Source organism: Aythya fuligula, chromosome 11 (assembly GCF_009819795.1).
Source record: "Aythya fuligula isolate bAytFul2 chromosome 11, bAytFul2.pri, whole genome shotgun sequence".
NCBI classification, from domain to species: domain Eukaryota; kingdom Metazoa; phylum Chordata; class Aves; order Anseriformes; family Anatidae; genus Aythya; species Aythya fuligula.
In genome coordinates this window covers 18060195-18182090 of record NC_045569.1, presented here as the reverse complement: position 1 = coordinate 18182090, position 121896 = coordinate 18060195, and the positions used below count along the sequence as shown (strand labels likewise).

Here is a 121896-nt window from a genome sequence, read left to right as displayed (position 1 = left end):
CAGCATTTGGCTTTAAGGAGACTTTCCTAGCACTTGCCTCAAAACAAGTGGAGACACCTCCCTCCCCCTTTGGACCCGAACCGTATACCAGAACAAGAGCTATGGTATTTTAGTGGCTTTTGTTGTTGTTGTTTATTTTTTCTTTTTCCTTCCCATCTGTGAAGCTTTTGCAGTGGCATTTTCTTCTATTGCTTGAGAAGGTAGGTCCCTGGCACTCACAATAAAAGTCCTCCATTGCCCACTGAGGTCACTCTCCTCATGGGCAATGTGGCCCAGAGGAGAGGGGAAGGTTTTCCCGTAAGAAAATATCCATTCCTTGGCTCCAATTAGAGAAGATTTATTGCTAACGATGTTCTTCCTTGCATTTGGCTCAGCTGGGAGCCCGATTAGTTACTTCCCAATGGCCTTGAAGCCCAAAGCCCATGTTTCTTTAATTTTGTCCGATCTGTCAGATACTTAGGGAAGCAGCTGGGAATATTGTAGAGCAGCTTCTGGCAGTGAAGAGTCCCAGGGAAGGATTGCACTGACTCCTGGTAATTATTCTCAGCCTGTCCATCTAAGCCCTGCCTGTGCAAAGACCCAGAGAGCTGCAGCGTTAACCAGCAGAGACACAGCCCACGGCAAAAGGCATCGTTCAGCTCTTCCTCCTTTCCTCTACAAGAAGCTGACCTGGCTTCTTGTGCTTTGTTTGGTACCTGGTGGTCATGCTGGTAGTGTTTGTGTTCCTTTGCTACTGTTCACAGTTTGAAATCGCAGCATTACCAGATCGTTACAGACAGGCGGACACATCTTTCATTGCTTAATGCTTGCCTACCCCCAATTCCCAGAGCTGGGATTCAGGCTGTGCTGACGTGCCAACACGTTGTGCGGCCCTGGGTGAATCAGTTTGCTTCCCTGTAACTGGGGGAATAGCAGGGGTACCATTACGGCATTGCGTGGCTTCAGCTTTATTAGGCACTTCGAGCTCTTGGGCAAAACAAGAATTCCCTGAATTATGGTTCAAAGTGAACAGAAGATAACAGCCAACAGAGCAGCTCTTTGGATGTCTTTAATGGTGCTTTGTATACAGTTTCTGGCATCTTCAGGGGCTTCTTCAGTACCCCGTTAATGAAAGGGCAGAGCCAGCTTGGGGCTGGGACCCTTTTGTTCTGTGTGCAGGACTCAGGAGTTGGATCAGCCAGGGCCATGCTTAGCCCTAGCTTTTGCCGTGTAACAGTTACAAGTGATAAAATCTTAGTTTTCACTATTTTCCTCCCACAAGTTGGTTTAAAGGGAATGAAGGCAGATCCTGCTATAGCTCAGTGCATTACTAGCCAGCTCAAATGACTCCCCACTGTCTTTTCTTCTACACAAGACTCTTAATGCCCGAAGTCTTTGCATGTCCTGGCACAAAGCCCAATTGAAGCATGAGCTCCAACAGAAGTTTTAAATTTAAAGCTGTTCTTTTGGCTTCAGATATTCACAGATTGAAGCTGAGAGATGCAATTTGGCTGTTTACTTGCAGATCTGCAACAGCCCTGCTGTGCTATTGCACTTGCCTCCATCAGGCAGTTGTGTTAACAGCACTTTCCAATTAAAGTAACAGCCTCGGTTACAGAAAATGCTTTTCCTATCTGGGCACTTATCTGATTTTATCTTTTTTTTTTTTTTTTTTTTTTAATTACTCATGTGGAACAGGGCTGTTTTGTTTCCCATCCCTCATTCTAATCCATCCATCATTTTTGGTGTCTGGGCTGGCTTTTGCTGGTTTGCTTTATTTTTTTTTTTTTAATTTCTTGCCATTTCCAGCATTAACTTGGGCCCATACCACTCAGACACCACAATGGGCAGTGCTGATGTGAAGGACCAGGCAAATCCTTTGCACAAGCAGCTCCTGAAATTCTGCTCACATAAAGCAGTGAAGAAGACATCCTGCTCTTGAAATATTCCTGTCTGAAAAATCCCAGAGCCTTGCTTTGTGATTTAGGGCTACTTCCCTGACCTCAATGCTCCTACTTTGAAAACAAAGCTTTTAACACCTCTGCCAAGATCAAGCCTTTTTGCCATTATCTGAACATTTCAAATAAATGGTATCAGATGAACCCTACATCTTTCTTCCTGGTGCAGTCAAGTAAGAGCATTTATTTTCATGTCACCTCACTGAAAGTCATAAGCTAAAGTCCATCCTGCCTGCATTTCCACAAGCTCAGCAAGGCTGGTACAGTGGTGAGCAGTAGGGTCTGAACTAAGCCCTGGCATTTTCATTCTGGCCGTATTTGCCATTGCAGACAATGTTCTCATGGTCTGCCAGTTGTATGTTCTTTGTAACACAAGCACAAACTGCTTGGGCAGGGACTGCAGGAACTGGAGAAAGACCAGGCACAGTGACAAAAGCACAGGTTTCAGTGCTGACGACCTGTCCTTTGAGGCCACAAAGATCCTCTCTCCTAGGACATGCTTTTCCCATAGCACCATCAGCTGTAGCGGTCGCTTTGGGCTTGTGCCCAGCGCAGTGACCCTCAAATCTTGGGACACCTCAGTACCACAAGACCTTGAAAGGCACCAAAACCACAAGTTCCTGTGAGTTTGACAAGAAAGCAAGGCCTACTGCTGCCCCCCCCCCCCCCCCCATGTCACTTGCTTACTGTTGTTGCAATGCACCAGTAAAGAGGTGGGAACCCTACTGGGGAACATGGAGAGCCAAGCTAAGCACAGCACAGCCACTCATGTACTGAGGTCAAAGATCATGCACTGAAAGACCTTTCTGTGTTCTGTGTTCCTCCTGCAAGCTCAGGGCCTTCCCTGGGGCACCTTACATTCAAGAAACTGCAGAGTGGAACTGGACATGTTTGGAAGTGAGACAAGCTGGAGATAGGAAGGATGCACGTGACTTGCAGAAAAGCACAGAAAAGTCATCAGCCCATTCTGCGAGGATGTGTGCGATGATTGGAGACTGCCATGCAATGCTGAGCAATATCAGGTATCAGCACAGTGTGTTCAGGCTTGTTGGCTCGGACCATGAGGAGCACAGAGCGAGAGACAGCTCTTGGCAAGCTCAGCTCACATGATAAGGTCATTGGAAAGACAAGTGATGCTTTCATCAACCTGCCTTTCTCCACTATCAGCACCAGCTTGAGCAAGGGCTCACTTTGTGCTCCTGTAATGTACTGCACGCTGCGTGGTGCCAAGGACAAAAGTTTCCTCACAAATATGCCAAAGCAGTGTTTTTCCAACCAGTGTCTCGGTCCCCAGCTCCCATCCTCCTTGGCCACATCACGTTCCCGTTTTGAATCACTGAGTGGAAGATTTAAATCCCCTCTAGATCAGTGGCAGCTCTCGGGCAGAAGGGAGAACAGGATGTATCTACTGGCTAGCTGTCGCTTCCCAACAGTTATAATTTACCTTTTGGCCATTCGTTATGTTTTTAATTATTTTTTTTTCTTTCTGTGCTGGGCAGTACTTTGTTGGGGCTCTGCATTCTAATTACACCAGAGTTCATTAGCCCTAGAAGCTGCCTGAAGCCTGGGGTGATAGGTTGGTGCCAGCAGCCAAACTGACTGGCCCAAATGGAGCCGGTTTGTGGCTCAGGGTCATGCAGACCGATGGCTCTGACCATCACTAACGCAGGGTCCTGGAGAAGTGCTGCTGCCTGTTTGCTGTACCTTCACTGAGAACCTTTTTGGCCTTGACACTATTAACAGCTTGGGCAAAGGGAGCAATGCCTGCGCAAAATGTTGTCCACAGGGTGCCCTAGACACTGCTTAGAGCTCTCTGAGAACATCTGAAGGGAAAACATACGCTGGCAGGGCTTACGTGCTCCAGCAGTTGGGGATTGCAAACACATGCTTCAGCTATGCAAGAAATCTTTGACTTGTTCTGAATGCGATTCAGCCTGGGTTTCTTCCCAGAAACATTCCTGTTCTTCACAATTTACCAGTTGCAGGAAGGGGGGCGAGGGGGAGGGATTTTACTAGTACTCAGGATTTTAAGAGTAAAGGAGAGGAAAGGGAACAAATCTTACAGTGCTTCCCCTAGCCAAATTCCTCCAGAAGGACAGGGTGTGGAGTATGGGCTCCAGGATTTGGCACAATCCCAAGAAAATATGAACTGCAAAATTAAAACCACTTTTAATTTGTCATTTGTTTTTAAATAAAGAGTAAGTCTCTGTTTTTCTTAAGTAATTCAGTCTCTGCTATCACATAAACCAGGCAGCCCCTGCCAAATGGTGCTGCTTGATAGAAGCCAAGCCCAGAACTAGATCTGTGAGCAAAGACACATTATCTCCTTCAGGAGACGGCAGTGCTGTTCAGATCTGCAGTGTGGTTCCCAAGATGAAAGCCTCAATCCTCAGTCCCAGTGTATGTGAGAGAGTTGCAAATGTAGTCCTTGTAGGTGAGAGTCATTTGTTGTCTGAGCTGGAGATGAGTCGATGAATCTGGGTCCTTAATATAATTTCTGTTATGTTACAGAGGGGAGACACGGACTTTGTGCTTCTTTCCAGATGCCACCACCTAACCCGTCAGCTCGTTCCTGAGGCTGCCAAGTTTCAGCCCAATACTTTTCAAGGTCAGACAACAGCAGGAATAGTGCTCGTGCATGGAGTTGCCCGTGGCTGAGTTTGGAACCTGCTGAGCTAGACAAGAGCTTCCAACAGGAGACACCATGGAAAGAGGCAAGGTGTAACAGTGCCAAACATGCACTCAGAGTAACCTCCATAGCTCAATTAACTATATTAAGTATACACCTATAATGAATTTAATTTCACTGAGGTTTTCTTCCTGGCGTTGTGTGCCTAGTGTACCTAGTTTTTAAACTTGTTGCTGTGTTTATAATTCAATCATGTGTACATAGTTCCCACATAAGCTTAGTCACGCCAGACACCAGGGAGAGTATCATTTCGTTGTATTTGGCTCGTGCTTCTGCCTTTAACACAGGGGGTATCTTCATTGAAATCAGTTGTGCTACGTAAGTCCAAAACCAGAGCAAAGCCTAACATTTGTAAATTATTTGCAATAGAGGCTTCATAATTTTTATAATGTGATGTCCTGAATATGGATGCAGTTAGCTACAGCTGCGTTCCCAGTTTCCCAATAGGAAACATCAAAATAAAGATAGAAAGGAATACTTATTGTTATATATATACACACATATATAATTCAGTGGTATCACAAATATCAGTAGATTCCTCTTGCCTCACAGTGCTGTATTACAGTCTTCCCCTATAGATGCTAAACTAAACGGGAATAACTGGTTGAAATTAAGAAGTGGATGCTAAAGTATTTCTTCAGCTTGTGCTGTACGTGGCGTCAGGGCTGTAGTTGAGTATTTGTGAGGGTTCTTCCTCCATCTTTTATTGACTGCTCTTCATTCTACATTTTTCTTGTTAATAGCCCATGTGGCAGAGGAAATTGGTGAATGATTTAACTCTGTCTTGCTTTTATTAATCCTAAATCATGGGTCAGGTCACAATTAATGGTGGCTCTGGTGATTTATGAATTGCAATTTTCACTCCTACTAGTGCTGGGCTGTTGGAAACCGTCAGATGCCAACCTGAGCAGCTGTAGCCCAAACATCAGGTAGCACCAATGTGCAAAGTGTGCATGGATGTGTGAAACAGCCCAATCTGTGGACGAGTGAATTAATTGAATAGCAATACAAAAAACTGGGGCTGCTTTCTCCAAGTTGTATGTTAAGTTACTAGTTTTCCCAAGTGCAGAACTCAGACTATCACTGAGTGACCTGGAATCCAAATAATAGATTTGATTGCAAAGCACAGAAGGCTGCCTAAAGAGAAACAAAGAAATATACAAGGAATATGTGTGAAATGAAAACACTTCTGAAGGGAGCCTGCAAAAAAACAAAGCAGAAGTGAGGAAGAGAACAGCAACTCTGGGTCTGAGCAAAAAGAGCTTGAAGGAGTCACAGGGACAAGAAAAGAGAGAACCCTATTCCAGTTCATGCTCTTCTGGAAAAGCCAGAACCAAGACCTTCACTGAAGTTGTGATTCTTTATCAGAATGACATTAACCGTGACATTTCCCAGGAAGGAATTTGCGTCCATGTGAATGTTGGCTGGTGCCCAGCGTCACAGACACTGCCACTTGGGATTAAGGGAAAGACTTTTCAGTTCTGTTGCCCTCTGCATTGACATAAATCAGGAGTAGGAGGATTTCTTTCTGGAATTCAGGGGACATATGACAATTGTGTTGGTTAAATGTGTATAATGACAAAAGCATTCAGCTCTCAGACAGGCTTCAGTTGTTTGTGGCTTTGCAGCTCTCACAATATATCTGTGGACAACAAAAACATCCTAATGCTTGGGCATGACGACATCCCCCATCCAGCTGGCCTGGAGCTAACATCAGCTCTCCTACAGAACAGGCAGTTGTTTCTTGGTAAGGACGATTGTGCTCTCCATATTGACCACAGTTTGCATAAATTCAGCTGCAGCAGTGCAGAAGGGCCGTGCTGCTCTGCGCTGCGGAGTTGAGCTGTCCTGCGTGAGCTGCAATGGCTCAGAAAAGGCTGGGGAGCCAGCAAAAGCTGCTTGGGAATGACGAGGCTGAACCTGAGCGGTTACAAACAGAAAGCTCAGTGGAGGACACTCACACTGAAAAAGCCTGGAAACGGCAGATAATTCTCTAAGATGTTTTGGAAAGCCTCCCGTCATGGTGCTTTTTTTTCAGGAAAATAAATCTTTGTTGTGTGAATTAACTCATAGTGGAATAACCCCACTCTGCTAGGAGCAGGATTTTTACTGAGGTGAGAACAGGTATGATATTTTGAGGTAAAATTGGGTAGTTTGAAGGCCCGGCGGGCTGAAGGGGCCGGGCAGCACTGAGGGGACGGCTTCTCATTGCCCCGCCTCACCACAGCGCCTCCGTCAGCGCCGGGGCCTCCCGCCAGGGGGCGCTGTCCCTGGAGGCAGAGCCGCGGCGCCCTCCCGCCGGCCACGTTCCAGCGCTCAACCGAACTCGCTGCCTCTCTGCTCCGCCTCTTCCCATTGGCCGGCTGGCGCTGAGGTCCCGCCTCCCGGCGCTGCGAGCCAATGGGAGGGAGGGAAGGGCGGAGGGGCGGTAGGTTGAGGTGCGCGGCGCTGAGGGGCGTTGAGGGGAGCCCTGGCGGGGCCGTCCCGGCGGGCGGCGGCGCTGAGGCGATTTCAGGTGTGGGGGGGCTGCGGGGCGCCGCCGGTGCGGCTGTGAGCGGGCTGCGAGCGCCCCGTGAGGCGATTCGGTACAGAACCCGGCCCCGCACCCAGCCCGGCCCTGCCGCAGGTGCCGAGGCCGATGGAGGCCGCCCGCAGCCCGCCCGGCCGCCAGCCCCGCGCCGGGCCCGGCCCCGGCCCTGAGGAGCGGCCCCGAGCCGGGCAGCTGCGGCCCCGCGGCGGGGAGCAGAGGCCCCGAGGGGCTCCCCGCGGCCGGGCGGGGGCCGTGGTGCTGCTGCAGCGCGAGGTGGCGGAGGGCGACAGCCTGAACAAGCTGGCCCTGCAGTACGGCTGCCAGGTGAGAGATGGGCGATGGGGGGGGGGGGGCCCCGAGCCTCCCGGCAGCATTGGCCCAGCCCGGGTCGGGAGCGGTCGGTGGCCGGGCACGCTGCAGGGTTGGGCTTAGAGGGGCAGAGAAGCCAAAGTCCCAACCACAGAGCCCCTGTGCTGTCCGGGGTGTGGGTTTGGTTGTTCCCTGCAGCACCCAAAAGCCTGAGCAGTTCGGCCATCAAGAGTGCACGGGCACAGGGAGCTTTCTCTGGAGTTGGAACAGACTAAAAAACATCAGCTCTGTTCCAAAGGGGTGAGCTTTATGGGAAAAACTCTTGGGAACTTTAATTACCTGATCTGAACATCAGAAGTACCCCATTGGTTAGCAGTTAAAGCTGTGTATTTAGAGCCTCCTTCATCTGCCAGTGAGACTGTGATTAAAAAGTTCCATGATGCAAACAGTTGGACAGTGACCTGCTTGGGGGTAATGGCAGAACTGGCTGAACGGCTGCAGTGCTGTTGCAGCCTGTCTTGCTTAACAACAGCTGTGAAGTGCAGCTGAAGCAAGAGGGCTTGGGAGGGGAGGAATTGTTGCAATTCCTCCATTCCCTTAGAAACAAAACCAAAACAAAAAAGCCCTCCTGGGCTCCACTGCCAAGCTGATGCTTGTGAGGAAGAGCCTGGTGGGGCTTGAGCGGGCTTTGGCTGGAACCAGTAGAACAATGAGACCTCAGAGCCACAGCAGATGACTTTGTAGTGGGGATATGCTCCTCTTTCAGCACCAGCAGCTGCATGGTTATTGCCACTTACACCAAATCATGGCAGTCCATGAACTCCGAGGATTCTGAACAACTCCTGGTTTATGTCAGGAACCATCCCAGTGTGCCCCGTAATGTAACATAACGGAGGGCTTGGTCCTGCCTCTGCCATCCCCGCAGCACTTTCAGAGCCCAATTGCTCATCTGGTGGGGTTGGGGAGCTGATGGGGGCTGGGGTGGCCGTGTTCTCCAGCAGGAGGAACATCCTACTGGCCCTGCTTCCAGAACGCACACTTCTGACCTGTCCTGGTTTAACTAGAGAGAGAAATCCTCATTGCTGGAGATCCGTGTGTCCGTCTGTGTACCTGCTGGCCCTGACATGGTACAGTGTGGGTGTATCTTGGGCTACTCGCACAGTTAAGCAGCCCCTGTAAGGGCACTGAGATCTGTAACTGCACAAGTCCGTGACCGTTCAAAAAGTCCAGGATGAGCTTTTCTGAAATCCAAGGGAGTTGGTTTGTTATCAGGGCCTATTTGGGGCAGGGGCACTGAGGCAGTGCAAGGAGTAGTTAGTTCTGTGTGTGCTGTAGACAACTTGGCAGAGATGCGAGGCACTTGAAACTTCTCCTTTTCACTCTTGACCATTTATAGTCTGGGCCTGGCTTTGGCATTGTTTTTAGCTGGGACAAGAGGAGCTTGCTGCAGCCAAAAATGAGTACAAAAAATGGCCTAAATGGCTTGCGCAGCCTCATGCCCTTGCGTTCTTCCCATCAGCTTTGTTGGTGTGCTGTGGGTGCTGCTCCCCTTCCCATTCCTGGGGCTCCAGCACAGCATCGCAGCGCTCGGCTGCAGACGCTGCGGGGAACATTCGCTGTCCCAGTGATCGGTTCTGGATGGAACAAAACAAAACACTGAAGCATCACCTCAGTTAGGATGCTTTGTGTCAGCTTGTTAGTGCCTAACAAATTAACATTGAAGGGTTTAATTCCTGATGTTAGGCAGGGGCAAGCTGCCAGGCATCTGACCCCGCAGCTGAGGGTTCCCTTGGCTTCAGGGGCACCAGACCAGGCCCTGGGTTAACCACCCCCTGTTCAGGTGTCCCCAGCGTCGCAGAGCAGGCAGGAAAGGCTCCGCACTGCACTAAGCCACTTGCAGCCAGGGTTTGTTTTCACCTCAGGCTGGTGCTCGCAGCCTGGTTTTGTAGCCAGTTCCTGTTTCAGTGCCGGCAACAGGTTGGTTGGGTCGTCTGAACTAATCCCGGTGTCCTCTTTGGGTGCTGCAGGTGGCGGATATCAAACGCGTCAACAACTTCATCAGGGAGCAGGACCTGTACGCGCTGAAGTCCATCAAGATCCCGGTGAAGCCCCACGGGCTGCTGACCGAGAGCAGCCAGGAGCTGAGGCCGGCCCCGCGCAGCCCCAGCGGCGTGACGCTCGTGGACCTTCCGGAGCCCGAGGCCGGTGCCGGCAGCTCTGAGGGCAGCCACCTGAGCGACTACTTCAAGGGGATCGACCAGAGCATCCAGGAGGCCGTGCGGGCGGAGGTCCAGCTGAACGCCGAGTACTGCACGGAGGCGCTGGAGAGGCCGCTCTGTGAGTCGGGGAAGCGGGAGCCCAGCACTGGTGCGGACTGGGGGATCCAGTGGTGGAACGCAGTGTTCGTGATGCTCCTGATAGGGATCGTCCTGCCGGTATTTTACATCATCTATTTTAAAACCCAAGAGAATGGCCACGCAGCCCATACCTCCAACACAACACTAACCTCAAACATCTCAGCAGATGGATTGGAAGGGAAACCACTACAAAGCTCAGAGGTAGAAAAAAATCCTAAGGGGGAGGTGCAGCCAAACACAGCCCCTCCTCCCAGCACTGAGGCCCATAAGCCTGTGACTCTGCCACGAGTGCAATCGGGGGGATAACAGTACAGAGATTTTTTTAAATTTCTTTTTTAAAGTAGCTGACAGTGTAGTCCTGAACTCGACTGAACCTGAGGTGATGTGGTTTTATGGAAGAATAAGGATGCTTTGTTGCTTGTAATGATGAAGAGGCAGCTGGCTTAACACTTGTGAACTCTTGAGGGGAAGTATTTTAAAGCAATCACTCCTGTTTGCTGCAGGTATTTCTTACGAATGGCCTTGCTGAAGAAGCTGAGCCCTTTACTGCTGTGACACAGAGTGCAGTATTAGTGTGACGGGAAAGCTGGCGGCTGTTTGTGTTATAAGAAAATACTTTTTGCTTAGAGTAGAAGTGGGGACACTTTTTTGCTGAATTGTTTTTCTCTCCTGCAGAGGGGCAGTCCTGGTGTACCTACCCTTAAAGCCAAGGCTTTGAGGGGATTAGCTGAGGTGCGCCACAGCACAAGGACACGGGGGGTGACTCACGAGCTTTTCTCCTGCAGGAAACCCTTCAGAGGCAGCGTGAGCGCTGCTGTCTTGCAGGCAGAGCTCCTGGCAGAATCCTTGTGTGTGTCAGGGTTCAGCTGATCCCGAGCAACTGCTTCAGCATGGCAGCAGGCATCCAGGCAGTGCTGTGGAGTGGTGGTGGGCCTGTGGTGTGTAGGTTTGAAAGCCTCTTCTGTTGCTTTTAAAGCTCTGTGAGCAAAAGCAAGGCTGGGTGAGTGCTACACCACAAGCTGGTGGTGTGCACAGGCAATCTGTTCCTGGCCTGAGGAAGAGCAGCCTGAGAACTTTTTTTTTTTTTTTTTTTAACTTTTTTTTTGCTTAGAACAAACGCTAAGGGGCAAGGACCATTACACAAACCAAGCAGAACCGTGTGGTGTTAATCCAGTACCCCAGGCTTCCTGCAACCTTCAAAAAAAGGCTCAGGCCAGCCCGAGGGGACAAGGCACATTATGTATCTTGTACTGAAAAAAAACAAACCTTGTATTTTCTTCTGTGAAGGAAAAAGTATCTCTCATGGTTGGGGAGAAGGGTAATTAATTACTACATTTTTAAATAAAGGAAAGTGAAATAAAAGCACAAGGGGTGCTTACCCACCCCAGACTATGTGTGGGTTTTTGTGTGTGTGTGAGTGAGTGATTTTTTTGGGGGGGCAGTATTGTTACCACAGCCTGCTGTGCAGCAGTCCCAGAGGAGCTGGGGTGTGCAGGAGCAGCACCTGGCAATGGACCCTTTAAGCCAGGTTGTGCTGTCAGGGGTTGGCTTGTGTTTAGCCCTTTTGTAACAGGTGTCTTAGAGCACCCCAGGTCTTAGTTTGACTGTAAAGTGCATGTAACCAAAAAAAGTTCCTAATGGAACTTGTCTCTGGCTGCCACTTAAAACCAGTTACATCAAGGCAAGCTGGTGAGTATTTCAGGTACTGGGGGCGGGGAGGAGAAGCACACTAAGTCACAAAACACCGTGCTCTGCAAATACGACAGAGGCTGGAGTACACAGTAAAAGCCAGTATCTTTACTTTAGTGAATGCAGGATACAAATATTTTACAACAACCTCTAGCATTTTTCTTAACCATTTGATAAAAAGTTCACTAGAATATTTATTGTATATTGAAGAAAAAACAACACATTCAGGGAAAAAATTGAGATTAACTTATTTTTTTTCTTAAAAGATTCGTCTCAAGGATGGCAACAAAGTCCAGCTTGTGCCGCCAAACGGCTTATCATCATTAAACCGTGAACAGCTTCTTTGTGAACTGTTGACTACAAACATTTACCAAATACATAAATCTCTTTTAAAAAAGCCATTTTAAATATAGCAAAGCAGTGTTCTCTTGCACAGCAAAGTGAAGAAAGTTTCTACTAAGATTTAAATGTTTACATTTGTTAAGTCTTTCTTTCACATTCTAATTTAACGTCTTTCCATGATCAATTGTTAGGAGTTATTATGTTCCTTATTTACTATGTATTTCTTGTGCGCACAGTAATTCGCAAGTTTCTGATGCATTAGTGTCCTTTAAGTGAAAGGAAAGGCTAAAGCATTTTTCTCTGACGAATCCCTGATTACATGTGAATTTTTAAATACTATAGTGAGAGCTCAAAGATGGAGAGGTGATCTGTCACGATAGAAGATAAAAATCTTAAATCATTCAGACTTGAATGGGTTCAAACTAGGATTGGATCCACTTGCAACATCATTCAATATATTTAATTAAAAAAAGTATTTTTCAACTGTTGAAATATCTGTGCTATGTCTTTTTTTATAAAACTTTTTTTTTTTTTTTTTTTTTTTACAATTCCTAAAAAAGTATGTTCCAAAGTTCATTACTCGTTACTAAAAATCAGGATTCCCATTTATTTAATGGCATGAGATTCTCCCACTGACACGGGAGGTCTGCAAAAGACTTGTTCTGCCGAGTCTGTTGGAGGGGTTTGGGCAACACGTTAACAGTCCCAGGATCAGTTCTTAAGAACCATTTTGTTTGTTTGTTTGTTTAAATTCACTGGTGCAATTTCAATACAAACTCTAACCCTTATGTAGCTTTTTTTCTTTAAGAAAACAGCAATAGTACTTACTGTTTAAAAACCTGCATAGAAATAAAGACTATTGAGATACAGTCAGCAAAGCCATCTTATAAGGCACACAAGAAAATAGACAGTAAATGTGAATGCAGAACTCCCACTCAGATGTACAGCAAAGTTCATAGATGTGCATAAATAATGAAAAAAATCACATAACTTTTCAAAGCATTAAAAGGTTCTCTGTAGTGGTAAGTGAATTCAGTCACTTTGGAAATTGAATTGCTGTTAGAAAAAAGTCTCGTTTTCCTGTCGGCTTCTGCAAACTGATAACGAACTGCAGCAAATGGAGAACGATTTCCACAGTTAAGTGGCTGAAACAAACTGAAACCTGTACGACTTCAGAAGTTACCATGACAACACGCGGTGGGTTTTAGAAGCTCTATGTCCTAACTTTGTTCTTCCATCACACATTAAAGCAAGCAGCCAAGATAGCTGTCCGCACCGGATTTTCATTTCCCATACTTCTTACTTACAGTATCAAGTGAGCGATTAAGAAAAAAAAAAAAAGCCTAATTTTATTTTATAAATAACAGGGATTACTTTAAAGGGGTTTCAGGAATAACACAACACTCTAGTTTTTCCTCAGAACTACCCACCCCAGTGAGATTTACCAATACCTACTCCCTTTGGTTCCCAGTACAAAAGAACATGTGCACAGGGAGATGAGATGCCCGGCACATAACTGGAATCAGATTTCTACAAGGCAACAACGCTCCCTAACACAAAACCACTCGCACCCAGCCAGGTCACACAGCCTGTGACACCAAACTCTTGGCTCCTGTGGCTGCTGCTCACACCCAGCCTTCACCACCACTCGCCCACTGCCCTGCCCAGGGCCTACAAGCCAAGGGCAGACAGCGCCACCAGTTCCCTCCTCACCCTTCTCCTTACAGCACAGCCGGGTTGTGCAAACCCCAGGTAACGCCACGCGGTGAATCCGAGCCCAAACCAAACTTCTCCTCGCCAGCTGTGACAACACCACGGGCCTCTGGATTCCTTGCTCTATTGGATGGAAGCAGCAAAGAGGAACAGCGCGTTTAGTTCTGAAGGCTGAGGTTTTATCCCAAACCACTTACCACTTAAAAAACCTTTTGTGCTCATCTGATATGTGTTATTTCCCTATCATAAGAAATTAGGTCAAGTTTTTTCCACTGTTTTTTTTTTTTCCTCCTCAGAAGAGGCAGTTTTAAAATGATGCCTTAAAATGTGTTGTAACAGATTTTTTATATTTATGCAGGATGAACTTAACACCGGATTTTTTTTTTTTGCCACTTTGCTATTTATATACATATATATAAAATGTATAATGAAGCTTAACCATACAGCACAGAGATTACAATTTAACGGCACACATTCACCACCAGTGAGGGGGACAACCCCTTTATACACCCTCTGAAAAATCTGGATAATAATATTAATAATAATTAAAATCCAAAGAAAGTACAGTATATTTAACAAAATAGTAAATATTAAACAGTGAATACTCTACTTAATAAGGACCTCGCCTTTTTCAAGTTGGCGTCAATCCACAAAAATATACTTTTTAATCTGGTGAACGTACAATACATAGGTACTTACACCAAAGGTGATAATATATTTAAGATGCTATATACACAAAGAGTTTGGCTCAAATTTAAATTTACATATAAGTGTTCATGGCTTATTTTTCCCCCAAGGTTCCGCCTGCAAGTTTTTCCTTTTCATCTTTGAAAGCAAAAACTAGAAAGTCAAAATAAGATAAAACTATACTCTACAAAAAAGCTACAACATACAGCTTTGGCTTATATAAATAATTCATAGCAGAATGTGTTCAAAAGTACTGTATATAACTTTATATATAGTCTTCAATTCATTAGGGTATTGTTTTCTTTAATATAAAATATACATGAGCTAAAATCCGTTTCTATATTTTTCAAAGGTATGAACGTAAAAACAAATTTGTCAAACATATTCCAATTATAACTTAATATATTAATTTTATTTTGTTAATGTTCTATTTTCTAGGCTAATATTTTCTGAATATTTCATGCGAGTTCTCTATGTCTCTCTTTCACTCATTAAAAAAATCACTTCTTTGACCCAATACACTATTTTTTTGCACGTGCAAAACAGGGTTTTTGTTTTTTTTTTTTTTTATGTTTTCTAGCATCAGCCCTTCTCCATGCACCCTCTGCAATAGAGACCCATGCCAGGTTGGGTAATATAAAGGTCATTTTATGTACAGTATTGCTTTCTTCTTCCTGCTTTTCTACTGCTCTGCTGCTACAAAGCATTATTTCTTAACTACAAGTAACCATACAGCTTTAATAAAACACACAGGGACATTACTACAGGCGAGCCCTCTTGGTTTCTGCAATCTAGTGTGGTAGGATTATAATACGGGTACAATGTTTCTTTGCAAAACAGGTTATATTATTAAAACAACAAGTCCAGGTAAGTGCCAGACTAGATCAATACCTATAGGATTGTTCTGTTACATTTTACCATGGGACATCTGCAGCTATACAAGAAGTTTGTAATAAGTGCCTGATGATTTTGTGTATGCTACACACACTAGCACATATATATGCATGTGAAGATATATATATGCATGTATGTATATACATATAAATATACTTATTTCATGTCCTTATTTATAAATTTAGATATGTCAGGACAGTTCATTTTGAGAACACAAAACTGAAGAGGCAACACTGCAAGTTTATGTCACCCATGTGTCCATCCTCATTCGTTTTACCGATGGACTCTCTCTATCTTCTGAATTTGGTGGCCTTCCCAGCACCACAGGTGAATGGAAATCGCTCCGTGGGTCTTCCCGGTCGCTGCCGTCGTAAGAGCTGCTGGAGCTGCTGAGACTGTCAACAGGAGAGCGACCCATTTCCTGACGCGACTGCTGCTGTTGCTGCTGCTGCTGCTGCTGTTGTTGTTGTTGTGGCTGCTGCTGTTGCGGGAACCCAGAGGGAGTTACACGGTCCCGGGGAGGTGAAATTGGTTCAGATTTTATGTTGATGTTTTGGTTGGTATTAATGGATAAATTTGAACCCTGAGATAGCTGGCTGCCAGTACTGGGAAAAAGAAAACCAAAAGGAAAAAAATAAGAAAACACGAGAAAAGAAAAGAAAGTGACAATTCATGCGTCTGTGGGATGGCATTGTCTTGTGGTTCAACACCCACAAAATGAGCACGTAAATAAATGCGACTTACTGAGGGGAAGAAAAAAAGTTGAAAGAAAGCATCAGTTAAAGGTCTGAAGTGCATTTACAGAAGCTAAAAACCAAATATCTCATGTTTCCAAACATTTAGGTTAACCGCGTAGGTGACTCTCCTGCAAGAAGATGGGCCTGGAGGGACCCAGCTTGTCAGCTTCAGTACTGAACTGACAGAAAGGATAAATAACAGAAATCATCGGTGCTCCTGCAGCCAATGAGCAAACTTGAAAAGCAACAAACACAGCAGCAGCAGAAACAAAATTAAAACAATCTCGTGCTAAGCATTTCCCAGCGCAGAGAAATCAGCTTGAAGGCAGTAGTGCCCGGCGGGATGCCGTACCGTAACCTCGCGTTTACTTACACAAGAGAGCTGAGGGTTGCTGGACCGAGGTGGTGCTGCTGCCAGGCAGATACCTGCCCTAGGGACAGCATCCCTGGGGAGTTAAATCCCTGCAAGGCAGACAGGTCTGCGCTAGTCAAGGAGTAATCTAAGAGGGGAAAAACAAAGAAACAAGAAAGTAATGAACAAATTTATTTATATATACACACATACACGCATAAATATGTGAGTGCATAGGATACACTCATACATGAATATAAAGGTTTTCTACCCAAAACAGGGCAAATGACCCAAAGGAGTTCATGGGTGAAAACTCTGACACCCAGAGAGAGTCCTCCTAACTTCACATGGATCTCAAAAGGACACCAGCCACCAAACACATCCTGCATTTCAATTCCTACACGCCACTGCCTTACACAGCTGCAGCTTTGATGCACACACACACACACACACACACACACACACACACACACTAACTATAGACTCACATTAAAGTACAACAGGTACTTGCATTTCTCAAAAACGAAACAAAAAGGGAAGAACCAAGTCATGAGAAAGGAACGGTGTTTCTTGCACTGAACTCACCAAGGAAATCCTGGCTCCGGTTCAGTTCTAGATAAAACGTGCTCCAGATGGGAGGCAGCAGTTGCTCAGACAAGGCACGCATACCTTCTGGCTGCCTCATCTGTTGTGGAGCAGTTCGTAGCCCTACAGCCTATACCCAAAGCAAGGTGCGAAGCAGCACGTGCTGCTGTTGGCCTGGCTGCCAGGCACAGCAGGGCTGTGGGTGGTGGGGGCAGCACGACGGGCACTGCGACCAGGAGCCTGACCGACCCCTTCCATGTCATTTCTGCAGCCCTACTGTAAAGCACCACGTGCTCCCTCTTCCCACAACAGACTGGTTATTTTATGCCTGATTAAATTGTCATCTCTGTATCAAATAAACAAAAGAAATCTCTATTTTGAAGGCATAATATCATTACTTAGAAATACAATTTAAATGGGTAACAGAAAAGCAACATGCTCCTAATCACCAGTGAATGACTGGATGTTGGTTTTGGCTAGGCTGTAATGCTTCGACAGTTCTCACTTTTTGTTCACACATGGGAAGTTATTTTCATTTTATCATTATCACCCCTTGCTTTTCTTTCAGGTTTTGAAACAAAACTGCAAACACTTCTCTGCTTTTAATTATCTTGTAACATTGCTTCCTTAAAATAATTTCTGGTCTCTAGAGAAAGAGACAAAATGCCAGCAGCCAAACTTACTTTACGTCGCCAGCTGATTAACCAAAAATTTCACTAAGCAGGGTTGTTTGTTTTTTAAAATGTACATCCTTGCATTGTCCTGAAACGCCAAAACCATTACGATTCCTCTCTCTTAAACAGTTTCCCCATTCTCATCCACCAACTTGTTTTCTGTGGACAGTTCCTAGGTTTCCCTTTTAATGCCCCATAAGGGAAGGGAAGGCCTGTGGCAGCAGGCACACTGCGCTTTTCAGAGATGCAAACACATCACTGCGGGAGTCTTCGTGAAGATCTCGGGACTCCCAGCTGCACCCCAGCAGGTAAAGCTATGTAAGCTGCCCTTTGGTTCCTTCTCAGAGAAGCTCACAAGTATTTCTGCACAGAATCAAACTTGTCCTTTTGCAAGTCAAAAAAAAAAAAAAAATCATCCTTCCACTCAACGTGACCTGTGCCAGTCTGCAACTGTAGGCAACACGAGCACCTGAGATGTGCTGGACTGTGTCAACGTCATTTCTGTAAGAGCAAACGAAGGAAATGTTTGCAGGAGTTTCGTTTCCATCTATTGTTTCTTCGTAATTATAGCTTTAGTGGTAATGGGCAATTAGGTTCTGATGCTTTAGAGCGTGCCTGATGCCAGGGGTTAGAGGAGACTCTTTTCCAGAGGTTACATGTGCCACTACAGAACTATCTGCATTCTAGTTTCTGTAAATAATCACACATCTGCCAGCAGTAAAAACAGAAGACCAATTTCTACACGAGTGCCTTGGTGCAAAATGGACAAGTTGACGACAGAGTGCCTTCTGCGTGATGGAAACCTTTACTGCCGGGACCCAAACAGTCAGACACCTTTGAAGTCTGTCTGCAGAATGACTGACCAAACACGAATACAATTCAGATGGCTGGATATGCTCTGCTGAAGTGTAAGTTGCTACTGAGCTGATATCTCTGTGTATTTTGGCTACTGAAAAAAAAAGTTTAGCCTGTGTAAGAACAAGGACTTCAGCTTCTGGTGGCCCTTCTCTCAGCAATCTGCAGAAACAATATTTCTCTGGCAAAACAAGTGATATGGAATGGTATCTCTGTACAGAACTGATAACAAACACTGTAATAAATGATTAAAGAGTTGAATCTATCCTTTCTAGCCCTGGAAAAAAAAAATCAATCTGGGGAAAAAAAAAAAAAACAACCATTGTTTATGTATTTAAATTTTATCTTAGCCCTTAGAGCTGCAGAAGCGCAGTTGCTACAGAAGCAGTGACCACCCTGATGCCCAGATGACAATTTGGTTTCAAAGTCAGATTTCTATTTGCAAGACTCCTGAAAGGCTCAGTCCAACACAAACATCACTGAAGTGTCTGAAAAATGCCAAAGGCTTAAAGCTTCACAAAACACAGCATTATCAAAAGGAAATGGACTGGTTTTTAAAATCATACCCTAGTGATAACAGCCCGTTTCAATAGCCCTTGCTGCTTCTGGAGCCTCAGACTCCAGCCCCTCTCATCCCAAGAGCCTGTGCCAGCCACCAGCTCACAGGTTATTGTGGATGAGGGACGCACACAGCACCGCTTCCCAGACAGTGCCCTACTGTATGAGGAAACGATGGCAATTGTTAGGTGCCTGGCAAAACGCGGGTCCTCTGAGTAGAGACCAGAGCTACTGATTTATTTTAAACAGTAATTAAAGGCAATACATGAACACTCGCAGTAGCAAGAACCAAAACAAAATCTGTGTCCAGCAAATTTGTGGAGTTTATAATTTGGAACAAGTCACTACGCACAATTCTCCACTCGTTATGCTGTTACTGCAACCCATCTTCTTCATTCACTTCTGCAGACTTTGACCCCCCTCAGGGCAGCAATTATTTGCATTCATGTTTAACAATTTAGTTGGGTGCTACCACAGCATAAATATTTACTATTGCTGAGGAGTAAACAGTCCCTCTCCAGCTGCAAACCTCACGCACGCCAGTAAGTGCTCGGGGCAGTGCCCCTGAGGCCAAAGCAACGGAGAAAGCGCGATAATGTTGGGTAATGAAAACATTAATACCGTTGGGGAGAGAAGGGAAAAGGACCAAAAATGATTTGAGCTGCTTAGCTGATAGATGGCTACAAGCATAAACTAAAAAACCACAGTGGAGACTTTTAAAGGCAAAGAAGTGGACAGAATGTGTAAGATCCAACCTTTTTGCTGGGAAAATGGTTATGAAGGGATGGCTACTCAATCTATTCCATCTTTTAAAATTACAGACTCCTGATGGTGTCCTTCCTTGCAGGAAAGGAACAGAATTGTGAAACCTCTGTTTAACTCAAATTCTAGCTATTTTCTACACACTTAATAAAGTTTTTTTTTGGATTTGTCCTGGCCTTTGCACAACATTATTCTTTGTTTCCTACTGTGCCCTCTAGGGCTTTACACCCCACCACATCAGATCTGAGGTACCAACTGCTACGTCTATGCTTTCCCTTCCTGCAAGAACGCGTGACAGCTCATGAAACAACTTCACACGTGCCCTCTCAAAAATATTGCTGCATTAAAAAAAACTGCTTAATCTTAAAACACTTCATACATTGCCTTTTCTGGTTTTTAGTTTCACAAAGCTGAGCTTTGAAGACTGCTTCAAGTCTCTGCCCACAAAGAGTGCTCATACAGTTAACGCCAGAAGTCTCCTTTCAGAATTTTTGTTGCATAAGACTACATCATCAACAAAATACATTTACACACTTAACTGCAGAGTATTTACCACAACTGGACTTTAACTCTACTTGTATATAACAAAGAGCAAAATTTATAGCTTTGGGAGGAACAACAGGACTACGCAGTGGTCAGGAATTAGATTAAACCAAATATCCAAAGTTTAGAGATGACAGACACACAGTGATTTTCAGAGAAAAGCCGAGTGAAATTTACATTTCAATGTCTTAATTAGACTTCACTTAAAAAGAACCGTGAACTGGGCACTTACTTCCTTTCTTTTCCTTCTTGCTTTTAACCAACAGCTATTTTAACTCAGAAAAATTTATTGATAATTATCTGCAATGTAGTTTCTCTGCAAGTGCATTTAAATTAAACATCACAGACCTGCATCAGGCCTGCATCACAGACCAGCAGTAATCAACCTTACGCCACCAAGGGTACAGGCGTATTTCCTTTCCAAGGAAAGGATTACCAAAAAATGCCTTTACCTGTTGCATACAGGGTCTGTAACAAATAGAGAACCTTAAGATTTAAGTCTAAGTTAACACTGTTGGTATGGAGACAAAGTAGGAGGCACCACATCCTCGACTACTTTTGAAACGGACAAACCAATTACGACTCAGATTATCAAATTCTTCGCATCACACTTTGGATAAAACTAGTTTTAAGGTCCTTTGGATACTTAAGTCTCCCTGTGGTGATACGCTGACAACACCCCTCCAGCAACTCCCCACCTGACTCTAGATAAAAATACTGAAGAGGAAGAGGCCCAGATTGGGTTTTATACAGCTGGGCTTTTTGTAAACTGAAAGTCCCCATAGAATCTGATTCCCTGGTGCTGCTGGAATTCAGCAGAACAGAATGCAAGGGACAGCATGCTCTGAAGTATCAGCTACCACTTCAACGTTAGGCATTTCAGTTCAGATGGATAGCTTGAATACTGCTGCTATAAAGCAATGCATTTCATTGTCTCTCTCCCTGCATTCAGCTGTGTGCAACCTTACTGAAAGCTTCTGCCAGCTGTAAGTTTCAACATTTACACATTTTACATGCTAAAAGCTTTTTTTTTTTTTTTTTTTTTTTTGGAATAAAAACCTTCATTTGAACTGAAGAGGAAAATCAAGTTAAATGTCACAGAAATGCAAATTTTCCAGGCTTACGAATCACAAAAGCCTTGTACACGCGACAAATCAAGTCACTTACTAAAAACAATGCTTACCAGTGTTGTAGGCAGTAGGCATGGCCGAATACACCAGTCCCTGCGGAGGCAAGCTTGGAGTTGTCACAGACACCACAGGGGTAGCAAGAGGCTGTGTAGACTGAGAACTACTTATCCTTTGGGTATTCTAAAAATGATTAAAAATAACATGTCTTGTGAGATATCAGTTAGAACAATGGAAAATTACGTGCTAATATAAAAATAGCATTTGATTAAAATGTGTTTCTTTGCTTTCTATTTTAGTTAAGAACATGTACTTTTTATCAGGATAAATTTTCTAAACAAACCAAAACATTTCAAGACTCAACCAAAAATTATCTTGGCTAACAGAAATTAAAAATTAAGACTTGGTGGTCCCCCTTCTGTGCATGCAGATTTCATCAGTGTTAATTTGAGTCATAGGACATAAATAAATGCAATATCTTAGTGATACACACAATTCTCAGAAGTTCTTAAGTGATTTAAAGAGTTTTAAGCCATATTTTTGACGAGGATTTAATGCAGATGGCGAGGTGCAGTTCCATCAGAAAAGAGACTCCCACTTTCCAGTTGGTTATCAGATTTTCAAGTTTTAGCTGCCAGCTTTGACACTGTGCTGACTACACCTGTCCTGAAAGGAGATCTTATACATTTCTGTTGATAAGACCTCAGTGATAAAATAATCCTGCCATTCCCATGGCTCCTGAGAAGCTGGTAAAGTACTTGTTACAAAGCAGATCCCTTTCAAAGCAAATGACATCTGACTTCACACAGAGCAACTATGCTTTTTGACAGGAAAAACAGCTGAACTACATTGTCTCAGATTATCTGTTCTAACTGTAGGCGTGAAGAGTCTGTCTTTGCCACATACTGCAATGAACATCTGTAGCAAACATATCACTCAAATTAAGCTCTTCAACTAAATTTGCTGTTTCGAAAGCCTTACATTAAACATTGCGCTGAATACCACCAGACAGAAAGCTGCTCTGTCACAGAAGTCGTGGAGGCAACTTCAAGTGCAGCAATGCCACATTTTGATTTTTGAACAAGAGATGCTTACCCTTACCTACAGAGGGCTTAGTGTCCCTTTGTCTATGCTCTGTATTTCTGCATTCTCAAAGAAGCATTCTTGATTAAGGCAGCTAGATTTCAAATTGCTTAATATGTTTTTAAAGTAAGCCTCCCTCTGTCTCTGAAAAAAGTATTTGCTATAAGAATAGCATTTTTTCATCTCTTTGGTAGAGTTTCATTTCCTAGCTTTAGAAGGATGAAGCTGCTAGGACTTGTTCTCATTTAGGACAGGCATATGAGCATTTCAGTATCTGCAGTACTTTTTCTTTTCCCTCCACTCTGATCTTGAGAGAGTGAGCAGCTTTAAAAACTCACGATTCTCTTTATAATAATGGGATGAGCAGGTACAGAAATGTGGCTCTACTCAAATTTAAGCTAAAACTTATGAAGATGAATTGAGGGTTATCAATCCCTGGCTTTTATCCTTCCAGTTTTAGAAAAAATCACACACCACAGCTACCATATTAAAATGGGCTACAGTCTTCCACTGGCTACCACCTTCTGATCTGTTTTGTCTGGACGCTGCAGAAAGCCCACCTCTGGGCCTGGTAAGGCTTTGGCATTCGCTCAGTAGATGTACCCACTCTGCTTCACAGGTCCCAGATTTCAAAGCCAAAAGTCACAGAGAAAGTCCCACTGATCTTCTGTGCAATTTATCCTTCTAAATCACTTATGTACTTCTGAAAATCTCCACTAGCCCGAGTTGATCTGGCAGAAAGGTATGTTATTAGAGCAGATTTCTGTCTGTTGAATTGACCTTTTTCCAAAGCTTTCTTGGATGGCAGCCTATAAAGTTGGGATTACAGTATAATGGAAAAGTTAGGAGTATACTGGGAAACAATCCAGACCAAAGGATTTCCCCTTGGGATTTTTATTTATTTATTTATTTTGAGTGGCTAATAAAGGTGGTTTTCTGAGGTGGTTTATTTTTAAATAGAATTCCTGAACACTCAGTCAAGCAAGGACACCGAGAAGTACCTACTATTTGTTGTACCTGGGAGTCAGCCAATCCAAGACTTGTGACAGCCTTCAGATTTTTATTTTTTTTAAGCTGGTGCAAATAATAGCAGGAACAGGAAGAGCTGGATACCTTCGTTTCCTGCTATGCTACCGGTGCTATCTCTGGTTTTCACGTTCTGTGCTCGGTTCCAACCGCACAGAACGAGCACTCACAGCCACGGTTTGGAACTGCTGTCTAGCGCTAAATTTAGCATCAGAAACGAGCATAATAAGCAAGATTTCAGGTACACTTCGTATTGCTTTGCCATGTTTAAGAGCCTTTAAGGAAGGCATTGCTGGCTTTCCTTTGTGTGCCTTTCCCCTAGCACCGGAGCCCACGGGAGAGCCACTAGAGGGCCCACGCTGCACACACAACCCGCCCCTTCCACCCCGTCTCGGCATCTCACACCGCCGAGCAATGAGTTGAGCTGGTAGCAAAGCCTTAATTCAACTGCTTTTGAATAATTCCAATTTCTGACATGTACGCAACGCTATTTGATTAAATGTTCCTGTGTTGACTTAAAGCTCTATTTCCTGCCCTGGAAACCAGACATTGCTCTACAGAAGCAAGGACGTGCATGACAGCTGTTTGGAACTGCTCAATTAGCAAGTCATTCCGATAAACCTTAAAAACCTCAGTACCACATTTCAAAAATCGTTTCTCCTCGCTTTCTTAAGTCTATTGTTCACGTTTAAGGTAAAAATCAACCAACAGCATGCATTTATTAAGAAGTGTATGCAAGTCACTACATTTTCCATGCTTTCATGCAATTAGAGCCTCATATTAGCAACAGGTCCATGTTCAAAACCACATCAAATTGTACAATCTGCAGAATTCTTTGTCTGTCTTTACAATTGCACGCTGTTGCAGCACCTTCTGCACGGTTCGTGCTACGGCAGCTAAACAATTTGCAAATTGCTCTAAAAATAAGTTATGAATTATTTCAGCCTTACGTTATTTTCCAGACAGAATGCCAAATGTTAAAACCTTTTGGAAAAAAAAAATAAATAGAAAAAAAAGAATCCCAAGGGTTTCCTTTCAAAAACAGAATCTTTCCACTGGAAAAAGGTAGAATAATTCATTTTGCAATTCTCTACTCCTTTCAGTAAACAGGGAACACCCCTGTGGTTTGATAATCTCACGCAGGATGAAATAATTCCGAACTCCAAAAAGGTGACCTCACCAGCAATGATGTAATCTCCATGAAAATAAGTAATACATGGCTTGTGTTACTATCTGAAGAACTTCATGAGCGAAGCCACTTTCTAAAAATATTTCAATAATTTAGGGAATAAGAGGTTGTTTATTTTTTACAAACAACAGTAATAAAGACCATTAAACATCCTATACACATGGACAGTTACTCTGTAAGGCTCTTTTCCAATGTTCCCTCCAAGAAAAACAGAAATTATTTCAGGAAAAAAAGGAAGTTTACAAATAGAAAATGCTAGACTTTGGATGTGTATTCAACTTGAATTGGTCAGGTTTTAAGTTTGATAAAACAAATCTATTTTAGTCTGCTAGCAAGGGAACACTGGAATTCTTTAAAATATTTAATGAAACTACAGTTAAGAAGAACTGTAGTAGAAGAAGTTTTCAGCATCTTGCTCTCTCTCATCAAACAGGAGCCCAAACTCACCAACTCCAATTCATCCTCCTCCGACTGTACTCAGCAAACAAGAGGGATAACAGAGTTACTAAAAATAGCATTGCTTTCAAAAATGAAAGAAAAAGTCATGTTTGTGCTTCTGTTTTTTTACTTAATTAATAATGTGAATTTGCCACCTGAATCTGTAAATAATACTACTACAGTTACAATACGGTACGCAATTTAAGTCACTTAAAAGATGTATTGAAAAAACACTTTGACAAATCAGTGCAGAAAGAGCTTCATAAGAACAGGGACACAACCACACAGTGACATCACACATAGATAGGTAACACAACAGTTTCTGGCTGGACTGATGCAATGCATAATCAGCTAAGTAAAAAAAAAATTTTTTTCATATATAATCATTATGCCATCCTAGCATCTCTAGCTTGAAATCTTCCAATTTCCTCAGATAGACAAAAAAATAAATTGAATTTTAAGTCATTCTTGACAACAAAGCAGTAAATAAGTACTGTACGCTACTAACATTAGAACTGCATTAACAAGATGCTCTTCTTGTATCTATTTCTAATTAATCTTAAAAAATAATCTCTACTTTAAAAATCAGCCAGTGCATTTCCTATGTCTTCTACCCTTCAGTATTCCTGAAAAAATAAAATAAAAAAAACCTAAAACTTGATGAATCATTACTCTGAGGATAATTGTAACTTTTGTTACTTGGATTCACTTCGTATTATTCATCATGAATACCAGTAACAAATGTAAGCACTTGTGGTATCTTAAAAACAAACACAAATTATTCAGAGAGTACTCTTATTGTTTATATCCTGCTCCTCCTGGTTATGGTTCATTCCTCCATAAACAGAAAACAGAAAATATGCACATAGATGTCTAAGATTTCTACGTGACAGGGAAAGAGTAAGGCCAAAGGATTTGGTCAACCAAATTAAAGGAAAAACAGAGCAACTCTTCCTGACAGACCTGTTCTGGCCTCAGTGCTGTGGTTGCCTCACGCCTGACACGAAACTTGTGTGCTATGCTGAACCAAGGCTGAACAAACACTATTACCAACATGCCAAACTGCATAGTAGTACTGAAAAGCACACAAATAGGCACTGAACGTGATCCTCATTACTCTTTCGTGTGCTCACTGAAGACAGGACACCGAACACAGGACACTACACAATGCAAGTTGCATTCCAGCACGTCACACCACACAAGAGTTTCTCTCAGACCACCATTACCACTGAAGGTACACTTTGCATCCCACAAACATTACCACCCAGTAAAAAGAGGTACAAGTGTGCTTAGGGGCACGTTAACAGCATTTACGTTACCAATAAAAACAGCTATTCCTGCACAGAATAATGCATAATCCTTGTTAAAACCCACATCCTCCAAACCAGCAAAGTTCTCCGTTCCCAGTCAGTGAGACATCAAAACAATCCCAATCTACGTCTCTGGGATCGCATTCTAACCACTTTTAGGTCAGATTGCTATTTTTTGCTTTAAAAAAGGCTTTTCTGTTACTGTAACTTATGGTAAGCAGATGAGATAGTGTCTCCCTGTGCAGACCACTTTCTTTTTAGCCTGCCCTAAAGAAAGCAAATTACAGAACAAATGTTTTAACTTACCAATGGTGGCATCATACCCTTGCTGGAGGGTGGGATGACAACACGGAGGTCTGGTTTGCGATTGTTCATTCCAAGGTTACCTCCTCCAGGTGGAGGTGGAGACTTTGTAGGCATGACTTTCCCTAAGCCATTCCCACCGCCAGTAGTTCCGAGTAGGCTTGGAGAAGCTCGAGAATTCACAAACCCATTTCCTGAAAGAGGAAGAGAAAAAAACAAATGTACCTTAGAATAAATGGGTCTCAAGAGAATCAACAACAGAACTTTTTGGTGCATGTACAAATTACGTAATATTTCTTTTGCTAAAATAATTATTAATTTCTCCAAGAGGAACAGTATAGAGAACCAGACAAAAACCACTTTCACCACAAGATCAATGCATAAAGGCAGTATCACCTTAAGGGCACACTGTGGCAGCTTAAATGCTGAGAAAAGCATACGACAAAGAACTTTTCCTAGTAACATCTGTTGTTTTCTTTTTGTTGTTTTTCCCTTTTAAGTTTCTCCAGGCTGAGCTTGCAGGAAAGCGTGTGCTTTTGCACAACCCCACCTCATCCCTACCACCACCCCACACAGCACACAAACATTATTACGTTGTGGCATCAGAATAAGAAGTCAGCTCCTCAAGTCTCCGTTTCTAAAATGGGTGCTTCAAATATCTTTAAGATCTGCAGGACTCCAGTATGTATTCAACAACAAAAGTAATTTCAAGTCTCAAAAATATATACTGTCTGGTTGTTATATTTAGCAACAGTAAGGAGAACAAACTCCCTCCCTTTGAACTCGTGCCAAGCCCTGGAAACAGATACACATGTCATTTATGTCCACTGATTTATTTTGCACAAGTCTTTGTCTCCCTTACTCCCAATACTCATTCCCAAGGAAAATTAGACAAGCCCAATCCTACAAGTCCTGAGCACAGTACTGAAATCTCCAAAACCTGAATGTGCTCAAAAACACAGGCCTTAGCTTTCGTTCAGATCAGCAGAGAATAATGTGGTGCTGAAATAATTACGTGCATAGTACAGCAGTTCCTGAACTGAAAAAAGCACCCATCATGTTACCAGGAATACCTTTATCAGATTTTTTTAAGCTCCACTCTAATGATTTCATCAGATTTACAGCAACAACTCCTCAAATACTTGCAGCTTATTCAGCTTCAAATGAAAAAAATTGTTAAACAATGGGATATTTCAACAGGGAACACTATACTTCACACTACATAACGTGTGTGCATATACATAAATACAATTCGTGATAAAATTATGGTTACACTGACATTCCAGTACTGAAAGTGGCCTTCGTAGTCAAAATTCAGGGGAAATTCTGTTACACAAAGTTCACTGTGTGGGAAATTCTCTTCTAATAGCCTGTAGCGCCATACTGGCATGAATTTTGTATTATTATTCTAATTTGAATAGGCCCCTGTGCCCAATCCAATTTTATTACATTAAGTACACGTTAATCTAAAAGCAATTAAAATGAGAAAGTTGTCAGTGTCACATTCTACCTTCTTTGGTAAAAGTTCTAATGCCTTTAAACGCTTAACAGGAATGAAGAACACACATCAGTAGGACAGCACAACGTGCAAGGGCAGGTGACTGGTATGGATAATATCCTGAGCTAAGGTATGGTGAGAACCTCAGTGTGAACTCTCCAGGAGGCTAGTGAAGGAGCCTCTTCTATTAATTATCTTTGTTACACAGTGGGGGAACTGCCAAATGTAGTCCTCATCTTTTTCCTCCCCACTCTGAGTAGAATCCTATATATTATTTTCTAAATTTAGCATGTGAAAAAGCGAAGATTGATATAAGAATAACAAATCCCTTATGCTGATCTGGAAATGTTCTGTGGAGTTTTACAAAGGTCTTTTGGAAACCAAGTTGCTACTAAATATTTTTCAAGAAAAAACTGTACGTGGATGGAGTTTATTGAAACTTACAACCACTGAATTCTTGTTCGCATACGGATGAGCAGAAAATCCACAACTTTCAAGTTCAGATTTCGAATTATGGATCTGCTTGCCCTGTGAATTTCTTACTGTGCCAAAAGCCTGGCCACATATGGATGATCAGATATGTCCCTTGTTTTTCAAGGGAAACAGAGCAAGAACAAGTTTTTATAATTTAATACTTTCCTGAAGGACTTGTATAGGAGATAGGGGAATCAGTATTCTGAGAATTCTACCATTTTACTCAGAAGTCAGGCAGGAAAGAAAGGATACAGTGACAGCAGAAAGAAGCAGCTGGTTGTGGCAGTGTTCTTCCTTAAAGACTACAGCAAAAATATATTTCGTGGTTAAAGTGTCTACATTCTTCAACGAAAAACAGCAGAATTTATTGGGATGCTTTATGTTAGTGACAAAATTCAGCTAAAGTGGATGGAAAGTTTGCTAAGAGTGGAGAATACATAATGGAGCTAAATATACACTTGAGTGCTAGGAGAAAATTGGTAACTTTTTGTCATGGGTTAGAAGAGATTTGCAGGAGCTCCAGGCAAAAAAAAAAAACAAAAACACGAACAAACCACACACACACAGAAACTGAATCCACACAGAATTGGTTTATTTCCAAATTACTGCTGCAGGTGTCTGGGTTGCTTTATGTGGCTAGGACAGAAAAATGAAGCAAAAGAGTGTGCGGAACAAGTACGTAGACAGGGCAATTATAACAGATGGAGAGAGCGCACACACTCCAGGTCACACAGGAAAAACAACTGAAAAAGAAACCAAGTTCTGCGCTGTGCCTTTAGGTTCCCGAAAGTGCAAGACAGCTTTGTTAGATAGGTGTGCATCCATACCCATCCACTGTAAATGAGCGTACACATTAATTATGAAGAGCCTACACAGCATCACATTGCAAAGCAAATCTCACACGATGGACAGAGGAGAAGTGAATAAGGAAAAAGATGCAAGGGAGGAGAAATTATTTGAAAATAATACCTATGCAAGTCTGACAAACTGTTACAGTATCCACCGCTGTATCAAAAATGACAGTATATTTAAAGCCCTTATGGTAATAACAAAGAAAAGTTGGTGCTTTCAACTAGTAAGAAATAGCATTTTACTGCTCGCTAGGCTGTCAGGACTTTCATATGCCAATGCTGCTGTGTCTGAGTTGTATTTGAAACTTGAGAACAATAACACTTCTCAGAAACAATGGACTTCTGTATCGCATTTTCGCCTCTCCTATGATACCATTTCCTGTCCTCTGTTTTCAAGTATTTCGGTAGCTCATGTGTTAAATCTGGACAGTGTCTTTCTTCCACACCCAATACAGTCATTTCCTGCAACCCTTATTACAAGGCTCTGCCAATCCTTCAGAAACATTTCATGCTTTTATTGGTGCTGTCAAAAACAACAAACTCCTTGCCATTGCCTTCTCTGGGCAATACCATTCGGCAGCAGGGCAGAGTCAAGCATTTGTTCTGTCAAAAGTCAGAGCACTTTTTAAAAACAGAGTGTGAGTGTTCAGAAAAAAATGTATTAAGAATGGGAGAAAAAAATATCAGAAGTGTACAAGAGTAGGGGTATTGATCTAACAGAAGCATTTTGCTGGATGTTTTAAGTATCTTATTTTTAAGAAACGCTGAAGTACTTGTATCTATTACTTGAAGAACCAGATGCTGTGGCTGCAATAAGACTGTAAAATATTAATATTTAATATGGAATTTAAAGCATTTTCTCCTGTTAAAGATTACAAGTTAAGAGCGAAAGGATAACTAAAAGCATGGCATTTCTTTGAGTAAGGTCAGGAGCCAGAAAAAGATAATGATTACAGGATGATGCAACTGTTAGGCAGCTTGCCAAACTGAGGCTTTAATAACCCCATAAATTCTACTTACTATGTTGTATAATACAGAAATTGTATCTACCACACCCACCATACATCTTCCCCCAAATACAATTATTTTATGTTTTAAAAACACCAAACTGAAAAATGGAAACAGAATATAAAATCCTATGCAAGTGTAAATTAAGACTACTGTTTTTGCTTCCATCACAAAAGTTTTATTTAACTCTGAGTTTTTTAAGCACAGCCATAAAAGCATTTTCAAAACATGTATTTGGAAAAATGAAACCAAGGCAAAAATGATAAACTAAATTATACGAACCATTTTAAACAAAGATTAAAATAACTCGAGTAGATTTTTATGACAATAAGCATTACCAACGGACATCAGCCCCCTTCTTGTTTAGTCAATGACTAATTTTGAAATAACTTTCTGAAGCTAAATTTTAAAACCCAGCTATTTCAACAACTGTATACCCTGCCTTCAGAAACGTAACACAGCTTAATCTCATTTCTTGTCCTACAGTCCAAGATGCAGCTTTCAATTACATGAGCCAGACTCATATTTCACTGTATAAATCGCATCAGCTGAAACAATGAACACACATGGCTGGAAAGTACTGCATGTTCTTATTACTACTCAAGGAATAAATTATAGTCATCGATGCCATTAATCTTTTTTTTTTTTTTTTGTGGTTCACCTTCGGAAAAACTAAATGGTTGTACATAGTTCTGAAAAATAATCATGGGCAAGGAGCTAAGCAATGTAAGACTAAGCAAAAATGAAAACAGTAGCAAATAAATATTTATGCAAATGACATCATGTAATCTGACAAAAGGCACACGATTAGGAGTAAACTGAAAACCGTTTGCAATAAGCCAAATCATGATGCATACAGAAGATGAGATAAGATCTATTTAAGAAAAATGTTTACATGTAGGACCTCGGAGGGGAGGTGGGTAGGGCTAGGTAGGGGGAGTTTTGAAACTAAATACAACAGTAGCATTTCTATGCGCATTGTGCGCCATTTAATTGCATTTCTGAGTATGATAGCTTTAAGGGGGAAAAACCAACCTACAGCTGCAGTTCCTACGATTTGCAGCTTTGCATAGAAATCACTGTCGATTGTATAATAATTTCAAAAAGACTAGTTCTCTGCTACCTTTGGAAAAACTTCATTTTAACATCTTAAGGAAGGTAGAATAAATGTATTTGCATAGATCTTTAAAGAAGAATACTTCAGATAACACCATGATTACAATTAAAGTATACCTTCAACAGCAGCGTAAGATTTTTAAAACATCTAATATATAAGATTTAGACTTCTAATGGCAGTACTTTAGATAATAAAATACAGCAAAAAACAACACATGGAAATGCCAAGGAAATGTATACTTATGTTACAAAACTGAAGAAAATTTTTAAAAGACTCGTTTTCAAGGTTCCTGGAATTTTTTTTCCTTAGGTTATATGGAAGGATGAGAGAGAATTTTCAGTAATACTGACGTTTAGATCAGCCTTCTTCAAGATGAGGGTTATTATTCAGAATGCAGCAGCAAAATTAAAACAAAAGCAAAATGCTTTTGTATCTAAATATTATAGAGAATAGAAGTGATATGTTCAGAAGATGTGTGATGTGGTATCCTGGGCAAACTGACATTATACAAGTAGCTGATTCTAACCAGAATCCTTGTACCTCCTCATAAATCAGAAATTATGGCAAGGCAATGTGAAATTTTAATGAAAAATCTAGATGTGGTTCAGAGGCTGAAGTGATCACATGCTGATGTGTTGTTTCCAAGGATATTTTGCTACAATTAGAAAAACTCAAATGCTTTCCTCTACCAGCTTATTTTCCATGTCAATATTAGCCCATCATTTCTCATGAGCACATTTAATCAGAGGACGATGGATGGATCAAACTTTTTTTTTTTTTTTTTTTTTTTAAATGTGCTGACAACTGGGTCTGCATCTAGCAAAGGAGAAGGGTTCAGCGAACCAGCTGGTCTGCAGTCCACTTTCAGTAGTCTTCCTCGAGGAGAGCTTGGAAGCTGTAAGGTGCAAGGGTGAACAGGCTGCTCTCTGTGTTGCTCAGGCATCCTTCAACTTCTTCCTTAGAGAAGAGTGAAACACTGACTTGTATTTACCTGGGTAACCCTGAACATCAGAGCAAGGCAAAACGTGCCAACACTGAGACTACAGAGCAAGAACCTTTGTCTACTACTATTTGTATCACTTGAACATCAATAAAAGCTACAAAGTGAGGAACTGCATCAAGTGAAAGACTACCTCTGACAGATACTACCTGTCACACTGAAGAGAAAGGCCAGCAGATAAGTACCACAGGTAACGTACAACCTTAAGCAGGAATTTGCTCAAGGTTTATGGCTGCTTTCCTAGGGCACAATGGTGGTAAGCTGTTTATCTGACACAGGAGATACAAAATGATGAGTCTGGGCAGAGGGTGAAGGAAGTGATTCCTTCAGGAAGCCTTTGGTACCAACAATCCAATTTTAAGCAGGAGTTTTGCAAGAGGTAGTTTTTTTTGGTTTTTTTTTTTAGTTAGTTGTATACTTCTCATGAGGTGCTCTCTTTCCTTTAAGAAGCAAAACAACATGAAGAGAAAGGTATGCAAAGAAAGATGTTAATTGAAGCCTTATGGGAACTGCAGCATATTGTTAGCTGTTTCGCTTAACAGACTTGTGAAAGACCAATCTGAAAGATCGTTTCATCCTTAGGCACGTAGAAAAGGTCTCCCAGTCAGACAAGCCCTCAAGATAAAACGAACCATTTACCGGTGTGGTCTTTCACAGTCCCATCTTGATCCCTTTCTGGAAATGCACAAGGCAGGTTACAGTTGCAAGCAAGCTGTTAATGCAACTCCCATAATTCTTCCTGATGTCATGGTATCATGATGAAAGATGACACATGATCTAGATCGGCTCTTAGCAGGGATCCGGTAGCTCACAAGACACAGTTGTTCAAGCAGTTATATCCTTCAGCTCTAGTCCAAAGAAAATCAATACACCTGAAGTTACTTCACATTCTCAGAACCTGAAGATTAATGAGGATATTACAGAAGACGTGGATCCGGAATGAAGAGGAGAAATTCAGTATTCAAGACAACTGTATCTTTCTTACCCATTCTTTCTGATGACAAAATTGTAAGAGGAAAAAATTCCCCAAATGAACTGAGTCCATACACTGCATTACTGATTAGAAGGGCTACTTCACTGACAAAGAGACTTACAGACAGGTTGTATTCTGTCCCTGCAAAATTATAATGACTCTCTCAACAGCTCCTTCAAAGTCACCAAGGACTGGAAAATACTTAGGGAGCTCACCGCACTTCAAAGGTCTCAGGGTTTGTGTTTTTCATGCAAGCTTAGCAACAAAGGCCACAGTCCCAAGTGGCAGCTCAGGTCTTTTGCATGGATCTCACTCAACACCATATGAAAAAGGCACTGGAGCAAAAGTAGGAATTGGTTAACAATGGTACTCCTTTTAAGCCTTTTCAATTTTTAGAGTTAACACGAACAGGACAACTTCAATGACAATGCACTTCAGTGGCAAATACCACCAAATGTACTGGAACATAGTGAAACAGATCTCTTTGTGACAAATTTGAAGGTGATCTGTCCATTGAGCATCCTTTCAAAGTCAAAGAATCTCTCTCCTGTATTTGTTTATTCAGAGCAAGTGATGGTATGCTTGGGCTAACAGAATCCACACCCTTTGGAAAGGAGTAATAAAGACATGCAGCATGCATTCAAACCATGATGATCTTGATAACAAATAGCAAACCGTACACGTGCTAGGAATATTGGATTCTTGAAGCACATTAGATGCTCATCACAAACTGAACAGGGTTAATTAACACTGATCATGGACAACAGCATCATGAAAATTCTAGCTCCAAACCATCCAATTAACAGAAAAAAATGAATTAGCTCAAAAGCAAAGACAAACGTAGAACATTTTCCCTCTCTCAAAACTGATATATTTGCTAAATGAAAAAGATCTGCTGAAGTTTTCATGTGGTGGGTTAATTTTTTATAAAAAATTATAGAAAAGCTTTTTCAGAGTTATGACAGCTGCATGTGAAATAAGCTCTCAGTATTGTAAAATGATCACAAAATTTTCTGTTCTAAACATAAAAAGCCATCTACCAATCTTTGCTACAACACGCAGATATTTTTACTCATCAGAAAAAGCTATTTTCTACAGAAAAGCTGTTGTTGGCAGATTGACTGTTAAAGCAAACCCTATCTATTCCAACCAAGTTACATAGGACATGAGGAAAACAAAAAAGACTTATGTGAACTAAATGAGCCATTTTATGCAACGTTGTTGCTTGAACTAGGTCCTAAGATAACCTCTACTTGTTTCTCACCAGGAGATTAAAGTGTATAAGTATCTTTCAATGAAAAAGAGAACAAAATCTTAAACGCTCAAAACTTTGTAATGGTAAAAGCCGGGTTTTTGCTTTATCTCTATATCAGAAAATATGGCCATTTTTACATCTAGATTGCAAGTACTCCATCTTCATCTTTGACACCTCTCCTTTAGAGAGCTGCAAAATTAACAAATGACCTTTCACAACTATATCCATATGAGAGTTCTCCATTCTTAAAAAGTACAAAAGAACAGACTGAGAGCTACAAAAATGAGATATTTTGTTTCCAGTGAATTCTGCAGTAAAGGTAGCAACAAACTAAAGCCATTGTTTTCTGCAGACATTAACTTGATGTACACAATTCATTAGCAGCTGCCATGCTGAAATTGACAGGGTAGCAGATTGAGTCAATCTGTTTATGCATGGTTTCTTAATTTTGGTTGCAACTGAGAAGGTTACTGTGCACCTGACAGTATTTGAAAGAAGCCATATCATACCCTAGTGGACTGTGGAGCTCTAAAAACTTACGTGTACTAACTCTGTACTGTGGTGTTAACTAGGTATATGGGTTTTGCTAGAGGTACTTCGTATAGGTCTTCCACTGTTCTTATATAGCCACAGCTCTTATTTGAATGAAAATCTTTTTAGAAATGAGTGGGTATGTGTGTAACATTTTAGGTGTGATGTTCTGGAAAGCAAGAGATAAGCGATGCATTTTGACTTTTCACATAAACTATTAATAACTGTAAGAAGGAAAACATTTCTACTGCATTAAATTATGTTCACCAAGCTGCTCTAAGTGGGTATTTCTCTGGTTTAATATTCTATAGCAAGTGCTGTAAACAACAGTTTTATTTTCTTACTGATAGATAGCGTCATAAACGTGAAGCCGCTGTTACTAAAGCTTGATTTTGGAAAAGACGACTGAAAAGTCTTGATAATCAGTTTATTTACTCTGACTTGAGAAATACTATAGAAATCCACATCTGACCTCCACAGTTTCTAAAAATAGTCATTTTTCTTCTACCAAGGAAGTTTCCTCCATTCAAAATCTTGCTTACCCAATGGAAGCCACACGTAAATATTTATTTGCTGCACATAGCCAAGGAATGGATAAAGAATAGAAAGTCAATGCTGTGCTTTCTGCCTGGTAGTTGCAGCATTTTTTATTCATAAATTCAATCAATTGAACTTATCTTCAAAGAACCTGTTCCCAGTTGCTACATTAAGTAACCAGTGGGCAAATACTGAAAGGTCAAGAGTTGCTTCTTTAATTCCTTGCCATGAACATTTACCAAGGCAAGTTATGCACATTTCCAAAATCAATCCTCAGTTATCAAGACATCTCAAGGAATCAAAGCAGTATGAGGGTGGTGTGTGAAGTATCATTTGTCTTCCTGTGGCATGACAAAATTCAGATCTGCCTGTTCTCTATCGGAGTATTAAATTTTGTTTACATGAGACAAAAATATTATTTACCTGCAAAAGTGCTATCATATCAATTTACTGAAGCCCAAAAAATATCGTCAATTTTATTTTTTGGCAAGGTCTCTAATTTGTTCTGAACACCTTTTAAAATTAAGACAGAGCCTAGGTATCATCTTCCAAGCTTTATTGCTTTCTTTGTATAACTGCTAGAAAATAGTTAGCAAGATACACATGGAAATATAAACAATATATTCTGTATTTTCTTCATTTTGATTGGCACCAGAACCAGTACTGAACATCCAGATCTTCAGAAAACTAAAGCTGAGAAAACAGCTCAGTTGTCTTTATTGTGATAGTTTAGTAAGCATAGAGAATTTCATGTAAAGGAAAAAAACGGGGAATATAAGAACTCGCTAGAGTGCTGTAATTACACTTGCAGGGAAGCACAAAAGCAAGAGCAGCAAGCTACTGAAAACCACTAAAGTAGAAAATGCAAATGTTACTGCAGTGGAAGGGTCATGGCAGTAGAAAGTTAAATGCCTGATAAGAATTTACAAGACTCAACAATTACAAGGCAATTAAAAAAATTATGACCTTTGTACTTCCAAAAGTACTTTTTCAAAGGAGTCAAAATACAAAATTGTTTTTAAGTAACTGTACAAACTGAAACCCTGTATTTTTCAACACAGACATGATATTGCACTTACCAACTGGACTGGTACCAGCTCCATTTGGCACTGTGAGGTCAGTTGTCCCCAGCATTGCACCTAATAATAATTTAAAAAAGAAAATGCATTGATACATTAAAAACTTGTTATTCTTTGTTGCTGTTGGCCAGTTGTTTTAAACAAAACATAAAGATAGGGTAAAAAAGGTAACAGTTCTGAAATCCTACCTGCGTTGCCAGTACTCGGTGGTCTCTGAGGAGCCCCAGGTGATACGTTCCGATGCAGGGTGGTCTGAGGTGGGGAGAGCATGGTCGTGTCTGTTAAGGATGAACTGGCTGCCAACGATGGGGATACGAGGGAACTCCCTGGGTTACTGTAGGTTAAAGTGTTGGGATTGGACACTGGGACCGTAACCGACATCGAGAAGTTCTGAGCAGGCAAGCCAGGCTGAAGGAAAGTAGATGAGGAACACAAGAGACGACAACGTTAGCATTAACCATATTTGCAGAAAGAGCACATTATTAAAACACACATGAGAAGTTTGCCAAGAATTACTGAAGTAAAAAATAAAAGTTAATTATGTTAGTTTTGAAACTCTAATTCATTAATCATACAATTTTAAAACATCCATTTGTTGTGGATTCTGGTGTTGAAATATCAAACGTCATATAAATACAGTTCCAGAAGAATTACTCATAAATTTAAAAATACTGAGAGGAAGTTCACATACAACAACCTGAAGATATTCATATAGCTCAAAAATACAACAAATTCATCAGTTAATTTGGATTATTATAAAGCCACAAGAAGATAAATACGTTGACAAATTAACAAACTGTTACATCTTCAAAATGTAAGCATAAACATGCACATCATAAAATAGTCAAAGACAAAAAAGAATAGTTAGTAATAACATTTTCTATTAATAACCTTGCCAAAATTTTGCTTATCTCAAAATTTTTTCAACACACTAAAAACATAAACAAATCTTTATAGAAATTTACGAACTTCAGTAATTTAGCCATTTCAATTGGTGTTATTCTGAGCTGTTCCACAAATCCCTGCTTTAATAGTATCTTTTCTGCAAAACTTTTTATTCTAATTTTTACAGCATTATTCAAAAGGCAACTATTTTTCTCAAGCATATATGTTTGTTATTCAACAAGTATTTGAATCAAAAGCTTAAATGCCTGCCCATCTATGGCACTCATTTGGTTATGACTAACTTCTTTGGCCTTTGTCTCATTCCTATCCTTTGACAGTGATGTGTTTCTGAAACAAAAGCGACTATTTTCCTTCACAACTCTCAGAATAACTTGAAACAAAACCATGACAGGTACACGTTAAGGATAAATAAAGAAATCATTGGAATTTGTTGACAAAGATAATAGTTCAGATTTAGAGGTCATGTAGATGACAAACATTCATGACCCAGCAAATATATTCATCAATATATACTTTGTCATGTGCAGCTTAAAATTTACTTAGAGCGATACTTCTGAATGACAATTTTGAAAACATCTGAAATACAAGAAACTACACTAATGAAAAAAAGCACACTGTATTTGACACAAGAAACAAAACCTCTTACTAGTGAGAACTAATCGCAGTGTCCATACTGAAGCATTCTTCAGAATTATCAATTTTTGGCACAGATAGAAACAAAAAGTAAAGCACAGCAACGGAACGGTGGCAAAACATTCACAGTATCTAACTAATAACAAGCTGTGCTGATACCTGTCTTCATGGGAAACTACTTCAAGAAACTGTTTAACATCTATAAAATGGATGTTTTTACACAGCATGCTGTTAAGTAACTCAAACTGAACTCGAATAGCTAAAGTATGCTTAAAACAATGCATACAAGTTAACAGTTGGAACATTTTTCTATAGGTTTCTCAATATAGAAGCTATAAATGACAGCTTCCCCCCACACCTTACAGTAAGGGCTGCATCTGCCCATCTATGGTACGCATTTAGGATGACTGAATTCTTCATGCTTTGCCTCATTCCTATCCTTTGACAGTAATACTGCACTAGAGTGAAAGAAACCACGTACTTATAGAAAACCTGTAACTGTTGGAACCAGGACCATTACAGGTACAATCTAAACTATAAATATAGAACCACAGAACTAAAAAAATAACATTTCCCTTTTATTTACATCAATATCAACATGGAGAATTTAGGCTACTCATTAATACCACCAAAAATCAAGGGAGAGCAATTTATCCGTATCACACCAAGAGATGAAGCCTAAAGATGCCTCAACACACAAGTGTTGGGTATCAAAAGCTTCAAAACAATGTGCAAATAAGAGATACTGACTGTATTCAAGTATAAAGAACTTGCTAAAAGAACTGATGCTAGGTGTCATGACTGCCAGTTTGCTGTTAACTTCACAGAGATGGTCTTATTCCTGTGAACAATGAAATCATTTTCACTATCAGCAAGTCATTTAGGGACACGCTATCCAATTACCCCAGGGTCTGTGCCAATTAACGTAGCCAGTCCATTTATTTTAATTGCTACAAGATTTGCAACGTTAAAAAATTCAAAGGCAGTGGCAGAACCCCATATAGTTTTCTTAGAAAATAATTCACCTGTAATACTCATCGTGTACACCTCCACGAGGAACATTTAACTTTTACACTACTGTTATCCCCAAGTATGTCTCACCTAAAAGTACTCCTGCACTAAGTCTTCCTTTTGTCTTTGACCCCAAAACTGAAGGGGAGGTATGAAACTCAGGAGAACATGAACAATCTGTCCAGTAAACACATGGAGTTCAGACAATGACAAGGCTCATTTTTTAATTAGATAACATTAAAATGAAAAATGATGCCCTGATCACACTATAGAATAGGAGATTATATCCTTCCAGAGTAATTGAGTTATGCCTACAAATGGGTTAGACACTTTACAAAATTTTCAAAAGATCTTTCAGCATGCAAGAAAGTTCTCTGTTGCAATTGCAAGACAATACTAATCTTTTTGAGTATCCCATTGTGCACTAATCTTCACCATTAAACAACTAAATACCCTTCTAAACCCAGTATTCAGCAAAGTAAGCTCCACTGATTTAATAACAATATTGTACAACTCGATTTGTCGGCTTGTAACATACTGTGAAGTCTTGATCAGACAGGAAAAGGGCTATAAGATGCAAATAAACTAATCTACACCCCAGAATAAATACAAAGTATTTTAGGCAGAATCAGGCAACACAGCTAAGTTCCTGAAATTTGGAAGTGTTACCTCATGTTGACAAGGTAAGAAAAAATCTGTGAGCATAAATGAGAAGCTAGAAATACAAGTTCTTCTTTATTTCTTAAGATAAAATGTAATCAACAAGATCAAATATAAACACCTCATTTTTTCCCTCACAAAAATATGCATTCCCTTCTCAAACCAATATACTTTACAGCTGTAAGCAACATCTGTGAAAATTCTCATGCATGTAATAGAAGCACAAACCATACTTAAGTACTCACTGCGATTTTATGATTCCGCATCATATTATCAAACTCTTCATTAATTTTTTTATATTTTTCTTCTGTATGTGGCGTGAGCACATATGAAGTGTCAGGGTCCGGGCTGTCGCACCCTCTGTGTTCCTTCTTGTTCAGAGCCTAAATAATGAAGTTAATAAAAAGGATCAACAAATAAAAAGTAGAGATAAAATAAAAGTACTTACAGGGCCTCGCTTGAAAATAAAATCACTATCTTCATTTAGTTTGCTGAATCTGTCCTCCGATAGTGGACTGTGCTCAAAGTAATCGTCAGCATCAGGGCTCTCACAACCATTAAGGCCTTTCTTTCTTAAGGTCTGAAATACAATTGGAAAATTCACATACAAATCATACTAACTTGCCAAGATCTTTTGTACACTACTGAATCAGTTAAGAGCCACTGAAACTACACGAAATTTTCACAGACAAAACTCAATAGACAAGCTCAGTCTTTCAAAATAGTGGCAAAGTATACCAACAGAAAAGATTCATTCAGAGGCAGACTCTCCCAAGGTGCCACCTCATACATGTAGGTAGCTTTAACCTAAAACCACTTCACCTCGCCAGCGTTCTTTGCAAAACCGCTTTAGACACTGGCTGACAGAGTACAGTTGCCTGACATACAAGGAACATTCAAGCCTACAGGAAGGGAGTTAAAGTCCACACCGGTAATTAAAAACCATCTTAGTGTTTGCTGGATCTTTAGTGAATTGATTTTCACATCCCAATTGTAATATTCACATTTTAAACAGCGTACAGTTCAACCTCAGAGATACAATTGCTGATTTTTTTTCGTTTGAATTTAGCGACTGTATGACATTAATATATGTAACACTCGGTTTCGGTGGTTTACAAAGGCAGGATTTTCCTGCACTGCAGTCATCCTGCATGGTAACAAGAACTGAAAAAAAAAAGTATAAAAAGAAATGACATAATCCCGCTCCAAAATGACTTAGTTTGCTAAATATAAGCTTTTTCAGACTCCTTCACTCTAACTTGATGCAACTGCTTTGTGGGGTACTTCCTGTTTTCTGATGGAGAACTTGCATCAACATCCCCTCGAAACAGGACTTGTCTACAATCTAGGCATTGCAAATAAGCTGCCGAGAAAGGATGTGAAGCTGCAGCTCTTGGGGCCAAACAATTAAATAACATGTTTGTTCCTTTTTGTCCTTTTCATCCTACTATACCATCAGAAATTTTTAAGTATTCATTTACAACAAAAAAGATTTCAAAGGCTAACCACAGAAACATCTTAAATGTTTTAATAGAAATTTAATTGGGAAGGCAATCTACATTTTTCAATAAATCCACATTAGCAGTATATAAGGCAGCAGTGGGACTACAGAGGCACAGGGGTAGGGTCCTTTTGCTGGTAAGCTGAATCCTATGAACTTTGCACTAGGAGACCCCAAAGAATCACAATCTGCAAGCTGACATTCCCAGCACCATAAAGAAATTCCAGTCATTTTCCCGTAGAAGCTATGTTTCCATAACATACCGAATCTTAGAAAAAACAAAAACCTGTTTTAGTTTCAGCTAGAGCAACCATCAGCATTTTTGTTCAAGTGCTATCTTTAATTTCTAGTACAAGCACACAAAGCTTTCTTACTGCTCCTATCTGCGCAAAACCCTGCCCAGTCCTACTTCAGCTTTAAAGCAGTCCCTAAATCCAGTTACGCTCTCTGAAATCCTTTAATATCACAGGTCACCCTAAGCCCTAACTCCTTCTCAAGTTTCTTGGCTGGCTCGGTGTATCCCACACAGCCTCTGGAGCCCCACACGCCACCGCTCGAGCGGAGCAGCACGTGGGGCGAGCAGGTGGAGCTCCCCCAGCACCTGCCAGGGCACCGCGGGCGCCCTGCAGCCAATCCCCTGGGCACCGATCCGGCCGTGGCCATACAAGGGCCGGCCGCTCAAGGTCGGGGCCCCGTCTCCCTCCCAGCCCTTCCTACCAAGTCAGGCTGCCAGTCTGCTACACTTCGCTATCAGGAGGGAAAATGTTAACACGGGGTAATCTGCATCGCACTTAACCCCCACAGCCCAGAGAGCTCTAAATAGAATCCCAGTAGGTCCTCGCGCAGTGCTCAGCGCAGAGCTCGAGGCACGGTTTGGATATTATATGGAAAGATCTTGCAAGAAATACACAGCAGCCATAGCATGGGACTTTAGTTGACTTCACATCCCTGGATAAAAACATTAGAGCGATTTTAAGTATCACAACATGAGGCATTTGTTAGTTCCTCCTTCTAAAAACCAATCGAGTGAAAACCTCCATGTAATGCTGCTGACCCTATAAAAATCCTACTCACAGCTCTAATCCAAAGGAACGCATTCAGTTAAATGCAAAAATGCATCCTTCCTCTTGGCAATCAGTTATTTTTATTTTCACTAACAATGGGGTTAACTTTGCTTTGACTCATGAGGAAGGAAAATGCCTCAGTGTCTCCTGATTACGATTCTGGAAACCCTCACTCCAGATGGGGTTCCTGTCATTGTGGCAGGATTTAAGCCAGGGTTTGCTGTTACAGATAATAAGTCTGGGTCTGATAGCCAAAGCTCTGTCTCCTTATCGCTGAAACACGAACTGTCGCTTTGAGGACCTAACCATAAAAAGGCTGCCTGCTTTATCGCGGCCCGGGAACACCACAGCCAAGCATTTCGGCTCCGCGGCTGTACGAGCAAGGGGAATGCTGTCATCTGTTCGCAGGGCCAGGCGAAGCCTGCACAACACAGCCCAGCCGCAGCTCCTGCCCCGAGAGCACGGGGCCAGGGGAGCCAAATTCCACACACGAGTGCCGCCTCCACCCTCTCTCAGCGCGGTAGCTCAGGTTTGTCGGTTCTCCAGTGAACGCAAATAACCTGCCCTACCTGAGCTATTTCCAGGATGTCATCATCGTGAGGACTGAAATTTTACCAGCTCTGCAGATAAAAGAAATCGTGGGGGGGGCATACAAGCTAGTGAGACTGAGTAATATTGCCGTAACAAAGAGTTTCATTTCTCTGCTGTGATACGGCAAACTTTTTTTTGTAAGTAAAATCAGACACAATAAAATAGAACATAAATTTTCTTCCTACCGAACGCTCACTGCAATTACCCTCCGGTGTTAAGCCTTATTTTGCAGATCAGTTAGAGGAATGCACAGCCCTTGGAGTTAAGTTGCAGTACTTTCTGCTTCCTTTAAGACTTGTCCAAAATTACTGGAAATTGTTCCAACATGTTTGCCAACACACTACGTTATGCCCTCAGTCACTGAGATTCTGCAGCTTTGATGTCAGACTGCCTGAACTAACGGATGAGGGAAAAGCGTTGATTTTTCTCAGAAAAACACATAAAGCAAACATTTAAGAGGAACCGAGGCAGGTATGAAATCTTCTTAAAAAAATAAAAAATAAACAAAAAAAATAAACAACATAGTTGTGTTGTATATGAAGTTACTATACAAATGCAACAGGCAGCTGAGGTAGCACGGGTACTGCAGAACAACCTAGAGGTTTTAAATTGCTTTTGTTCCACTGTGTAGAACAGATATGCAAATGTAATAATTATTAGTCTTATATTGATTTTTTTTTAAGGCAGAGCTTAGCAGGCGTTGTATGAGAAAGGTTGGACTAGCAAAGAAAGGCTTAACTACTATATTCAAGCACCCAGTACAAGAGCCCCACTGTTCTCCTAACCCCTCCCACCCCCACAAAGAAATTTTAATTGCTCTGCTTTTTGTTAGTTTAAAGGAAGAATCATGCCTCTGCAAGAAGCATCTAAGGAACAGAAGGGCTTCCTGCAAAACAACAACAAAACATAATTAGCTTCTCTCTACAAGTCAACACATCTTCTACTTAAACCGCACTGCAAAGCGTACAAAAACACCAGTTATTTCTGGTGTGACCCCTGCGGGTGCAAAGACGACTCGGCCGTCACAGGGTGACCACCTCCTGTCACAGAAGCTTACACCGGCTCAGTATCAGCAGGTCATCAGCAGGGCTGGAAAGCAGAAACTGAACTGACAGGTACAGATTACTGCTACCAGAAAGTCAAAGGGCAACACCTAACTGTCCTCTTCTCCATGAAGATAATGGTTTTTATGTCTGACTCTGAAAGGAAGAGTTGCTGATGGTCAGAAAGCACAAGCAGCATGTTTTGTGCTCTCACCCGAACTGCGGTGAAAGGGCCAAGACTTCTGGTAGCAGTGATCTGGGCTCCTCACCAGCTCCGCTGGCAAAACTGCAGAGAAGTTGGTTATGTTAATTGTCACCTCAGGAAGTCTTTTTCTGCCTTAAAAAGGCAGAAAAGTAGGAGGACCTGAAACTCAAAAAGCGTTACGAAGTGCAAAATAAAAAAGTCCATTCAAAAAAGTTTTCGCTGTTGGGTTTCTGGTAGCCTACTAATATTACAGAAAGGAAATGTTTCTTGCTATCAGTGCATCAAGTCAACTGCTCCATTTCTGCACTTACTATTGGAGCTGGCCAAACAGAATTTTTGCTGGTGTTTCATCCCAAACCATGAGGAAAAAACATTTCCAAAGTTTTTACTAAGATTGAAATGATAAAAATGATTTCCTTTGGAAAAGGCAAACCTTTCAAATAAAAATAATGGCTAGTTCTGTTTATGCTGTTTCAGTACAAGCATGGAAAAGATGTGAAGCAGCACAAAGTTGGAGTAAACACTTGATTAAAAAATGTAATTCTCTAAGTGTAAGTATTCCTCAGGCATGAAGTAATGGAAGAGGCTCCACTAGTACACTTCTAAATATCACTGCTGCTTTAGTAAGCATCAACACCATGGTTATCAGAAAGGATAACTGATTACACGGTTCCCTGATGCTCCAGAGAGAGCTGCCGTGCAATAGCATGGAGAGAGAAGGCACTGCTGGCACTTGCATCAAAGTCCAAAGGCTCCTTATTCACGATGCAATTGTCAGCACTCAGCTTCTGTGCAGGAAGGACAGGACTGAGCAGCACTCTGTCATCTGTGATGGGAAGAACCAGGAGATCCAGAGGTGAAAGACTGAAGCTGCAACCTCACACCAAAATGCAGAAACCAGTAACGTCAGTCCACATAGCAATAAAGCTTTTCCTGTCAATGTTCAAGAACATCAAAAAAATCGTAAAATAGAGAACTGAGGGTAACTGAGCTATTCAGCCATACCACAGCCTTCAGGATCAGTCCCTCACTCCATCTCTGCAGAAGATTATAGAGATCCATGCTTTAAAGGCACTTCCCGTGCTTTAAGGGAACTGCTGAAATGTCTGTGGGTGCAGTTTGACAAGGTGACAGAACAACTTACTGCCACAGAAAGGCCATAATCCTAGATATAAGTCTTAAGCCAGCTCTGGCATCTGTTTCAGCCTGCAGTGAGCCATCTTCTTTCTTCACTAGAACAACAGAGTTCTCCTTGGCCATTCTCTAACTTATTTTTGGTAGGTTTGTTTTCAGTTGTCATAGCAGGAATAAACGGGCTGAGCACCAGAGATGCAAAGTAGGCAGAGGGGATGGCCTGTCCTCTCTGGCAGCTGCAAACCATTGTCCAAACCCATCACGGGTAACAACAACCTACTAAAAAGCCCCACCTTTTTTCTGAGATATTCATACACAAAGGAAAAAGGAATAAAAAAAAAAAAAAAAAAAAAAACATGGTCACAGCACCAGACTCCCACCCAGTTTTCATTCTTATTACATGAAACATCCGAGAGGAAAAAAAAAAAAAGGGCATATTCCTTGCATGCAGTTCACCTTCCTGCAGCAGAGAGAGCTGGGCTGGCGAGAACAACATAAATCATTACAGACTTCACATAGAGCAAAACAGCAAGCTGAAAGCATGACAACTGCTTTGTTATTTGCTTCGTATTACATGCTACTGCCAATGAGCAGAGCCTAAAACAAGGCTGAATTTCTTCTTTGATAACACGAACTATTTCACTCCTCTCGCCCTGAACAATACTGCTGTGTATCACCCTTTACATATCGCTGTTTCTCCCCTACTATGAGGAGTATTTTTAGTCACTGGAAACTATTTATAGTTTTTAAACTTCCTGCAGGTCACTTGGCTTCAGAAGTAGCATTGTTTCGTTTTTCTCCCAGGTAACAGCATGGCTCCACAAATTCAAGGCTTGACCCAGAAATACTGGATATAGAAATTTTGCCACTCTCTAAAATAAAAGCAGGAGGGAACCTTAAGTGCAGCGAAGTGAGCAGCCAGAGAAAAATACTTACTTCAACTCAGTAACACTGTTTAGCATGTGAAGTTCATCAACACAGTCTCTGTAGGCTTAAATTTCTATTTTAAAAAAAATTATAAAATCATAGAAAAATTAAGGTTGGAAAAGACCTTCAAGATCATCTGGTCCAGCTATTCCCCCACCACCAATGTCACCCACTAAACCATGTCTCTAAGCACCACGTCAAACCTTTCCTTGAACATCCCCAGGGACGGTGACTCCACCACTTCCCTGGGCAACCTGTCCCAATGCCTGACCGCTCTTTCTAAGAAGGAATGTGTCCTAATTGTTTTAACTGTTGCAGAGTAGCGCTCTTTGTCCAACTCTTTGTTTAAATTGTTGAAGAGTAGGGACATGACATTTCCATTTCTCCACTCTCCACGAACATCACCCAACTGCCAGGACTTTTCAGCTACGATGGTGAGAGGCTTGGCAACATCATCAGCCAGTTCCCTCAAGACCCTGGGATTCACGTCATCTGGTCCCACAGACCTGTACCGGTTTGGATTCATCAGCTGGTCTTGAATGTGCTCTTCACTTACAGTGGGTGGGACTTTCTGGGGCTGGCTCCCCCAGGCCATTTGGTTTGCCAGAGAGAAAGGCTGCCCCACGCAATCCTGCCTCAACCCATTTTTCTTCACATCTCCAAGGATTAGAATCTCTTGTTAACAAAACAAATTACATGTACTGGATTGTTTCGTGCATTGTTTACTGACGTTGTGAATCTTCCTCTGGATCTCTTAATATTCTCAACTTCAACTATGTAAGCATCTGCAAATTTCATCACAAAGCTGTTTTCCTTTCCTTTGCGTTAGGAGGCTACTCAAATTCTGCTCTAATGCTGTTCTTTCCAGTACTGCAGTCACTTTTCAATTGCATTTTGTTCTGCCATCCAATTTCACATTCTAGTTATAGCCCCAAATAAATACATACCAGAGCAGCACAGTAAAAAAAATAATCAGTAGTGCCCAGCCTTCTAAACTTCAGTGCATAAGAAGTCCAGTTAGATTACAACCACCATTTTTTACAAGCTAAACAACTTGGAGAGCTCCACTTTTTAACAAAGAAGGGCTCACCAACCTGTCTGGCAAGCTCCCCAACTAAAATAATGTATACTAAGAAAAAGCTGAAAAATTTATGCACTCTACTTTTAGTCAGCTCAAATACTATTTTCCGTACTTGTGCTCAATTAGTAGCAGTATTATAACTGTTTAAAAAAATATCAAAAGTAAATAATTGACACTATGCAAAATATATCTAGACATCAACAATTCTGAGTATAGCACATCATGTTCAAGTTTGTTACAATGATTTTAATTCCTCAGCCAAATATTATGTTAGGAAAAATATTTTAAGGATTAATTACTTAATGCAAGGTTTTAAAAACCAAGAAATCGGAAGCCTGCAGAGCAACAGGCTGTAAAACATGAGGGAGAGCTCTGTAGACAATGCTCTATGTTCAGTTTTAGGCAAAGGTATTCATCATTTACAGACAAAATGTTCATGACTTGAAATTTTATCAGTGTCCCTGTTATATTCCACTCTAAGAAAAGACAGGGTCTTGTTTCAAATGTTGGAGCACTTCCAGTATCTGGCAAATTTTAACATGTATCCTTAGCTTGCCAAACATGAAAGCTAGCTGTCAAATTCCTCCGAGATACGATAAAGATGGCACTCAGGATTCAAACTCTCATTTATATAAAATAACACATACAAAAGGTTTTTAGACTTGATATGGTATGAAGCTTGAATTCTGCTTTGAACCATCTTTGCTGTGAAATATTATTTTAAAATAGATAAACCACCAGCAATTACTGAATAACAATTTTACAGGCTGTAAAATCCACTCCTCTCGCTCACCACCAGAATATTACACAATGCACTGGAGCAGTGAAGAAGGGAAGCTCTGAAATCCTGTTTAAGATTTTTGAGAAATTTTCAGTGAACTGTGGACTTTATGATGCAGTTACTCACCTACAGAATCAGACAGATTGCTCATTCCTAAATGAAGTGCTTAAGGCTTAAAATGATTAGTAATCCATTAGTATTGATAACACTGTTTCCTCTGGGAAAGCTAAACTAGGGTCTCAGTCTGATACCTGATGCATTTGTCTTCGTTTCACTTTCTAAACACCGTAACAGATTATTAAATCATATACTGCTGAGCAAGTTTTCATGTTACCTGTTTTACAGAAGGTACCTTCAACTAGAATTTTCCACTGAGGAGTACTAAATCGACAACCTAAATCAATCTTAATCTTTTTACTAAAACCAAAAGACACAAAGCAGGATCTATGCTAGCCTTCAGGAAGCAGAAACTATTCCTTAACTTACAAATTAAAGGCATTCCATAGACCTTTCAAGTAATGATGTCTGCAACAAAACAGAGTAAAACCAAACAAAATCCAGTTCTATCTGTAAGAAAGATCAGAGAGTGTCTACCTATATTTTATGGTACAGAAGGGCTATTTTCAACCCTTACTCAAGTGATAGCATGTGTATGTACATATGCATCCTCCCATGTATACCTGTCCGCATACCTACAGGGGTTAAAGCAGCCCATCAGCATGGCAGTTCCTGACTGAATGCCTCCTTTCAGTAACACCATATTGCAGATAAGTCCTATGGAACATGGAGAGTTTCCAAATGCAACAAACTCAGCTGCATAATTCACTTCGGAGTCTTTCAGAAATTCTTCAGGAAAAATATTATCTACTACTCTGCTTGCAAAACTTGCTTAGTGGTTTGCTAAGAAAATCTTCCAGCTCTCGTACAACCCAATGACCATGAGCATACAAACCATGGGTTTCTTACAGCCAACTGACCTATAAGGAAATGTCAAATTGCTGCTTCAAGCAGTTCACGTCCTGAATTTCTCTTTACAGCTTGAAAAGTAGAAAGGAAAACAGAAACTACTTCAAAGGCTTGGTGCTCAAGATAAATTAGTATTATGAGAACAGTAACTAACACACGAATAGCATCTACTTCCAATAAATATGTTTGGTAGAGTCGAAGTATTCATAAAATAATTCAAATACCATTCACATGTAAGATCATAGCAACTGGATACACTACTGTCTACCAGAAGCAGCTTTGTTTACCTTTACTAGTGGTACTGGGGTTAGGGCAAGGTGTATGAGCTTGATCTAGCAGCATTATCCCAGCTCATAATACTGCTGCAAAATGTTTACAAGAAGTCAGCAAAACAATAAAGGTGAATAAAACAACAGGAAACGGGTACTTGAAAACACCAACTGAGATAAATATTTACAACAGGAAGCAACGAACCTCTCTGCAAATAAAGGTGCCAAACAGATGTATTTCTATTCTTCCTAAACTAAACTAATTACAATCTAGGCTTTTAAGGCACGTAAAGCTGAAGTATTTCATAACTCATGCTGAATACTGAACTTCTCTGTTATGTGTCAAAGGAATATATTCTATGTGCCTTTCCTTGCATTCACTTAGTGAATGATTCAAAAGCAAAAGCAACTCTTTTGAAGACTGTGCCCACAAAACCTGGAAAGGAGGAGAATATGGATGCAGAAATTGGATCTACCGAGGTAGAGAGAAAAGGCTGAATAGGAATCAGGGATAGTGAACTCTGAGTAAGCTTCACTCTGCCTTGTGTAATTAATGTCAGTATTGAGCGAAGACTGGCTTGGCTCTGGCATACTTGATTTTATTATTTTATTTTTATTTTTTAAATAGTCTGCAAACATCACATTGTAAATCAATGCAAAAAAAGAGCAGGGCTTTAAATATCAATTTGTACAGTTAGACAATCTTTAGTGGGCCAATGTTTAGGAACTTAAAATATCTTCATAATTTTCCCAATAAATGTAGGAGTTCTTATTAAAATGACATTAAACACTTTCTGTTGAAAGTAACTGACTGATGTAATTCCAGAAAAAAACATCATTTATATGTTAATATTCACACTATCACAATTTAACTAACTGATATTCCGTAGCCTCTACTACAAATGACGTAAATGCAAGCTTCCATGTGAAATACTGGATTAGTGATGTGACATTATGAAGATATCATAACTATCACCAGTAAGTCACAGAAAAGCCATTACAGACATCATGCATACTGCCTCGTAAGTATTTTGAAGAACAAGAAAGATACAATACAAAAAAAGTCCATTAGCAGATTGATAGGTCTGTACCACAACAACTACCACCACAAATACTTCCTCTGTTCAACTGATAAAAACATTACTAAGCAGAACACATGTGGTGAAAGGATCAGCATCGAGTCCTCTGCTCAGATGAGTGTCAAGAATCTTACAGCCTAGGTGGGCGACCCTACTTTCAGTAAAAACACTATGGGCAAACCACAACCACCATTATACGATGAGAACTCTCTCATCACAGCCGCATCTCAGTGTAGGTGAGTAGGAGGTTAGATGAAAGAACCAACACCCAGACCAATTTGTCTTGGAGGGCTACAGAATCGCCCAGCTCTCTTCTGCAGAAGCACCATCAGTTAAAGGCCCAAACATTAAAACTGTTCAAAAACAATGTGTTAGAAGCTTCTTCAACAGAAACACAGCACATCAACATGCTGAGCTCCAAAAGGAAACAAGCAGTAAAGCATCCTATAAATGACACTCTCCCTCCTCTTTCAGGGTTTGTGCTAAAACAGTTTGATGAACACCCATGATCAAGATGTTGGCACTTCTGCTGTCCCTTCTGCAAGGTGGTTAGTCAGGCAGATTGGCAGGGTTGACAGCTGAACACATGATCAAACTGTCATACCCTTGAGCTTGAAAGTCAAAAGCTGGGGCTGCGTTAACCCTACAATCAAATCGAGAGCATCTTCAGAAGGAATAGTCATTTACCTTACTGTAGTTCCAGGTGATGCACTGTTCTGAGACCTGCTCTTTGCATGCACAGCTTGCCCGAAGTCACTCTCTCGAGTAACGGATGCCACAGTCCCCGCTTTGAAAATCGCCAAGTACAAATCTGCTGTTCTAACTAGCAACACAGAGCTTCAGAAACACCGAACCCTGCAGCAGCACAAGAGCTGCAGAATGCATAAGACAGCACAGCCTGAAGAACTTGTTAATACAAGGTAGATAATTATGTCTGAGTGTGATTGCCTGCATGAACTCTGGCAGTAATGAGTAGTGAGAAGCTGCTGATTCTCTTGCAGGTGCTTTTCAGTCCTACTTAACACAAAGTCACCAGAACAGCTGAACCCAGAACCTCATCTTGGATGCGTATTTTGAAAGCAGTGTGGGGAACTGGACTTTGCGCGCCCACCCTATATATTAAAAAAATTATAAGAAATTCTTCAAACACTGCAAAAGACGCCCGAAAACAAAAACAAAAAAATCACTTTCACAACATGAATTTCTCTATTTTGAATTTATTTGTGAAGGTCTAAAAAGACCTCTATTTAAAATTTGTAAGGGTTTGTAAACACAGCATTCTTGTAAAGAATGTCTTAAATCAAGCTACATTGTAAATACCAACAAAATTAAATCAGTAAGAATACAAAGAGTAGCTAATGCTACTTCTGAAGTCAACCACTGACATTGAGAACAAGTTAGTGGCCGTGCACACTAATTTTCTATTTTTTTATGCTAAAACACACTTTTTTTGTTAAGAGATAAATGTAGTTCTTTTAACCCTATAAAACTAAATTTAATCATTGGTTTAGACACAAGGAAAGCATAGCTTTAGATTATTTAGAAGCAAGCCAGAACTTCTATAAAAAATTAAGCCTCTCTCACTTCTGGCAATTCTTTATATATCAGAAATGAAGGAACACAAAACAACGTTAACTAAGAATGATTTTTTTTTTTCACTGTTTTCACATTTTTTTTCCAACACTGTTGACTTTCTTGAAGTCACTAACAATTTTATTTTTTTTTTTTTTTAATAACACCAATGTTATTCGCTGGCATGCCCAAAGAAATTTCAGCAGGGCCAAGTAAGAATTAAAAAAAACATTCTACATATGTAACAGAACAACTCCACCAGATGCAAAATACAGAAAAAATAATGAAATCAATAAACAAATTTAAAAAAAAAAAAAAAAAAAAGACTTTGGGGATTAAGTCTTGAACTTAATCTCCCAAATAAGGGGACAAGGAGGAAAGCAAGTAAACGACACCCCATTGTGAGAGGTAACTGCTCTGCTCAGCATGAAATATACCTATACCCACGTTCAAAGTAAGGATTTGCTACCTTGACAGCACGTTAGATTTTTCAAAGAAGCCATTTCTTCCTGAACCCCGAGTGGGAAATAAAACCCCAAGCCACACCTTGTTTACAAGTCAGGTTTACAGTAGACACTTCCACTCGGAAGAAGCAGACTCAATATGTGTATGTACACACATGTATTTATACATCTACATTTCTTGGTGACTCATATTCCAAAGCAGTTCAGTTTTTATGCATTTTCTCTCTTTTTAAGGTAAGCTAAAAGTTATTTAGTCCTTAACCATACATAAATCCTTCTGAATCACCTACTTAAGATGTCTCAAAGGCATTTGCATGCTGCCTCCAAGTATTTCAGATGTTATATATGCAGTATAATTACATTTACATAATCATTTCGCAAATCAAGTCCAATAATGCCTACATCTTTTCAGCACCATGAACAGATTATCAAGTCATTTCCTTACTCAACTGGAACCATTTTTTAAGCTCCTTCATTCTTTTAAATAGATACCAGTTGTTTCCACAGTGCAGCTGAAGCTATCTGGAGACCAAAGCAAGTGGACCAAACAATAGTAACACAGTTAAAACATTCAAAGTACTCGTGTTTGTTGTGTGTGTGGGTTTTTTTTTTTTTTTTTTTGCCCCCCCAATAGCAAAATACAGAAGCCCAAATCCTGTGCCTAATGCATATCTAGATTGGATGGATAGGATATAAAGCAAAGTGTGAAAACTACTAAAGAAGAAAATCAGATCAATTAATTGAAAATCCTTCTCATCAAATTCTGCATATCCATGTGTGTATCCATGTACGTCTAGGTGCTATTCCCAGACCTTCTGTTTCATATCAAGCCCATGAACCCAGCACAGAAGTGCCATACAAATTATCCTTTAAAGCTGATTACTGCCTATCTGTCACTAGACAATTTCCCTTAATTTTCACACTACCAAGTGGCACGGAATAGGACTATTGTCAAGTATACCATTGGTATATACAGAGCTAAACGTAAAATGAAATCCAAGTGCATAACATAAAATTCCAGCTATTCACACATCTTTGACTCTGCCAAGATGGCTGAAAAAACATATTTCTTACATAAGAACACAGAAAAGAATATAGGATAAAAACAGAGCATTCACATCTGCAATAAAATGTACAATTAAAAACGTACGGGTGCAGGGAACATATAAAAAAATCTAATATTCATTTAAGACATCAGTGCTCTCCCTCCTACTATGTTTTCACACAAACGTTCCAGCAGCAAGACGAGAGACCAAGCTCTGGGCATACAAAAGCAATTCCTATGCCAAAACTGAGCAGTAGGCAACTCTAAGGGGAAGATGTCTCATCAATTGCATTTTATCATTTACAATATCGCCATCTACACATTGCTGAAAACAAGCATCAGCAGATCTGTTTCTTCCCTTATACAGCTTCTGACCTGCCTGGAATTAGCTTTCTCCTCTACCACAGTAACAAAACCCCCGTCAAACGCCTCAGGAACACAGTGGGTCATAATGAGTTTCGCGGTGAGCCTACAATATAATAAACACTACCTGTCACGTTCAAGGATGCAAATGAATTACTAAATGTTAACTAGTAGCATAAATCAGCTGTAACTCCTTAAAATTAAATTAATTATGCTAAATTGGTTTAGGATATACTTAATGGTATTTAGTCTCTTTGTAATACATGTACATATTGGTTAAGTTGTATTTCCAAATAGGCACATTTTAGAAGCCATTTCATGTTCTTTCAGAACGTTTCTAAAACGGCTGGTGTTGTAACTTGACCTGCATCAGGCCACAACCATTCATTAATGGTGAAATTACATGAAGCACCGAGCTTTTGACAATTTGCTGCTGCTTAAGTACAGAAATCTTATTCTCCTCCTTCACATCCCTCCTCTCACACCCCTGCATACCCACATGCTGTACCTATCACTGCATCTGCTCCAAAGCAGGTCATATTCTCTGCTGAGCCAATTCAGTTCTGTTGCAAAGCAGAGAAGTAGGTAATTTTCCACATAATTTGTGAGTCACATCTGTTCGTGACCCCATCATAAGAATGAAACCTGTTCCTAGAAAATTTAAGATAATCTTTCTCCTTTTATCACTGGAATTTAAGTACAAACAAATAGGCATGGGAAGTTCTTATTTCAACTTTTTTTTTTTATATGACAGGATAAGAAATGGAATAACAACTAAAAAATAGCAACACTTCATCATCACATTTTAGCTTTCCTTGTGTTTAAATCAAGAAAATTTATGGAGAAGGTTGTGGTTTATATTTACCGAAGTGCCTATTTTGGGTGCAATTTTAAGAAACAAAGACTTTGACTGTGATCTCTCTCGTATCTCTTCAATTTTTATTTTATTTCACAATATAGTCACATTTAGAATTTGGGTGAGTTTTGTCCAAATTGTGCTAAAATCCTAGATACAACTATCTCCTATACTTCCGCAATGGTGAGACTCAGTAAGATACCTTCTGGCTGTACAATATTGTTAAATCCAGAGACCTGATAGCTGTAGAATTACCACTAAGTAACAACAGAAAAAATACACACTGGAAATAAAGATCATATGGCAAATATAAGCAGTAGAATAAGCCAACAATCTGGAAAACAAAATTAATACTGCAAAAACAGGAAAACCGGTATTTTTTCTCTAAGAATCGCTATTTTTATGACCTTCTGAAAAAAAGATTGTTTTTCTAAATTAAGGAAAAGATGTGATTTACTTATAGTGGGAAGCAAACCATTCTACCCACGACTAAAATCTCCTAATTGCCTAAAGAACAACAGTCAATAGAACAAAGTTACCGACCAAATAGAGCAAATCTAAAATGCAATCAGTTGCAAAAATGAAACTGCAGAATCTCTCTCAACTACTGTACAACAAAGTTTTTATTCCTGGAATGCAACAGAGAAACAATCAAGCTACCTTAAATATATTGAGCTTATAAATATTTCATCCTACTGATTTACTTAACTTTGCCATCCAGAACACTGCCATGACCTTAGAGAACATTAAACAAAACAAAAAAAAAAAAAAAAAAAAAAAAAAAAAAAAAAAAAAACCATATCTCACAGAAGTATACACTTCCGTCTTGGGCTAAATGACTTGGATTTTTTTTTTTTCTAAGAATGAAGTCTGTTCTTAGGAACAGACTAAAAGTACTCAAAAGCACTTTAATTCATTCTCCTGTTTTTCAAGCATAGTAGAAATCTCAAGTCCCTTACTAGTATAATACAATAAACCTACAGAAGTAACATTCTAAGCAATCTGCAGGTTTGCATATTCCCCCCAGAAGAGAAAAAAAATATGCACTTTAATACTGTCTGCCCTTTCTTATGTAGCTGCCAGGAGTCAAATACTTGACATCAGTTTGAATAAACAAATAAAATACAGGTGGCCTGGCACAGAAACAATTTTGGAAGAGGTTCCCATTCCTCAGGATGAGAAGCAGCACTATTTCAACAAATCATAACATAGCAAGTAAGGCCTGCAAAATGAAAGTCAGCCCGCCTGCATCCCTATCTCTAATCTGTCTGTCACAGGCAAAAGCTTACCTTCCAAGAATTAGGTTTTCCCTTCCTCTACAGTGGCTAACCTTATTTATACTAATCCAGTGACTAAAGAATACTCCTTCAACTCTTTAAAGCTTATATTATCCCTCTCAGTAGTACCCAAAGCTGAAGACAGAAGCTGGGGAGGTTTTCCTTCTGATCACAAAAGGCAGCTGACACTGAAGGCTAATCACTATTCCTAAATCACTCCTAACAAGTACTGTGTTTGTTTGGAGACAACTTCAGAATTTTAATGCAAGTCAGCCACCTGTTCTGGCCCATTTACAAGACTACAGGAGACATGACTCCTCTGAAACCCAGTCACAGTACAGAAAGATTCCAACTGCCAAGACAACCCCTGATTTATGCTGTACCTACTTTAGAAATTACATACTGTTATTATATAAAATACATACATACAATCTGAAATTATATTTGAAGCACAAACACAGTAAGACCAGAAGCTACAACCTTTGAGCAAAAATATTCATGCTATTCTATTACTGCAGAAACCGGTCCTTTTACTATGTTCTAACAACGTTTTAACTGACATACAAAGCAACTGGACAACAAAATTAACTGTAATTGCAGTTTAGGTTGAGGTCCGCTCTCTAGACCTTATTTTTATTCTTAATATGCAATTAATTTGTTGTTTCCAAAAAACAACACCCTTCATATGCTATTTCCATTATCAAACTTGGTTGAAATCAGCTGGCGGGGGTAGATGGCAAATGGGAAGACAACATAGATTTCAAGACAATTTAACCCCTTAGAAAAATCAGACTGAAAACAGCAATTGACATTTTACGACAAGGTTTTCACATTATTAAATACATTTAGTTAAAATAACTTAAAATACTATATTGTTCAATATTTGAAGCGTTAAGGAGATAAGAACACAGATCATCTTTTCAAATTGTTACCTCAACAATATCTGAGTTGGTTCTGCTTTCATGGGGCTCGTTGTATTCTGTGTATTTAAGTAGAACTTTGTCCATATCAGTGCTCGCATACTGAAAGAGTTTGTTAGAGCTGTTAAAAATGATGAGTGCTATTTCACAGTCACAGAGTACACTCAACTCATATGCCTTCTTCATTAATCCAAACTTCCTCTTTGTAAAGGTGACCTAGAGAAGAAAGAATAATAATTATTTTTTTCCAGATAAAATGATAAAGGACTATAATCAAGTATATAACTACCAAGAAGAGTCAAAGCTTGCAGGATCCTCTAACTTTATTTCCTTCTCTTTAACCAACATTATCTCCAGGTATTAAAACATTTTCTCCTGTGATGATTAGAGTTAGCCTCTGTCGGCTTTAGTTACTCACAACCTTGATTCTTTTAAGACACAGGATGGAACTATCATTTTGTCCTATTAGAACTGCTGGGTGAAAATAAACCCATTACAGATGATCACAAAAGGAGCATTTGCCAAACGGGGAAAAGGGAGAGATATTTAGTCATAAAAATTGCCATCATTCATGGAAGAAAGTTTTAAAATGCAGTCCTTTCACAAGATTTCTGTTACTTAAGGATATAAGAGTGTCAACGTATTTGGTGTCAGATCAAATCAATGAAACCTGCTTTATGGATTTCTGAAGTTTATAAGGCATTTTTGGAATATGGAGGGGAAAATGCTGTGTATAGACACCTTAATGTATTTTTTTCCAGAGATTATGATCTTATACGTATTACTTCATTACTACCCATAATGCAAAATGCATACCATCCTTCTCAGTACGTAACAAGTCTCACAAAGGGATGCAGACAGATACCTGGGCTGTTAACACATAGCCACGGTACGAATGGAGATAATAAACATAAGAGCTGGACAGATGAGAATATGGATCAGTTCTGGTTGTATCAGTACACTTTCAGGACGGATAGGAAGTGAGAGTGCCTTGTGTTCGACAGCAAGTCGACTCATGTCTGCTTGGCCAAGTTCCAGGCAGTTTCCCATTGCTTTCCTTCTATCCCCTACTTATGCTCCACTTACTATACCATCAGTACTCTGCAGTATCCACTTTTTGTTCTTGCCTAGTAATACTGCATAATACTGAACAGATTATTTGACTGTCAGTTTTACACATCCCTGTTTCTAAAATAAGCACAATTCTCCCAGGGAACAATGAAGTTTAATGTTTGAAAGTACGCGATTATGATTCTGCACACTTTTAACCACGTAAAGACAGACATCATAACATATACAATGAAAACACATGTAAAACATGGTTTCCAGGACAAATAAATTCCTAGTGCGAGGAAGAGACCAAGTCTAAAAATAAGCCAAGTTACCATATGAGAAATGTGTGTGATCGTTGCCAAAGCAGTACTGTGGACTAGGACAAGCACAAACAAAGAAAGAAGAATCATTTGTTTATACTCATTTAAAACCACAGATTTCATTTTTAAGAAGCCTTCTTGGTTATTTCAATTTACACTAAGAACAGCAGGGAAAATTCTCACTTGTCTTGTCCCTTTCATATGAATAAACTTAAATACCTATTAAACTGTTGATTTAGCATTTATATTGGGCTTCCTTATAATATCTATATCATTCTACAAATATAATTTTCAACAGAGAAGGTTCTTTTTGTTTTCCCTCAATTTCTATGGCATACATGTAAGAAAAAAATCATTTGAAATATGCTTACTATATGCAAGTAACTGGATGCCAATTAACTAAATCCTAAAAGCATACCTGGTACATACTGTGCATAGATTTGAAGTTTGCAACAAAACTTAGGATTCCTTGATTTGAGGGACGGGCGAGTCATTACCTTAAGGGGTGCACTACTAAAGCACTGAAACCAGGCAGAAAAAACTCCCAGGGATTCTGTTGATCTAGTCTTGACCTCATTCTGAGGAAGCTAGTTTGAGATTTCAAAGTAAATTTCAGGCAATGATCTAGTTTTTCCTACGTCTAAAAAATCAGTGCGAATTATAAAAAAGCAACCTTCTCTTTATTTCAGCTCACCCACTGACAGTCAAATCAATCCAATCGTTGAACAATGCAAGACAGTAAGAGCCAAAAAAGGTTCCTTTAAACATCTCTGTAGTTCCATGGAAGGAAGTTGAACAGACTAGATTTTTTTCCCATGAATGCACTCAGACACATTATAACCCCAGTTCCACCTAGGTTTCTGTGCAGTGTTTCTGACAAAGAAACTTCTTGAAGACCACTAATCATAGCGCCTTGCACGAGACCTGAATCATCTGTATTCAGATGAATGTTTGCAGTAACATTTTTATTCAATCTTTTGTAAAGAACCTCTATTAAGACACAAAACTCTTTCGGAAACAATTTTATGTCAGAGTGCTCTAACACAAATTCCAACGATGGCAAGCAGATCCCCTTAAGCTATTTATTGTTAAACAATTACAATACATTATTGAGACAAGATGCCAAAAATACAGCAGGGTGGACCTTATTGCATCTTCTGTCAGTATTCTGTTTTTAGTTAAAAATTCAGCAAGTTGACCAAGTACAAATGTAAGCTTGACTGTTTATATTTCTCACAAATGTAGGTGGAAATTTTGCTAACCACATATAATACAAACCAGCAGCTTTTTAAAGAAAAACTTTTTTAAATCAATCTTGTTTAAGTCTCCTAGCAGTTCGGCCACTTTACGCATATTTTTTCAGAAAACTTGGGATTTATTTAGCCTGTCTTGGATGAGATGCTAAGAATTACATAAGAATTACATTTTTGATTCCTCTGTGAATTCACTTTTTTTTTTTTTTTTTTTTTTTTTTTTAATTATTTTTAAAGCAGTTGTTCTTCTGATACTGCAATTACAAGACACTGTTAGAGATTATTACCTGAGTATGTGCAGGTATAGACAGGTACATTTATGTTTATTTTTTATCAGAAAAAAAGGCATCATAAACAATGTGTGTGAGTACTACTGTACTTTGAGAAGTCAGCAAGTAAAAAGACTAAAAGCTTGGTTCCACTGAGGACCTGTATGATCCTGCAAAAGGCAACTTCACCTCTCTACTCATTCATTATTTTTCTCATCTCATAAGGCTACTTTCTTCATGCATGTCCAGCAGTTAAAAGCCACACTCCCACCAGAGTCCAGGCCTAACTTAGTGCACATTGCTTGTTATGAACTCAATTCTCACTTAAAAACTTACAAAGCAGTCTATTGGTTTCTTTCTGTCTCTTGCCATTTAGAGTGCAAGTCCATTCTGGACCACACTAAAAACAACCTATGGATCACTGCAAGCCAATGGTTTCTTCAGTACTATTCTATTTTGGTTAGCAAAAAAGGACAGAGGAAGAAGAGAGTAAAGGCAGCAAGACTGAGCTCCTTGGGTATCTAATTTACTGTACTTTATTCTCTTCAGCTTAATGAACATAAATGCCCTGCAGCTCATTCAAGCAGATAAGACTTCTTAATTAATAATACAATGACAGCCTCATGACAATTGTAATCCCCCAGAGTAATGGTCTACATAAATTGTTTTGAGCTCACATACAATCCCATCAGAAATAAGATGCTTCTGATATAACACTAGCTTTTCTTCCCACAAGTTACACAAACTTGCTATACAGGCAAAGATCTATCACATTCTATTTGCATTTCCAAACAAAAAAACACACTAAACAGCAAGACAGGACATCGCTCATATTCATGCATGACCTACTAACCAACTACACATGCTGTAGAAAACCTGACAGGATACAACTGAACCATGCTCTGCAGTTGGCAAAATAAACCCTAAATATCCTCCTTATCCTTACCTAGATCAACAAAAAAAATCTTAAAAGCAAATGAATACATCAGTAGTGTTAAAGAGCACCATCAACGCCTCTACAAGATTGACTCCACTGACAAAAGCTATGATATGGAGATCCTAAAAAAAGGAACAAAGCCAATGAAGTCAGGGTATAGTATAAGGATATTTCGTATTTCAAATCTGACAAAGTTATCCAACTTCCTCCAACCAAGTTAAACAGGGGGTGGGAGGAGCAATCATTTTCTACCTCTTCAATTTGCCTGAAGTTCTAGAGTAAGATCTAAAAGAAGTTATAATTCATCTGCTTTTACTACTTGTACTTCAGACATTTATCTACATCAAACACACAGTCACTGTGTGATTAAAGCTGTTCAAACACAATACCTGGCTTTCTTCCAAACTCCAATAATACTTTTCTTGCTATATATAGCCTTCTCAGAGTGTACACTGCTTTAAAGTGATACAGGGAGAAAAACAATCCTTATTTCGCAAAACAATAGGCTCTGAGCTAATGCAGCAGCAACAAGACAGCCTCATGGAACTCCATCACTACCCTCAGCATCAATCATTATCTTTCTAAAGAAATAAACAACATCAAGTTGGTGGTCTATGAAGGGAATAGAGAACAACCATTGCTTCATTGCTATATGTTCATGTTTTCTAAGCACTTTGCGTACCGAGTGCAGTTCTGGGTCACTTTGCCTTCAAAAAAAGAATACAGCGGTACTCAAGAAGGTTTAGGGACAAGAAGCAAGATTGATCGAGGTGTGGAATATATTCAGTATAAAAACCAAGTAAGCCAGGGTTCTTCAGCCTGAAAAAAGTTAGCTAAAAAGACAATATGGCAGAAGTCCACAGAATAACAAGCAAGATAGACAGACTGGGTAGGGACTGATTCCTGCCTCCCTCATAAAGAGCTAAAAAAACTAGCAGAAGCATAACTAAAGAGATTTGTTTTTCTTGAAATAACAGGTAACAAACCTATAGGAAGTCTGAGCCAAAAGATCTTATAAATGCTGCAACTTTATAAGAGCTCAAAGCATGACTGAACAAGTCCCCTGGGGAGGGGGGCAGGAGGGTGGAAATCCATTAATGGTTACTAAATATACGGAAACCACATCCAGCTCAGGAAATCACTGAGCTAAGAATAGTTAGAAGTTGGAAGAGGATTACAGAGCAGTGTAACATGTGCACCTCTATCCTACACTTCACTCGTTATTTGCTTCTGACCATCACAGGAGAAAAGATACTGGACTAGCTGTTTTTTGGTCTGATTCACGATGACTGTTCTTGAAGATCCTAAGTCATTCCTACGTTACTTTTCCTTAAAAAACATAGCTTCCAAATACCCCCCACTATGCATTTCAGCATTAATTAAATTTTTGCCTAGTATATCACAAAGCAATTTTTAAAAGTAAGAAGAAACACTACTTTGGTGAGTAGACATCAACTTCCGATGCTTTTCAAGTTGACAAGATGCAGCTTTATTAGGGCAAGAACAATGAAGTAACCAGCCTTCCCTAAGCCGTTCTTAAAACAATCCACTTTTGAGTACTCTTCTCTTCTGACAAACAGTTTTTGAAGACGGTTGTAGTGAACAGCTCTTGAAGGAATATAATTCAATGTTTTTGAATGGATGCATGTTAACAAAATCCATTGCTATACTATACCCACTGAAGGGCACGGTATTCGCCACGACCTCTTCACTAGCACTGTAATATTCACTGTAGACTACCACAGCAGACCACTGTCCACAGATCTGTCAAACAGCTCTACGAAACATGCTGCAGAATATACTTTTACTATATCCTTTCTGAATTTCTCATCCTGTCTTTTCATTACCATGTGGTCCTGGTAGCTACAAGATCAAATAAGGCGTCTGTTTCAATAGAGCTTGTCTACAGTCCTCCAATCTACTGGAATGACTAAGTGAGGCACCATTTAAATAGGAAAAGTTATAAGAGTTATACAATGATTTTGATTTAAAGCAGTAATTGATGTTACTTATAACAACAATTTTCCCTACAAATGCAGTATAAACATAAAGAGATGTATTTCTTATTTGTGTTCTAGTAATGCCATCTGTAGACACAGATGAAGACGAAACTCAGCTTCAGAAGGGTGAGTTAAGGAAATGAAGGTACTTAAGTCTCCATTCACTTTTTGGATTACTGATGATCATGTTCATGCAAACTCCTTGTTTCTCACCTGTCTGTTCCGTTCATCCATTATTCTCGTGATCTGTATTTTCTTTCTCCCCATTTTCAACCTCTTCTTTTCTTCACTTCACAATCCAGAAATATACTAATCCAGGAAATTTCACTCTTCGGTATTCTAACACATGATATGGTTTTCTTTTACTTTGTCTTCAGCTTGAGAAATGGTTCTTATTTCTTCTTATAAACCCCTAAAAAATAAAATTGGAAAAAATTAATGATCCTCCTTTTGTAATTTTTAAGTAAAACGCTTGCATAGTCACAAAACATATGCACACAAAATAATTTCACTGATTAAACAAGTATTTTCATTACTAAAATATACTACACACTTTGTTTAAATTGAATTCCAGCTAGCGTTGTGTTTTTTGTTTTGAATTACTTCAAAAACAGACAGTAATCTCATTCCCTTTCAACTGATGCTTAGAAACCAACAACTGTCCAAGGGGGCAGTGCTTTAAGCTCGTTAAGCTTTAAGCATCAAGTTACCTTAGGTTTCAAAAATTGACCCAGAAAGTTTTAGTAAACTCTATCCATTATTTTAGGAATCCTTATATTGTAGGGGACAAAAGAGGGAATACTTTTACTTAAAAGGATGAAGACTATAGAAAATATTCTCAACAGAGAGAATTTCGCATCTACCGAGACACCAGTGAATGATCGAGAAATTCACAGCTACTCTCCACAATAATCTCTAAGTTTCACATTTGCCAATAAATAAATTACTAGCCCAGCATGTTTAAATTTGGTGAACTGTAAGATACATGAAGCTGCATGCAAACTTGAAAAGCCAAATGCCTTCATAATGTGCTTATCTAGTAATTATGCAAACTAACTTGTCAGATGCCAAACATTTAAAAATTTATATGCATTTTCTGTTTAAAAAAAAAAAAAAAAAAAAAAAAGAATTACCACAACCACCAAAAACCTTTTAAAACATATTCCAGACCGTGTTTGAATTTTAGGATAACATTAATTCAACAAAACAGGAGAAAATGTCTACATAAATAGCCTCTAGAACACTGACTGTATACTAAAATTCATATTAAGACATGAAACATGTATAACTTACTCTATTACCACCTAATAGTCATTAAAACAAAAGGGGTAAAAACAGCCACAACATTAGTTTATAACCTCTCTAATTTTCCAACCCAGAATGTCACTGGAAATCAAGTGCTGCATATTTTAATATGGGTGTCACCATGCCAGATCCTTGGGGCCATGTGTAGAAAGTGGTACAACCACATCACCGTCAGTCAGTTAATAGGCAGAGACAGCAAGAGGCGATTAGTCACAGGCTACACTTCACAATGCATTCAATTTACACTGAGCAAACAACCATGCCATTCTGATGCAGCTTGGGGAAAGAAAAAAAAAAAAGAAAAGGGAAAAAAAAAGAAAAAAGAGGTGGAGGAACATCACAAAATGAAGGGATGTCATTTTATATTTACCTGATATAAACAAAGGACTGCTTTGGGAAAAATATAAGATGCCCAACGCTATTTAGAAATACTACTCAATGGAATTTAAGACCAAAGGAACATAGATTATGTGATGTCCACTGGTCAAAAAATGTATGTTAAATGTTATTTATACTTCAACACACTTGAAAAGCATGCAGTGTTGCATTCCTTGTTTTTTCTTCAAGAAAAAAAAAAAAAAAAAAAAAAAAACTTCCAAGGAGCTAGTAAAAAGTATTAATAGCTAGTTCAGGCCAGATGAGCCAGCCTCTACACAACCAAAGGCACACAACAAGTATTTTACATGGAAAACAACAGCTGGCATATAATTTCTTTTTTTGTGTGTGTGTGAAAAAACATAAGAATACCCTGCAAACTATTAAGTTTCAGTTCATATAACATGCAGACTTCAGTCAGCTGCCTCATTCCCTTAAAAAAAAAAATCACCTCATGTTATGATCACGTTAAATTTAGTCATGCGAAAATCTGGTTGCATTCCCTGGACGTGGCTTATCAAAGGGTCTCTGTGAGCAGCTATTAAAAATTCAGTTTTCTTCTTCACGTGCAGCTTCATTTTCTCATTTACCATATACTATTGAAGTAGTTCTCTGAGTACAAAATTATCAGATTCCTGCCTCTGCTTTGTGAGACTGCTCACCATCAGAAGCACTCTTAAGAACAGCCACCACATGACAGACCAGAGATCCATCTGGTCCAGCATTTTATCTGGGGCTATTAGCAAAGAGCACTAGGATGAAAACGGAGAGAAACAGAAATAACGTAAGCACGTATCACTTAGAAGCAATATTCAGAAAGCATTTTCTCCAGATATTCAGTGATTTTTAAATAAAGAACTTGTGGAGCAATACATGACATCTTAAATTCAAAACTCTTCCTCAAATTTTCTTCCACTTTTGAAACCGTGGAAACTTTTTGCATCCTGAAGCAAGGAGCTCCACAGCTTAGCTATGCATCAGAATGAAAGACACATCCTTTCATTTAAGCCTGATCCTGTTTGTTAGTGTTGATATCAACAGATCTTGAACAACACGAGGCAATGAACCATCTGTTGTCTTCACCCATCACGTCAGTTCTGATTTTGACACCTATCCTCTATCTGCCTTCGGTTACTTCTCTCCAAACTCAAGAATACCATACCAATCAATCATTTCTTGCTCGAAAGCCACTCTCTGCCTAGCTATGCTGTCCGTCTCTCCACCCTTTCCAGTTTCGCTCTGTTCTTTCTGCACCACAATGACCAGCAGCATACACAGTACACAAGGTAAGAGGTCTACAAAAATTTAAGGTAATTTACCATAAATTTGTACAGAGGCATAAGAATATTTTATGTTCTACTACACAGACATTAGACATAGACCTACGGAAATATGCCAGTTCTCAAACTTTTCCTGAGGAACTCTGGGAAGCAAAGCAGTGCTCCCAAACCCAATCTGAAAACCCTGATGTGGGAGCACTCACTCCCTTCCTACAAACCTGCCTCATCCACTCACATCTTCCACCTCCAGCAGCAGGTGTTCAAAACCAAGTCTCTGCAGTGAATAAAACAGGCTCATGGGGGAAACTGGGTAGAGGAGAGAAATATGGTGTGAAATTATATGATCTGTACACTTCAGGAGGCAAAATAGGAGACAAACATTTTCTGTCAGCTAAAGGAAAAACCAGTAGTAAGGAAATGCCACTATCTGCTCCAGAAACTCTCACAGGAAAGAAATGGGAAAACCAACAGCCATTTTCACCAACATTTTGTTATAATTCTGGGTGCTATTTCAGGTCCTCTAAAATTAGTATGCTCTATCAGGCACAAACACATCAATCCGTCATCCATTTACCGCCTCTGCTTCACCCTGTTCACTAAGCACAAGGCTTCCTCTTGTTCCAGGTCCGCTACCTTCCTCAACCTCCCGCAGCCTCTCACTTGGCCAATCCCCCACCCATCTGCACGCCCATCCTGTCTGCATCAGCCAGGGCCGCCTCTCCTCCCTCTGCACCAGTTGCTGTGGACACCAGAAACATGGCTTGGAAGAACATTTGCCAAAGACAACCCTTTCAGTCAGACATCACACAAGAGGTGACTTTCAAAGCTAAGGGGTGAAATACAGGCTCAGCATGTACTTTGGGAAGAACCCATCTTGCTACTAACGGCGTAATCAGGGTAAATCACACAGTAAAAAAAAACTTTTTGGGCATGTTCATAAGATCCAAATGAAGTTAGCACCAATGACAAACACACTCTCAATTCCCAGGGGAGCAATGAGTTTTCCTTTTCCTAATCCTTGATCACGTCACAGTTGCAGTTCTATTTTCCTTCCTGCTCAGTAGCAAAACGCCTAAGAGACAGTGTCCGCTGTACAGGTACATCAAAAACATACTTGGCAAAGCTCTCAGTTTGCTGTCATGACTCCATTGCAAACATACCTAGGTAAAATTCTTAAGTCACAACACCTTTTCATGTAGATCATCACCAAACTTTTGCCCAAATAAAGGGAAGTTAGTAGGCATATGAAGATGAATGCACATTTATTCCCAAAAGCAAACATGAAACAGACATTAAATAACCTCGCCAAAGGTGAAGTTCTACTTCCCTAAGTGACAAACCAATGACAACCACCAAAGCTTTACATCCGCCTTCATGGGCACACATAAGCAATTCTTTAGGGGTGGCGGTGGTAACAATTTCTGGTATCTGTTGAACAAAAAAAGTAGGACTAAGGGGAGAAAAAAGAGGAAAAAATGATGTGCCTCGTGATAAGCTTCAAACAGAAAATCATGTCAGCTCGCAATAATAGGGAGAAAAATGAGGTTGGTAGCTAAGTAGAAGCCTCTATTACTGCATAAAAGTACTATTTACTCCAAATTTTGTGGATTGGATCGATTCTTTTTCTACACACTAACTACTGAAAGACATCAGGAACATATGCAGAGATATACCTTCATAACTGTGCATTTTGTGCATAACTGTGCATTTTGTGCATAACTGTGCACCTCAGAACAGTTCGTTCATTCTCAAGATTGCTTACAGTTTCACAAATAGCGGAAGATATACAACTTTAAAGCAAGGAAATGGTATTTGACCTACTTTGAAAGATCCTTTCAAGGGTTCAGTGGAAACAAATTATATCGGTCTTGAAGCCTTCTGGCATAACAGGTTAGGAAAAAACTGTGTCAGAATTATAATCCTTCCATTTATTTTCCCTGTATTTCCCTCTGCTTCTCTTTGGTTTCTTGGAACTTCCATTTCCCCATCATGGTTACAGGTTGCGTTTGACAGTAACCACATCAGCACAGCTCGCTCCGCTCACTGCAATGCATGCAAAGAAACGCGTGTCATCGCGTCAGATCATCTGCATGTTAACTCTCAAAAACCAGAGCTGCGTGGATCTGTATAGATGCACCTTACAGCCATGAGCCTTGCCTGGGGCTTACTGGATAGCAGGGCCATATCACAGCTAACAGGTGTTTCTAGTCTCAGAAGAGCCAGGGCCAGATACTTTTATAGATTTGGCTCCTTTATCTGTAAGCAGGAACTGATGGGCATAGACTGATAGACTGCACAACCAACCCAAGGCTGAACACAGCTCTTTCACTCATAATTCGAAGTAATACTTAGCATGTGTGACAATGACACACCCAGAATGTAAATACTGAGATGGAAATGAGGCCCATCATCAGCTCCTGACTGGTTTACATCCACGAAGCAGTTATCACAGCTTATCTCATTTTTCTGTAATACCTAGAAACATGAAGTGTCCTCCTTCCCCACCCCATAGCTCCAGTAGCAATAGCTAAAGAAAATGAAGAGTCAGAGAATGCCTTCACCAAAACAATTCATCAAAAGGTTAATGGGGTGTATGGAGCTGGGTCAAGCATCAGACCAACTTACAAAATACACTCAATCGGATTTGGATCTGCACTGAAACATGCCAAGAGCCAGGGGGTGTTACCACAGCTCTCTAGACATTCAGCCAGCCCTGCTTCAAAATTCACTGCTGCCACTTTGAAGTCAGATTTTAAAATTAAGATTTCAACCGCAGGGACTCCAGCTACCTATGTTTTCATTTAATAAAGATGAAGCCCACATTCTCACTGGGGTTTTTGCAGCGCTGTGCAAAAACAGTGACCAAAATATTTCCTACAACGGTAGTTCTATAGCCTTTCATCATTCTTTGTTACAAATAATTTAAAAATGTGTAGAACAATAGCAAGGGCTACCCCTTTAAAACAAGACTATGTTGCCATTTGACCTCCTAGTTCTTGCCATACTACAATATTAGGAAAAAATACTTTTTTCCATCCTCTGTTTTAGTCATTCTTCTACATCCAGATAGAGCCATACAGTCAGGCCAGTGGACTGGCCTCAGAGGGTCTTCAGCTAACAAGGGATACACAAGCATTGTTATAAAAACAATAATCCAAGCCCTAGCCAAAATCACTTTTTTTTTTTTTTTTTTTTTTTTTTTAAGTGAGACAACATGAAAAAAACAGGAAGCCATCAACAATTCTTTACTGATATTCTTTTCATGCATGATAAAACACTCATTTCTTTCAGCTGGGAAGAACACCACACAAGTATCCACGTCTTTCACACCAGAACATTTCAGTAAACTTTGAAGAGTGGATTTGTGGAGCTCTGCAACTAAACGTGCTCCTCAATTTCAACATTAAAAACAACAAATCTACTTTGAGCTTCTAATTTGTAAGTCACATAGCTTTTCAAATTAGGTTCTCAAGGCTTATTATATGACCTCAGACTACTTTAAAAAAGTCTTACTGAAGAACTGCAACTCCTGATGATGACTGACCATCTCTTAACATGGCCTTTCCTGCCATTCATTCACATGCAGTTAAGTCCTGCCTAAAATGAAGTCAAGTAACATCTTCTTGTGAACAGAACTACTGCAATATAAACTGCACGAAAAACCAACTGAGATTCAGATGGCTGCTTTTAAAGCATGTTTTCTTACTCCTAGAACATGCATTATTAAGGAGAGATTTTCTTGAGCTGAGGAAGCAAACAGATTTCAGGAACTACCAGCATCACCTACGACAGGATGTGCACTCCTAGATAACAAGAAACATGGCATGGTCCTGGATCAAGGACAGCCGGGAATTCTGTTACTGCTAGTCAAAAGTAAATGGGTTCACTTTTCAATTAAACTCAACACCTAAATATTTTCATGTTATTATTATAAACTCTTGGCTTATTACTTCAGTCCATAAAATACATATCAGTCCATTCTCAGCATTTACATTCTCCAGAAAGAAAACAGCCATTACCAAGCTATCTGTAAAAACAGACATCTTGACCATAGACTTTAAGTGGCATTAAAATCCATTTTCTTGTTCCCATTTCTTTAAAGCTATCCTAATGATTCGGTGAGAATCACCTGAAAACAGACCTTCATGAACACAGGTAATTAACTAACCAACACCTGGTCATCAACAGCGTGGACAGTTTTTTTCATCTTACAACAAGAGAGAATAAAACACAATTCAGTGTTAACTGAGTGTTACCTCAGTGAAGCTCAGGCTTTAATTACTGCAGTCTTGGCTTATTACTTTTTCCATCTCAACTGAAGTTTATAGATTAAAAGAATACAGATAACCTTACACATGGTGGGAAAAAAAAAAAAAAAAAAAGAAAAGAAAAAAAAAATCATGTATTTGGCAAAGGCACCGTATCAACAAGAACAAGACTACGGGCAGTGAATGAGACTGGGGACAAGTGGATAGAAGATGGTTTCACAGTCAGAACAGCTGAACCTCAGCAAATAACCTACATAAAATGAACATTTATAAACAGAAAACTAGACAAAAACCACTCCGTATGTTCTGATGTACTACAACCACATCTCATGGTTAGATTACACAGAAAAAAACATACCTGAAAGCAACATCAGTAAAAAACAAATACAGCTTAGTATTTTCAGGCAGTTCAAAATTAAAAAAAGGTGCCAACTGAGCTAACTCAAAACAATCAACATGGAATCACAGAACATCGAGCTGGAAGGGACCCACAAGGACCATTGAGTCTAACTCAACATCTTGACATAAGACTTAAAGCTTCTAGAAATGGAGAGGCAGAGAAATTATTCAGAACACAGCACATACTGCAGGGCAATGTTATGAGATTTACTACTCTTATCCTTCAAATACTCTTTAAAATTGTATTCAAATTGTGCAGGCTGCACTTCAGCTCCTTTGTGCAAATGCCAAATAAGCAATTCTCCACTTAAGAAATACAGTGTCTGTTCTCAGTACGTTAAAATTAATTGGTGAACAGCTGGCATAGTTTTCCAAGGTATAAGTGGAAATCATAGGAGATTTTTCCTTTATATGCATGTATGAAAAAATGAAAGGAAGATATATCGTGAGGTATTTTTTTTTCTACTAGCATAGAAAACTGTATTGGCTGTGTACTTCAACAAACTGACGTTGTGATTTGTAGCAAGACCCTAAAGCTCAGCGACGTTCTGGTCACCCGTCAGTGACTGAACTCGTGGTGATTCTCTTTGACTTTTTCCAGAGGAAGACTGCCCACCCCGCCTGCAGAGCACGAACTGCTGAGGTAATGCACCAACCAGCCGCCTAACAGCGCCTTCAACACATGTTATTGAACAAACATCACTGCAATCAAAAACATCTACAGCTGACTTCAGGAATGTAATGGGATACAAAGGCAGCCGCAGCTTCCACATGGCTCCGCTTACACTGTCGCCTTATACAGTTTGCTCAAAGAAGACTATAAACTAAAAAATTGGCAAATTTTAAGTTCTTAGCAAGAGAGAAAAGTGAGTAAATGAGTGAATGGAAATACAGAAGGATTACAAACAAGATCCTTCCTTGAACACTGTGCCTTTGTGGTGTGCTTTGATCCTGCAGGATCTGTGCCATGCAGCCATTTGCTCAATCTCCCCCAGTGGGATGGGAAGAGAAGCAGAAAGAAGTTAACACTCATGGGTTGAGATAAAGACAGTTTAATAGGAATAAAAGTAAGGGAATAATAATTATTATGATGATAAAAGAATATACCAAACAAGTGATGCACAAGGCAATTGCTGAACACCCGCTGACTGAGCCCAGCCCAGCCCCGAGCAGCAGCTGCCCCTCCAGCTCAGGCCCCCACCGCTGTTGCTCAGCCCGATGCCACATGGCACAGGACATCCCTTGGGCCAGTTGGGGCCAGCTGTCCTGGCTGTGTCCCCTCCCAGGTCCTCTGTACCCCCAGGCTCCTTGCTGTCAGGGCTGAGAAGTCCTTGACTTCGTGTCAGCGCTGCTCTGCAACAACTAAAACATCAGCGTGTTATCAGCATTCTTCTCACCCTAAACACAGCACCACACCAACTACTAGGAAGGAAATTAACTCTGTCCCAGCTGAAACCTGGACACCTTGAAAGATGTCTTCATTTGCAAGTCTAGCTTCAGTCAGAGGCTGTGTGAGGCAAAGCACCACATGCTCCCCCTCTGTATTTAAGCAATTTCTTCCCATGGCTTAGCTCCTTCTTAGCTACCTGCTTCTTCCTGATCCTCTCTCTCAGCTTTTCCTCAGGCTCTCCATGAGCTGCAGGCCCCAAGCTCCTTGCCTCTCTCCTTCTTCCTCCTGCTGTGACAGGTAGTCCCCACAACCATTTCTCACCAAATACACCCCTCTGCTCTTGCAGAGCATTCCATGGGATCCAGGTGTCCCTTTTAAAGGGGACAAGACAGGAAAAATGAGAAAAACAGAAGAGAGACCACGCATCAAAGAATCTGTAAGAAGCTTTAAACCACTAAACAATTATCCAGAAAGCTTTCTTGATCATTTATTCAATGTCTGATTAAATAACAGCATGCAGTCATATTGTTGAAGTGCAACAATTATAAACCAGAGACGCGACAACATAATGCCAGAAACAGCCTGCATGCCTCAATGAGACATTCAGCAAGCCATGAAGACACCTACGTGTTTCTAACAAAGGTTAGCACTAAGATTCTGCTTCTGCGGCTGCATTTGTTTAAAGCTCAGTCTCTTCTTCTAAAATTTAGGTACATCACCAGTTTAAACTTCTAAATAAGAAAAAAAATATGCTGTACATCAGAGATAAAAACCAAGGTCCAGTGAATTATTCCCTGTATCCTTTCGCGCAAACAGCCATTTTGTATTTAAGTAAATTAAAATACCATTTTGGCAGGGGAGGGAAAATAGGGGAAGAGGTGTACTACAGCAGGTCTCACAGGGCAGATCCTTTACAAACATGCACGTAGACAGTGTCCTTGTAATCTAAATGTTTCAGAACGTAAATGAGACAGACAGGTGGCAATTAATAAAATAACATAAAGTGAGCAATCTCCTCAGCTGCATCTCAGGAGTGATGTATGGCAAAAGACTAAATCCAGGTAGAAGACAGCGTTACTGGAAGCAGGGACATGGTGCTACGCATCTACACAAAGGAAACCACCTGATGCCCGTGAACTCTCTAATTTCAGCAGCCATTTTTAAAAGCAGACCTAAAAGCACCTAATTGATCCAAGTTCTGAAAAGCACTTGGTTTTTCTTGCTTAAGCCTGAGGCCACTGCCCTCAGCTTAGATGCCTACATTCCTAAAAACAACTGCAAGCTAAGACTAACGAAATAGAATAGTGGGCAAACTACTAGAGACAGAGTTAATTACATTTAAATACATACCCCAACACCTGAACACACTGCTGAAAGCTCAATTTCCACTTAAAATATATATATATTATTCAGAATATTTTCTTCTGTTGATTAACACTAACTTTATTGGCAGGTGACATCTAGTACTCTCATTGTTCATGTTATTGACGTGAACCTAGCCACTTGGATTCACATATAAAGACACTACTTACACTACTGATCACAGCACACTGAATCTTCAGATAAGAACTGTTCTCTGAATAGAAACCTAATTCTAAAATTAACTAACTTTGAAAAGTTTTTTCCTTACCAATGGCAACCAACCAGCACACACAGCCAATTAATATGCTTTAGCTGATGAGCAGAAATTCACGATGCTACAATAACTCTATTATGTTATACCTGAAAGGCACAGCATATGACAAAACAATTTGATTTCACATTTCTCACAGCCTGCAACAAATACAAAACTTAAGTCATTTGATCCTAACTAACGTCACTGCTTCACAGCCAAACTACAATTCAAGTGGTGCATAGCATGAAACAACATCAACAACTTCTGAAATCAAATGACTTATCCTTTAAAACATTCAGTGACTTCAAGAGAACAGACTGCCCAGCTTGCTCCCGCTATTGTATTAAAACCATTAAACATTGGATTAGGAATCTCAAGAACTCCCAAACTTTTCACCTCTCATGAAAATGATTTTAAACCTGCCCAAAGAAAACAAACCTTAAATGCACCTTTTAAGCATGGCCATAGAATTGCTTTTCCCTAGTGTAGCCATAATCCTACTTACAAGACCTACCCAACCCCAGCAGCCAAAATAAGAAGAGACACTAAAAAGGCCTGAATGAGAAGATAAGAGCTGGCAGAAGTGAATGCCCAGACAGATTTGATTGAGGTCCCAACCAAGGATCAATTCAGTTATCCGTATGTAAATATACAAAGCCTTCTGATAAACTACATCACTGAGGACTTAACCAAGGGCAAGAGTAATAAGAGAAGCAAAATATCACACAAGCTGGATCTTAATGTATGGTGACTGGCCTATTTGCAATTACATTAAGTAGCCAAAAGCTGAGGGTGAAGCCTAGACAGGCTCAGATTATCACAGAGTCTCCTTATTGAAAACCTCTTCCATTAAAACGAGGATATTCAATTAACGTGCACAAACAGCATTAGATGCAAATGCAAGCTTTTTCACACTGAAAGGGAGACACCTCTGTCTTCACCACTTCATCAGCCAAGTACTGCTCGATATAATGCCTGCCCTGATCTGGTGGTAACCAGGATCACAGACTACAAATACAGCTCAATGTTCAGATCCACCATTAGGCATTAAAAATTAAGTAAGAACTATAACACAGCTTACTCTCCTGATTTTGGAAAAGAAAATCAAAATTATCCTATCAAATAAACTGCCAGAAATGCCAGCAAGCAGCCCTGAGAACCACTTCTGAAGGAAGACTACATGATGAGCCTGGTCTCTTGCACTATTAGATAGTCAAAGTGGACATCTCAACATGTAGTTATTGCATCAACAATTTAAATCTGCAAGGAAAATTACAGAAAACAGTACCCATTTCACATACACTGCTGGATCCCTTCCATCCAGCCTATCTGCTTGTTCATCTCTGACAAAAAACTATCAAAGAGGCCCAGAGAGCTCATTTGGGTTGTAAAGCAAACATGGAGAAGTCAAACAAAAATGACTTTGCTTCTAGGTATTAGTTGAAACTGCTACAGTAAACGTTAACTGCAGTATCTTATTTTGGTAAGAGCAGTTGCATGCCACTACAAAACTCCCAACGCTGCCTGTAGTCCTGGGAGGTGGCTCTATGAAAGTATGCCATGGGCAAGGTCAGAGTCTTCAGGCAATCTCTGAGCTTGGAGAAGCGAGTGGTTAAAATGATGTTAAATTCCTGCATGTGAAGCGATAAGACTTATTAAGGCACAGAAATATTTTGTTGTTGTTCTAACAGTATCACTGGAGTGCACGAAGAGGAATTGGTGCTCTTCCATTCCGTCCTGGTATGACAATAAAGCACCTCATCTCCATGAAAAACTACACAGTAATTCACCTAAGAAAAATTCCCACATATTAAATGTACTCATGAAAGTGGATTCTATATACCAAAATCAGATGCTAGATGTATTATTTTACAGCATCTTATTTTATTCAAAGTAAATCTTCTGTAAACATATGATCATATGGAGTTGTGGGGATATAAAGGAAGAACCACAGCCAACTGCCATGCAGTTTAAATGCAAATTTCAAGAACCTGCTTAGAAACATCACACACAACTCCATTTTTCCCCATAAGAAATGTTATATCCTAAAAGAAAGCAAAGCAAAAAAAAAAAAAAAAACCACATATATTAAGGTTGAGTTCTCCTGGCCTTTAGGACATGAAAACCTTTTACATGCTGACTTGAAGCCTTGCAGCAGCTGAAGCAATAAATATTGACAGCTAGCTGGCAAACAGCAGAGATACCAGTGCTCAGGCTCCAATTTCACTTGCATCAGCAAAGACAGATCCTAGAAGGGGCAGCATAACCAGGGCCTTATATGTGCATCGCTATCGCTGCTGCCTTTGTCTGTATTGAAAGCACATTTTCCCCTCTAAGACTGGAGTTCCTTCAAACATACCTGCTTACATATATGACTCTGAAACCTTTCACTTAGCTCTTCAATCCCATTGCAACATACATGGTAATACAAAACTGACTGGCTACAAAGCGTACAGCAAAAACGTTGTGGTTATTCAGTTCCATCCTTCCCTCTTCTTACATAGCCCCACTCATTCTCTCCGATGCTTCTCAAGTCTTACATGAGGCCACACACTGCTTATCAAAAACTGAACAGTCAATTCATCGCAAATAAGAGGGAAAACCCAGTACTGAATTACAAGATATTCAGACAGCACAAAGAAATGGAAGAATTAATAAAATAGGGTTTAATTTAGAAATTGTGTTGGTGACTGAGTTCTATTTTTCTCCCAGCTCCCATCTCAAACATACTTTACTCTTGAAGCTGGACTACAGAAATTTTAAGGAAATAAATCCAGTTTGCATAAAGGAAACAAAGAAAAAAGACAAGACTACAAAACTCTGTCTCTATCTTCACACCAGAGAAAGTTAACTTCCAGCAACTTACACTGCAGTGCAGACTGATAGTTTCTTTTCAGCTACATTTCATCCTGCAGCCAACTCAAACAGATTTTAAACTGAGGTTTAAAATAAAGAATTCTTATTAAAAACGTAAAATATTGTGTTTTACCTGTCCTGCAGCAGGAAAAAAAAAAAAAAAAAAAACAACCTAAGCCGGTTCTCAAAGCTTCTGCTCCTGACTTCATCTGAAGCTAACAAATTTTTACCCCTGCACAAACACATCTAAGATCATGCTGTATGTTTATATTTGTACGAATCCACCAGCGCACAGTGCCACTGTCCTCCCCAGTGCATAGCTCTGATGGGTGCAGGGGCGGACACATCCTCTGCACTATAAGCATTTGCCTGCTTTCCAAGGGAAGATACAAAAGACAAGCTCACCCTCCAACTTTGAGTAAACACCAATCTTAACATACAACCTGAACCAATACTCATGAAGATTTCTCTTTCTGGCTTCCTGAAGATTTTCTTTCCTCTTTGTCTAACGCTAAAGATACTTCATTTTGATGGCAGTACCTGATTAGCAAGCCTTTCTAGATGACAGGCACTTCCTTTTGTACGCCTCACTTGCTCAACAAACGCAAATTCCACATTAGAAAAAGTACCCTATGAAACCTGAAGACTGCCATAAACGCACGGTTCATTAACCAACACGGACGCACGAGAGTGATTTTATTGCACTGGTGTGGAGCATCTAGAAAGTAGCAGTGTACTGAGGTTCAATTCAAGCAGAGAACACTAAGATTTCTGCTTTCAGGCTTCCATGCTACCAAGTCAGTCCAACTGCAGTATTTGCAAGCCATCAATTTGGGCATAGACAGTAAGTATCTAGTTTACCTAGTGAATCCTCAGACTCAGGATCTCATTTGATTCAAATAGCTGCCATTGCCTAGTTGTTTCAGTAGGGAGGTCTGAAGTCAAAACATTTATGAACAGGATGGAAACATTCCCTACAGGCTTCACAAGTGACAGCTATCAAACCTCGCCATTGGTTCTGTTTTGAAGCAAATCCCAGTCAGTTTCAGGGCAGATGTTCAGTCCCTACAGTTTGAAGAAAGGCACTACAGAGAATAGGAAAGCCCCAAGAGCAGAGGACAAAAATGATGGAAGACAGCAGGAAAAAGAGTTAACACTAAGTTTATCTGGGCATTTTATCCAATTTGATGCCATTAAGCGTAGAACAAAGAAATGAACATGTTGGCATGTTTGTTTTAATTTAATAGACTCAAACAGACATTAAAAAGAAACCAGTTCCCATTCACTGTCCAAGCTTCATTTTAAGGGAAGATACTTCAAGGAAGAACATGGTATTCTTTGGCTCTCCGAAAGCAAAATCAATTAAGCAGAAGACTCGGTTCTTGTAACCACAATTTATTTGCAAGAGCCACAAGAAAAAGCAAGCTAAAAATTACAAAACTGAAATTAATAAATACTTGTCAGTAGCACTGACAAACCAACTGCAAACAAATGACAGCCTTGGACAGAGATCTGCATTATCACTGCTTCTGCAGTGTCACAGATCCAGACTGCTAGGAAAATGTTTTAATGTTATGAAAAACAAAACGTCAACTCTAAGGGGTCACTGTTGATTTCATACACTATTAATCCAGGAGCTTTGCGTGAGAAGAATTTTGATATTTTGAAGCACTTAAAAACACCAGCCTTGGCTTCCAACAATTATATTATGGAGGCCTAGGAAACAGCATGGATGCTAAGGTACATGGCTCTACACCTGAGAGCATAACATTGTCATGCTACATTAAGGGATAATTTCAGTTCTCTGCTCTGTTTAAGGCTGTCTAATGGCACACATAGCAAAACAGTATTAAAATACTCAACAGAAAGTCTACCGGGCTTCCTTCTAATTTTTCTTAATGCAGTACCTACCAAACCCTGAGAACCTGATAGGCAGTATCTTCAAACTGAAGGAACTTACTAGGCCATAATGACAGTGAGTCTAGAGAAATGCTATTAAACCCACACACACACTTCAACCACCTGTTAGCTGGAAGAAAGTGCCTACAGTCTTTTCAACAGGAAATGGTGGGAAAAAGAAGTTACCAGCTGGAACATGTACAATTTAATTCATAGCGAGGGGAGGTGGAGCCACTCATTTCTCATGCTTTTGGCCAAGTCTTGCTGGCAAGAGATTCGAGGCATTGTGTGTGACCACTGGACACGAAGAAGAAAGGAGCTCCCAAAGCACTCAGAACCCACTTGAAACTTTAAGCCTGCAGAATGCAATTAGGCAGTTCTGAGGCTAAGTAAATTCCTTGGTTATGGGTCATTAGAAATTGTCTCACATTCAGTATCAAAACTGCACTCTGGGGCTTCGAGCCAGCCTAGGACATTTTTATTCATCTGGGCCCATTCTCAAAGTGCAAGAAGAACCTTGCTGCTGCATGCTAAATGGTATCACACAACAAACTGGGCATAACATGCAAGCCAGCTCACTCTTTCCACACAGAATAAGATGTCAAAAACCCTGAAAACAGTAAACCAACATCAATATCACACCTGCAGCACCACACCACCCAAAAATCGGCATTAAATTTTACTAGGGTTCTGTATCAGAGAGATTATGTGGCATTGAAGAGATTATCTGCCTTGCTACACTGTCCTGATAGTGGATTTATACGTGCCACTCTTCCCAGTACTATGTCCTAAATGTCTGCCTGTTAAATGTGCAAAGAACGTATATGACACATGAACTTTTAAGCACAGATACCAGTAAAAAAAAATCTGACAGTATCATAGCATTGTGAAAATTCACAATTTGTAGATTATATATACTTATAGATTAAGTACCTAAGAATCAGATTATTTTCATACTTCATTTAAAAATTAATCTTCAGTCATCATGGCAGAAGAAAACTGTGAATCCTAACAGCCTAGATCCAAACAAAATACTCCTAAAACGAAGGTGGATTAAAAAATTCCACGTATTTTGGAATTCTGACTCCTGTTTTCCACAGATAGGAAGATAAGGCTTTGGCATTCCAAATCCCTCGGCTGGTTACTTCTCAGTTACAAACAGAGCCATAGTTTGATAATATTTTATTTAATTAACAGAACTCTGAAAATAATTAGGGAAATAACTGCTGAGAATTTGCTTCATTCACATGCGTAAGATCACATGGTTACTAGACACATGCATACTAAATATACCACATGCTATCATGGCAGGAGCTCGGTTCTGTACAGGCCCCTTGTATTAAATTTCTCCCTCAAGTGACATTAGAGTTTAGCTCTGCTACAGCAAATATACAAAGAGGCCGCACATTCCGAACAATCATCCGAAGGGAAAAGCTATGCCAACAGAGCACTAAGTGTGCCAGTGCTACCATAACCCACTTAGTGCTTTAGAACACACATGTAACCCTCGCATTTGTTATTTACATTAGGAGGTTTTAACATTCAAGACTCCAAAGCTCATTTCTTTGTCTTTTATTCTCTCATTAAACAAATTTAAGGAAAAAGTTATTAGATTTTAGTCCATAACGCATGACATAGAAGATGGATTAAATTCAAAACTGGACACGTTATTAACCAGATATGATATTTAACTACGTTTGAAATGTTTTAGTGGTTTATTAAACCAACTGGGTACACAATAGCTACTAGAACACATAATAAGCTTCATGGCATGCTGTTCTAACAATTTCATAGCAGATGTTCTCTATAAAAGATATTGATATATAAAGACACACATTGTCACTACATATATTGACATATAAATATACACACATTGGCATATAACAAGTGCAAACAAATCTGAGTTGTCAAAACTGAGTGCACACTTCAAATATTTAATCAACCTCTATTGCTGCACTTTCCGATGTCATACCACAAAAACTGATACCACGGCGAATGCCAGCCCGATGGGCAAAGGAAGGCAACTTCTTCTGAAAGCTGCCCAGGAACTAACACAGGGGGCACCTCAGATACCGTGGTTCATGGCTGCAGCCCACTGCCTCGGAGAAAGCCAAAATGAAACGGAAATAGATTTGATCACAGAGCTCAAAACAGATTAGAAAAGTATCTGTATTCTGCTGTATTCACATTAATCCTTTCCTTTACAGAAGCACAGAGGAAAGCCTAACTCCTTCAACTCAAATACTCATCAGTAACAGTGTAATCACAATAAGCTTCAGCACTGAAGCTGGAGGCAGGGGAGAGCATCCAGACCTTTAGTAAATATTTAGGCCACTAGCTCACATATGGAAATCTCAGACTGTTGCTAATGAAACCACATGCATGGTGGCTAGTTTAAAAGTTATCCCCTGTACCTGCTTCAGATGCAACTTGATGTTTGCTGCATACTATGAACACATCTAGACCTGTTCCACTCAAGCAGTAACTCCACAAGAAGGCTCAGACATCCCTGGTTCTCCGTGCTGTCAGAAGGACACCTGGAAGTATGCCATGGGCAGATCAAGCTAACATAAAGGGAGGCAAACCTACAGCTATGCCGTGATAAATAGCTGGATTTTGAGTAGATGATATTTTAATGATTGCTCATTATGTAATCTGAGTAGCTCCTTAAATTAGCCTGCAGAGACTAATGAAGCAGCAGTTTATCAAATAATACAGTGGCAGAGATACAGCACATCACGTTTTTACAGAAGAGAAACAGTAGAACCTTTGCAATTTCATTCACTCAGTGGTTATACACCAAACTAGCTCAAGTTTACAGTATGGTCCCAATACACTGACCGGGTTCCATTCAGACATTACAGCTTCAGTACAATTAATGAATATAAAAGTTCACGTTATTGCTTTCATGCTTCATAAAGTTTATGATTACAACACCATACTGAGGTACATCTCACTTCACATTCCTCAAAAATAATACAGTGTCTAAGGGACCATGCTGGAGGCACCCCATCATCTCTGCAAAGCAGGAAAGATTTTTTTTAATGAACCAGGAGAAACATTTGTACTAACTACATGGAGAATCTGTATTTACTTCATGCCACACATAAGCACATTCTTTACGTGGTCAAGTAGCACCATGTTGACTAAGCACTGGTACAGGGCAGCATTCCACCTGATAGCTTTAATACTCAATCTGGGCCACCTGGGCACTGTGCAGCTGGTGGTAAGGAGTCCCCACACCCTACCCCGTGGGAGCACAGAAAGTGCTGTTGCAAAGAAAAAAAAAGAAAAAAAAACAAACACTTTTTTCAGGAACTGTGGTTCACCTCCTTCTAACTGTCAAAAAGGCAAGCCTATCCCATCAGGGTCCCATTGTCTGCTTTTGCTAGACCCAGCACTTGACTTGTTACTGCTCAGATACTTAAGCAATCACTGTATTTGCATCAGGCTTGAACCCATTTTGGTATTACATTGTATTTGAAAACTTATTTCCATCTTGATGATTGAAGAATTACATCCCACTCTGACCAACTACTACAAAGTCACAGCACTACAGAACAACGATGTAAAGGCGCATTACAAGTATACAACACATTCAGAAGTTTGATACCTGATATTGCACCAATACAGTAAACATTGAAATACAAATGTTTCTACTGCAAGCAAATAATATTAAGGTTCTACAGATCACTTGAAACATGTTTTGACTAAGAACAATGCTCAGTATTACACAAAATATTTAAAAAATGCTGACCTTGGTAGAGACTTGGCATTAAATTATCTGCAACTGTTTGATGTGTTACAGTTCTCTTGTATTTCAGAAAACAAACAAAAAGCAAAAACAAATCAAAATCTACCTAAACATTAATAATAAAAACATGACATAGAAAATGTAAAGCTATGCAGATTTTAAGATCAAAGCGTTTTATTTCCTGAAAGTACTGATATATAATTGATCAGTTTGGGAGCACAGACTTTTCCAGACACAAAGTGGAAACAAGGAATAAAGCCCTGTTCATGTGATATATGCACCTGACTGATCTGAAACTGTATTCTTGAGAGCATTACATGGCAAATCAGAAGCGGAAGGGAAGATATTATGAAAAGAAAAAAAAAAAGGTAGTTACTGAGAGTAGGTCAGATGTACTAGATAAATCTGACAGAAAACTCGTATCTACCCAATGGAAAATTAAATGAATGAAAGCTACAGAAAAAAAACAGAGAAGGGTAGAAAAGTTGGGGCTCAAATACTTCTGGTCTGCTTGCATCACTCTCAAAAAAAAAAAAAAGATTAGAAGGAATACACAGCTGAAGTCCAAAACGTTCACTCTTCCAAATTATCACATCAAGTCACACCCCGCATAGCTTCAACTGGTTACGTCACTTCATTTTAGCCGTATCACAGGGCACGCCACCTCTCCTCTTCAAAATACTGTTCCCTGTCCGCGTGACAGGGCAGGACAGGACTAGAGATTGTTAACCTGCACATAGGCAGGGAGACAAGGCTTAAAGTATTTGCACCAGGGTCAGAAAGCAATCAACCAGGTTCAATGGCAAGGCAAAGCACCAATCTTATATTTCCTCAACAATTAAACACTTGAGCAAAACAAAGTTTGGCAATAAAAGTAACATTTGCTGCTAAAACAACTGCCTAACAAAGTCCTCCAGACAACAATTGAAACTTGTAATTTAACCTACAGGTATCAGCTGAAGAACTGAAAACAAATGGAAAAACACAGCACTCAGTGGAATTTATTTATTTTTTATATATATTATTTTCCATATTTTTCCCTAAGGAGCCGGTGGAAATTCTACTCTGCAGAATTAAGCCCCACAGTTAAAACTGACACCTCTCAGAGCCAGGCACCCACTCGGTCAGGTCTAACAACAACACAGTAGAACTACCACCACCAGCCAACCACTATCAGCACCACGAGATCTGGATCTGCTCAACAGAAGCCTCTGTCACAGAGTCCTAAGTGAACCAAAACCCTGAGCTCACCAGCTCTCATGATCTGTGAGGGCCGACTGAGCCAAAGCTTTCTTCTCCCAGCAGAAGCATTGATCTGAAACACAGACAGATTCTGGAGCTACAAGTTTTACTGAAAGCCACAAACTTCATTTTAGTCTAATTGTCTAATTTAAGTATTAAAAAAAAAAAAAAAAAAAAAACGCTTTTTTTCCTTATAAAAAAATGACTGATGTAAATTTGCTATAACAGAGTTTCAGGCCTACTCCAGAAGGCATTTTATGCCAGTTTTGATAGACATTTTATAAAGCAGTTTCTGCTAAATCAAGAACCTTGAGAATCACGCATTCTCACAACACAAGAAAATGACCAAACCACATTTAATAAAGAAACAAAGTAAAAGTTGGCTGGTGCTGGCTGTCACTTGTTTTACTGGAATGTATCAGTTTCAGTAATTTTCTGCTAAAGACGTGAACAAGAGCTGAAACAGGAATTCACAGCTACAAACCACACGAGACCATGTGATAAGACATGCCCCCCTCCAAATGCAGGTGCACTGCCACCCACTTCTCACTCGCAAATAGTCATAATTGAACTCACTCAGTCTCTCAAACACTTAACAGATGACAAATTCAACTCTTAAGAAACGTTCTCCATTAAGAAACAGCTTTGTCCTCTTTAGGGACTACAATTAAGCGCACTTTGTGACACCACGGATTTTAAAGCAGTAGGGATAAAACCAAAGCAAATACTTTCTCTCCGTGGGTATCCTAACATGTCATTGACTTGCACAGCTACACTAAACTAACTAGTTTAAAGGTAGCCTGCATATATTTATCTACACAAATTGCAGTCACACCTTTAATCACAATATAGCTTTACCTTTGATCTAGGAGGGGATCTGAGCAATTCCAGCTAAACAGACTAAAAGACTATTTTCCTGAATTTGGTTTCTAATCTTAAAGACAGATCTAATTAGTAATATTTTTCCCATCATACGTTCTCGAGCAGAGTAGCTCAGCAAGTCTTTCAAATGTGAGCATTATTAAGATAAGCCTGTGCACGAAATGCAGATAAGGCCTGTGAGCCTGTAACATGTCTGAGCACACGGCACAGACCTACCGGACGCACCGCTCCCTTGGCCACCAGCATGCCACCAGCGCTCCCTGCACTTGTGCTCAAACCCTGGAAATCCAGGAGAGCATCTCAACACACTGGGACATTCGAGAGTGGCAGTTACGTGCATTAGACTGAAGAGCTGAGTTCATTATTTATTGCAGCTCTCTCACAGATACGCATAGTTGTGCAATGCAGGATTGTAGAGACCTTCTCTAACCAATGATAACCCAGTCAGGTATCACTCAGATAAATTATTTGTTGTGCTCATATTGTCTCCCTAAAATAAGAGTTAGACAATTTAAGATGGAAAAAAAGACAAAGACTGCTATTCAAGTAAGTTTTCTAATCCGTGAAGGAGAAGAAAGTTCTGTACACACATACAGAGGGACCACTACAACCTGGTAGCTTTTTTGTTTTTTATTGCCAAACACAGCTTTACACTTTTTTTTAAACACAGCTCCAGAAGTTTTTGCTAAGGCAACTTGTATCTTGACTATAATGTAGCCAACACGCTGCATTATAAGGAAGACAACAGCAAGATCTGACTAATGTGTTTAGAAGAAAACACATTCACTGCCATGGGAACCCTGTCAGAATTCTCCAATGTTTCAAGTAGTCCAAAGGATGCGTTTCTGTGCTAGACTTCCTCTTCTAATAATCTCTGTACTAATCCTTCAGACACAAACATTAATACTGTAACAAGCACACATGCACTGAGGACAGCTTACAGTATTTTCATTATAGATGTAACAGGCACAAGAAAACACTGTAGAAATAATACAGGAAGAGAATCTCCACCACCTACATCATCAGTACAGCCAAGGGTTTAGCCACAAGAGCAAAACAAGTTCACTGCAATCTCACTGTAATTACAGTTAATGACTGTAGGAGAAACAACGAAATATAAAAAAAAAGAAACCAAGCATTTCAAAAGATGTACTAAATTCACAGTCCAAGCTGCCTTCACCTAATCTGGTCTAGAATTATAACCAGAACAATTTTGTTTTGACCTAAGTGAACCATACCAACACGATGGCCATCCCAAGCTTTTGTGAAGTACAGTCGTAACAGGAAGGAATCAAGTTCTACCTCCCAACCTTCAGATTTATTGTAACTCTAGCTGTATACAGCAGACCGCCAGCAAAACAAAACTGAGCTAGTTTACAAATAAACTACCTTCAAGATTTCTTAAGTTGCTGCAATTTACAGGAAAACCTCAAACAATCTTGCAGCACACACAAGACTTCAACGCACACAATAATGCTTAAAACCGTTTTTCTCACTTCCTGGGTGGAAAACACTGTATAAAATTTACCTGTCACATGGGCAGTAGTAGTAAATCAAATTCTCCTAATAATGTTTGAGTTTCACTTCCAGGTGGATTTTTTTTTAATTGCTTGTTAGAATCCAAGTTAGTCTTTCAATAGGAGCCGAGGTAGCAAGTACAAATTCAACTACTACCTAAGAAAGTATTTCTACAAGTTTTGTTACAGGGCCTGAGATCAAAAATCAGGACCCAAACTTGTCAGTGCAGAGTTTTTAGTCTCCTGAATGAGCAGATTTATCAAACCAAAAACACAATAAATGCTCCCTAAAAATCATTTTACATGCTGAAATAATGGAACATTTTCTGCTTTCAGTCCCGAGCCGCCAGTATTTGTTTCCCCAACATCAGCTAGTAACGATCTAAGCATTTAACCAAATGACTACGCGTATCAGACTAAGAGCTGAAATCAGATTTTAATCAACAAAAAGCTGGGCAACTTGGCACATAATTTTGCTTTTTCTCAACTTCAGAAAGAGGTACTCTTCTACAGAGATCAAAATTAAACACATTCCAGAAATCATGAAATAAAGCACATGACAAACAGCATATTGAATGTATTTCACATCAAGTTCCTTCTCATACATAATAAGAAAGAAGTATTCTAATCCCTCAAATCATGTAGCAACTACAAAGACAACTGCAGCACAAGCTCTTCCAAAAGCACGCATTTTAAATGCTTACTTTATCGTTCAGAATCAATATAACTATAAGCCGTTTTTCCTTGCCCATATTTGTTTTTTGTAAGGAAACTGTAATGGAAAAGGCAAGCTAAGAATTGTAGAAGGCAATCAAACTTGGATACATAGTCCCAGGTAAGCTGATAGATTAATGGTAGGATACTTCAAAATGTAAAGGTCTGAGAACAGAAATACTTGTAACTTCAAAACAAGAAAGCACTTGAGCTAAAATTAGAAAGGCTCACTCCCTCTCAAAAGTAAGAGTTGATAAAGCAAGCTACAAATACAAAAAACAACCTCAGCAAAGAGATATCTGAGGAACTGTCTGTCTATTAAATTCTATGTTGCTTGTATCTTTGTTGAAAGAATTTTTGAAGTGATCCCTCCTAGTTACTTTAACTTTCATTACAAAGTCCTGAAGAAAACCATCTGTAAATACACAGGTGAGCCGAAACGTTCACATTCAGGACCCTGTTACAGCTTTGAAAGACTCTCACCTACTCCTTCCTTCCTTCCTCCCCTGTGGCCCAAATGCCTACTTACCTATGAGTGCCCGATGCCTGCTGGGCTGGCTGTCTCTTTCCTGGTCCAACACTGCTACCAGATCAGACTGTTTTAGGATAAACTAATTATGCCAGTGCAGCACGTTATAAGCCATTATGATTAAAAGAGAAGAGACCATTAAAAATTAAAAGCAGTAAAGCACAGATAGGTCAGAGGCAAAAACTGTGATCTCAGCTACTGAAGATAAGCCTGGAGGATTCCTCATCAGATAGCAACACAGAATTGTAGCTGGGAGAGTGACTTCAGATATCCAAATACTTGCTTTATCCTGCTTCTAACAGATTTAACAGGCACAAAAGGAACTTCACATGAAGGGCTGTTGTTCCTTAGGCCTTCAGAAAATTAGTAATCCAAGCCTGAGAAGAACAGCATACTATGATCTCTGTGGCTTGCTCGTAGGCATTATCTGCACTCATTAAGACAGACAGCTACAGAAACAAATAGATGCCTTAAATGAAACAGGTCCGAAGAAAAATCCTTAGCTGATGAGTACGTTGTACCAGGTTTTCAAGAAGTTTATCTGATCATCTTCTCATTAACATTTCATCAGAAGAATGTATGATGGAAAAGCAGGTTGAAACGTCTTTTGAGAACTAGTCAGCCAGTATCTTCAGGAACACCGTGGTAGGTTTTGATACTGCACAATTCAGCCTTAAAAATACCATGCTAAGAAAACAGTATCCAGGAAGCCCTCAATAAAACACAGATACGAGCTTTACATACAGGGGGTGAGGGGAGTGAGGATTTTAATGAAGTTATCAGTGTCTCATAAGAACAAAACAAGATTTCCCTTCCCTTAGCTGCTCCTTTTCCTTGGCAGGGAGGAGGAGCGCAGGGAAGATTATGCACGTGGCACAGAAACAGAAATCCGAATGGTTTCTAGACAAACAGGTCTTCTGCCTTTCTTTCATGCAAATAACCTCCTGTTCAGGACATAACCCCCATCCCCAGGACACAAGCAGAAGCAAAGCAAACTGCTGTCCAGAACTGGTATAAAACCATCATACACAATTATGGTCCAAAGTCTGACAAGGGAAATAGCAACGGAGGACAGGCAGTAGTGATCGCAAGCCATTGAGCTCAAATTCTAGATCACAAGAAGCAAATCCTATGTTGCACACAGAATCCCCAAACCCTTACAGTGTTCTGCAGATGGCATCCTGGCCAGGTTCTCTGGTTAAGAGATCACACATACTTTACTAACATCCTTCCATATACTTTTAAGCAGGCACGATCAAACTGAAGATCTGTTAAGATTTAACTTCTCTGACTGAATGAATCACAGCCTACTACGACATTTAGGTCAAATCAAGCACACTAAAAGCAAGGCAAAATAAGAAACCGAAGGCACGGTTTGAAGTGGTCCTACCTTTATGAGTTTACTTCCATAAAATCAAATAAAAACTTCTCAGAAATAAGAGTTTACTTATCTAAGAAAGAATTATCAATAATGGCAGTAAAATCTTGAAGAAGGGCCTATCACTAACAGCCTTTTCAACCTCCTTGAATAAAATGTGATTGCTTTGGCCCAGTCTAATCTTCCTCATTGATAGCTTCTGATTTATTTGGCCAGTTTCAACCTAGTGCACCAGTAAAATATCAATTATTTTTAAGAGTTTATGGAATGCTCCAGAGATTTGGACTTGGCGATTGCACACACCCCAAGTGAAGCATCTGCGGCAATGTGAGAGGCAGCAGCTCCTGCTGGACCACTCGAGCAGGCAGCAGCCACCTCTACCCAGCCCAGCTACAGCTAGCGGCCATTTAAGATAAAGAATTTAAGAGAAATGCACTGTACACAAAGAAAGTTCTGGAAGATCAGGGAATAATAGAAGAAAATTAGAAGTTCTGCAAGTTTTGTTCCTTGCAAAACCACTACCTTACTATTTTGTTTAGGCTAGGTTTAAGTTTAGCGCATTTCATACTGGGTAAGTAACGAGGTAACTCCAGTTTCTGCAGGCCATGTTTTAACATCATCCATAAAATGGGCTGTAATAGACAGAACAACAATTTTAATACAGACATTCTCTGTGTCCTTCCCTCTTCCCCATACCATGGGGCATTTGCTCCTGAGCAACACAGCCATGATGCTGGAAGCCTTTCATCTCACAAAATCACACTCGTTATGCTTGCTTAGCGCCGATATTGCCAATACAGTCCACAGATCTTTTAATGCCTTCTGTCTCCTCCTAGACAAAAAAATCAGAAGGTAAAGACAAAAAAAAAAGGCAGCGAAACCCAAGAGCACCTATCGCTAACATCAAGCCGGCTGTAGCCCAAACTTGTTCTGAAGCACGTCCTTCAGCCCTACACCAACACACGATGGCTAGGCTCATTCAGAAGCTCAGGCAGGACCCCAACTGCTGCACAAGCATGTTTGGATCACCAGAGGGTGCTGCAGGGGCTCCTAACATGACTACGCAGTACTTTGGGCTGGGATCATGAACACTGGGCAAGTCCTTTTCTTCATTTTTAAAAACGGGTATTTTTTTTTTATTTTATTTTTTTTTACCTGGGCCTCTTCATACTCAAAATTTCAATCCCCTTTTGAATGACTATATGCAGTTATTTTCTGAAAGAATCTGGTCCAAGTTTTTATATAAGCATCTTGTGCTAGTGCACAACAGCGCTCACTGTAAATACTCACGCGCTTGACAACAGGTTTCGTAGACTAATCTAGGCCAGCCTCCAAAGCTAACTAAAAAAGCAAGCATGTCACTGTTAGGCTTAACGTGACAGTTACAGGACTCCGTAGATTCCCCTTATGCTTTTGCTGAAGAGACAAACAGAAAAAAAGACTGCAACCCACTGATCTAGAAGGCTGGCATACAGGGCACGCCAAAAGTACCTGCATACCGATTTACAAGGAGCAGCTAGCGGGGAACTGCGGACTGTCAGGTTTGATTTCACCTCACTGTGAATCCAAGGCCACTGCATAGATATAAGCACGTAAAAAAAAAAACAACAAAAAAAAAAAAAAAAAAAAAAAAAAAAAAAAAAACACACAACTAGGAGTCACCAGGAGCATCTTTCAGCATGAAAGGACAGTGATAGCATTTGACATGGTCAGCTCTTACGTAGCTCTATTTCACTGCTCGAACAAATTATTTGTCTTTGAAAGGGCTTTCCCTATATTTTCATAAAGGAGCTAAATGACTCCAGCATTCACAAACATCAAATCATTTATGTCTTAAAATCCAAAAATTTCTATCATTTCAACATCACATTTTGTCAGTTCCTTGAAGCTACTGAATTAGCAGCATGAAGCAATAAAGAGAAACTTTGACCACTAGATTCTTTTTCAAAGGAAAACAAAACATTATTTGACAAGCGTGTTATGGTAACTCTTGCCATTGCCACCCTCCCCTCACATTTCAACCCACAGTAAACCCATGACAACTGAAGAACTTGAATGTTTCTGTGGCCTCCATTAAGAACAAGCATGCTGTATTTCTAGCCAGTTATGTAACATGGGTTTGGTCAAACAGCAAAAATATGCTCAAAACATCGGTTCATTTGGCTGATAACTCCCCACTACTTTTTGACAGCAATCCAGGTTAGCATTTGTGACAAAGACAACAATAACCACCTACATAAAACTGAAAATTGTTCTTTGATACGCAGCAATGTTACTACATGCTCTACATCCTCCTTGTGAATTTTCAGAGCATTTGTGTTACAAAGTAGAGCTGCTGCACAACACCCCACGTTCCACACCTCCAGTATGCAGTGAATACCTGCCTCCACCTACTGCCACATCTCTCTCCAGTCAGCCATGGTTTTGCCTCCTTCCCTCAGATTTCTTTTAATTTAGCACTTCTTTGTGGTAACCATTGATACCTTTACCGCTGGCACTTTTTTCCATAGTTGAGCCCAACATCAAAGCAGACATCTTAATGTATGTTTCAGTAACAAAGGAAGACACCACCATTTACCATGCTAAGAACAAAGGTAAGGAGAACGAGAGGACCAAAAAGGGAAAAAAAAAAAAAAAACAAAAAAAGCGCCCTGGTTCTCTGAAAGAAACAGAACAGAGAGGGTATCAAGGAGTCTCAAAGGAAATTCTTCTGCAATCCAAAACTTTAACTCCCAAAAGCCGACTAGCCAAGCTAATAAGTGCATCATCCAACCCAGACTAACAAAGGTAATTTTACAGCCTACAGGCACAAAAAAAATAGGAAAAAGCAACTTCCCTTTCTGCACACACCACGTGAAATACTGTATCTCCTGCCATACCTTTTACTTTCCCTTCATTTACCCTGAAACAAAGTGGCTTCTGAGTGCAGATTTAAGACATCCTGTTTGCAATTAAAACCTCATATTACTACACATAAATTTTAACACCTTCAAGGAAAAATATTCAATTGCTCAAAAGTTTAGTTTATTACCCTCACTGTGTGATAGCACAACATGAGCACAGTGATGAGGGAACATCCAATTTTCTTAAATATTCTTGGCAGACTCGGTGATTTGAAAGCTCACAATGGAAAAAGCACCGTTTCTGAACGGCTACACAGACCAGCTTACTAGCACTCATTCTTGTCAGCTTACAGTTTTTAAAACAGGATGCATGCAGTCATATCAGGAAGAGGGCAGTTGCTGTGAAAGAATGATACCAAAAAAAAGACATCCTTAATGTTGATAACCTCAATGCTTCTGAGCTATGCTATAGAAGTTTTCCACACTACTAAGACCATCAATGAAATACAGTTCAAAAAATCTGGAAAAAGATGCTCGCTTTCAAGTACCATCGCTTTTCTTTGATACATGAGGAAAGAGAAGCCCTCATTGCAATTATTCCTACTTCTTTCTCAGCCTCCTCAAGTATTAAAAATTTTGCACAAGCAAAACAAAAAGCAAAAAAAAAGACTTACTTCACCCTGACACCTTTCAGTGGTCCCTAACAGACCCTTCACCAAGGCAAGTCTGTTCTGCATTTTAAGACCTCTCACTGTGCGCTCATGCACGCATCCCTCCCTCAAGGTTCAACTGAGGTTGAACCCGGTTGTTTATTCTCTCCTTTTAAAATTATAGTTCTTCCATACCCATCTTTTTACACATGCAAAGTGTTTCTATACATTATACATATAATGGATACCAAAATTATCACCTCTGAATCCTTTCTCTCAGCTCTCTATGCCAGGTTCGTCATGAAAGCAATGTTTAAAGCATTAACAAAGCAGTTATAGATGTGCTTACGTAATTATATAGGTAAAAGTTTAATAATTTATTGCCCTTGAGCTTCTAAACATCATAAATCATCACAGAAAATAACAAGATCAGGCCTATGTATATTGCTATAGCACTCAATGTTGAGACTGACCACAGCTTGCAAACATTAGTACATGCAGCATGACAACGCACCCACTCCTATGCATCCTCACAGGTCTGTGGTTAGCTTTCAAACAATAAAAATAACCTTAGTCCAATCCATGCAATCCCAAATTACAATACTGGAAGCAATCTGGTTTTCAAATAAAGGCTAAGTTTCAAAAACTCTTGCAGGGATTTAAAGGAAATGGAAAAAAATCCTCCTCCCCTAGTCACTGTCATACAAGTACCAAAAGCAAAGATACATCCATTCCACCTTTTTAGGGCATCTCCAACCACTACAGTGAAGAAAAACACATTTTTCTCACAATTATTTAGTTCTTTAAATCACCTTTATACAACTACGTTCAGCTGCTAACACCTAACACTACTTTTAACTTAATATGCTTACAATAGGCTGTAACAATATTTAATAGTTCATAACGAAACCCCTACTGGGCACAAATCAATACAAAACGCACTCTCAAGTCTTTGGGTTGGTCCATAAGGACCTCAGCAGAATAGAAAATCTCTTCAGGGACAGAGATGAACGTAACTGGGACACCTACCCAATTAAGCACCAGTAGGAATTCGAATACACCTTCCATGAAACAATGTTAATAATTCCTTAAACAATAATTTCACAGAGAAATGTTAATTCCATTAAAAACAGTTCAATTAATCATGCTCTCATTAAGAAGGATGTGTTTTCTTCTCATCACATGGGCACACCTGTACTGTTACAACAAGGGGCTAACAAGACCCAAGTGTTTCCTACAGAAAAGGTTCCATGTTCCTCTGCATCAAAGTTCTGAGGAAAGACCAGCCAGAAATCTAAGGAACCAAGCTGTCTTGCAGGAGAGTAATTCCCCTTCCATATCAAACGTAAGTTATTTTTCCAGATTTAACTTGAATGGGTGTTTCTTTAGGAATTTTCTCACAGAACCATTAAATATAAGTTTAAACGAGAGCATTCACTAACAAAAATAAGGAGTACCTCAATGCGAAAGAAAAAAAAAAAGACTTTCTTTCAATTCCATAAGCGGTAACTTGAAAGAACAAGTGTTAAAACAGGAACGCATGAGGTGAGGGGGTGTAAGAGGTAGCGACCTAGATCAGCTGCTTACTTTACAATGAAGCAGACAGCACTGCTGCAGACTACCAACTTCACCCTCCATAGCAGCATTTATTAGCTGGTTCCCTATCACAGAGCACAGAACTAACGGGGGGAGGTGTGACTGTCATATTACACAGCAGAAGTCTGTCTTTACCTCTTAATGATGCCATTTTGTTAATTTATTAGATACTGTAGCAACGATATAAGATCTATTTTGATTAGCTGACCTCCCAAAAAATGTCCGATCTCTTTTTACTGGAAGATCGATACGATTAACTTTGGGAAAAAAACAAAAGAAACAATGTCTTGCTGTAATCTTACAAACTGAACAAGACACTAAAAGCACTTTATAAACTTCCAGGAAAAACGTCATCTAGATTTAAATATTTCAGGACCTGAATAAAAGCTCCAAAGGCGAGGTCATTTTGTCTGATAGGAGACAGAATTAAACTACGCCCCCGCTCAGTGCCACTTCAGTAACATATTGCCTGCTTAACTCAAATATTGGGTGCATCTGCCTTCCAATGCTAGCAGCAAAGCACACAAGAAAACAAAATACAAAGGAGGAACGATGCATTTATTTTCTCTGGTTCCTTTACTGAATAAATGAAATCTGAATGCAAGACACCAGAACTCCCCCATATTATAATGGGCTGAGATTCTGACTTCTGTTCCATGTGATCGATTAAAGAACACATTATTAAATACATGAAATAATATGTTTTTCAAAAATAAGAAGTGTGAATAAATAAAGCCACTTTGTGCATTAAGAAGCTACACAGCATTTATGTCAGCACACGCTGTTCAAATTAAAGCCAAGTAAGGGTGGTTTCAATGAGAAGAAAAAGCAAGTCCCAGTGTTAAGGCCTTCAAAAATAAAAATTCAGGTTTTAGTAAGGTGAATAAAATGTGATGACTTAGATTTTTAGAAAACGTTTTTTGTTTTTGTTTTTTAAATCAAGCTGAAACACACAAGCATCTCACATGCAAGGCATAACGAGCCACACATTACGAAACTGAAATATTCCTTATTCAGACAAACAACTAAGTTCACAAACTACTCCAGCTTTTCCCATTTCCAGTGCTGTCCGACACTACTTCCACGGCAGCCAGAAGTAACCAGCTGCTGTGTTTGCTGTGCCTGCAGGACGGAGGGAGGCAAGGAAGTATGGCATTGTTTACAGCCTTGCAGGCTGCTTCTGGTCTCTGAAGCAGCACTTAGGCCCTGAATACTCAGAATGACATCAACAGGTTATCTGAGAAACTTGGCTAACTTTCTAAAATAAACCCTGCAAAAGCTTTGCTGCCCACAGTAACCAGTTTAAGGTAAACCGCATTCACTTCGACTCAAATAAGGTTTCTAAGTAAGACAGGTCTTCTGCCACACTAAGCTGTTTTATTCTCCAGAATTATTTCAAGTTTCGATCCCTCCAAGTCTTTCCTATATTATTAGTCCAACCTAACTCAATTCCACAGATCAGCTCACTTAGCTTCTTTCAGTGTTCATTTATTTCTTCTTCTGTTCCACAGCAGAAGAAAATAAGGTTCCATGACATTACAGTAACCTAAATCCAGATACCTAACCATAAGCAAAGCGTTCTGTGGACCCACTCACAGACGTGAAATATAATTACAATTTCTTAAATACACACTTAAACAATAGAGCAAAACAAACAAATGTGCAAGCTAAAGACTAACATATTTCTTCCACAGTTTACAATCTGGGAATGCCTCCTCCCAAATAAAACATAAGAAATACTAGAACATTATAAGTGGTTTAAGATGGGCTGCGCTGGCAGAAAAAGAGCCTGCCATCTACGCTAAAATTGCTCCAAAGGAGACCCCATCCCTCTCACTGAAGGATCCTTCTCTCTTCTCGTTTACTAATGACACTCTTCTACTACTACTGGTGGACTATGTCAACTGCACATTTAGAACAGAAGTACAGAGAGAGAGAGAAAAAAAACTAACAAGGGCACCAGGGTATTTTCCTTGCCAAATTCCAGACCGACTGCCCTCAAACACAAGACCCTCTAACTGGGTACCGCTGTTTGGACGCCTTAACATCAAGACTTTTTTTTTTTTTTTTTTTTTCCCTTTTCTCATTTTTGTACTGCTAGTCCAACAAGCACAGAATTTTAAAAATACCACTTGGCAGTTACGCCCTTTAGAAACCCCAAGTGTTAAAATTGCATCCTTCATTACAACTCGTCTAAATTATGTAAGAAACCCCATGATTTTGCACACCTTCCAGCACGTAAATGAAAAAAATAGTTTAAAAACTCATCTCATGGTTCTCCCCCAAATGGAAACAGATAGGAAAGAAACAAGAATTGCGTTCTTACATGGAAAAGATACACAGAGATTTTAAATAAAATATACAGGATAGAATATTTAGCTGTTGCCACTTTTGTGCAGGTTGTTTAAGCACTAGCTATCGATAAACCAACAGAAACAGCTATAAAAATGTAGATACCTAGATCCTAATAGCAAAAGACTTGCATAATTAACAATATTGTGTCGACAGTTAACATAATGAAGTTTGAACGCTTACAGCCTCCCTTACGCTACATCAAGATTTCCCAGATTTTGAAAAGCATTTTAAAGAAACGCTGCGCATATTACCAATTCCATACCAAAAGCAATATTTTTTCCTTAGTACTATTTACAAATTATTCCCTTCAGTTGCCTCTTCGCATTCCCACAAGCCCCTTCCTCCCTCCCGCTCCCGATATATTCGGTCCCAGCGACACGATGATTTTTACGCTGAGTGTAGGAAAAAAAAAACAAAACAAAACAAAAAAAAAACACTCTTCTGAGCTTGTCATATTTCCTCCAGAAAACTCCTGCTTTTCAACTCCGAAATTCATTACCTGTCAAGCGGTTCGCTACCATAATTCGCGAGCGATTCCCTTCCCTCCGCCACCCAGCATCTCCGAGGCAGCCGAAACCGCGTCCGAACTCCCCCCAACTCCGGGCACCTTCCCGGGCAGCAGCGGAGCAGCCTCGCCCTCCTGCCTTGTGCCGGGGGCGGCTTCGCAGACCCCGCGGGCAGCGCCCCGCTCCCTGCCTCCCTCCCTCCTTCCTTCCTCCGGACACGACCCCCCCCCCTCCCCTCCAGCCCTCCCCTCACCGCGGTGCCCCCCCCTGCCGGTCCCTGCCTCCCCTCCCGTCCCCCCCCCCCCCTCAGCGCTCCCCGCCTCACCCCGCGGACCCTCCGGGTGGCCTCGCAGCCGGACAAAAGGCGCTGCCCCTCGGCGAGGAGCCTCGGCCGCCCCTCACTAAGGCCTCGCCCTCTCCTCACCGCCCTGCCCTGCCCGGGCAGGCCCCGGGGGGGATCGCGGCGCCCCGCGGCCCGGCCTCAGACCCCCCCCCCCCCTCCGTGACAGGACTGACAGGACCGGGGACCGAGGCCAGGCCCTGGGGGCCTCTCCCTTATCCCCCCGCCTCCCCCTGCCGCCGCCCGGCCGCTCCCCGTCCCCCCAAGCCCCGCTCACCCGCCCGCGGCCCCTCGCCGCCCACCGCCGCCCCGCCGCCCGCGGAGCCTCCTGAGGAGCCGCTGCCGCCGGCGCACGGATCCTCTCGGGCGCTATTTTTGGGAAAGGAGGCCCGGGCCGGCCGGAACTACTTTCCCCCGCCGCTCTCCCCTCAGAGCCGCAGCGCGCAGCGCGCTCCCCGAGGTATCCTGCCGCGGGCCCCGCCCGCCCGCCCCGACGCGGGGCTCTCAGCAGGGGGCGGCGCGGCGGGGGAGGCCGAGGGGAGGCTGCGGGGTGCCCGCGGCCCTCGGCGGGGCCGGCGGCGGCCCGGTGGATGGGGCCGGCATGGGCGGATTACTTTGTGTCGCCGCGGGGGAGCGGCCGGCCCCGCGTCCTTGGCCGCCACCCCCGTGGCGCGGGGCCGCCCGCCGATAGGGCAGCGCGGCCGGGCGGAGGGGGGAGGCGGGGCTAGCGAAACGTGGAGGGCCGGAGTGACGGGAGGGGCGGCCAATGGGAGGGGAGGAGAGGGAACGGGCGGCCAATCAGCAGCGGAACGCGGTGCGGAAGGCGGCGGCCGGGCCCCGTGCTCCACAGCCTCGGCAGACGAGGCCCCCCCCCCGCCCGGCTCGGGCAGAGGATGACGCACGTAGGAAGCCCCGCCCCCGAGGAGGCGGCGCATGCGCGGAGCTGCAGCCCCGGTGCGCGCCCAGGTCCGGCGGCGCCGTGCCCAGGGGTTGCCTGGCAACGGCTGCGGCTCCGCGCCCCGCCCCGGCCGCGGCCATGTCAGGGCCCCGCCGCCACCGGGCCCCACCTTGGTCCCCTCCGTTATCGCCCCCTCAGGGGGCTGCTGGGGGGAAGGGGCTTCGAGGAGGGAAGGAGAGCTGGGAAATAAAACGTGTGAAATTTTTTCTCCTTCACAGAAAGCTGGAGAATGACCCCAAAATAATAATTTCATAACAAAACCAGTTAACTTGCCCAAAATCTGTGCTCTATAGGGCTTCTTCCTCACACGAAGTGGCTCAGACACAAACAGCTCTGCTCCGTGACACCAGAACCAAAGTGCTGCCTGTGGGAAAGAGACAGCAGCTGATGGGCTGTGGGGCTGGGAGGGCAGCTCCTGGGTCAGGTACAAGAAACAGCTCCAACAGGGTTAGAAAATAAGAAACACCAAGTGTGTTAACCACACCACTGGGTGGAAAAATGCAGATCCTCCAAGATCATTCCCTAAAAATGAACATAAATGGCTGCTGTCTGGTTGCAATTATTTAGCTCAACTAGAAACAGTAAATTTTCTGAGATCTGTGCCTTAAAGATCAGTATTTATAATTCACAGTTTACTTGGAATTTAAATACCTGTAAAGAAGTTGAACAACTTCTGAAGCATCCACCTTTCCTTCAAAGCAGCACCTAGGAAAGTGCAGGAGGTAAGAGAGAAATGACAACATGCAAATAATTCTCATCTATTGTCATGTTTCCGTGCTGATTGCTATTGACCTACAAGGAAGAGATTTAAGTACATACAGCTTTCTTGTATTTCTCAACACAAACAGTTCAATTGTCATTGATTTTTATATGAATACAGTTTATTCTCTTGTTCTTCACTACACCTACCATCCATAATATTTGCGAAGCTTAAGACTACAAAATCCTCTCATGAAAGCAATAAGCTTAAGTTCTAAAAGTCAGGGGAAGTCTGAATAAGACACAGAAGCAAGGCCTGAGCAAGGACTGCTGGTAATGCTCATTAATCATTTTCAGTATGTAATCATTTATTCTAAACTGGAAAAAAAAAAAAAAAAAAAAAGAGCAGGAAGGCAAAGAGATAAATAATTGGTTATAATCTGTCCTTTTCAGTGGCACTAGCAGAATAAGCATAGCATGTGTTGCTCCAGGGATTTTTCTATATGCCCTGCAAATGATAGTTAAGGGGTACAGAGTAGCATCTTTCACACTGAAATGCAGTCCTGTCTCAACTGAAACACTACCCTGTGTAACAATCGAGAAAAGGAAGTGCAAAATATGGCATCCAATTGAAATTACAGATGTTGTTTTCCATACGCAATGATTTGCTGCTACATCTGCTTCTACAGCCCCCTCTTGGGACTGCTGGTGAAAAAGAATGGGTGGGAGGGAGGGCACAGATGTTCTCACGTCACAATAGCATAAATGAAAAATATCACCCCTTTGGGTGACACAAATAAAGCCGCAGAAGGATTTATATATCAAAACAACTAAAATCACTACATGACTTGACGGCCCTGCTCTGTGTTTGGTTTAATTTCCAGAACAAGTGCAAAGGCAAAACACACCTGGATAATCTAAAGGATGCAAAGCTGTAGGTGATTAAGGCAAATCCACGCTACAGAGAAAAAAAATACCATTTTTATAAGACCGATGAATTTCTGTCCATAGAAGCAGCAACATAACATGATTCCCACAGAGCATCACACTTGAGCGCCAATATGACAATTGAAAAAACATTTCAAGGATCTGCCAGGATCGCTCTTGAGAAATAAGGGAGCAACTGCTCAACACATTTCTGTCTGTCTTACGTACAACCCAGTGACTAAAGAGAACCACCTGAAATCTCTTCCCTTGGCCAAATAGTAGGCCAGTGTGATCTCCATTATATCCTATAAGGAGAAATAAACCCCCCAAAATAGGAAATAAAGACAACTGTAGGAAAAATAAAAGACAACAGTCTTAATTGTAACTAAATAATCTCACAATTGAATAGAATCACCATCCAGCAGTTTACAGTTTTTCCTTGCATTTCTATTCTAGTGCATTTCCACCAACCCACTCAAGGTATTTTGGAGATGCTACCACCAAAGTTTTATCTGCTCTAACTTTTAACTTACATTGTGGAACCTTCCCACAAAACACTAGAGAGAGGTACCATGGCTACCCCTCAGACCTCCTTTTAAATGTTTCTTATATTCCAGAAAGCAGCTTTTTCATCATATATTCTAGAGAAAAATTCTTAGGTCTCATGCTTCTAAAAGTGAACTTTTTATTAAAGCATAATATGGGACTTTTAAAGCTATGGATAGGAGGAGTAGGGGCTATTACATGTATATAGCTTTTGCATATTTCTTAAACAATTAAGTTATCCTTCATAGGGAAGAAGGGTCTAAGAACAAGTTTTTACAAACAAGGTTTCTTAAAATCACAGGGTAGATTAATTCCTAACATTGTTTCACTTACAATGGTGGAAGTACCCTATGAATGAAGATGTTGTAAAGGGACTACTTTTTGCAACAAAACCAAATTGTATTCGCAGCATTTCAGGATGGGAACTTGCATTTGAAACAAAGGATATGAGAAGGGGGACTCCAACCTACAGGGCAGGAAGCCAGAGAGGAGCAGATAATGGTTCCTTTCCATGAATACTTCGGGCAACCCTGTTAACCCCATAACAACCACTTCAGTGCAGACACAGACTTTCCCTCTCCGAATGCTGGCTTGGATCAAACTCCTATGACCTCTCTCTGTGGTTGGGAGTATTGCTCTTACACTATTATTTGGCTCTGGTGCTCCACCAAAAACAGATATAATCAAGTAAAGATTTCCTTAGTTTAGTTAAGTCCAAGCTGCCTGACAATGCATGAATTAATTTCACTCAATCCATGTCATAAACTGCCCTCTGTAAACCGCTAATATTTCCACATCGTTATATGGTGCATTCAGTAATCTGATTGCCTTGGGAATATTTGTTTTTCCAGAACTTGTGGCCAAGGTACATAAGATTAGATCAGACACAGCTTGTCTAAGAATGCTGTAATGTGGGTGTACAGTATATTTGCTAGTTTGGAGTTACAGGTAAAAGTTCTCTTTCCAACTTTTCCAGCCTCGGGTTCAGACAACACTATCTGAAGGCGCCTGCTGCAGCATTTGGTACTTCTCCTTTTGCTTTGTTGCTGGCCCTCTAATACCACAGACAAACACGGAAAATATTTGTATTGCATGCCTCACTTACAGCATGGGTGATCCGTATCTCTGCAGAACTTGTGATATTTTCTAGGTCTTCACAATGACAGAATACAAGTCTCCCTGGGATTCACACTCTTCTGCTGGGTTTTTCTCACCATTCTGCATGTTAACATGAACCAACAGCTGGGTTTAAGAGACCTGATATAAATAGTAACATCATGCTGCAAGCAAGCTTCTTGGAAAGTTAAGAAAATATGTTATTTAATGCACTCTGACATTTGCTTTCCCTCTCCTATTCCTAAACTGCATTTCTGTAAACACCCACAACGACAAATGCAAAGAAGTTGACTTCTTCGCATAGACATAACAAGTGCTGCCTTGAGCCCAGGAGATGATATCCAGAACAGCTTACCTCTCTCCAGCCAGACAGCTGGCAAATTCTGCACAGTAGGAAAAGGAGTCGGGAGTGTGGATGGAAATTCCTGCTTCCAGCAGCATTCAAGATTACAACCTTCGGTATTTTATTTTCATGGTTGCTCTATGTTGCTTCAGAAACTTCCTGCTTTTGCCATATCTTTCCATTCATTAAAATTGCAGCTTGCAATTAAACATTCTGACATAACATAGCTGAGATTTTTTGGCAGCAGCCTTAACCAGAGGTTTTCAGAGTTTCCTGCAGACGGCTTTAAATTTTCATATCCTCATGAATGCTTGCCACCTTCTTTTAATAACTTGAAAAAATAAGCTTCTCTTAGGAACTTCATTGTTTCTGTATTTCCCCAGCATTCATTTACTGCTTTTAGAAATGTGTCACGCACATGTATATTTATAGAGAGAGCAAAGTGTACATATGCACAGTATAGTTTGACATCTCATAGAGAACACACAGATTGCTTAGTAGATCTAAAGAAAAATAGTTATGTTCAATATTTTCTTTATTAAAATGTATTTTACTCTTGCCATGGTATTATATCATTTCACCCCTTTAAAATTTATTTATTATAATATTCAAAAACGTAATCCTTCATCTGTTAATAATTTGGTGGCTTTACACATATTATGACTGTCATATATTGAAACACTAAACTAGTATTTTTATGCAATTAAATATTTCCTAGGATAGAACTTGTCCCTTTTCCAAAGAGCTCGAAATCACAAGGATTTTCAAGTTATTTGCGTTTTTACAGTTTAGAATATATCAGTTGGAAGCCCGTTCAAACACCGCTCATCTCTAATCTAGACTTTAGCTTGATTTTAAAGGGGGTCTTTCTAATGTTCAGACTGACCCTAAAGTCTTTTTTCTTCTAACACTGCCTGGCAAATAAATTCTTAAGGGGATATTATCAATTTAAGAACCATGCTTTCGTCTAGAATTTTTTCCAAGAGATTAAAGAGAAAATGTCTCCTTTCTTCTGCAAGTTTAATTTCTATATTTGACTGCAGTATGTGTGGTCAGTATGCCATGCTGTTAGGAAACAAAAGGTACAGAAATAGATAAAGGAGACCGTAATACCTGAAAAGTTTTTGAGCTACTTTTTAAAGGAGATGTGAAGTTGGTGGGGCCCTTCAAGTGACAAATCGCGTATGGAACTCAAAGTCAAGTAAGTTGCTCCTGACTTGTGCAGAGCATCCTCAGCTCCCGCTGCACTCGGCTAGTGCAGCTCCTAAAATTTAAGTTTAAGGATTATTGTTCTGGAATTTCATCTGTTTTGCTGTAACCTCCATTGACCAAATTGCGCATAAGAAAAGACATATGCTACTGGCCTGATCTTGCAGTCTTCACATACGGAGCCCTGATCTGCTATAATATACAAGGTATTGCAAAGAAACCTTTATACCAGTTAACTTCTGAAATAAAGTTTAAAATTTAAACTTGGGCAGTATGCAAGGTGCATTTCTAGTATTTTACAATTGCATCAAGGCTCCAAAGTACAAACATGGCTTTGGTTTGCCTTCCGTTGATTTCTTTTGGCTTATACCTGGGATGATTGGTCTGTGTCATGCAGGATATATAAAAAATATCAGCTGCCCTGCTCCCTCTGGCACTTTCAGGTAAAGACCTAAGTGGCACTGAATTTATGCTGAAAGTTTTCTCTAATTTGGAAAACAAGCCTTAAAAATTTAACCAGTGTTAACATGGCCCAGCTAATGTGAATTTTTGAGTTTTTTATCTGAACGAACAGTATCAGCCATTTATTAATGGGTTTACTGGTTGTGCGGCTGTGATTTAGGATCATTGCATACGTTCTCAAAACTTTACTACAAATAAGCCCAGTTCTAACAATGAAATGTAGCAGCATATTTGTTGCTATTTCTGAGTATTGTTTCTTCATTTGCCAAACGGTTTAGAAGACAAACTGGCATTCCAACAGCTCACCTGTTTTCTGTAGCTGCTTGATGATCAACTACTTCACAGCCCCTGCTGTTGCATCTAGGACAAGTGTTTGGAAACACAGCTCCAGTACACGCGTAAACGTGTCAGCTCGTGCTAAAATGCCATTTCATTTCCAAGCCAAGCCAGCTGGCTTTGGACAGAAAGTTCTTTTCTGCTTGCGTAGGCAAACTTTATCACCTTCTCGTCCTTTTTCCCTTGCTGTCACATTACTGCAGAGGTGGTGGTGGTTGATAGAGTGAGAAGCAGTGTTCAAAATGTGTCCATGTTAGTCGAGATAATAATGCCTGGTCTTGCAGCCATGTGTTGAATCAGTCTGCCTGAAAAAGCATCTCACATAACCTTATCAAATGTCTTTCCTTTTATTATATGGAAGCAGAGAAAGATTAACTGAGATTAATTTGACGGTACTGAATAAAAATGGAAAAGGATCCAAAGTTTTGGTGTCTGGTCCTGTGCTTCCTTGGCCAGTCATAATTTCATAGGGCCTAGATTGCTCCTGGGTTTGGAACTCTTATCGTTAGGATCAGTTTAGCAAATCCTGTTGTGTTCCCAGGTGGAAATGAGCAAACATCTTCTTAGCTCTCCCACAGGGTAGAGTAAGAAAACTCATGTGATTTGGGAGGAAAGATGGAAGTTTGGGATTGTTGGTTTTCTTCTATTGTTGGTCTTGTTGATTTGCCTTATTGTTCTTTTTTTTTTTTTCCCCCCTCCAATGCTTTTTAAGAAAGATATAAGTTCATCTTTAAATTAGACTCTAAAACATAGCTTCTTCAATCATGTTTGCAATGTAACAACTCACCATTCACAATATAATACTGCTCTATGAAGTCAATGGACAAGTTCTTACTAATCCAAAGATTTGACCAGAAAATGGCACCATCTAAGCAAAAAGTAAAACATGCAATAGTTTCCTATTTAGATACCTGATTAGCTGGTAGTTTGAAGTAGTTTAAATGTTTTATCACACTTCACCCAAGCTAAACTGTCCTAAACTAGGTTAAAATTACTACTACAACAGAAGCCAGGTCTTGGATTTAACAAGCCTTAGCTATATGTTCCCCTCACGGGAAAAGAGGTCAGTCTACCTCAAACCACCTGGCATTTCATGCAGGTATGCATATGGAAAAGCTGACACAAAGACTTGTTATCCCCACACTAATTTTTGTCCATGTGTCCATATCCATAGTTAGAGTTGTTTGCGTAAAGCCAATTTCAAATGATATTTTCAGGGTCTGAATACATGAATGAGATCACTCATTCATGTACTGACATGCTTGACAACTTACCATGCATCAACTGAGCCGTGGTAATTGACCATGTGTGTTTGCTCTTTGCCTGTGGCGATCTCAGATGGAAGCAACCAGTTTCGACTTTTCTTTTCCTTGCCCCTGAGGTTAAGCTGACACACTGAACCTCACATTTGCTGCAGGCTAGAGAAAGGCACGCTGCAGTTCCTGCCCCAGCTGAGGTGCGGTAACTCGTTACGTTGCTGGAACTGGACAGCATGCCTGAGCTGTTGGTTAAAATGGGATAATGAGGGCATAAATCAGGTGTTAGTTCAGTTCAGTGCAAGTCAATTAGGAACGGATTTAAGGTAAATTGACACAAATCACTCTTAGTCCAGAATAAAAGTGGCTACCCAGCGCTAGCTTAACTAAATCAAATAGAGCTTAATCTAACATAAATGGAAAGACTTTCAACTAGCCATAAAAAGCCAGAAAAGTTATTCCCAGTGCTCTGCGTTGCCTAGGGCATGTGCGTTCACTTCATGCAACAAAAACAATTTGACACATAAACAAAGAAAGTGAGCCAAATTCACAGCTATCTGTGCAGATAACGTAGGGAGAGGACCTGAGGCTGTGAATGCAGCAATACCTTCTTTGGCTCTCCTAGCAGATCTGGTATATTTTCTCATTTTTAATTGTAAACTGCTGAAGGTGAGAATGGGTAATTCTGCTTTGTCTCAGAAATCTGCATTCTGCCATCGTTTAATAATAGCTATGCAATAAGGCTGACATGATCGCACTAAAAGTTGATCATGAACAAACAAAGCAGCTGAGTTTGTTTTCATTCCTTGAGCTTGATGAAAAGCATTAAGGAACAGAAAATGATAGAGATACTGAAAAGTAAATCTAGGTTTCATAAATTTTAATAATCCATATTGTTATTAGTAATTCAATCTAGCAAAATAATACCCAATGAATAAAAGGCAAGTAAAGCTTGATTTTCTCAAATGGCTTCACCCTTCATCTCTAGGAACTGTTACTGAAGTTAAGGATGCAGATTAGTCATCGAGTGACAATTTCTCAAATCCTTTACCAATGAGAGATTGACTCAAATGAAGGAATTTGGTCCACTAGTTTCCATTTCCTGGCTGAGTTAGCTCTTCTAAAAAATGCTTTTACAGAGAACGCCCGTGGGAAACTATTCTGAATTCTTTGTGTTGTGTGAGACTTGAGAAGACTCCGTTACGGATCAGTATCCCACTAGGGAGGCTACAAGATGCATATACACAATAAAATGAGAGTCTTGCCCATACAACATACCACATGGTCCTAGCAGCAGACTGTGCTTCAAACATATTCCTGTAAGGCTGCTGAGAACCAGTAAGGAGCCCTCCTTCCACAGCCTGTGGGAACAAACAGCCATTTCCCATGGTGGTTACTTGGCTCAGCTATCCAAGGTATGGACACAGCATAAGTCCCATAGCACAGAGGACAAACGAAGTGCCCTTTGCTGTGACATGAATTTTGTTCTGTGTTATTTTTTCCCCCCTCACTCCAAACACCACTGTATGCACACTGCACAGTTGCAGCAGGCCACACATTTTGAACCCAGGGGGGAACAAAATAGTATGCTATTATCCGGATAATTGAGTGTTGGAAAGAAAGTTGCCTCCAGCACTTTGTCCAGATTAAAATCTCATCAGTACCGTTATCTGGGAAGTATCTGCGGTGACACATGCGTGCTCTGCATCTCAGTCAGCAATCTGGTCTATAGCATTTGCAGAAGCTTTAGCAGTTTAATGACTCTTATAAGCCCTCCACTTATTCAAAAGCTAAAATGCTACCCTGTGTGGGACTGAAACTTCTGAAAGAGCAGATTGAAGTACTCCATGTAAATTGAGCAATTTCTGTTAACACGTGTCGACTAAGCCAGGGCTGCCAATCAGCCAAGCTGCTGCTCTGTTGCAACAAACATCTGAGGTATTGGAGCTTGAACTTAATCAATGTTATTTTATCATGCAGAGCTAAGCCATCCACTGCTGCTCTCACAAACATGGCTTTCAACTACCCCTTCACCAGAGCATAACATTTCTTCTAAAAAAGCAGGTATGTACTTAGCTCTAATATTAGCTTTTAAGAAATCCACTATTACAATTGTTGTTTTTTCAGCCTCTAGTACCAAATTATACACACAGGCAACCTGTTTGGGGAACTGCTGAAGGAAGAAAACGCAAACCATTGCTGTTGTTAAGTCAAGATCAAGCACCCGTGTTTGTATCAACATACAGTAACCAAGAGCGCAGAACCTGTAGCTTTTTCCTGTCATCATGGTAGTCATCCGAACAGTTGCTTCAGAGGATTATCATCTAAGAAGTAGTTTAATGTAAGAGTAACTAGTTTTAACGTGTCTACTACAAGAGTCAGAACTGAGGGATGTAGCAGGAACACCAACCAACACAAGCAAGCAAAGCCAACAAGTCAGTTCCCCAGCACCATTTGTACACCCTACCGCAAGTCATTTCTTTTCTCTGGTACATATTTTTGCTTCTCCATCATCAAGAGTGAAATTATCATTCAGTTACATTGCTGTAAATTTGGACCAGCTCCACTGACTGCTGATATTCATTGCCTCCAAAAGCCCTGGGGATGCATGTTGTACTGCATGCTCTGTGTGGCTCCTCCTAAACAATGTGGAGCTGATCCCTTTCTTCATGCCAGCTTGCTTGTGAGCCATGCGATGGTGTCACGGTTCCAACTTCCTTCTGTGTCCTGAAGATTTTGGCTTGGGTCTTCCCTATTTGCCGTGAGAAGGTTCCAAAATTAGAAACACATTTACTCCTGGTGCCTCCTCTTCACATTGCCGCATTTAGTCTTTCTTTGAATGCTTTCCTCTCGGCACGAGGCTGGGAGTATAGGTGTCCTGGACTCACAAAACAATTTATGTGCTGTCCCAAAGATTTGCACCGATTTGAGCTGGTCTCCTCTGATCTGACTTCACAGCCCGTGTAGCTTTAGGTGCATCCAATGATTCCCTTTTTTCCTTCATTGTTTTGGTTCATTAGTTTTAGTGCTGCTGACAAAAACTGTGCATTTCAAAAGGCATCTTTCCTGTGGGCTCTGTTTACTCGTTAATGTGGCTAAGTGTCATCTGAAGGCCTGGGTGACAGCTTGCTCTGCTTTGGATTGTGGCATTCCCATGTACGATTTATTGTGTCTGAAGGAAAACACACATCTGTAGGAAAGTGAAGAAGAGCCACAGGAAAGGGGGAGCCGTAAGAGGTCTGGCTGTGAGGGGGACTGTGGAACTTGACATTTAGGTTCCTGCACAAGATGTAATTTCCAGCTGAATAGCTCAGGCACTTACACAGCTTCACTTTGGCCCCAGCTGTGCACTAAGTGCTACCGACATCTATCTTAAAAGCTGCTCGCAGCAACCTGACTTGATGCGGTTGTTTTGTTTTCACTAAAAGACAGGCGAAAAAGTTGCTTTAGTGAAGTAGTCCACATGAACAGGGCTGGAATATTTTGTCCAGGCCACTCAGAAGGGAACCAACGTAGCTGGGAAAATGGCAGATGATTCTGACAGCTTGCAAATAAAAGTTTTGCTGGAAACATTGCACATTGAGCTGGTGCCCGTGTGGCTTCTGGTACTGAATTATTGGTACAATCCCAGTTCTTTCCAATGAATCACATTTTCCTCAGTTCAGGATTAATCAACGTGTCACTGAGATGTATTCTCAGACAATAAGCACTATGATATGGATGTCAAACTATTTTAGGTCACACTGCCGTCTATTTTTAGCTTATCTACTCCACTATAGGACTAATGCCTCAAATTCAGAAAAGGCAAGTGTTAAAAGATAGGAAAAAAATCCTGACTCCACAGAGGGTCAGTGAAAGTTATGTCCTTGACCATAACAAGGCCAGGATTGCACCTGATGGGTCTGTTTCAATTAAAGCTTCCTGTTCAAAGTGTCATTCTGTCCCCAGGAGCTGAGACATTTATTCAAATTCCTGCTTTTACAGTGCTTTAGTGTTCCATAAATACTGCCGATGGGGGAACATAAGAGCAGGAGAGGGAGGCTACTTGCTTTGCGTGAAAGATAAAACAGGTCCCCGGTTCACTGCACCAGGCTACTGCCTCATACACATTCTGCTGCATTCCTAGTTTTTTCCATGGATCCATAATACCTTTGTGTTGTTCTAAGGTAAGCAAGACCAAACTATGTGCATGTACATAATATATAAGCGTAGCTGCATTCTTGTATTATATGCAGCATGTGCACATAAATGCGTACACAGAGTGCTTCCTTCTTTAACATTAAACGATAATACATGGTGAAACCTCTTAAGTGAAGCAGTCTTCAAAATGAAAATCATGAGAAATACTAGGAGGAAATTTTTTTAGGTCAGAGGTTGGACTCGATGACCTTGAGGTCTCTTCCAACCTAGAAAATTCTGTGATTCTGTGATTCTGTGAAAAAAAAACATATCCATCCAAAATGGAGGCAGCCTTCCTTCTTACTTAAAAGTTGGACTACACAAACACATACATGTTTGTGTACTCCCTTAGGGCTCTGGACTCAGTGTGGATCACCAGGTGTCACATTCAGCTCCTGCAGAAACTCAGAGACAGTGAAGACTGAATTCAAATAACAAGCCCATAAAGACTCGCTGCCATCCAAAACAGAAGAGAAACGCTGGGTATGCCTGCCACAGGGATAGCCAACTGGAGGCCCACACAATCTGGATGAAGCCCACAGAGCAGTTTTCTTTGGCCACTGAGAAGCTGGCTGGCTCTCAGGCTAACCATGTGGTGTTGCTCTTTGTGCTTGGGGCAGAAGGCACAATAAGTTGTGTCTGCCTGAACTTCATGTGGTCAGCTAACTCACCAGAGCATCAGGGCTAGGCTAATAAAAATGGCTTTCCATCTGCTATGCACATTGGCTATCCTTCTCTACATGTTTTTCTGTATAGAAATGAAAATTTGCTTTACCCATGGTCTGAGCTGGCCACAGCCCTCAGCCCGAGCTAATATCCTGCCTCTCAGCACGCCACAGTAATTTGGGCATGTAGCACACAAACTGCAGCTACATGGCTTCTGGTTCTCTTGGACGACAGCCAGAGTAAGCTCGTATCTGCCTTGAAAAGTCCATGTAGACATCGTTTATGTAGCTGGTAGTCAGAAGACCTACGACAGGAGTGGAAAAATACTGCTCCTGCACTGTGGAACAGGAGCATAGCTTGTGCTTTACCTCTCAGTATCTTTTCCAAGTCCTGGGTATGTTTAATTCTGACCAAGATTGCAGACTGACTTGTCAAGGCCTAAAAGTCAGCAAGATCTGCCTTGACCAGTGAATGGCAAACACACAAATGCCCACGCTGCCGATCACAAAGAACCTGCTTGCTTGAGACTTGATCACTCTTGAAACTATGCCTTCTTCCTCATTATTAGTTTGCTAATCTGCAAGCCATTATTCCTCTTTAAACTGCCCCATTGATGTAGTAGCATCTTTAAAAAGAACATTAAAATTACTCTTCTTCTGCAGCACTGCTCTGGTTCATTAATTATTTCACATTACCAATATAAAACTTGTAAAGTGAAAGAAAATTGCAGCTCTGACTCGCAACTGCAATCACACTTTGTGATCCCCGAGTTGGGGACTGGCTGTACTCCGCAGTTACAGCCCCTGCCTTCAGTGCTCACTGCACAAACCCCAACAGTCATGGCTGCTTTGCAACTAACTGGAATGCCACATTGTGTATTAGGGCTTTTTTACACTTATCCCGTAAGATATCTCTTTCAAACTGTATAACCTGAGTGTGAATTAGCTTTTAGGGTCATTCTGGATTCTTTTTAGAAGTTTTCTTCCTCTGTCAGAGGAGGAAAAACCATGTGGCCCTCCAGTCTCTTCCTCCACCCAGGCTGAACTGCTACCCTGTATATACAGGTAATGAGAGGTTACATTTTCTTTTCGAAATCTGCAGATACTGCAGAATAAATGATGGCTCTCCTTATCCTGCCATACATTATGAGCTGGACGGGAGCTAACAAATGTCTGCAGAGCACTACACCCCCATTGATTGCACTCAACCTGAATTCACGGTGAAGGTCTAACTGGCAGCTCTCCCAGGTGGCACGCTGCAAAGGCTGGCTCCGACAATTTTGCCTCCCCTTGGGAGCAGCAGTGCTGAGAGCACCCAGGACTCAAACCTGCTGAGGAGGGAATGTTAACAGGCATCCAAGACTTTGTTTCATACCGCGGCTGATCTGCTGCTCCGCATCCTGCCCGTGCTCCAGGGGATCCTCTCCTCCAGCTCTGCAGGGAGCCTCTGCAGAAACACCAAGCATTTGCACTGCACCTGCCCACGCTCACCTCTGCCTCTCACTGCTGCTTTCTGTGGTCTCTAGCTTCTATCCTCTTACATCTCACTCTCTAACGGGGGAGCCTGCAGAGTAAAGTTGATTATCAATTCGCTGCTCCTCAGCCTTAGCAGAAAGGGAACAGCAGCGATGATCTTCCCTGTGAGTCAGTGCTTCTTGCTGGAGGATGCGTGACTCACCAGTCCCCACACGGGCTCCCTCCCTCCCCCATCCCTGTGCCTCACCTCCAGCCTCTCCTGCTCCAAGCCCTCCTTTAAGAACACTGTTGTGCAGTACTCCCTCCTGCCTTTACCTTCTTCACTATAACAAGCTTGGGGGCAGAGAAAACTTCACAGTTTTCCTGTTTTCACATCAGGGAAAAAAAATGTTTTCCACTTTGACCACTCAGGTATGTCTGCCGGCCCCTCTGGACACACACACAAGCTGTGGAGCCACAAACCTGCCTGCAAAGTGACTTTCAAGTGAGACCTATTAGAAACAGCAATTCCCTGCTTTAATGCATTCGTTCTGGGCCACAGGTAAGATCCTCATGTTGTTCAGCTCTCCCTCCTGCTGCTGAGTTTTCTCAGGGGTGTTTCTGTTAAGAACCTACTCCAGTAAGCATTTACAGACCTGGATTAAGGAAAAGCAGTAACTGCTGATTGAAACAAGAGAAGAATCAATGAGCCAAGTGTTGGAAATCAAGGCACAGAGTGCTTTTTCCCCCTATCAGTTCCAGTGCAGTAGTGCTCACTTTTTGCCTCCTGACTTTTGCAGAGGCCTGGGTATTCTCCTCTTACCCCACTGGGCTGATTTTCTTCCCAGAAACAAAGCGCTGTTTGCTCTGGACCACACCAGGAAGCAGTCAAAGTGCAAAACCAGTGCCTGAATTTTGTGCCATAAGGAAGGACAACCGGCTGTAATGAAGAAATGGTGACAGAAGAAGAGAGCAGCCTTACAAAGGGAGTGAGGAGTCATTTATTTACCTTTGGGGAACCTACAGACAATAACAGGAAACAACTTTTGGAAATAGAGGCTTTTGGATTAGAGTTGAGTGCCAGGGTGGCAACACAAGCATGTAGAACATGGACTCCAGCCCAAGCAGGGTATGATTTGCAGCCACCAGCAGCCTCATTTAAATCTGTTGGGTGGGAGAAGAGCCTTCGCCCTTTGTGGTGGGGTCCTCAGTGGATGAGCTCCTCTGGAAACAGATCCAGCCAGAGCCCAAGCACCGCCCGTAGGTGTGACGGCAACGCAGCCACGAGCTGCAACACTCACCCCACAAGGCAGGTGATCCCTCCACAGGGAGGGACTTGCCCTGCCTCAGCCCACACTGTTTTCTGAAGAAAAGAGGCAGCTCAGCAGGCAGAGCTCTGTGAAATGTGGTATTTTTCACTAGCAATAATCACATGTTGCCATTATAAAGAGCAAAACCTGACACCAGGCAGCCAGGCCGGATTTCTCCAGAAAATCGTGAGGAAACAGCTAAGAAACAAAACCCCAGCACATCTGTGTGATTGAGGTGAGACTTCCCAACTGGCTGCTTGTGCCAGTTCCAACATGTACCCCAGCATCAGACAGGACAGACCCTGCTGGTGCAGGACAGAAGCCCCAGTATCAGCTCATCTGACTCCAGAGCTGGACAGTGGCTGAGGCATCTGCTGGATAAAGGGATTCAAAGCCAACTCATCAGCTTTCAGAACGGTCCCTGCCCAGTGGAAATGCCAAAGCAGCAGTGATTCTGCTTGCTTCTCTTCTGCAGTGAAACCTTTTGCCTGGAGCAGATTGGGATTAGCTAGTTACAGGGCATGTGCATGACACATCTTTGCCATGTTTGAGCGAACAGAGTGCACACTCCTTAGGGCAGTCCCTGCCTCTCCCTCAATCTTGTACAACACCAGAGACGCGAAATAAGGCACGGTATAAATAGCAGCTCTGTCTCCCTCCTGTTCTAAAATGCAAGCAATTTAAAATACTAGTCTTTCTTACAGGGAGGAGCAGAAAGCCAGCATTTTGAAGCCACTTTCTTCTCCCTTGTTAACATTAAGCCCAGCCTTCTGCTCATAAATAATTCATATGGCCTCTTTTTCCTCAATTACATGGTAGTGTCAGATTCCACACTCTGCCTTCCCAGAGTGACTTTCTGGCTCTTCTGGAGACAGCAAGGCTCACTTGGATGTCTGCAAGAGCCACAAACTCATTAGACTCAAGGAGTAGTCTTTCCATACACCAGCTAAAAGATACAGGACACCTTTGTCTTAGAGTTTGAGTAATTATCCCTTTTCTGAACTGAAAGGCTGAGTGACAACATGTTTACAGTAAATCAGTTTTGCTTTAACCCAGTATTTGTGGTGCAAGTTCTAAATATACTGAAGGATGCAAAGATGAGCTGGGTAAGAGGAATGCATAGCTCACGAGCTAGAGGGCACAGAGAGCTGAAAAAAAAAAGAGGCATTAAGACAATGCTCCTGGGGGCCTAGGAGAGAGACAGAAATCACAGGGAATTCAGTTTGTCAGGTGAAAAACAGATGTGCAAACAAAAGCAAACAACCCCGCTCCCTCTCCTGGCCACCATCTTTTTTGATTAATTTCAACTTAACTTGTTGAGATTAGAAGCCAAGATTTCTGCTCTGCTATCAACAGCTTGCTGTCTGTACATCGCAACTCATTACAGAGAGGCTGTCTGCATTTGTGCCTTAAACTAGTCAGCCAGAAAACATTAGACATGTATTGCATGCTATAGATTGACAACACTTAAAACCTAGATGGCCAAGCTACTGATATAATTTCCATACTCATTAACCATGACATCTCCAACTCTCCCCCACAGCATTCTGTCAAATTCAGCAGGCCCAAGAACCTGTCTGAGCTGCCAGAAATCATTTCATTACTCCACGGATTGGCATCGCCTGAATATACTCTCACCCCTCAGAGCACAAGTTTATAGAAATCTCTTTCCAGTTGCCCAGCTGTGCATCTTGCCTTCCCTGCACACACACACGGTCTATTAGCTGTCCGCTCTGCCCGCCTCGCTGGCAGGCTGCCTGTTCACAAGCTGCTCCAACAATCGCCCTTGAGCAGAAGCCAACGCCAAGTCTCCTCTCAGGAGTTCATGCTCCGTGCGAGCACTAACGTGATTGCACTGGATGGCTTCACCCCGCGTGCTGCTGACAATGACCCCCTACAGACCCCAGGTTTGCTGATGGCAATGAGCTCCTGAGTACGTTTCAAGCTCATTTTTGCCAGGTTGTATTGTCAAAGCCCTCTCACAGATTAATAATCTGTCAATAGCAGTCAGGCTGCAATGCAGTGTGACACAGGAATTTGGGACTTCTGTAGTTCTTGGTATAAAAGACTATTTCAGATACACTGGAGAACAAGCACAGCCACGTTGACAGAGGCAGAAGCTGGGTGCTGGGCTGGGACAGGAGACCTTATGTGGGAATTTTGAAAAGGAAGAAGTTTGACTGGTGGGTATTAAAAAGGTGAGCAGTGGCATTTCCAGATATCTTCTCTTAGAAGCAAAGCAAATTCACCTGCTGGCAAATTGCGTCTGTGAATGAGAAACAGTTTACCAGACTCTTCCTGGCAGTGAGGGTGAACGCCAAAACGTCAGAGGGTGGGTCACCTCAGCACTTCATGACTCAAGTGCGATTTGCTTTGTAAAAAGAAGATAAAGACAAAAACAAAACACTGACTGAGAAACAAAGAAAAGGGAGAAAAGCAACTCCGTAGCTCCGGGTTAGGGTATTCACCTGTAAAAGGGCACAGTTCAATTCTGGCCCTGACAGAGCCAATGTATGATTATTGCTACAAACTGCAGGAGCATCAACAGGAGATAAAAAAAAAAAAAAAAAAAAAAAAAAGAGTCTTTTCACCCACCTTGTAACCCTCAGAAGAACCAATGGTGTCAGCCTGCACAGTCAGCATCGCCACAAGACACATGCCACGCTATCAGGATGCCTGAGGTGAAGCTCTCGCTGGCGCTGCATTGCCTCACAAGGCATGTTCCCTGGCACAAGAGGAGCAATGTATTAGTGGCACACATCACGTACCATTGATAACTTCTGGCCATCCCCCACATACACGCTCATCATGGGTCAAATTACTTTTGCCAGTGTCAGCGCACTGTGCTATGTTCAACGGGAACTAGTAAAAAGATGCTTCGCTTTCCACTCTTCCAGGCGTAACATGTAAACACATGTGCATCTTAAAAATTTTGCTTAAAATATGAGAACACTTCACATGCTTCAGACTGAAGCTGCTCAAAGGAACTAAGAAGAAATCTTTCTGAAGGACTCAGAACCCAGTCAGGAACAATGGGGCTTAGATTTAAAACACAACCCAGAACTGAGTTCTTGCAGTTCATGGAAAATGTGAGTGCTGGGCTGGTGCATTTTTTTATTCGCTATTATTATCTCCCATAGACATTCATCCTGATCTTAACATCTTTATTGTCCACATAGAGCAAGCTTCCTCTCTAACAGAAATGAATGTTCCAGTAAATTTCCTTACACACACACACAAAAATTCAACAAAAAAGACAAAAAAGACTCCTTTATAACTTTTTTTTTTTTAATATACACTTCATGTTGTGATTCAAAGTGCTCTTTGTTTCAGTAAGTATAAATACTGAATTTTACAAAAAAAAAAAAAAAAAAAAAAGCAAAAGTGAGAAGGAAAACTTATGTGATACACAGGTTAAATAAAAATTGCAGTCCTAGCTCCAGACCAATTGCACCGAGAGGCAAATGCTAGGTAAAGTTAGGGCTGTTATTTTGCCTCTAGGACAACAGTTCTTTGTCCTGAATGCCACAGTCAATACCTATAAATGTTCCACAAGTTGTCATAAATTTCTGAAAAACCTCTCTGCTGCGGACACAAACACGAGACCTTCTGCTTTAAAATTATAGCAGAGTTAAGTTAGAAGCTACAATTTACTTCTTAGAAACAGTGAGACAACCGTTTTACACGCTATTCGTCTGATGTAAAAGATCTGTTTGCTTGCATTGGTCTGAAACCCTTTTAGCTGACCTCATCAGCAATGAGGACAGAGAAAGCAGTGTTATCTTAAAATTGTCCACATGGCACCCTGTGAAAGAAAAGTTAGTTCTTCTCCCTGGAAAAGCACAATGGCCAGATCACGGGTCAGGTTCAAGGCTATTGCCCCTGCCTGAGCAGTGAGCGTGGGCACCTCCGAGCCTTCCATCCCTCATCTTTAAACAAGGCTTAATAAATAAATCAGCCCTCCTGCAAAAATATTTTGTGACCTCCGGTGAGCGATGCAGTATAAATCCACATGAACATTTCCTTTTATTATCAGTAAATACTCTTGGATTGGTTGAAATTGTTCCTGCCACTGATATCACTGATCTCTGAAGAGATAAACACGAGCTGATTGATGACTTGTCTGCAGGATCTATTTCAACCACCCCCAGGCAGGATATTTTCCATGTGGGTAATAATAAATCTTACTATTGAATGTCATCAAATGAAGGCAAATTACGGTAAAAATAGGCACAGTTATGTATTTCTTATTATGTAATACTAAAGAAGATTCTTCAAAGATGAGGGGAGCTTTCATTTGCATGTCCAATTTTTTGTAATGTAATTCTTTTGCCTACTTTTAATTTATCTTTTCCTTTAACAGCCTTATACAGTCAAGTAATATAAAGAGGCTCTGTCTCCTCAGAATAGACTGTCCCGCCGTCAGGTCTGGAAGGTAAGTTTGTTATTACGACGGAGATTGAATAACGTCCATTCTCAACAGCTACCTGGGCTGCCTTGGAGTAGCACTCAATGGGATATTTTGAGGTACCACTAATGCTATTTTATACATTTTATTTGCAAAGGAAGCAAACGGCATCCTTTCTTGTCACTTAACAGAAAAGCTTTGAAGAGGGAGCTGCCACTCACTCTTATTGCTCCCAATTTCTTTCTAAAAATGATTGTAGCATGCCAGGGAAAAGTTCTACCTTCATAATGAGAACAGCACTGAGAAATGCTCGTGCCACGTTATTTGTGCCAAGCTCAGAACTAAAGATCTAAGGATCTAAGAAACTTTCTAGGACCTGTTAGATACAATAAAGCTAAGGCTTTGTACCAGGGTGGCTGTGCTGCTGAAGGAAAACGTGCAAACCCAAATCTTACATTAAAGACGTAAGCATGAGAAAGAGAGCTGTGAAATAAGATTACAAGTGGTCCACTTACCTCCTGTATTTCACCATTGTGATATCTGCACAGAATCAAAAATCTTTGTCCCCAAAAGCAATGAACCTGTCAAAGAATACATAGAGACAGAAACCACTCCATTCTGAGAGTAACTTGTGCAGGGCAAAGATGGTGAGCTAGAAAATAAAAAGGGATTAGAACAGGTATGGGAGAGCTACATAACTTGCAGGGAACTTCTCAGCTCCCTTGGGGACCTGAGAAGCTGTTGGACATGGCCAGTAGGACATGTAGGTAATTTTTAGAAAGAGTGGGAAAAGCCAGGAAGAAGTTTAAAGGCCATGGCAGAAGAGCCCGGTACTGCCAAAACGCAACACAACCACGGATCTCACGGGCAGAATGGCAGCTCATTGCATAATCGTGGCATTCATTTCGGGCTACAGAGCTACATCAAAGAGTTAATACAATAAATGACAAGAACAAATCAGCCTGGAAAAAGGTGAAAATAATTCCTGTGATTCCACTGGCCTTCAGACTGCCATGGAAAGTCTTTTTTCCATACCTGGAAGGCAGCCTGTTTGATTTTGATATGACCCTGAATACCTAGATCAAATTTTCTGGGCTTTCCAGTAATAATACAAGCAATGCTTTAGCATCCAAGGTCTAGCTCCCTTGGAAGAGGAAAATTTTGCTCCTCAAATGTGTTTGAGCTTGCAGACTGCCCTCAGAAGGAGCACAGACTACACTAAGTGAGCTTAGAGTCCCACTACTGAAGATGCGTGCTGTAGCTCAAAAGAAGGCACTAAATTAACTCCCTAAGGCTGATTCCCTTCTGCCATTTATTCATTAGCTTTGTGCACCTGAACATTAAGAGCAAACCTCATGTTTGTAATGAGAAAGGCTTCACAATGCTCCCCATGCATGACAGAAAAGCTCTTGGATTTGAAGGAGTCAGCTCAAACTGACCGCAGGAAAAGCCCAAAAGACACCACCTGAAAGAGGAGAAAACAAAGGTGCTAGCTTCTCTTAGATAGCAAGACCACCTTCAATTGTATTTATATATACACACATGTACTTCCATAATAATTGTGTATATAAAATATGCACATATAATTCTACATCACATTATATGAAGATACAGATATAAAATGAACAAAGCATTGGTATTTTCTATGCTCACAGTGGGACAGGATTGATGAAAGCTACCTTCCACCATGAGATCACTGTGAAATTTACACTGTGAATGTGATCTGGCCATGCTCCGCTCTTTCTGGACAGCATGGCCAGAGATCCAAGCTGCTCAGGTGTTTTCAAGATCTCTCTGCTCTGTGATGTTATGTGGCATTTAATATCCAGGGATGACTACAGAGACTGGAAAGCTTTTGTAAGACTAGGGAACCTCACAAGCATTCCGGTCTGAACAGTCCTGGTCTAGATAGTTCTCTTCTAGAAAAGAGATAGCTACCAAAACACTTTGACCATGCCCAAGCAGATTTAAAAAAACCTACCCTAACTTTGAACTCCAAAGCAAACCCAGCAAACATTTTTCCTTCAGCACATCTGGCTAATGCAGACTTTAAGAGCATCTCTGCTACGGGCTTGGGGCAGACAGAGGCACTTTTCAGAAGCCTTCAGCATGTGATCCACAAGAAGGGAAGGAATAAAAGACTTCGGTTTATTAGTTTGTTATTCTCCAATCCCAGTTATTACAGGACAGGCACTATGTTTACGATGGATTTATTCGGAGAACATTTTCTCCCTGCCCACGTAACTGTGCTTCAGACTGAAGCCAAAGCTGTATGGGGGGTTATAAAAGCTGCAAACATTTTTCAGTACCATGTACAAGCTAAGTGCTTCAGAAGTACATACAAGGAGATGAGCCAGCAATGAGGAGATGGCTTAGTACATAGGAAACTACACCCAGTTCCTCATTGTACCACCATGCTCTCCCGTAGCTTTAGCCAGCCCCACGTTGTGAAATAAAACTGTGAGAAGGGGGCAGAAAATTCAGCATCGTACACACAATCTGCCATTTACTCTTCCAACAACCAACTTCTGTGTTCTTGGATGGGTTTATTTTTGCCTCAGCCTGCATGAAACATGGCATTACTGACCATTTCTGAGCAGCTCTCATCATCACTGGTTTCCAAGCATTGCTGTTGCCATTTCACCTGCAGTTCCAAGCACATCAGCCTCATATCTACATACATAGTCAAATCACTGTGCCCACAGGGACCAATTTATTTTTCCATCACCTGTAGCTTCCTTCATTTTATGCAGGAAGATGCTAGCAGCTTCTAACAAGGAGCGTTATGAACAGTGTGGTAACACCTTACTTCATCCCTGCTAAGTTTCTCATGTCATCTTGTGAAGTCAAATCCTGGTTCCTGCAAAGTCTCTAAAAAAACCACCGTTAATTATAACAGGATCCATTGTTGGAGTGCACATATTTTATCTCTATCTCTGTGGATTTGTTGCCTATTGCTGCTGTCTTCCTACGTTTAGGTATTCATCCCACTGCCCTAGAGTTCTGGCAGCTGGAGGTTGCAACAGTCCTGACAATACACAGGAGAAGGTCGCTCAGTACAGAAGTTCCTTTGTGTTCCTGTCTGTACATCACTCATGGCTTTAGCCTCTGCCCTCTGTATTTATCACCCCTCTTCCCCCAATAGGAGCTGAACATTCAGACAACTGCCCACTTGCTGGGAAAAAGCATGGTGCATGGCAATAGGATCCAGTCTCTTTGGGTGGCTTGTGATTTGTATTCTGTGTTACAGAAGCCAGTAAAAACAAGCCAACCCATCAATTTATGGCTTGGGTCAGGCCATTTGCATATAATTTGAAAGCACAGTAATTATGAATTCCTGCTGGATTCCCGTTGTTGTTTGAATATAAAGAAATATGTAACACAATAAAACTCAATGAAAAGCGTTGAGGCTTCACCTCCCCAAAGCCGCAAATACCACTAACAAGGCTCACGTCACCGCTGAGGAGCTCCTCAATAGGGTTCATGAATGTGTCTGAACATGACAAATTTGGTCGTAAGTAAAAACAAGAGCCCAGCAAGTCCCATCGATATGAATACTTCTCACATTTCTGTTATTTACTTTTCTCATGACTAATGTGCACTTCAGTCCGGGCTTCAGAAGGACAGATGCTGCTGGCCAACTCTGCACCCTTGGCACCATGCTGTCAGTAAGGTCACTTTGAGCAGTGACATTATGGTCTGGGACACTACACATTGCCTTACTGTGCTGTATCGAAATCCAGGACTTTTCAGAGGGCCGCAGATTTCTTCCCATGTGTTCCATATGGCTTTGTAGCAAATCTATCACAACAGTGCTTCATACAGGTTTCTTGTTGCTAATGCATCCCCTCGGGGATTATCTAAGTGCTCTTGGTACAAACCCTTCTGATAAGCCTTGGAAGCAGCCAGCAGCACATCTAGTGCTATCAGCAACACGTTAGGAAAGGAATGTCATGGCAAAGTGCTGCCGAGTCACAAGACAAAAACCAGCCTGGTGTTTACAGCAGGGTAGGAAATACCACATTAAAATAAAAGCATGACAAGGGAAGAGCGTGGACTTTGGGAGAGAAAAAAAATGAAAATAAATCAAAACCACCTCTAAGCTCCTGGTTCCTTTGTCATCCAGTCAGTGCATTACGAAGAAGCTGTGTTTGGAGCGAAAGGGTTTTTGTGAGGCTTTATCTTGGCCTTTAGCAGACAGAACCGACAACCCTGAAGTGGCAAAAACCACTTGCCAAGTGCCACCTTCAGCGAACAACAGAACACAACACCATGCACCGAACAGCAAACTATCAGCTCCCAGGAGGAAGTGTCATTTTCACATCCAGTTTGCTACACAAGAGTGGGAGAGAAGCTCCAACTGTTTTGAATTCATGTGTCAAGTCAATCACAGGAACAGATAATATTGGAGTTATATAAAATTTCGGAAGGAACCCCCACCCACCACCTGCAACACTCACTCGCCACTGTCAGAACAGCTCTGTAACTGAAGACAGCACTGAAGAGAAGTTGTCCTCCTGGCTTTCTGCAAAGTAGCTGATGGGATCACTACAATTTCATTTTACATACAAGCTGAGGCAGAGGACGAGTGTTTATTTTTGCTCCTATCAGAACAGTATCTGAGAGTCCCCACTAGACTCTAAGTGCCAACTGTTTGGTGCAAGTTTAAAACTCTTCCATCTGATCCTAGAAATTTGAATTCTCAAAAGACTTCACAGGATCTGCATGGAAGGAAGGAAACATTAGCAGCGCGCCCTGCAGATTGCTCCAATCTCCCCCCTCCCTTTTTTTTTTCCCCTCTCTGCAAGGCCTTGCCTTCCCCTCTAGGGAAATCAAAGCAGATCTCTCTAGCTTCCTCTGAGTGTCTTTACTTGTGACTTTTGTTCCTGCACACAGATGGCATCAGTGTCAGAGCTGCGAAGTTAGACATCAAAAGCTCTGTTCAGAAGAGCGGGTCTGAGGACGAACTGAACCACGCTGAGCCGTGAGCCCTGCACGTTGCTGTGCACCTTACTGACCGCTGCCCTGGCTGGAGGCCAGGCACACCGCCTCTGTGCTGGCAGCAAGGGATGGTCTCGGACTTTCTGTGGGTGCTGTCACGTAATGTGCTTATTCCTGTCCACACCTAAAGCAGGCAAATGG

General features: G+C 40.8%; 2 protein-coding genes across 7 annotated transcripts; one reads left to right on the top strand and one right to left on the bottom strand.

The window, feature by feature from the left end:
- Positions 1-7264: 7264 nt before the first annotated feature.
- On the top strand, positions 7265-10900 carry LYSMD4 (LysM domain containing 4). Its single transcript, XM_032195004.1, has 2 exons — positions 7265-7480; positions 9493-10900. The coding sequence occupies exons 1-2, from the start codon at positions 7265-7267 to the stop codon at positions 10126-10128; spliced, it is 852 nt and encodes a 283-aa protein (XP_032050895.1). The 3' UTR covers positions 10129-10900.
- A 697-nt stretch (positions 10901-11597) lies between these two features.
- MEF2A (myocyte enhancer factor 2A) lies at positions 11598-97334 on the bottom strand. 6 transcript variants are annotated; one of them, XM_032194547.1, is made up of 11 exons: positions 97163-97334; positions 63406-63604; positions 57373-57576; positions 40468-40605; positions 37201-37420; positions 37013-37072; positions 26693-26883; positions 25086-25109; positions 21397-21523; positions 16258-16384; positions 11598-15752 (listed from the first exon to the last, which is right to left on the bottom strand). In XM_032194547.1, exons 2-11 carry the CDS (start codon positions 63457-63459, stop codon positions 15389-15391), a joined length of 1509 nt encoding a protein of 502 aa, XP_032050438.1. In that variant the 5' UTR covers positions 63460-63604; positions 97163-97334; the 3' UTR covers positions 11598-15388. The 6 variants fall into 6 exon arrangements, with proteins under 6 accessions (XP_032050438.1, XP_032050442.1, XP_032050441.1 ...); XM_032194551.1 differs by lacking the exon at positions 40468-40605 and adding an exon at positions 40671-40802 and having other exon boundaries at positions 97163-97333; XM_032194550.1 differs by lacking the exon at positions 97163-97334 and adding an exon at positions 96871-96889.
- Between the last annotated feature and the right edge of the window lie 24562 nt (positions 97335-121896).

Excerpts from the sequence above, each read along its gene's own strand:
- LYSMD4 (XM_032195004.1), top strand. The coding sequence starts at position 7,265 with ATGGAGGCCGCCCGCAGCCCGCCCGGCCGCCAGCCCCGCGCCGGGCCC. Across the intron at positions 7,481-9,492 it reads CCCTGCAGTACGGCTGCCAG|GTGGCGGATATCAAACGCGT; the intron begins GTGAGAGATGGG and ends TGGGTGCTGCAG.
- MEF2A (XM_032194547.1), bottom strand. The coding sequence starts at position 63,459 with ATGGGGAGAAAGAAAATACAGATCACGAGAATAATGGATGAACGGAAC. Across the intron at positions 57,577-63,405 it reads TGGATGAACGGAACAGACAG|GTCACCTTTACAAAGAGGAA; the intron begins GTGAGAAACAAG and ends TTTCTTCTCTAG. Across the intron at positions 16,385-21,396 it reads GCCTACTGCCTACAACACTG|ATTACTCCTTGACTAGCGCA; the intron begins GTAAGCATTGTT and ends TTCCCCTCTTAG.